The following is a 102,465-nucleotide window of genomic DNA, read 5'->3' on the forward strand; positions in this document are numbered from 1 at the left end:
CAGTTTCAATTTCTCAGTCTCCTAGAAATCTATTTTAAAAGATAGTCAACGGCCAGTGGATGCCATTTGTCGTTCATAAAAAACATCCAACTTTTGATATCCAAGTAAGAGTTTAAACTATACTATTACTATTACATGCTACTTAAGGGGGCAGTATCACCCAGACTAAGGGAGGGAAACGAAAACTATCACCAAAAAAAAACTATTTGACATACACATGTCAAAATGTTACAGCAGTAGTAACGTTTCTTCTGCTATAATACAGTATATAAATTGTAGGGTATATATATGGCTATAAATTTTCAAAAAATTATTTTGTTAATATTTTATCACATTTTGATTTTTTTTGTAAACAATTTTTCGAAACCATAAATAAAGTACTTAAAATTTGGTATAAACATTCCTTGCGTTATTGTCTATGGCCGGAACTAAAATAATAGTATTCTAATGACAGATACATTTTTTAGAAAATTTCAAAGTTCAATTTTTTTGGTCTGACTTTAAAAAATTCTAAAAATTTCAAAATTTATCACAATGGATATCTCCTAGTTCCGGCCATAGGCTACCCCAGGGGTCGGCAACCTTTTGAGACAGAAGAGCCAAAAGTTACAATTTACCACATTTCCAAGTTTTTAAAGAGCCGCAAAAAATGTTTATATTATTATTGTTAATATTATGATCTTTAGTTAGGATTTGGTGTATATATATATATATATATATATATATATATATATATATATATATATATATATATATATATATATATATATAAAACAATGTATGTCTGTGTCTGTCTGTTTTTCTTTTATGCATTACTACACCTTTCATCCGATCGCCATGAAACTTGGGAAAATTGTTGAGAATACTCCTTGAGGAGGTTTCTGCGAAAAAAGTTTTTTTGTCAAATTCGCAGGGGTGGCGCCCAGGCAGAGCGCGATTCGATTTTTTACATATCGTATATAAAAATAAAAGTCGATTGCGGTTTGACACCGTTCATCCAATCGTCATGAAACTTTAAGGAGCTGATTAAAACATTCCAGTGGAGGTTTGTGCAAAAAATCTTTTTCAATTCGCAAGGGCAGCGCCACAGCGGTGTGCGTTTTTTCTCCTTATACGGTTTAAAAAAAAAGTTGTATGCGGTTCGACACAGTTTATCCGTGTGCCATGAAACTTTGGAGAGTAAATGAGAATACTCCAGAGAAAATTTCCGCGAAAAAAATATTATATTTTCTTATAGGCGGTGCCCGGGTTATGCATTTTTTGTCAATACACGTTTTGGCGCCCAAAGTTCCAGAACGGCTATGTTAGTATTTGGCATCCGTTAATCGGGAGTTCTACATAGCGGGTAAGGGGTACTACTATATTCAGCGGCAAAACTGCAACAGTCGCAACCTCAGGCGCCTCGACTATTGCGCGAACCGAAGCGCCCAGGGCTCACCTGCGAGCACTATAGAGCCTACGTTCGTTTTTTTTTAATAAAGGCTTTACACTATAGATAGGCTATGGATACAATGGGTTGCTATAGTTGCTCACTAAATCGAATCAGGATCGTCCTCCGGCGTCACTGCAGGTTGCGCTTTGGCGCACATGGCTATCCCGTGAGCACTAAGCGCCAACCTTAGTTTTAAGGAGCACCCTACAATACAACATTCAATAATTAAACCGAGCTAGGGGCGGTACACAGCGCCCCTGTGGAAGTGTTATCTGGTTCATGAGAGCGCCACTTTCCGTCCCTGACATTAGGCGTTGAGTGATTATCGGTGATATTACGGTGAGTGATTAAATTACACTCAAGGCTTTCGTACAGCAAGCCACGGTGGGCGGTAGTGTAGGCAACCAGTGCACCGATAAATATGATCCAAACACAGCATTGTTTACATTTAAATAACTCAGTTTTAGGAAACAAGGAAGTAAACCTACATTGAAATATGGAGTAGCTAAATGTTATAATAGAATAGCGAGTGTTAACTTTTTATATTTATTATTATATCGTTCATTACCGAGTGTTGCAGACTATTACTTTTAAGAGTTTTAAAAATAAAATAAAATAATTATTAATATTTGTGCATTGAGCTGAAGAGCCGCATCTCGACATCAAAAGAGCCGCATGCGGCTCGCGAGCCGCAGGTTGCCGACCCCTGGGCTACCCTGTTATGCTTCTCCTAGTGTATTTTCAGCAGGATGGGCCTAAATGTTGGTAAACCACAGCCTATAATTACTTAGTAAACATTTTTTGGAAAAATTATTTTTAAAAAGTGTTTGCATCATACGTTAACTTTCTTTTATGTGCTGTTTTATAGCTCCTTGATATTTACTATTATGGTAAAAAATGTATGTGTGTATGTATAATAGTTTTTTTTTGGCAAATTTTTTTGTCAATTTTCAAATGTCTGGGTGATACTGCCCCCTTTAGTTAATAATAACAATGATAGAGAAAACATGCAACTAATTACGAATATACACACAATGAAATGCACTTTATTTTGGTAAATATGTAATATATTCTAGTTGGTTCATACAAATATAAGCATATTTTAACACGCTTAATCAGCGTTATATAGTATTTCTTCTATGCATTACAAGTTATATGATATTCAATATTCTTCGAGAATCAATCTAGAGGTTTTTTAATAAACTTATGCTTTTTCTGGTTTACGGAAAAATGTCTTTTACTGTTATAGACTTGGCTCCAAGCATTTATATTATAGCCATGGCGAAAAGAAAATGTTAAAAAAAAAAACATACGTATGTTCGTTTACAGAATACCTTTAGACAAATTCGAGAGCTTAACATCGTGCTACGCTAAAATTAATTAACATCTTCCCTAAACTTTCTCAAATATACTTATGTAACACTACAAGGGATGGCAAATCGGCATATAGATATAATTTTAATCAATTTTAAATTACTTGTTTTTTTTTCCCCCTTTTATCCGCATGTTGTTATTGTGTTTGTAATTTTTTGTGAATTAAAAAAAAACTGGGGAAATTAAAAGTTCAAATTCTAAACGCAGTCATATCCCCTTTAATATCACACCTACTTGAAAACAGTTTAGTATAGGCCTAAATGTTAAAGGATTTTTCTTTAATCCATGTGTTTTCTCCGTTTAATCGTGCGTGTAGTAAAAACAGTGAAAATTAAAAGTTCAATTTCCTTTCGTAGAATCTTGAAGATATCATTTGATAATAATCAGTGGCGGAACTAGAAAAAATGGGCCACCCCGCAAAAAAAATTTGTGGGCCCCCCATATATATATATATATATATATATATATATATATATATATATATATATATATATATATATAAACACAATACGAACATAGGATACTCATTTCTGGCATGATCGGGTTTTGAAAAATAAAATTCAATTAAATCTAATCACAACATGTTATGTGTGTGAGTGCATTGGTCTTTTTTTTTTTTTTTTTTTTAAATGTTTTATTTGCAATTAAAACAAGTACATCAACATCACAGTTTTTACATAGTTTCAAATGAAAACGAAAGGTTTTGAACATGTACATAATGAATATTTGCGTGATGTCATGTATATGATTATAACAAAAATTACAAAAGATGGCAGTAAAAGGGGTGAAGGTCAAATAAACGTGTCAGAAGTCTGGGTGGGGAGTGGAAAGGATATTTTTCCGAGAATGACAAAGGGCCAGTGGAGCATTTGCAATGTAGGGAAACAAATTAAGTTGACTAGTTAAAAGAGTGTTTATTTATGTACTGGTCGCATTGAGTTTTCAAAAGGTTGCTGTGTAAAAAATGAGGGGAAAGAAACAAGATTTAGAACTTTAAAAAGTAAATGAATAGATATTCGAAATTGATGTTGGGGTGGGTGGTGGGGTCGTTGGAACAGTTAAAGGGAAAGTGGTGTTTTCATGTCTGAGGGTAAGTGGATAGAGGGGGAGAGGGGGGAGTGGGTAGCTGTGTCTGACGAGGCGTGGAGAGGGTGACTGCGTGTTTTAAGGCAAGCCAAGCGTCAAATTTTGTGCTGTGTTATCTGACTGCTGATGTGTTACCATTTGTAGTGTGTGTGGGTGGGGGGGGGGGTGGGGGGGGGGGGGTGGGGGGGGGAGGGTTTGACGAACAGATTGCTGTGTGAGCGAATTAGTGGGAGGGTGAAAGGTTGGTATGTTCAAGTCGGTGTTTATGTTTAGATGAATGTTAAGTACCGACAGGTTAGGGGTGGGTAGGCGTGTAGCTATCACGTGTAGGGATACAGTGGAGTTTTATAGATAAAAAAAATTGGTGTTCACATAAAAGAGTTAGTAAAGTTAACGAAACAACTGTAAGTGTTAATTTGGTGATAATACAATGAATACAAAAGGAGTACGGGTCATTGGGGTCATTTGTACGTTGTGGACCAAAGTACCTTACATATATGATAATAGTAATATAGTAACAAATGATAGCTTTACAATGTTTGTAAGCTTTATAAATTAAACAATACACAAAAAGCAACAATAGGAAAATGAAATGCCAAATGATAAATGATGTGACACAGAGTGGGGACATGGGGGTTGAGGGGTGGGAGTTACATTGATGTTGTTAGAAATGTATTTGGATAATACATAATTGTCACTGTTTAACATAGTACTTCATCACAGGGGTGGTGGTGATGGGGACGAGGGGATGCAGTTTTGAGGGGAAATTTGATATTGGGATCATGAGGTTTAGGGGCGGGGGGGGGGGGGGGCGTAGAGGGTGTGATGAAAGGGGGATGTGTCAGTTCGATTAGGCGTTCCAGGTGGCAAAAGCAGTGTAATATGTTCTTTACGTTTTGGTGTTGTTAATTATGGTATATGTGTTTGAGTGCTGTCATTGTCGAGTCGTCTACGATAAATCAAGTCTAGTACGTGTCCCGTGAACTGTACCTTGTGTTTTGCTTTTATTCTGCTGTTCCAAATAGTCTGTCTATATATAGCTACCGTCCTTGCTTTTTGCTCTAGGTCCGTCCTATCTCTTTGTATTGGGATTTTGTTTAGAGTTATGACTATATCGATATTGTAGGTCTCGTTTTTTATTATTTTGTTTTCTAGCGTCTTTTTCATGTTTTGTATGGTGGGGCATTCTAAATAGATGTGCGTTTCGGTTTCGGGTGTGTTTTGTCTGCATAGTGGGCAAAATGGTTTCTGTTGTTTTGCTAGGGGTGTTGAATTGTAGATGAGTCTGTAAGTTATTTCCCTGGCTTTGGGTGTGATGGTTTTGAGGTGTAGGTTTCTGAAGGTGTCCATTGTGTCTGTTAGAGCGTATTTCCTACACCATTGAATTCTGTTGTATAGTGGAGTTGAGAGCTTTTGCACTAACTTTTTGTAAATGTTTTGTGACTTTTTGTGAACAAGTTTTTCGTTTTTTTTTAATATTTGTAAACATTCTGTGTAAAAGGGACTGAGTTTTCCTCCTATGTAATGTGGAGTTGTATTATTGATTTTTGTAAGTTTGTTTAGCTGAATGCCTATATAGTAGTGAGCTAGAGGGTGAAAGTTTGGTTGGCTAATTATTCTGCTAATGTGTGTTAGTCTGAATGTATTGATTTTGGTCTGTATATCGTGCAGGTTTATTCCTCCATGAAGTTTGTTTTGTACTAAAGTGTTGTGGCTAATGTTTGAAATTGTGGTCTGAAATATGTACTCTCTAATGATTTTATTCAGATGTTTAATTGTTGGCTTTGGGATTGTTTTAGCCGTGGCTATATAGGTGATTTTTTGGGATGACATACCTATTAATTATAGATGACCTAGCAAAAATTGTTGTTGAGCTAAATTTATAAAGTGCTATGGTGTTTTGGATTTTGCTTAAGACTTGTTTCCATTCATCATCGTTGTTGGTGTGTGGGTTACTATAGTGGGTTATGCCGTAAAGTTTTAGTTTGTTGGTACCTAGCATGTTTAGTGGGTAATTGGGTTTGTTGATCCACCGTCCAAGTCCCATAATTTTGGTTTTCATTAGGTTAATTTTTGACCCGCTACCCAGCCCAAAGTCAAGGAACATGTCTGTTATTAGTATGATAGATTTTTCGGTTTGGAGCGTAAAAGCTGTATCATCAGCGTACGCTAGAATTTTCTTGTTTAATTGATTTGGGATGTCGATTCCTCTAATGTCTCTAGTGTTTCTAATGCATTCTAAAAGGGGTTCGAGTGTTAGTATATAAAGGATTGGAGATAGGGGACAGCCTTGTCTGACTGATTTATTTATTCTAAAGGGTTGGGAAATATTATGGTTTATCAGTAAGTGACTATGTGCATTAAAATAGATTATTTTTATCCATGTCGTAAAGTATTGTCCTAAATTGTTTGCTTCTAAGATTTTGTGAAGGTATTTGTGAGCTACCCGGTCGAAGGCTTTTTCTTGATCTAAACTGAGTATGCATGCTTGTATGTTTTTCTCGTGTGTGTAGTGGATGATGTCTCTAATTAAGTTATTGTGATTTTGTATGTTCCTACCTGTGATGTTGCATTGTTGGTCTACATTTATAATTTTATGCAAGTGCGGTTCAATTTTGGAGACTAGAGCTATGGATAGGATTTTGTAATCGGTGTTTAGGAGAGAAATAGGTCTATAGTTTTTGGTTAGTTTAGGATCGGTTTTGGGTTTGCGTATTAATGTTATGTATGATCTGTTGAAATTTTCGTGGCATTGTTCTAGCAGAAACATTTCTCTAAAGGTAGCTAAAAGGAGAGAAATTATGTCGGTTGAAAAGGCTTTAAAAAATTCGCTTGTCAGGCCGTCCGGCCCTGGCGATTTATTTGAATTTAATTTCAGTATGGCTTTGGTTATGTCGACTGGCTGAAAGGGGGTGTCAATATTAATTTTGTCGCTGTCATGTAATGGTTTAATAAACTTAAGGTATTTGTCTTGTATGTCTATGTTTGTCTCTTCGAACTTATATAGTTGCGTATAATAGTCTCTAAATATTGATTGAATTTTTTCAGGGTCAGTCGTCTCTTGGTTGTTGTTATCTATGAGATGTGTGATTTGTTTTGCCCTCTGAAAGCTTTGTTCTAAAATTAAGGTGTGGTGTGTGGGATTTTCCGAGCCTATTTGTTCGATTCTACTTCTAATTTGCGCCCCTTTATATTTGTGCTCTTGTATTTTAGAAAGTTCTGTTTCCGTGCGTCTATTTGTTCTTTGTTGTTGTTGATTCCTTTCAGTATACTTAGTTGTTTTTCTAATTTAGTTTCAATGTGGGCCCTTAATAAGCTTGTATAAGCTAATATATAAAGCTCAATTCTGTATGTAACTTGTAATAAGTTTGTTTGTCGTGGACATACTTGGATGGATTTAAGTGTTAGATTATTATCGTGCTCATAGTCTAAATTTATGAGTTTAAAAATTACTATTGGAAGTGTTGGGAAATAATTTTCATTTTTCAAACTAATAGTAATAATTGTCGGCATGTTCATTAAACACAATTTAAAAAAAAATATCATATTTTACAAAAATTCTAATTATGTCTGAAAATTATATATATTTAATTCTTTAGCACTTACTTCCCTTTGATAAATTAGGAAAACACAATTACTTCCCTTTATAAAACATTGCATTAGTGGAAAAGAATTTACTTTTTATTACTTTGTTTTGGTGTTGGGAAAAAAATAATTACATAATTAGCTGGGATTGATCAAGTGCAAATGTTGTAGGTATTTTACGGATAAGCTTGGAGAATTATAATTGTTCATTTGGTTGGGTTTGGCACCTACGTTCGTTTAAGTGAGTGCAAAAGACTATGAATAAGTTGGGGTACTATAGTCGTTTATTAAGCTGAAACAGGCGATTCTGCCCGGGGTGGACTGTGAGCACTTTGCGTTTATGTTCGCGTTTTTGTTTTCTTTGTGTTTAGGTTGGGTTTGCGTTAGTGGTTGCGTTTTGATTTGGTTCGTTTTTGTTCGTTCTTTTTTCGTTTTCGTTTGTGTTTTTTTCTTTGGGTTTGTGTTTGTATTTGAGTTTGTGGTTGGTTTTGCGTTTGGATTTGGTTTGTTTTCGTTTGCTTTTTCGTTTGTGTTTTTTCTTTGTGTTCGTATTGGTGTTTGTAGTTGGGTTTGTTGTTAGGTTTTTGTTTTCGTTTGTATTTGTAATTGTGTTAGCGTTAAGTTTGCGTTTTGTTGTTTTGGTTTTGGTTGGTTGTGGTTTGGGTGGGCAATGCCGGGTTTATGATGATTACAAAACACACAGGTAATGGTCTTAAACAGAAATGTTTTTCACAGAAGCAAGAGCAGGGCCTGGCCGGGACGGCTAGTTTACATATAAAACACAATCGCCTGCAAGGTTTTAGTTTATTTTCTACCTGTGCTAGTGGATTATTTGTGCCCTTTTGAGAACAAATCCTTTAAGGGTGTAGATTATTCTTAGTCCGATAAATCTGATTATGATTGTGTTATGTATGATCTGTTGAAATTTTCGTGGCATTGTTCTAGCAGAAACATTTCTCTAAAGGTAGCTAAAAGGAGAGAAATTAGATCGGTTGAAAAGGCTTTAAAAAATTCGCTTGTCAGGCCGTCCGGCCCTGGCGATTTATTTGAATTTAATTTCAGTATGGCTTTGGTTATGTCGAATGGCTGAAAGGGGGTGTCAATATTAATTTTGTCGCTGTCATGTAATGGTTTAATAAACTTAAGGTATTTGTCTTGTATGTCTGTGTTTGTCTCTTCGAACTTATATAGTTGCGTATAATAGTCTCTAAATATTGATTGAATTTTTTCAGGGTCAGTCGTCTCTTGGTTGTTGTTATCTATGAGATGTGTGATTTGTTTTGCCCTCTGAAAGCTTTGTTCTAAAATTAAGGTGTGGTGTGTGGGATTTTCCGAGCCTATTTGTTCGATTCTACTTCTAATTTGCGCCCCTCTATATTTGTGCTCTTGTATTTTAGAAAGTTCTGTTTCTGTTGCGTCTATTTGTTCTTTGTTATTATTGATTCCTTTCAGTATACTTAGTTGTTTTTCTAATTTAGTTTCTATGTGGGCCCTTACGCTATTAATGCTACATGCATATTGGATAGATACCCGCTTAATGTCTTGTTTAAAATCTTCCCAATGTTGGATTTTGTTAAATTTTGGTGATGACTGCGTGTAAAATTTTATTAAGTCTTTTATAGTGTTAATGTAGCGCTCGTCTAGTAAGAGTGTATTATTGAATTTCCAATATGTGTTGTGTTTTGGTTTGTTTTGTGTTTGTTCGTTTTTTAAAGTTGTCAGAACTGCTGTATGGTCGCTAAACTGTAGTGTTGAGAATAGGTGTTCTACTTTGTTGATTTTCATGTTCGATGGGGCGTAAATTCTGTCTAGACGGAATCTATTCCCAGATGTGTTACTTCCGTGGGTGGTTTGTATGGTGTGTGGATATTGCGCTCTGTATGTGTCGACTAAATTGAAATATGTTTTAATGTTGTTGATTGAGTTGGCGTGTGGTTTGTCTGCGGTTAAACGGTTTCGAATTATGTCTTTTGGTCCTAAAATGTCTAATCTGTCTTCCACGAAATTAAAGTCCCCGGCCAAAATGATGTCATGTTGGTTGTATCTGTTAGTTAATAAATGTTCCAGGTTTTCATAAAATTTACTGTCTTTTGGTCTATGTGGTCCGTGTACATTGACTATGCTTAGTTTTCCCTCTTGTCCCTCGATTGTAACTATTGCTAATTTTCCCTCAGAGTCGACGTGCGTGTCTGTTATGTTGAACTTGTTTGATGTGTTAAAAATTGTTAACCCGCTTCCCGTGATTAGTGAGCTGTAGCTGTGGTGCGCTTGAGTTAACCCTAAGTTGTGAGTGAATTTGTCTGCTGTGTATTTATTTTTGAAATTTGTTTCTTGTAATAAAATGAAGTCAGGTTTATGTTTGTCGATTAATTGTCTTAAATACTTGTCTTTGTATCTTGTACTTTGTATGTTGAGGGTTATAATTGTGAGGTTACTTGCACTGCCTTTAAAACCTGGTCCGCCTTAGTCTGTTTTGGGATTAGTGGAGGGGGTGTGAAAGTTTTCCTTTTTGTTGTGGTCCTGTCTTTTGCGGTTGGGCGTGTTGGGGTTGGCCGTGTAGGGCTCTGTATGGTGTCGGTTTCAATGATGTGTTCGTTTTCTTTGCTTCGTAAACTATCTTTCTTTTTTTTCCGTGAAAGCTTATTTCTTTTTCCCTGAACTTTTGTCCATTCACCTTCTGTGGTAGGGGCTGTAGTTGTAGCTGGTTCTTGGGCTGGTTCAATTTCAGCGGCGTCGTCAGACACATCTTCGCTGTCGTCAATAAGTAGATCATTGTCGTAATAATTTCCATCGTTGTCTATATATATATTGTCTCTCTCCCTTACATAGGGGCTTCGGCAGGCGGCCGGTCCATGTTTGGTCGTGCCACAAAGGGGGCATATCGATCTCCTGCCGTTTAGTTGTAATAGCAGGGTGTAAGTTTCTCCTCCAATTTCTAAATCAATATAGTGGGGTAGGTCCTTTAGGGGAGCGTTTGGGCAAAAATCGACTGCCCACTTGTCGCTTTTGCCAATTTTTAAAGTTGACACGATTGTATCTGGCTCAGATATTTCAATCATAATTTTGTTGATCATATTCTGAGTAATGGTAGGGGGTACCCATTTCAGGTGACCCCTCTGACCATTTTTATCAACATGTAACAGCAACATGCTGCTACAATAATCTGAGTGTTCGCATATTACTACCAGATGTAGAGAGTTATAGATTTCATCAGATTTCAGTGAGATATACCATTCGCTTGGTTTACCTAAGTTGTAGACATTAATAATTTGTGAACGGTTAATGTTCAATTCACAAGTAAACAAGTCTTCTAAGATAAATTCATCGAGTCGACGTTCTTTTTTTCCTTTAATCAACACACGTAGCGTGTTTTTGGGATGCCGCCCAGGTGCGGACCCCGTAAGCGTAATTTTTTTGAAGAGTGTACTTACAGGTACAGGGACAGTTCTCTCCTTTTGTAACACATCTCCGATTTTTCTTCCACTTTCAAGAACATTTACAGTTTCATTTGGATATGTATCCGTTACGGGTGTTGACACAGGCCAGCCGGTAGTTTGCGAGGTGTCCGTGTTATCTACAGGACAGAGCGAAGGCCAGCTAAGGTTTTTTGAAAGTCGTGTCTGTCTGGTTTCGGCCATCTTGTTTTTTGTGAAGTGCATTGGTCTGTTTTGAAAATCTGTTTTCATTTATGTTTAATACATCTAATCATTAAGTCGGTCAAAAGTATATCAATCATGAAGCTTTGTTAAAGTAATGGTGTCTCGTGTTATGTTTATTTTTATGTTTTTTTTTGTATTTATATTATTAATTTTAACTACGTTTCATTTTTATACTATACCATTTTTTAGTACTTATTTTTTTAAAAATAATGATTAAGACCAGTAATTGCTGTTTAATTTGATTATTAAAAATCTATTAAAAAGAGCTTTTGAGCAACCCTATTTGACTATTTGAAAAAGGGAAATAATTTATGGAAGTGGTTTGAGCGTTTGCCTATCTTTCACACTACAGCTATGTGTATATTTAAAAAAAAAAATTGTTTACGCAACCACATGTCTTAGCTACTATATAACATCACTACTGTGTTTAGCTACTATATAACATCACTACTGTATTATATCTGTTATCTGTTTGTTATTTACAAAACCACTATCAAGGTGCCAGTGACGAAACTAATATATATATATGTATATATATATATATATATATATATATATATATATATATATATATATATATATAACACGCTATCATTCGTGTATTTATTTGAGACGTTTGTCTTGTTTTCTAGAACAGTGGTTATTAAACGTAAACAATGTCGGCACTTTATTTCTTGGATATTAGTTGTTTGTCTACACTACCACCGATACGAGCCAGCTTAGTTGTTGAGGCGCTATCTATTCGCTTCTTGTAAGGCTATGAGCGGGAGGGGAGGTCTGAGAAAGGAACTTAAAAGGGACAACAAAGCACCGATGTACTTTTATCCATCAGTACCAAATTTGGGATGGTCTCAAAAAGCCGTCTTAATATCTAGCGGCCTCTCGCGCATTTGATGTTTTTTTCAAAAGAATTTGTGTGTTTGATTGTAGGAAAAAGAATATACAAGAGCGTGGGATGGTGTCTATAGAATAAAGATACTCCAACCGCAGCTACAGTATTCTTTTTTTCAAAACAAACATCAGGTCAAAAATGCAAGAAAATTAATTTTAAGTATAAAAAAAAATTATTATGTGCGGCTGTGGGCCCCCTAAACGGCGTGGCCCCCCCCCCCCGCATTGCGGGGTCTGGCGGCACTGTAGTTCCGCCCCTGATAATAATTAAAACTTACTTGGTCTCTTTTGTTTAGGATAGATATGTTAGTTCCTAGCAATTTATTTACTAAAACCTCGATACCATTAGCTTTTAAGTGTCTGAATAGTTCAGCTCTTATGCTTTTATTATCAAATTCCTCATTGATTTTATGTGTGCTTCATATTGTACTTGCTCTTTTCTTCCAGCTTTTTCATACTTTTGTTTTAAATCTCAGCAAATTTTTGGGCTTAATTTTTTATATTCTCATGTGTAAGGTTAATAAATCCATTTTTAAATCCATCATAGTTTTAGATAGAAAAACACTGGATATCCAGTGGTACATTTTCTACTCGAGCGCTTAACTTCTAGAACAGGTAAACTTGAAAGATCTAGACCAGGAATCTATCGCCTTGTGTTGTTTACATTTAGGCTGTGCCACAAATATTTCTCCAGTAGCCTCCCTTTGTCTGTACGTTTGACGCCGTATAGAACCTTCGTATCCCATTTTATCCAGTCACGCTCCCCCTACCGTGACAGCCTGCAAATGTCTTTGATGGCAGCAATACTCTGGGAACACACACATACACACGCCTTCAGAATACAAGCCAATCTATCATTTCTAACACACGAGCATTACCGTTTTAAGCTCATTATACACCATCTAACCTTGTAAAGGGAATTCTGAAAAGTTATAAAGCACTATGCTAAAATCAACTTTTAGCTAGGACCAGAGATAAAAAAAATAAAGCTAATACTCGAGCTAATACCAAAAATAACATTAAGGTAAAATCATGTCCGCAGTGGTCTGGTGTCGGAAGGTCTGACCTGTATTGAAAACATTCACGTTAGAGGAACTGACAAGCTTACAGGATTTACAGACCACATCAGTAGTTGTATCTTGTATGACAAAATGCTGATAGAAATGGACACATTAAGTTAATAAAGTTATTGATTTATCCTAGGATCACAAATTAATAACAGTACAATTATACAGTGTTAACATGTTTCTGTAATCTCGACATGAGTAGTAAAAACTTGGTCAATGTGTACGTTCCATAACGTGAGTAAAGTACCATCGTAGCTGTGTGGACATTTAGGCACTACAATTAGCCTTGGTCCTTATTGCCTTTATTACATTAAAAAATAACGACAGTTATTATATGTTTGATAATTCCGAAGATTTTATTATGTGTTCAAAAAATAAACGAAAAAAACAAAACAAATGAAATAACACATTAACCATAAGTTGTATAAACGAATGTATTTGTAAATATATAAACCAAACAATTCCTTAAACTACACAAAGGGAGGCTTGATATAAAAATTAAGTGGACGTTATAATAAAGATATATATGCATGCATATAATTGCTTTCCATTAATTGTGTCCATGTAAACATACTAAACAAATACAATTATAAAATTAGGTAATTGGAAATTTCTCTAGCCTATGGTATGGAACACAAACGACACTAAATTGTTCACGGGAGATAACAATTAAAATTACCCACTTGATTTGTGAGAGTATGGTTATATACCTTGAAAACGATAATAAAAGAATATTCCAATCTCAGTAATACAAACATATTCAGAATTAATTTTTTATTTTGTACTAATATGTACTTATATGTGACTGTAGAGATTTCTTAATAAACAAACATGCTCGATATGAGATACACTAGATAAAATATTAACTACTTAAACATAGGATTTACTTAAATAATCTATTTTTATTCTACTATATGACCGCATAATGTTTACATTTATAATACAAAGCTTTACAGATCCCAAATTAACAGTTACTATCTACTTTCTGTGATTTTGGATGGCATATATATCTTTCGAAAAACCATGCGAAAAAATATTATTGAAAACATTGCGCAAACGTTAGACACGTTATTAGAGTTGAACTTCACACGATCCGAGTGAATGTCCAATTAAAGATATAGTGGTAGATGACAACTACACTACTAGTCTAGTTATGAATATGTCAGTTTTTTTTCCTGTTTTAATGGCTAACACACACACACACAGTCAATCTATGAGGAACTTCAATTCTAGATGAATGTATACTTGGCTTTATTACATCATAATAGCAAAACAAACACTGTTGTAGTTTTTAAAATCTTTTTTTTTTTAATAAAACGTTTGGTTTAATGTTCGTTAATTTTAAACTTCTTATGTATACTCACCATCAAGAAAATATTGCCTTAGTTTAATGTTTACATCTATTTATTTTGATATATGTAATGATGCTTATGTTCCTGAAGATTATATAAATAATTTGATTACTGTATATCCATTATTTTACCATAGCATTGTTTTCGGGTTGTTTACATTTGACGAAGTTTCATCTCAACAAAGTCTAGAGAGTTAGTCCCGCCTGTAATGCTAGCCCAATGAATTCCTTTATCATAAACACGACTCGCCCATTCACCGTTGACGTTAACCTGGTGACATTCCTCATACCACCACCCACCTCTACCGTCTACAGCACAGTTGCCATCTAGCCACTCATCGTTATCAGAGTCAATGGTTGTAAACTTATAGCCGTTGTGATAACTTAACCTGTCAACAACATCCCCACCACTGAATGACGTTAAGGTCATCTTATACTTTGCTGCTTCATTTTCTACCTTAAAACCTCTGTACATAGCGAAGTAGTCTTTACCTTTATACTTCATGTCAAATCTGAGTTCATTATAACCCTGTGTTAGACAAAAAATTAGAAATATTTAGATACTGCATTGTGTTTGAAATATTGTAAGTATTGATCTGCTAATATTATATGATAATTATACATATTGATAAAAAAACGTAACGAAAATCTATAAACAATATACACAATTTTCCAAAACACATTATTACAATAATACACACACTTCTTGAAAACTTTCTTTGTAAAAAGAAAAAATTGAATAAACTTATTTTGATAGTTCCTGTATCTACCCCATCATTAAAACAAAAGACGTCTGTTGAGAAAGAAAATATTACATTATCTATTGCCTGATTACATTGCAAATAAAAAATATATTCCCTTACAAGAAATACTATTTATATTCAATTTACGTATGGCTTTTCTAGAACTCCCTCCTTTTCATTAATCTCCTTACATTGCCTGCCGTTGTAACACGCTCGCAGTTAGTAAACCCATCTCCCTTACAACATATATCACTTATGTACTTTTCCTTCTTTTGATAAGCTCAATGTGACGGTAAAACCGTTAGGCTAGCTCCGTTTTATTCTTCCACCACCCGCCACCCTCTACCTGCTCTATTACTCCCCGCCCCTCTCTACTGCTACGTACATCCATATATTTCGTCCCCCTCACAGGCCCCTCTCTAGTTAGCTAGATTGTCCACGTGACACCGCCAATGTTTTAATGAATATAAGGGGATGCAACAAAGACATCTCGCACTCTTCCAGCACTGAGCTCAGCTGGTGGTGTCGCACGCGGCGTTGGGGCCGTCGGCCCGACCTCCACGTGTTTTCTCTGGGTTAGGTTTTACTAATTATTTCTTACTTTTACTTAACTTTACTTTTTATATGCATATTTGATTAACAGTGTAACAAGGAGTTTTAATAAACACCATATATAAATATTATCTTGCTGTCATGTATTTTTACATTGTTACTTTACATTGTTACTTTACATTGTGACAGTCGATAACTTACCTGAATTACTTAACTTAACTTTACACTGCCCGTGCCTTAGCACACAGGGCATTTAAATACTTATTTGATGTAAACTATTCCTGCCTGTGACGTAATTCCACGTGGCAGTTGAGTAGATATTTCAGTTACCTTTTTTACTACTTTTATCCTGCACGTGTATCAGCCACGGAGCAGTAGATATAATATTATATACTGCATCATTCTATTTTACTACAGGCCGTAAACTGCGGGCATTGAGTTGACCCGTAGTCATCGGACCTGATATTTTATTCACCGGCCGTAAACCCTTGCCGGTAAACTCTGGGCATTGAATTGACCCTTAGTCATCAGACCTTATTAATATTACCTCTAGTAAAACTATACTAGAATCTATATTCCCGGTAAAGAAGCGGCACAGACCCTCTTACCGGTTGAATACCAGCATTTTACAGATTATCCCAGTTAGTACGCTACCAATATTACTACATTTTATCCTTATTACCGTTAACACTCAATAGCCCTAATTCTAAATCTTACAACGTATCTTATTTGTATCTCTATATGTATGTAGTGTAATCGGGTTAATATAATTAAGATGAGGACAGGCGCGAGGGTGTGGAATAGAACTGTTGATAAAACCGGTAGAGGAAGAAATGACCGGCGGAAAATATCCTGCTGACTGCATTACACTATTCTTCAAGGTTCGTTACATAACCACGATCTTTATTATATAAGCTGTGTTACCGTTCCTAAAATATCTAACTAATCTGTAAATCGTTTATCTAATAAACACTTCTGAAATCAACGGATCAAGACACTTAGCTTTTTTCCCAATAAAAATAAAAACACGCTATGTTAATTTATTCATCTATTAACATACTGCATGTGCAGTAAATGCACCTTCGTCATATAAAGTGAAGATGTATAGTATCTGTTTCGTTAGTTAGCTATTGTTTTGTTACTATGCACTCGTCATTAAAATAGCACGTTACTTAATCTAGGTCCATTTAAATGTATTTTAAATATTTAATGCCATGACTGATGATTTAAATGTGCATTTCAGTGACATGTATACACCAGACGCACAGTCCAATCGATATGAAGATTAAATAAAATTGTCAACATGAATGTATTAGTAACTGTAAACAATTGTATGCTATATTAATAGCAGAAATTTCAAGACTTTGCATTCACTACGTATCTCCACATTTTTCTTATGTTATCCATCCATCTATTTACCCCCTTTTTCAACAGCCCATTAACAGTTTTAGCCAGATTCAATACATTCTTCCGCTCATATTTGTCATATATCTTCATCGTTCAATTCTTAAATTTTATTTATTTTATCCCCACCTCAGCAATGCATCTAGGTCAAGTTGTAGCCTACATTATGGTAGCAATGCAAAGCGTATTTTTTTTCTCGATCAGTATACAACCTCTACGGCGGTTTAATACTAAACTCAATTACAACCTCGAATGTATAAGGTTTACGGTTGGGTAATTTATATTTAACTCTCAGCTTCCGAGTGTCTTGATAACAACACCTTAGATACGCATCACCGCATCTGGTGTCGCACAAATCCTTCCCCTTTCTGATGTTTTTTCCCCCATGACCCCACCCCTACAACCCTCGTGCCCCCATGACCCCACCCCTACAACCCTCGTTTCCCATCTCTTTTCATACCATTTATTATATATCTATATGGTTTCTATTGCTCCTTTTTGTATCGGTTATATTTACATAACCTTCAAACAAACATTTTAATGATATTTTTTAACACTAATTTAATAGTATTTTATATATACTGCCCATTGGTCCACAGCTTACATGACCCCATGACCCCATCCGTCTATCTCCCCGCTTCCCCTAGACCCCACCTCTTTTCACATGAAGTCGAATATCCTAAAAGTCATGTTTAAAATGGTTTTGTTGACCTTTATTACCATGTACGAAACTATTCAAATTCTTTCATGAGAACACTGCTATCCAATTGTTGACCTTTAAAACTCCACCGTATCCCCAAACTATAGCTTCACGCCTACCCACCCAAAATATGTCGGTACTAAGCAGTCAAATAATCTTAGCTACGACTATGCACATCGACACTGAAGCACCACACGTTATCCCCTCCCACTCAATCACTAACACACCAACCTGTGAACCCCCCCCCCCCCCCACCCCAACGACCTCACCATGCCCCCACCCACCAGCACATCAGCTTTGATTTGTTTGTGTCTTTTTTTCTGTTACATCTAGTATTGTACAGCCATCCATGACGATAGTTTACAGACGACAATGACAAGATCAAGCAGTGCTTGTTATTACTTCCCCTTATTTTTACATAGTTTAAAACCTAAATTATCTGCCCCTAATAGCCGTAAATAATTCGACCATGAATATTTTTTTAAGTAGCCATTATTTACTTACCGAATCTGTCAAGTGAGAAATGACGTCGTTTCCGATCCAAAAGTCTCCAGATGTTGAACCAAATCCGTTTTTATAATCGTTCCAAGTTCTTGTAAAGTTCACATCACCTTTGATACGTCTCTGTAAGAAAAATGGCACCGCTACAATAAAGTCATAGCAAGTTGATATAATTGATTCCAACGATTATTTATGCTTCAAATTACGCACGAGATAACATTTTAATAGTTTTAAATAATCAAAACGCTTCTCTACGAAATAATAGCATAGATAAAACTACGGTTATGTGAGTTGATTTGATATATTCTAAGGCTTAATTATCTTTGAAATATATTAGGATTCTAGTTATATCATACAACAAACAATTTATAAAAAAATCAAAGCAGTCGTTACTTTATAAGACCTAATATTCTTCACATTAACTCTCTAAAATATTTCCAATATTTTGTGTATTAGACAGTTACAACTATCACGAGATAAACTTTGACGTTTGCTTCTGTTCAAACTCGAAACCAAATAAATCCCCAATTTTATACATACAACAGAAAGGATATTTTACAAATACATAGTCTTAAAAAATGCACTAAACACTATTGTAGTTTATTACATAATCTGATTTTGTCTATTTTATTTTAATATCCTAAATTTTATTCAGATCAACAAAATAAGCAAGACTAATAGATTCAGCTTTTCTACCCAAAACGATGAGATATATTAACAATTCTGTTGTGGACTGGTCACCTGACTTCGGGAAAACCAATAAGATTATTAATCTGCAGTTTACCAGAACTATAAAACAACTAGAGCTAATGTCTTTTGATGCCGATAAAACATTTTAGAGTCATCGTAATTTCAAATAGATAAAATATATTGTACAAACACTAAGTATGTAGTTCAACTATTACGCTTTTTTTAAATATGTTGCTAAGTGTCTATCATTGTGTATCATACATCTGTTTTCAATAGAATAAACTCATCAACACAGGTAGAAAATATATAGGAAAAATGGTGAATGGCTAAGAAAAAATGACAAATAAACCTGAATAATAATCCATCCTCCACCGTCAGTCTTGGTATCACACAATGTTCTTTTGACATCTACTCCAACCTTTGTCATGTCCGTTAAAACATGATCGTTCATGTTGGCACATTTTAACTGGAATCAAATTCATTTCTAATATTTTTATTTACTATTATTAGTTGAAACGGAATCAAATTTAAATATATACGTATATTCAGACAGCTAAATATTTCTCTTTTCTTTATAAATAATTATATTGTATTCACTACATCAACATCATCGCCACACACCACACAACTACGAAGAATATATACATACACATGTACATATGTATTCATATACTTATATATGTTTGTGAGTGTTTGTATATGTATAAATATATTCGCAGAACTATTGTTAGTATGTGTTAAAGCTATTTCACCAAGATAGCCAATTTAATATATCGTTTACTTTCTAAACATTGTCTAGACAAGGGACGAATTTCTGTAAATGTGCGCTCTAGTACAGCAGCAGCATAAGTAAAAAGGGGTGATGTTATTATTTTAAAGACATTCGACTAAATTAATCATACTTTTATAAATATGTATTGATTACGCAATTTTCTTTTCAAATAAATAATAAACCGTTAACATTTGTCAGAATATTATCTGAATATTAAAAATATTTTTTTAAAATTTTGTTTTTCTACTTTTGACGCAACGAAGAAAGGTATTAATGTTAGGCTATTTCGAAAACATACTATGCCTAAGTAAAACCTTTAACTTTTAACTTCTTGGGATCATTGCCATATGTTATGGCGGAACTGGAAAATTTAAATCGGGACATAGCAGATTTTGATGCTATATAAATTATTTTAACTTACGTATTCGCTATCGTTGAGCACACGGCCATTATCGATGTCTGTATTGTTTAGTAGTGATACAGCTGTTTTTAAATCCTTCAGTGTCTTTGACTGTGTCTCTGACAGGTTTTTGTAGCTTTCCCACAATTGTTGAATGCTTATATTTTGACGTTCCAATATCGCTGTGCTATTTTTAAAAAAAGTTTGAACATCGAGTGATACATTATCCACACTATTATTCAGTTTCTCCAGTTGTTTTTGTAAAACAATGTATAGATTTGTTACATTTTGTACCGACCTATTTTGTTTTTCAAGTGTGTTATTGTTTGCTTGTATCTGTTGAATTGTCTTTAGAAAGCTTTCAGTGAAGTTGTATTTAAAATGCGTGAGCTCTTGATTTGTGTTATTTAAAGTGTTCAATCTGTTATCAACGTTGTTCATTTGATTTTCAAGTCTCTGAATTGTAGACCCTTGGGCAGATAACACGCTATTTAATCTACTTTCCATCGCATTAGTAAGGTTAACCAGAGTTTCATCACCCTTCTCCTTTGTTAATTCTGTTTTATGATAACCAAAGTTAGAACGTTTGTGGTCTGTTAAAAACTGTAAATTCATCTTCAAGTCAGCTCTGTTCAACTTATCAGAATATTTAAATGTTTTTAGAAACTCTGACATTCTATCAATTGTTTTATCAAACTCTGGAGTTTTCGCCTCTAAGGTCATCAACATCAGTGGCTTAAAATTGTCTTGGTCAACAGGCTTAGTTTTATTTTCTTTCATCTCAGTGAGACCCCTTCTATTTGTGTAATACACATTACATCCAAACACTGTACTAAAACAATCGGAAGGTATTGTAAATGATACGATCAATTCTCCAAACACTTTTGAAAACGTTCCATCAACTTTTGATCCAGCTACTTTATAATCTCGAACTCTTGAATCGGATTCTGAAATACGCCAACACAATATTCCCGTCTAATTCACTGATCCTATAGACTGACATGTTGACAAGAGCTGAGATTTCATTATCTTCTCTTGTGTTCTCCAAACAATGTAACTTGCCACAAAATAAATCTTTACCCTCCATATAATATTCTTTTTGTAATGAAATGTCAAGTCCTGGAATGTAATGAAATATAGAACTGAAATTGGTCAAATTAAAATATTTAAGAAATGATTTTCTTTTAATACATTTACTGCATAACATCTATTGCAATTCCTTCATAGTAAAATGTCCGACAGAAGTATATCTAGTAATTGCAAGAAAAATTAACTTCACAAAAATGGTATCGTATACAATTAGTTGTAGCATTATAATCCGTGGTAAATTATTATGGAATAATAAAATAAAACACTGAAATCGGAGAAATACAATTATTTATGAAATGAATTTCTTTTACACTTCACGCATAACAAATTCCGAATAGTTACATCTATTCAATTTTTGCGTAAAAAATTATTTTGAAAGAAATCTATGTATTAATTGCAACACAAATTAAAGTTACAAACGTGAAAATGGTAATTTATACAGTAAGTTTTATTATTGTAATCTTGGTAAATTATTATTAAATATTTATTAGTTGATTTAAACTACTTGGACAAAGTCTGTAACTGAAAACACGTAGGACTATTTATCCACGTGTGTGTAATCACACTACTTCTCAAATTACATAGAACAGAACTTAATACATAACTACGTATAAACGTTGGCTAGTAGTATACAAAAAAATCAATTTAAAAAAAATAATTGTGTGTTATAATTTTTAAATGAAATATCTCAAACGTGAAACAAACGGCAGGCCTCAAAAGTCTTAAATATATCACTTTTTTCTGTTTAATAGAAATTGAATTAAAATTGAAATACTTTGTAATAAGCTAGTACATAATTGACGTCGGCAATGGTAACGGCGTAATTTGAAAAAAAAAGGGTAAGATTGCAGCTCCAATAGTTCCGATTTCGGTGACTGGTCAAATGATGAACATTAGCTAGAAACCGCAACGCATCGTAGGGAAAATAAACATCTACAAAACCCATCAACTGCTACCTTACAAATTTCTATTGGATGGACAAATTCTAGCGAATCGTATCCAGGAAGAGAAGCTTGATGATTTTCGGGTAAACAAATAAAATGACCCAGAACATAAAACAGACAATAATGAAGTGTGTTGCGGGCAATTATGTCGCAAAGTACATTAAAAGTACAAATAAATGAATAAACCATATGACCCAAAACATATAATAATGACGTGTGTTTGAGGCAATGACGTCGAAAAGTACAATTAAAAACAATCGGAAGATATTGATTGATCGAAAAAGATTACAAAACATCTTTTTTTGAAAGAACAGTTAGGTTTGTTAGTCATATATTAAAAAAACCTTCTTGCTTAAAGCAACTATTTTTTTTTTTTAAATCAGAATATTTAGACCGATTATACATTTTAGTTTTTGGGCGAGATTGAATTCAGGTGACTAAAAATTTTGAGATTGGTTCCATGAGGTTGTAATCTAACTCAAGCTATGGAACAGTAATGAAGACTTAGTTAATCATTTTGTCCATGCTTTAAAAACTAAAACAATTGTTACCTAAAAATATACAAATTATCAAATGCATCATTCGCCATCTAATTTGTGATGCAGATATAATACAAATGTACTCACCGCATGTGAACATTATATTTACAACCAACAGAGCCGTCACTAAAACAGCAGACATTGTAGAGTTGTGTAGTTCTGTATCACACGAACTGGAGACTTCTCTAAACCGCTGCTTCTGTTTACTTGTGAGTATATTGCCGTCTATTTATAGCACAAAATTGTTACAGATGTCAAAGATGTGTTGATAAGACACTTAGGCGTTTTCTTCCTTAGAAATTATGCCATAAACAATTACACTGCTATAAAGTTTCACGTTGCGGATCTCAAATAATATTTTATAACTACATATGTAGCGCCGACCTCATATTTTTTCAATGAATTATAAGTCATTCATTTTGGTTTTTATAAACGATTTTATTTTATGTTTACAAATATAAAGTAGGTGTTTTATAAGGCACAAATTAATACTTTTAACTTACTCCTTTGTTTTTTAATTTAACTTTTCATATAAATTGAAGAGCTTCTTGTTTGTCTATTTTATAATAGTTTTAAGAAGCCACCTCTTAAAAATAGTAGTAGTTAATTAGTTACAAGAGCAAATCAAACAAAACGTTGAATTTGATTTTCACAAGTACATATATAAATATATTTAGTGGTTAGATATTTAACTAGCCGCATGAGATCAAAGATTGACAGAATAAATTCGATCGTCTCATTGTAAATGTATCAAATATTAATATATTGGCCAGAATGACTTCTAGAAAGACATTCTGATACATTTTGTGTCTCGTCTAATGACTATATATTTAACTAACAACACCTCAAGACTTGAATAAATTATTGGTTAATACGTCTAACGTCAGTTAATACAGGTTAGTAAGTCAGAAGGCTAATTCAATAGACTCCTGTGACGGCTTAGACAAACTTGATGAACAATTATAAAAAATGGTCGAGCAGAAAGTTCAAAATAAAACTAACCAATATGAACTTTATTTAAGGTTAAACACGTTTTTTTTTCAAATCAATTGATATTTGTAAAAATTATTTTAAAAAAAAGAAAACTTTTTATCATCATGTTGAGAATCCCTGAATTGCATGAATTGAGTAAACAAAATATTCGTAAGCAATTAGCGTGGGTGTGGTAACTTAGGTTCCCACCAGTATCACGTTGCATGCTGTGACCGAAAACAACTCAAGCATCGAGATAAGTGGTCGGCGGTCTACTTAAACGCCAGACTGTTGGCATATTACGAAACAAAAATAAACGTGTGATTATATCAGCTGCATCTTTGACCCTGCAGTAAAGGTCTTTTTTAGTCATACTTTTCTCGCGGTGTGAATAATGATTTTACAAATATTCCAGAAAATGTTGAATTTTTAAAAAAAACATATTAAATATGTAATGGTATTTAAACAATTATTGCATAATTTACAGTATGAAGAAAGTCTTTTTAACGTTAAGGAAAATTCATACAATTTTGTTCACATTATCTTATCCTTACACAAACAAAAAAAATTAATTAGTCGAAGTGCATCGTTCAGTACTTTCATTCCTATACACATTGGTTGTAGTCGAATAATAGAAGATAAACAAATTGCATGGTTTGAACATAAATTGTGAAATATAGTATGTACCATTGACGACAGAAAAAAAATGTTGACATTGATATTATTGTAGATTTATGAAGATGTGTACTTCCCCACATGTCTAGACGATTTAATTGAGCGTATAGTGATTAACTCACGCGTCATAGCACAATTATGTACGCGCAAGTAGTTCCTTGGCCTACTTTAACGATGTAAGTGTAGGACGCACTAATACGTGTTTTTAAGTTCACCTTGAGCTTCTCATGTGAGAGTAAATAGTAAATATCTCAAGGACTAGGCTATCGGTGTAGAATGTAGAATGTAGATATACATATCTTATTTTAATGCTTGGGCTTCTTTATCATGTAACACGATCTCAGTAGGGAACGCTGTTTTCAGATGATTATAATAAAACTTTATTACATAAATAACCACTGTGATAGGGCGACAATGTCTAGCAAGTATATCCACTTTTGTTAACTTAATTTTTAATTACTAAACCACTGTTTCCAGAAGAACGTTTATGGAATGTTTTAACGAAATCGTTGCAGTAGAGGTTGCTAACATTTGAGATACACAATTTGCTACAAATTCCTAACACAAACAAACAAGTAAACAAACGGACGTTGTAAAATAAATAAAATAGTGAAATTAAACAAACTTGTTTTTCTTAAAAAAAAAAAAACTAGCTCATGAGATCTCTTACGTGTTCTTGCGGCCTACGTTTTTTTAAGGAAAGCAAGTTTTTATATTTTCTTTTTTTAGTTCATTAAAAAAATGTAGTATCAAAAGATTTTAACGAAATCGTTGCATTAGAAGTTGCTAACATTTGAGATACACAATTTGCTACAAATCCTAACACAAACAAACAAGTAAACAAACGGACGTTGCAAAATAAATAAAATCGTGTAATTAAACAAACTTGTTTTTCTTTAAAAAAACGAACTTGGGTAGCTCATGAGATCTCTTACGTGTTGTTGCGGCCTATGTTTTTTTTTTAAGGAAAGCAAGTTTTTATATTTTCTGTTTTTCAGTTAAAAAAATGTAGTATCAGAAGACTTTTTCGAAACCAGCAATCAATAAATTAACTCTTTTAGGTACAATTGTATACTAAAAATCGTAATATGTAATTTTAAATCTATGAAGAGTAGTTTTAGTTTTCTTAACGTTTCAACTGGACACTCTATCGACCCCGACCCTATGGTAACTAGTCCGATAGCGATACAAGAATCTCTGACATTTATGTCTCTAACATACAATATACCCACAGAAGTAATTAATCTCTCACGCTGAAGTTAAGAGAAATTAATTTGTAAACAACAAAGACAATAGCCATTTCTCAATAACACTGGAAGGAGAGCTCGTACATTATGCGTTAATGTACGCCCCCACCCCAACCCCCACCCCCTTTAATCTTTGTAAACACTGCGAGCGGTTTTTACCAGTCACTGACTGGAAAGCGTATTATTGTACTGTTACACAATCAAGGTAGATTAATTTAAAGTTAAGTCAGCGAATGAAGCCTGGTATCCTTATATTTTCTTAACTTTTACCATGCATCATTAAATACTAACGGTTGTAATTTGTTTTAAATTTGATCCTACTTTTTTAAAGCCAAAACATTAAGGCCAGCGCCCTTTGTGGATACCGCCCTCCCCCTCCCCCAGCTCGATGACATCATATGCTCTTGTTAATCAACGTGTCGCAATGACATGCATAACAATTGACGAATATTAAAATAATACTCATTGGAGTTTAGCATCACATAAAGGGAGGCTACAGCTCAAATTATCCACTGGCGATGAGAAGTTATCTACCTTCATAGAGACAACTACTGAACAGGTCTATTTCAGTCAAGAAATAAAAATCTAATTTATAACAAACACTTTGTATGTTTCATAATGATTTTTATTTTTTTTATTATAATTTGATAATGGAGATGCAATATATATATATATATATATATATATATATATATATATATATATATATATATATATATATATATATATATATATATATATGTATATATGTATATATAAATATGTATATATGTATATATGTATATATGTATGTATATATGTATATATGTATATATATATATATATATATATATATATATATATATATATATATATATATATATATATATATATATATATATATATATATATATATATATATATATATATATATATATATATATATATAAATTAATTATATATATTGTATTTGATGTGATCTTTTATTAATTATATATCGTGAACATTGTTATGATAGACTCTTAATACCATGATGTCTCCTCCTCTCCCGGCTTTATGCTACCCCCATCAGGTAACGGTAGGCCTACACATATAGAACTGGAGTCCAGCGGTATCGTAACGCTGACCAGGCCTCGACCTGGGACTGCGGTCAAAGGGGCGCAACCTAAGTCAAGTGACCAGCACGATAGGGACACTAGTCCAGTAACTTTACCTTCTCCCCTCTACGGATGTACATGTTATAGTTGATGTTACGGCGCTTAGCAAAATATAATCAACTATACTATTGTGCCACGGCACTTATTCTCCACTGATAAAGTTATTGTTATTACAAGCCACCGTGTGTAGATAAGGACTGTGTAGCTTTGTGTGAAGGCTATGGAAAACGTACTTGTATTGAACATTGTTATATATTATATATAACATTGTTATATATTAATCACTATCTTAGAATGAATTGTTATCAGATATTGATCTACGTGTGAAGTTTCTTTTTTTAATTGGTCCGTTAGAAGTGGTCGAAATTTCACACACCTTGAAGGCCGAAGCACTACGAGGAAGTACGAGGAAGCGAGTTAAATAAGCGAGAAAATGGAAATGGATTGGCCACACACTCAGGAAGCCTGTATCCAGCATAACAAGACAAGCCCTCACCTGGAATCCACAAGGCAGGAGGAAGAGAGGCAGACCAAGAAAGACCTGGAGACGTGACCTGGAAGAAGACACCAAGAAGATTGGATACACCTGGGGACAGTTGGAGAGACTAGCCCTGGACAGAGACGTCTGGAAAGCTCTTGTCAGCGGCCTATGTCCCAGTAGGGACGACAGGCAAACATGACATGACATATATCTTACCTCACAAACTGCCCATCCCCCCCATCAAATCTTACTTCATACATTGCCCTTTCCCCCCCATTTCATCTTAACTCAAACACTGCCCCTCCACCCATCAAATCTTACCTCCCACTGCTGCAAGCCTGAGAGCCAAGTTCTGGTAGATGAGAAATCTGTTCCTGCGGACGTGGACGCAATAGGAAAACACCACTGCGGCCACAGATATGCCGTCAGCAATCAGAGCAACAACTTCCAGAAACTGGGTCGTTAGTGGGTTCCCTGGGTGTGTTGGGAGGTGAAAGTTTACAACACGTGACATGTACACATGTACTTGTTAGTGCTATTGATAAAATATACACTCAGGTTGTTTATAACAATGTTCACGTTAAGCACGTGTGTTGGTTAGAGCAAAAAGCAGCTTACCAAGCAGATTCTTTGAGCACCACACGTTGTCCTTGCACGCCCACAGCCCCGTGTAGATGTAGGTGTAGAAGGCATATACGGCTGACCACGCCGGACTGCTGAACGCTACGATAAACCCACACACAGCCCCGTGTAGATGTAGGTGTAGAAGGCATACAAGGCTTACCACGCCGTCCTTGCACGTCCCTTTCTAGCATGCCATATAACTCGAATGTCTTCTGTGTTATTAGATGCTGGATGTTATTACAAGCTTTTTCAAAATTTATATAATATTATATTTAAAGGCGTTCCTATCTACTGACGATTCTCATTTGTTTAGCAAAACACATTTGCACGGTGTACGATCTATTCTCTCTGAAACCAGTTTTTTTCCACGATCTTTTCCCCGTAAAGCCAACTTCTTGCTGATGCAACAACTATTCCATTTCTCTGCAGCAAGACTTTACACTTATTCCCTGACACACTGACAGAAAGTAAATGCACGTCCAGTTTTCACATTTAGTCACCTTTCCACGATGTTTCTACAGTTAACTCTGAGTGCTTGTACATCGTTCGTGTGTGACGTGAATTGTCTATGACGAAAATGTGTAGGCATGGAAAAGTCTGTGAACGAGGCAGTGTGTAAAGCAATGTAGTGTGTCGTCAACCTCGTCTACCTACTCGTCCGTTTTTATTCCTGTCATGTGTTCTTGTGATTGATGATAATTATGCACCAGTGAAACAGATTCTCGTTGTGGATTGTATTTATTGATAATTGTTACACCTGGCCCAAACGAGCCAAAAATACATAAGAAGCCGAGTGTAACATCGTTGATATTTTTTTTTATTTCAGGAGAGAATATGACCGATCTCATGGAAAAACGATCGTGACGTCAAGTCTTACGTTATTTTATTTGATATATTTTGTCGACAATGTAAACAGGAAGTTTGTGTCTTTCTACCTTTCATGTTTATTGTCTGTCTACAGATGCTTTTTTGTTGGGATAAAGCTAGCGCCACTAGTAGCTCCCAGTCACTGATTGTTGTGAACACACGGACACGCCTTTTGGGTGATCCGATGCGTAGCGCAACATATAAGACAAACAACCACAAACGGGTTACAAAACAAGACTGAATGAAACAAAGGCTCGTTAAAACTAAAAGAATTAATAGTATATACACTATCTACACCTAACACAGTCTAGTCTAAACACAAAATACACAAGCTAGTAAACTAAGATACAGTTGCTAAAAACTAGTATAAACCTAACCCAGGGGTCGGCAACCTTTTGAGACGGAAGAGCCAAAAGTTACAATTTTCAAAATTTCCCAGTTTTTAAAGAGCCACATTTTTATTTCAATATTTTATTATATATTAGGACTAAGTAAATAAATGTGATTTGTTATTTAAAATAAATTGTTTTAAATATGAAATAATATTTATTCCTATAAAAACATACACATGTTTCGCCAGAATAATCAACTCAGTTATCAAATAATATATCTATAAATAGGACTATCCCAATCCACTTTAGAAGCTGTTAACTTTTTTTTTTCTTTCTTTACGAATATCACCGGCTCAGGAGGTGTCTGCCATTAGCCAGGCAGGCCTCAACACGGCAAACGCCGACTAACTGGCTTGAATATCGGTTTGATAACAGTGTATCGGTCGCTTCTGTCCTTTGGCTCTCACCGGGCTTATCTCCCCCCCCCCCCACTGAACACAGGGTACTAGTACCCCACCGTCCAGTACCCGGCTCAACAGTAGGAAGCTAATAGCTAAAAATAAAAACTACGTCACTCACGTCAAATTAATGCATACTGACAGATAGAGTAATGCGTTAATAACATTCCCCATTTAAAAACATTCGAAAGAGTCGGCTCTTGGGCAGTAGCAAACATGGGATTGTTGCCACTGGGCTGTAGGGCTGGGCCTGGTGCCCAAGCTGCTGTCAGCTGTCCGTATACTTTCTACTGTACATATTCTCAATGTTCTCTGATAACTGTTTTAATTCTGTTCAAAGTTGTTTTTCTGTACATTATGATATTTTATATGAGCTTTGAAAATGAAATAATATAACTATTAATATTTGTGCAAGGAGCTGGAGAGCCGCAACTTGACAGCAAAAGAGCCGCATGCGGATCGCGAGCCGCAGGTTGCCGACCCCTGACCTAACCTATACTAACCTTGGAGATCTGGACGACACTGAGGCAATTAATTCTTAGATGGGTTGGTCTTTATTTTCTTGATAACCTGCAAATATGAGTCATAGTTTTACGGCATTTGTTAAAGTAGCTATAACAGCTGTCCACTAATCCTACAGTGAACCTAGTTGTAACGGCAGTCCATTACGGCTTTTTGTAAACTAGTCATATATTACGGCATTTGTTAGAATAGCTATAACGGCCGTCCATTTCGTCACTTTTTGGAGTAGCTATAACGGCTGTTCACTAATATTACACTGTACTTAGTTGCAAAGACCGTCCATTACGGAACGTTTTAAATTAGAAATTTTGGCCGTCTACTACGTCACTGTTAAAACTTGCAATGACGGCCGTCTGCTATGTCACCAGTGAGCCTGGCTATAATGGCCGTCCACTACGACACATAATAATCTACCTAAAATGGCCGTCCACTTCGTCACTTGCAAATTACACTTAATAAATATTCTGTGTAACAAGGAATATATGCTATAATACTGTTTAAAACGTTCTACAATTAATCTACACATTTAATTAAACTTCAGAGTACTTAATTAAAATTCTACAGAGAGAAAATTTCGAACTAGAGCAAGTATCACAAAGGTTGAAGCGGTAGATAAATGATACGTGTCGCACTACCATTGATATCTTTTTATGTAAGCTTGACAAATATAGGCGGATCCAAATGATAAGTAAGTGGGTGGATTAGCTAATAACTGTCCCCAGGGGCTCGCCCGTTATGACCCATACAAACATAGTATGCACGTTAAATAAAAGCTTGTAAAATGCACAAATATTAAAACAAAACAAAAAATCGTATTGTTCGTACTTTGTTCTAAACTGAGACAAATATTAAAATTAGAAAAAGAAATCCAGCAGTTTCCAAATGTATTCAGAATTTTATAATCAATATAAACACGTACATTTTATATTGACTAATCTCGATTTTTCCTTTAATAAGTAATTTCAAGGTGTTTTTTTTTGCAATTAAAACATTAAAATCCAAACACTTGAGAAATCGATATGTTAATTCAGTCGGCCAAATTGGGGTTTTGGTTTACAGAATAAAATGTTTAAAAAAAAATAATGTTGCATGATTTTTATCAACATCACACTTTACCGTCGATACCCATGGTAAATGGGGCCGCCAGAGAAAGCTAATATTTCGCAACTTTCTCTGCTCTTGTCAGTAGTTTTCTGTTGTCTGTATCTAAGTCTCCCTCAACCTTCACAGTACACTTTCAGGTCGACAATCGAGCGCCATTACTGTAACTTAGTCTTGTCTCATCCTTAATACATGGCACATCTAGCGCCATCTTTCTTCAGTTAATTCTGATACAGTTTCAATTTCTCAGTCTCCTAGAAACCTATTATAAAAGATAGTCAACGGCCAGAGGATGCCATTTTTCGTTCATAAAAAGCATCCAACTTTTGATATCCAAGTAAGAGTTTAAACTATACGATTACTATTACATGCTACATAAGTTAATAATAACAATGATAGAGTAAACATGCAACTAATTATAAATATATACACACAATGAAATGCACTTTATTTTGGTAAATATGTAATATATTCTAGTTGGTTCATACAAATATAAGCAGATTTTAACACGCTTAATCAGACTTTGGTTTTGATAATATATTCATACGTTTTTCTTGCTCTTTAGTACATGAAAACTTGTTTCTAAGTCGTTTTTATGAAGTTTTTAGGGTCAGGTTTTAATGAATGATTTACTGAACGCTTTATTGATTGAAAAACTTTTATATGTAGTCAGATAAGTTGAATATAATATATTTTACATCATAAACAAAGTTATATAGTATTTCTCCTATGCATTACAAGTTATGTGATATTCAATATTTTTGGAGAATCAACCTACAGGTTTTTAATAAACACATGCTTTTTCTGCTTTACAGAAAACTTTCTTTTACTTTTATAGATTTTGCTCCAATCATTTATATTATAGCCATGGCGAAAAGGAAATGTTAAAAAAAACATACGTATGTTCCTTTACAGAATATTTTAAAGACAAATTCGAGAGCTTTACATTGTGATACGCTAAAAATAAAGCGGGAGTGATCTTCCCTAAACTTTCTCGAATATACTTATGTAACACTACGGGGGACGGCAAATCGGCATATAGATATAATTTGAATCAATTTTAAATTTCCTTTTTTCCCTTTTTATCAGTATGTTGATATTGTGATTGTAATTTTTTGTGAATTAAAAAAAACAACTGGGGAAATTAAAAGTTCAAATTCTAAATGCAGTCATATCCCCTTCAATATCGCACCTACTTGAAAACAGTTTAGTATAAATGTTAAAGGATTTTTCTTTAATCCAAATGTTTTCTCCGTTTAATCACGCGTGTAGTAAAAAAAACAGTGAAAATTAAAAGTTCAATTTCCTTCCGTGGAATCTTAAAGATATAATTTGATAATAATTAAAAATTACTTGGTATCTTTTGTTTAGGATAGATATCTTAGTTCCTAACAATTTATTTACTAAAACGTCGATACCATTAGTGTCTGAATAGTTCATGCTTTTATTATCAAATTCCTCATTGATTTTATGTGTGCTTCATAATGTACTTGCTCTTTTCTTCCAGCTTTTTCATACTTTTGTTTTAAATCTCAGCAAAGTTTTGGGCTTAATATTTTATATTCTCATGTGTAAGGTTTAATAAATCCATTTTTAAATCCATCTTAGAATAGTTAGAAAAACACTGGATATCCAGCGGTACATTTTCTACTCGAGCGCTCAACTTCTAGAACATGTAAACTTGAAAGATCTAGACCAGGAATCTATCGCATTGAGTGGTTTACATTTAGGCTGTGCCACAAATATTTCTCCAGTAGCCTCCCCTTGACTGTACGTTTGACGCCGTATAGAACCTTCGTATCCCATTTTACCCAGTCACGCTCCCCCTAACGTGACAGCCTGCAAATGTCTTTGATGGCAGCAACACTCTGGGAACACACACATACACACGTCTTCAGAATACAAGCTAATCTCTCATTTCTAACACACGAGCATTACCATTTTAAGCTCATTATACACCATCTAACTTGTTAAATGGAACTCTGAAAAGTAATAAAGCACGATGCAAAAATCAACTTTTAGCTAGGACCAGTGATACAAAAAATAAAGCTAATACTCGAGCTAATACCAAAAATAACATTAAGGTAAAATCTTGTCAGCAGTGGTCTGGTGTCGGAAGGTCTGACCTGTATTGAAAACATTCACGTTAGAGGAACTGACAAGCTAACAGGATTTACAGACCACATAAGCAGTTGTATATTGCATTACAAAATGCTGATAGAAATGGAAACATTAAGTTAATAAAGTTATTGATTTATCCTAGGATCACAAATTAAAATCCGTACAATTATATAGAGTTAACATGTTTCTGTAATCTCGACATGAGTAGGAAAAACTTTGTCAATGTGTACGTTCCATAACGTGAGTAAAGTACCATCTTAGCTGTGTGGACTCATTTACGTGAGTAAAGTACCATCGAAGCTGTGTGGACTCATTTACGTGAGTAAAGTACCATCGTAGCTGTGTGGACAGTTACGTGAGTAAAGTACCATCGTAGCTGTGTGGACTCATTTACGTGAGTAAAGTACCATCGTTGCTGTGTGGACAGTTACGAGAGTAAAGTAACATCGTAGCTGTGTGGACTCATTTACGTGAGTAAAGTACCATCTTTGCTGTGTGGACTCATTTACGCACTACAATTAGTCTTGGTCCTCATTGCTTTCATCACATTAAAAAAATAACGACAGTTATTATATGTTTGATAGTTCCGAAGATTTTAGTATGTGTTAAAAAAACAAACGAAAAAAACAAAACAAATGAAATAACACTCATAAGTTGTATAAACGGATGTATTTGTAAATATATAAACCAAACAATTCCTTAAACTACACAAAGAGAGGCTTGATATAAAAATTAAGTGGACGTTATAATAAAGATGTATATACATGCATACAATTACTTTCCATTAATTGTGTCCATGTAAACATACTAAACAAATACAATTATAAAATTAGGTAATTGGAAATTTCTCTAGCCTATGGTATGGAACACAAACGACACTAAATTGTTCACGGGAGATAACAATTAAAATTACTCACATGATTTGTGAGAGTATGGTTATATACTTTGAAAACGATAATAAAAGAATATCCCAATCTCAATAATACAAACATATTCAGAATTAAACTTTTACTTTGTACTATTATGTACTTATATGTGACAGTAGAGATTTCTTAATAAACAAACATGCTCGATATGAGATACACTAGATAAAATATTAACTACTTAAACATAAGATTCATTTAAATAATCTATTTTTATTCTACTATATGACCGCATAATGTTCACGTTTATAATACAAAGCTTTACAGATCCCAAATTAACAGTTACTATCTACTTTATGCGAAGTTAGGTGGCATATAGATCTATATCTTTCGAAAAACTATGCAAAATATATTATTGAAAAAATTGCACAAACATTACACACGTTATTAGAGTTGAAGTTTACACGATCCGAGTGAATGTCTGATTAAAGATATAGTGGTAGATGACAACTACACTACTAGTCTAGTTATGAATATGCAAGAAATAAATGACACCATCATAGTCGGATTGTTTTCCTGTTTTAATGGCTAACACACACACAGTCAATCTATGAGGAATTTCAATTCCAGATGAGTGTATACATGGCTTTATTACATCATAATAGCAAAACAAACTCTGTTGTAGTTTTTAAAATAATTTTTTAAAATAGAATGTTTGGTTTAATGTTCGGTAATTTTAAACTTCTTATGTATAGTCACCATCAAGAAAATATTGCCTTATTTAAATGTTTACATCTATTTTAATATATGTAATGTTGCTTATGTTCCTGAAGATTATATAAATAATTTGATTACTGTATATCCATTGTTTTACCATAGCATTGTTTTCGGGTTGTTTACATTCGACGAAGTTTCATCTCAACAAAGTCTAGAGAGTCAGTAAAGTCTGTAATGCCATACCAATTAATTCCATTCATATGAACACGACTCGCCCATTCACCGTTGACGTTAACCCTGTGACAATCCCTATACCACCACCCACCGCTACCGTAGTCTACAGCACAATTTCCATCTGACCACCTATCGTTATCAGAGTCAATGGTTGTAAACTTCATGCCGTTGTGAAAACTAAACCAGTCTACAACATTCCCACCACGGAATGACGTGTAGCTCATCTTATACTTTGCTGCTTCATTTTCTACCTTAAAACCTCTGTACACGTCGTGGTAGTCTTTACCTTTATACTTCATGTCAAATCTGAGTTCATTATAACCCTGTGTTAGACAAAAAATTAGAAATATTTAGATACTGCATTGTGTTTTAAATATTTTAAGTAATGATCCCTCTATACTATATGATAATTATACATATTGATTAAAAAGTAATGAAAATCTATAAACAATATGCACAATTTTCCAAAACACATTATTACAATAATACACACACTGCTTGAAAACTTTCTTTGTAAAAAAAAAATTGAATGAACTTATTGGGATAGTTCCTGTATCTATCCCATCAATAAAACAAAAGACGTCTGTTGAGAATGGAAATATTACATTATCTATTGTCTGCTTACATTGCAGCTTAAAAATATATTCCCTTACAAGAAATACTATTTATATTCAATTTACGTATGGCTTTTCTAGAACTCCTTCCTTTTCATTAATAACCTTACATTGCCTGCCGTTGTAGCACGCTCGCAGGTAATAAACCCATCTCCCTTACAATATATATCACTTATGTACTTTTGATTCTTTTGATAAGCTCAATAGCCCTAATTCTAAAGCTTACAACGTATCTTATTTGTATCTCTATATGTATGTTGTGTAATCGGGTTAATAAAATTAAGATGAGGACAGGCGGGACGGTGTGGAATAGAACTGTTGATAAAACCGGTAGAGGAAGAAATGACCGGCAGAAAATATCCTGCTGACTGCATTACACTATTCTTTAAGGTTCGTTACATAACCACGATCTTTATTATATAAGATATGTTACCATTCCTAAAAATATCTAACTAATCTGTAAATCGCTTCTCTAATAAACACTTCTGAAATCAACGGATCAAGACCATTAGTTATTCCCGATAACAATAAAAACACTATTAACATACTGCATGTGCAGTAAATGCACCTTCGTCATATAAAGTGAAGATGTTAGTTAGCTATTGTTTTGTAAAATTTAAAAACTCAACGAAATACATTAGGATGCATTCGCCATTAAAATAGCTAGTTACTTAATCTAGGTCTATTTAAATGTATTTTAAATATTCAATGCCATGACTGATGATTTAAGTGTGCATTTCAGACCCACTGTCCAATCGATGTGAAGATTAAATAAAATTATCAACATGAATTTATTAGTAACTGTAAACAATTGTATGCTATATTAACAGCAGAAATTTCAAGACTTTGCATTTACTACGTATCTCCACATTTGCAGCTTATATTATCCATCCATCTATTTATTCCCTTTTTGTACTGCCCATTAACAGTTTTAGACAGATTCAATACATTCTTCTGCTCACATTTGTCATATATCTTCATCGTTCAATTCTTGAATTTTATTTATTTATTGTATCTCCACCTCAGCAATGCATCTAGGTCAAGTTATAGCCTACATTATGGTAGCAATGCAGAGCGTGTCTAAAAGAGCATCGTATTTTTTTTCTCGATCAGTATACAACCTCTACGGCGGCTTAATACTAAACTCAATTACAACCTAGAATGTATAAGGTTTACGGTTGGATAATTTATATTTAACTCTCAGCTTCCGAGTTTCTTGATTACAACACCTTAGATACTTATCACTGCCTCGGGTGTCTCACCAATCCCTCCCCTTTCTGATGTTTTTGCCCCCATGACCCCACCCCTACAACCCTCGTGCCCCCATGACCCCACCCCTACAACCCTCGTGCCCCCATGACCCCACCCCTACAACCCTCGTGCCCCCATGACCCCACCCCTACAACCCTCGTGCCCCCTGACCCCACCCCTACAACCCTCGTGCCCCCATGACCCCACCCATACAACCCTCGTGCCCCCATGACCCCATCCCTACAACCCTCGTGCCCCCATGACCCCACCCCTACAACCCTCGTGCCCCCATGACCTCACCCCTACAACCCTCGTGCCCCCTGACCCCACACCTACAACCCTCGTGCCCCCATGACCCCACCCCTACAATCCTCGTGCCCCCATGACCCCATCCCTACAACCCTCGTGCCACCATGACCCCACCCATACAACCCTCGTGCCCCCATGACCCCATCCCTACAACCCTCGTGCCCCCATGACCCCACCCCTACAACCCTCGTGCCCCCATGACCCCATCCCTACAACCCTCGTGCCCCCATGACCCCATCCCTACAACCCTCGTGCCCCCATGACCCCACCCCTACAACCCTCGTGCCCCCATGACCCCACCCCTACAACCCTCGTGCCCCCATGACCCCACCCCTACAACCCTCGTGCCCCCTGACCCCACCCCTACAACCCTCGTGCTCCCATGACCCCATCCCTACAACCCTCGTGCCCCCATGACCCCACCCCTACAACCCTCGTGCCCCCATAACCTCACCCCTACAACCCTCGTGCCCCCATGACCCCACCCCTACAACCCTCGTGCCACCATGACCCCACCCCTACAACCCTCGTGCCCCTGACCCCACCCCTACAACCCTCGTGCCCCCATGACCCCACCCCTACAACCCTCGTGCCCCCATGACCCCACCCCTACAACCCTCGTGCCCCCATCTCTTTTCGTACTATTTATTCTGTATGAATATGGTTTCTATTGTTCCTTTTCTAATCGGTTTTATTTACATAACATTCAAACTAACATTGTAATGATGTTTTAACACTAATTTAATAGTAATTTATATCTGCTGTCCATTGGTCCACAGCTTACATGACCCCATGACCCCATCCGTCTATCTCCCACCCCCTTGACCCCACCTCTTTTCACACGAAGTCGAATATCCTGAAAGTCATTCTTAGAATGGTTTTGCTTACTATTATGAACATGTACTAAACTATTTAAATTCTTTCATGAGAACACTGCTATCCAATTTTTTACCTTTAAAACTCCACCGTATCCCCAAACTATAGCTTCACGCTTACCCACCCAAAACATTTCGGTACTAAGCAGTCAAATAATCTTAGCTACGACTATGCACATCAACACTGAAGCACCACACTTTATACCCTCCCACTTAATCACTAACACACCAACCTGTTCGGACCCCCCCCCCTCCCAACGACCTCACCATGCCCCCACCCACCTGAACATCAGCTTTGATTTGAAAAGATCAAGCAGAGCTTGTTATTACTTTCCCTTATTTTTACATAGTTTAAAACCTAAATTATCGGCCCCTAATAGCCGTAAATAATTCGACCGGGCTCTACGATTGTAAACAAATCACCAGACTGATAGGGTGGGGGTGGTAGCGACATGGTCTGTTGGGTATGCATAGAGAGGGGGGGGGGTTAGGCGTGCGTCTACGTCTTGTCCCGAATGGTCCCCATGAAGAGAATTACATACGTAGATGTTTATTGTACACAATGGGATGAAATCCACTTAAAACTACTTTATTTTCGACTATTCTACAATATGTTATAATTTTCACCCTCGTTTATTGGTAAATTGTTCTAAACTAGCCTTTGACCACTTTTTGAACCAACGTGTTTTAAACCCAATGTATTTTATGTATTTATTTACATATCTATTTATTTATTTATTATACCATATGCTTCACTCTAACTACCTTGTAAATATCCCCCCGAACGGCATGGTATGTTACAGTATTTGTTTTAAAATTACAAAACACGATTACGTCAGGCCCAAAATTAGTTTGGACATTATAGTATCTGGTTTGTTATCTCAGCATAGTTACACATCTTATTGACATTTTGTAAATTACTCAGGAAATAGATCATTTTAAATTAATTGAAGCAGGCTACAGAAACTTTTCTGCGGGGGATCCTTTTTTTCTAGTTCCGCAATGATAATAACACATCAATATATTTTCTTCCAAGAAAAATCTAGATTAAACGAACGTATGAATGCCAATTGTAGTACAATATACTTCACTTACCGAATTAGTTATTCACTGCTAGTCAATAATACCATATTCTCTAAAATGTATTACCCTAGTACTGTAATTATTGTCCTCTCCTTTAAATTTCAACATTTTATGATTCCTATACATCTACTATTCATATCCCTAAGCTTTACATATCGCTAACCATTTTATACATTTCTCCATGTACTGTTTTCCGTTGAATAATAAAATGGGCCAGTGTCCTATTGCATTTTGTTTGTTGAGTGGGAGTGATTTACAGGGGTAGTTAATCTGAGGAAATGATAGGGGGGTAATGACTTGAGGATACTTAAAGAGGGTGGGAAGGCGAGATATGTAATATTCTATCCTTAGGTTTTCCCTGACCCATGTAGATATAATTAAAACATTATTTCTAGAGGAGATATTAAAAAATAAATAAGTGTATCTCATCTACAATTCAGAGATCATATAATAATAAAAATAATATGACATATTGCGATGAAGTGGACAAGACTTTTGTTTACCGATAGTAAGAAAAAATGTTTTTTTTTCTTTATTAGACTACCTTTAACAGTTGTATACGTGCAAGTTGTGTCAATTGAGATAATGTATTATAGTTTGTCAGATTATATTTTATTTTAGTAAAATATAAAAATCACTCAACCAAAAAAGCAAGTTTCATACGCAATTACCCGTGTCAAATTAGTTACTACAACGTATTTAATCGCCAATAAAAGTACTAAATTTTAAAGTAGATACTTTGTTGAAAATCTCGTAGACGAAATTATGATCGAATTGAAAATTTGATGTTGAAACGACCCCATGTTTTGGGAAACAGTTATCACATAACGTAAACAAGCTAGAGTATACATGTATCGAATAAAGTGATTTTTTTAAAGAATAAGAAATTAAGTGATGCCATGTACATTGTGTAGTACAAAATTCAGTTTCCATGCATATTTTTAAAGTAGCCATTATTTCCTTACCGAATCTGTTAAGTGAGAAATTACGTCATTTCCGATCCAAAAGTCTCCAGATGTTGAACCAAATCCGTTTTTATAATCGTTCCAAGTTCTTGTAAAGTTTACATCACCTTTGATACGTCTCTGTAAGAAAAATGGCACCGCTACAATAGAGTCATAGCAAGTTGATATAATTTATTCCAAAGATTAGTTATGCTTCAAATTACGCACGAGATAACATTTTAAACGTTTTAAATAATCAAAACGCTTCTCTACGAAAAAATAGCATTGATAAAACTACGGTTATGTGAGTTGATTTGATTTATTCTAAGGCTTAATTATCTTTGAAATATTTTAGGATTCTAGTTATATCATACAACAAACAATTTACATAAAATCAAAGCAGTCGTTACTTATAAGACCTAATATTCTTCACATTAACTCTCTAAAATATTTCCAATACTTTGTGTATTAGACAGTTACAACTATCACGAGATAAACTTTAACGTTTGCTTCTGTTCAAACTCGAAACCAAATAAATCCCCAATTGTATACATACAACAGAAAGGATATTTTACAAATACATAGACTTAAAAAAATGCACTAAACACTATTGTAGTTTATCACATAATCTGATTCTGTCTATTTTATTTTAATATCCTAAATTTTATTCAGATGAACAAAATAAACAAGACTATTAGATTCAGCTTTTCTCCCCAAAACGATGAGATACATTAACAATTCTGTTGTGGACTGGTCAACTGATTCGGGTAAACCAATAAGAATATTAATCTGCCGTTTACCAGAACTATAAAACAACTAGAGCTAATGTCTTTTGATGTAGATAAAACATTTTAGAGTCATCGTGGTTTCAAATAGATAAAATATATTATACAAACACTAAGTATGTAGTTCAACTATTACGTTTTTTTCTTTAATGTGTAGCTAAGTGTTTATCATTGCGTATCATACATTTGTTTTCAATAGAATAAACTCATCAACACAGTTAGAAAATAAGTATTGAAAAAATGGTGAATGGCTAAAAAAAGGACAAAATAACCTGTATAACAATCCATCCTCCACCGTCAGTCTTGGTATCACACAATGTTCTGCTAACATCTACTCCAGCCTTATTCATGTCGGCTAAAACACGATCGTTCATGTTGGCACATTTTAACTGGAATCAAATTTAAAATTATTTATTTCTAATATTTTGTATCTATTATTATTAGTTAAAACGGAATGAAATTAAAATATATACATATATTTAGACAGCTAAACATTTCTCTTTTCTTTATTAATAATTATATTGTATTAACTACATCAACATTATCGCCACATACCACACAAATACGAAGAATATATACATACAAATGTATGCAGGGGCGTAGCGAGGGTGGGGGGGGGGTGCGGATCGCACCGGGTGACACCATTTAGGGCGGTGACACCAAGGAAAAATTGCAAAATATATAGAGAAAAACTTGAGGGGGTGCAAATCGAAAACTTGAAAGTTTGTCCCCGGGAAGGGTCGCTACGCCTCTGGGGGGTGACACCATTAAGTGCCGCACCGGGTGACACCCGACCTCGCTACGCCACTGAATGTATGTATGTATTCATACGCGTATACATGTATGTGCGTGTTTGTATATGTATAATTATAAATATATTCGCAGAACTAGTGTTAGTATGTGTGAAAGTTATTTCACAAAGATAGACAATTTAATATATCGTTTACTTTCTAAACATTGCCGAGACAAGGAAATAATTTCTGTAAAAGTGCGCTCTGATACAGTAGCAGCAGAAGTAAAAAGTGGTGAAGTTATTATTTTAAAGACGTTTGACTAAATCATATTTTTATAAATATGTATTGATTATGCAATTTTCTTTTCAAATAAATAATAATTCGCTAACATTTGTCAGAATATTATCTGAATATTAAAAATATTTAAAAACATTTTTGTTTTTCTATTTTTGACGCAACGAAGAAATGTATTAATGTTAGGCTATTTCGAAAACATACTATGACTAAGTAAAAACTTCAACTTTTAACTATTTGGGAGCATTGCCAAATGTTATGGCGGAACTGGAAAATTTCAAATCGGGTCATAGCAGATTTTGATCCTATACAAATTATATAATATTTAACTTACGCTAATTTGATCTGATTTAGTAATCAGGTTTTGAATGGTGTTATTCATCTTTTTCATATTGTTTAGCAGTGATACAGCTGTTTTTAAATCCTTCTGTATCTTTGACTGTGTCTCTGACAGGTTTTTGTAGCTTTCCCACAATTGTTGAATGCTTATATTTTGACGTTCCAATATCGCTGTGCTATTTTTTAACATTTTGTTAGTTAAATTTAGTAAATCTTTTTTGAAATCTTGCATGGTTTTTGTTAAAATTTCACTTTTATTTAACCTTCTAGACAAAGTTTGAACATCGAGTGATACATTAACCGCACTATTATTCAGTTTCTCCAGTTGTTTTTGTAAAACAATGTATAGATTTGTTACATTTTGTACCGACCTATTTTGTTTTTCAAGTGTGTTATTGTTTGCTTGTATCTGTTGAATTGTCTTTAGAAAGCTTTCAGTTAAGTTGTATTTAAAATGCGTGAGCTCTTGATTTGTGTTATTTAAGGTGTTCATTCTGTTAACAACGTTGTTTATTTGCATTTCAAGTCTCTTAATTGTAGATCCTTGGGCAGATAACACGCTATTTAATCTACTTTCCATAGCATTAGTAAGGTTAACCAGAGTTTCATCACCCTTCTCCTTTGTTAATTCTGTTTTATTATTACTAAGGTTAGAACGTTTGTGGTCTGTAAAAAACTGTAAATTCATCTTCAAGTCAGCTCTGTTTAACATATCAGAATCTATAAAAGTTTTTAAAAACTCTGACATTCTATCAATTGTTTTATCAAACTCTGGAGTTTTAGCCTCTAATGTCATCAACATCAGCGGCTTACGATTGTCTTGGTCAACAGGTTTGGTTTTATTTTCTTTCATTTCAGTGAGACCCCTTCTATTTGTGTAATACACGTCACATCCAAACGCTGTACTAAAACAATCGGAAGGTTTTGTAAAAGATACGATCAATTCTCCAAACACTTCTGAAAATGTTCCATCAACTTTTGATCCAGCTACTTTATAATCTCGAACTCTTGAATCTGATTCTGATACATACGCCAACACAATATTCCCCTGTAATTCACTGATCCTATAGACTGACATGTTGACAAGAGCAGAGATGTCATTATCTTCTCTTGTGTTCTCCACACAATGTAACTTGCCACAAAATAAATCTTTACCCTCCATATAATATTCTCTTTGTAGTGAAATGTCAAGTCCTGAAATGTAATGAAATATAGCACTGAAATTGGTCAAATTAAAATATTTAAGAAATGATTTTCTTTTAATACATTTACTGCATAACATCTATTGCAATTTCTTCATAGTAAAATGTCCGACAGAAGTATGTTTAATAATTGCAAGAAAAATTTACTTCACAAAAATGGTATCGTATACAATTAGTTGTAGCATTATAATCCGTGGTAAATTATTATGGAATAATAAAATAAAACACTGAAATCGGAGAAATTAAATTATTTATGAAATAAATTTCTTTTAATACACTTTACGCACAACAACTTCCGAATAGTTACATCTATTCAATTCTTGCGTAAAAAATTCTTTTGAAAGAAATCTATGTATAAATTGCAAAAAAAAATTAAAGTTACAAACGTGAAAATGGTAATTTATACATTAAGTTTTATTATTGTAATCTTGGTAAATTATTATTAAATATTTATTAGTTGCTTTAAGCTATTAGGACAAAGTCAGTTACTGAAAACACGTAAGCCTATTTATCCACGTGTGTTTAAACACACTACTTTTCAAATTACATAGTACAAAACTTAATACATAACTACGTATAAACATTCGCTAGTAGTATACCAAAAAAGAAATCATTTAAAAAAAAAATTGTGTATTATAATTTTTAAATGTAATATCTCAAACGTGAAACAAACGACAGGCCTCAAAAGTCCTAAATATATCACTTTTTTCTGTTTAAAAAAGTTGAATTAAAATTAAAATACTTTGTAATAAGCTAGTACAGAATTGACGTCGGCAATGATAACACATCGTAGAGAAACTAAACATCTACGAAACCCATCAACTGCTACCTTACAAATTTCTATTGGATGGACAAATTCTAGCGAATCGTATCCAGAAAGAGAAGCTTGATGATTTTCGGGTAAACACATTAAATTGACCCAGAACATAAAACAGACAATAATGAAGTGTGTTGCGGGCAATAATGTGGCAAAATACATTAAAAGTACAAATAAATGAATAAACCATATGACCCAGAACATATAATAATGACGTGTGTTTGAGGCAATGACGTCGAAAAGTACAATTAAAAACAATCGGAAGAAATTGATTGGCGAAAAAGATAACAAACATCTTTTTGAGAAAGAACAGTTAGGTTTGTTACTCATATATATAAAAAACCTTCTTGCTTAAAGCAACTAATTTTATTTTTTTTTAAATCAGAATATTTAGACCGATTATACATTTTAGTTTTTGGACGAGATCGAATTCAAGTGACAAAATATTTTGAGATCTGTTCCATGAGGTTGTAACCTAACTCAAGCTATGGAACAGTAATGAAGACTTAGTTGATCATTTTGTCCATGCTTTAAAGACTAAAACAATTGTTACCTAAAAATATACAAATTATCAAATGCATCATTCGCCATCTAATTTGTGTTGCAGGTATATACAAATGTACTCACCACAGGTAAACATGATATTTACAACCAACAGAGCCGTCACTAGAACAGCAGACATTGTAAAGTTGTGTAGTTCTGTATCACACAAACTGGAGACTTCTCTAAACCGCTGCTTCTGTTTACTTGTGAGTATATAGCCGTCTATTTATAGCACAAAATTGTTTCAGATGTCAAAGATATGATGATAAGACACTTAGGCGTTTTCTTCCTTAGAAATTCTGCCATAAACAATTACACTGCTAAAAAGTTTACGTTGTGGATCTCAAATAATCTTTTATAACTACATATATAGCGCCGACCTCATATTTTTACAATGAATTATAAGTTATTCATTTTGGTTTTTAAAAACAATTTTATTCTATGCTTACAAATATAAAGTCGGCGTTTTATAATGCACAAATTAATACTTTTAACTTACTCCTTTGTTTTTTAATTTAACTTTTCATATAAATTGAAGAGCTTCTTGTTTGTATATTTTATAATAGTTTGAAGAAGCCACCTCTTAAAAATAGTGGTAGTTAATTAGTAACAACAGCAAATCAAACAAAACGTTGAATTTGATTTTCACAAGTACATATCTAAATGTATCTAGTGGTTAGAAATTTAACTAGCCGTCACTTGAGATCAAAGATTGACAGAATAAATTCGATCGTCTCATAGTTGATGTATCAAATATTAATATATTGGCCAGAATGACTTCTAGAAAGACATTCTGATTCATTTTGTGTCTCGTCTAATGACTATATATTTAACTAACAACACCTCTAGACTTGAATAAATTATTGGTTAATACGTCTAACGTCAATTAATACAGGTTAGTAAGTTAGAAGGCTGATCCAAAAGACTCATGTGACGGCTTAGATAAACTTGATGATCAATTTAAAAAATAATGGTCGAGCAGAAAGCTCAAAATATAACTAACCAATATGAACTTTATTTAAGGTTAAACACGGTTTTTTTTCAAAGCAATTGATATTTGTAAAAATTATTTTTTAAAAATACTTTTCATCATCATATTGAGAATCCCTGAATTGCATGAATGGAGTAAACAAATTATACGTAAGTAATTAGCGTGGGTGTGGTAACTTAGCTTCCCACCAGTATCACGTTACATGCAGAGACCGGAAACAACTCAAACATCGAGATAAGAGGTCAGCTGTCTACTTAAACGACCAGACTGTTGGCATATTACGAAACAAAAATAAACATGTGATTATATCAGCTGCACCTTTGACCCCGCAGTAAAGTTCTTTTTTCGTCATACTTTTCTCGCGTTGTGAATAATGATTTTACAAATATTCTAGAAAAAGTTGCATTTTTTTAAAAAACATATTAAATATGTAAAGGTATTTAAACAATTATTGCATAATTTACAGTATGAAGAAAGTCTTTTTAATTTAAAGGAAAATTCATGCAATTTTTTTCACATTATCTTATCCTTACACACAAAAAATAATTAATTAGGCAAAGTGCATCGTTCAGTACTTTCATTCCTATACACATTGGTTGTAGTCGAATAATAGAAGATATACAAATTGCATGGTTTGAACATAAATTGAGAAATATAGTATGTACCATTGACGACAGAAAAAAAAATGTTGACATTGATATTAATGTAGATTTATGAAGTTGTGTACGTCCCCACATGTCTAGATGGTTTAATTGAGCGTATAGTGATTAACTCACGCGTCATAGCACAATTATGAACGCGCAAGTCGTTCCTTGGCCTACTTTAAAGATCTAAGTGTAGGACGCACTAATACGTGTTGTTGAGTTCGCCTTGAGCGTCTCACGTGAGGGTAAATTGTAAATATCTCAAGGACTAGGCTATGAGTGTAGAATATAGAATGTAGATCTACATATATTATTTTAATGCTCGGGCTGCTTTGTTTGTTTCATGTAACACGATCTCAGTAGCAAACGCTGTTTTCAGATGATTATAATAAAACATAATTACATAAATAACCACTGTGATAGGGCGACAATGTCTAGCAAGTATATCCACTTTTGTTAAATTAATTTTTAATTACTAAACCATTGTTTCCAGAGGAACGTTTATGGAATGTTTTAACGAAATCGTTGCTTTAGAAGTTGCTAACATTTGAGATACCCAATTTGCTACAAATCCTAACACAAACAAGTAAACAAACGGACGTTGCAAAATAAATAAAATCGTGTAATTAAACAAACTTGTTTTTCTTAAAAAAAAAAAAACTTGGAGATCTCTGACATATTTTTGCGGCCTGTTTTTTTTTTTTAAGGAAAGCAAGTTTTTATATTTTTTGTTTTTCAGTTCATTAAAAAAATGTAGTATCAAAAGACTTTTACGTAACCAGCAATCAATAACAGAACTCTTTTAGGTACAATTGTATACTAAAAATCGTAATATTTAATATTAAATCTATGAAGCTCAGTTATAGTTTTCTTAACGTTTCAACTGAACACTCTTACGACCCCGACCCTATGGTAAATAGTTCGATAGCGATACAAGAATCTCTGACATTAATTTCTCTAACATACAATAGACCCACAAAAGTAATTTATCTCTCACGCTGAAGTTAAGAGAAATTAATTTGTAAACAACAAAGACTATAGCCATTTCTCAATAACACTGGCTGGAGAGCTTGTACAATATGCGTTAATGTAAGCCCCCACTCCATCCCCCCACCCCCTTTAATCTTTGTAAACACTGCGAGCGGTTTTTACCAGTCACTGACTGGAAAGCGTATTATTGTACTGTTACACATCAAGATAGATTAATTTAAAGTTAAATCAGCGAATGAAGCCTGGTATCCTTATATTTTCTTAACTTTTACCATGCATCATTCAATACTAAAGGTTGTAATTTCTTTTAAATTTGTTCCTACTTTTTTAAAGCCCAAACATTAAGGCCAGCGCCCTTTGTGGGTACCACCCCCCCCCCCGCCCCCAGCTCGATCACTGACATCATATGCTCTTGGTAGTCACCGTGTCGCAATGACATGCATAAAAAATGGCGAATATTAAAATAATACTCATTGAAGTTTAGCATCACATAAAGGGAGGCTACAGCTAAAATTATCCACTGGCGATGAGAAGTTATCTACCTTGATAGAGACAACTACTGAACAGGTCTATTTCAGTCAAGAAATAAAAATCTAATTTATAACAAATACTTTGTATGTTTTATAATGATTTATATTTTTTTAATTATAATTTGATAATGGAGATGCAATATATATATATATATATATATATATATATATATATATATATATATATATATATATATATATATATATATATTTATATATATAAATTATAGATATTGTATTTGATGTGATATTTTATTAATTATATATCGTGAAAATTGTTATAATAGACTCTTAATACCATGATGTCTCCTACTCTTCCGCTTTATGCTACCGCGATTAGGTAACGGTACACACATAGACCTGGAGTCCAGCGGTATCGTAACGCTGACCAGGCCTCGACCTTGGACTGCGGTCAAAGAGGCGGAACCTAAGTCAAGTGACCAGCACGTTAGGGACACTAGTCCAGTCACTTAACCTTCTCTCCTCTACGCATGTACATGTTATATTTGGTGTTACGGCGCTTACCAAAATATAATCAAATATATTATTGTGTCACGGCACTTGTTATCCAATGAGAAAGTTATTATTATTACATGCCACCGTGTGTAGAGAAGGACTGTGTGGCTTTGCGTGAAGGCTATTGAAAACGTACTTGTATTAAACATTGTTATTTATTACACACTAGAATCTCGAGCTCGGATCCGAACCTTGGTCTTTACCTCCATACCACGCAGTACCATATGTTTAATAGCGTTAAGTTTATCAGTTTTAAAGACATTAAACAATGCTATTCAAGAGATTCTTCTATGCGAGTCTAACTTGGTAGCTTCATTTGTACAATTCCATTTTTAATGACCGCATCGCTTTGACCTCTCATCTCGTCGTTTTAGTTTGCTTCTTCCCGATAGTAACTAGCATTAAAAATAGCAACATTTATTATATGTTTGATAATTCAGACGTTTTTATTCATTGTCCAAAAGACAAACGCAAAACAAAACAACAAAAAAAAAACAAATAAAAGAACACACATATCATAATCTACGTAAACGGATGTGCTTTTAAATATATAAACCAAACAATACATTAAACCACACAAAGGAAGACTTTATATACAAATTCTGTATATAATTATATAATAAAAATGTATAAAAACAATTGTGAAAATTAGACAACCAAAAGATGTATGTAAATGCTGTTCTTTAATGGTGTCCATGTAAACATATTAAACAACCCAACATTTAAAATGAGGTAAGGGAATATTTCTCAAGCATTTACTATCTATATATATAATTCTCTTCTTGGAGACCATAGAATACACTCCTTGCAGCCCCCTCTCTTCCTCTCTAGGCATATCGCTACGACACCCACCCCCACATGGTCTGGTGAGCTGTGGTTCACGCTAAATGAGACGAAAATGTGACACAATCGTAGAGCAGGGTTAGTGACGGCTACTAGAGGCATATAATTTAGTTTGAAATGATTTTAAACTTAGAGGAGGTAACTAAGAGGAGGCTGCTTTCACGGGAAGGGGGGTGGGGGTTGGGGGAAAGGAGGGATTTAGTGTTTTAAAGCAAAGATTTTCAGTGGCAGTATTCAAATTATGAATTACTGAAAAGTAGAAAATAAAACAAATAAATAGCGGCGTATAATACGCCGCGGGTCGGCTCGTATATTATAATACACAAAATACATTAAATACATCAAGGGAGGCAACAATTAAAATTAACTACTCGAGTAGTGATGGTATAATTATGTACCTTGAAAACGATAATAAAAGAATATACCGATCCCCGTAATAAAAAAAAAGTGTTCAAAAAAAAAGTTTCCTAAATAAAAAAAAAACATGGACAATAAGAAATACATTAGGTAAAAATTAAAACTATTTAAACATTAGATTTACATAAATAACCCATTTACTCTACTACATTGTAATGACCGCACAATATACACATTTATTATACACACAATCAGAGTAAATGGCTAATTAAAGTTATAGTGGTAGATGACAACTACACTGCAAGTCTATTTAGGCTTATGTAAGAAATAAATGAAACCATCATAACCTTTTTTTTTCTTTGATGTCTAGCACACACACTGTCAATCTACAAGGTATTTCTATTCTAGATGACTGCATGTATGGTCTAATTATCTCATCGTAATAAAATAAATTATGTTAGAGTTTTTAAAATAAATTTCCAAATAAAATGTTATGATTTAGTGTTCCTTACTTTTATCTCCATCATCAAGAAAATATTGCCTTAGTTAATTATAAATTTATTTACTTTACTTCAGGTAGTCCTGTTTTTTTTTCGGAAGATTGTATTTGTAATTTAATTTTTGTATATCCATTATTTTACCAAAGCATTGTTTTCGGGTTGTTTACATTCGACGAAGTTTCATCTCAACAAAGTCTAGAGAGTCAGACCTGCCTGTAATGCTATCCCATTGAATTCCTTTATATTTAACACGACTCGCCCATTCACCGTTGACGTTAACCAAGTGACACCGGGAATACCACCAACCACCTCTCATGTCTACACCACAGTTGCCACCTGACCACCCATCGTTATCAGAGTCAATGGTTGTAAACTTCATGTCCTTGTGAAAACTAAACTCGTCTTCAACATTCCCACCACTGGATGACTTGTAGCTCATCTTATACTTTGCTGCTTCATTTTCTACCTTAAAACCTCTGTACACAGCGAAGTAGTCTTTACCTTTATACTTCATGTCAAATCTGAGTTCATTATAACCCTGTATTAGACAAAAAAATTAGAAATATTTAGATACTGCATTGTGATTGAAAAATTGTAAGTATTGATCCCTCTATACTATATGATAATTATACATATTGATTAAAAAACGTAACGAAAATCTATAAACAATATGCACAATTTTCCAAACCACATTATTACAATAATACACACACTGCTTTAAAACTTTCTTTGTAAAAAGAAAAAAGTTGAATGAATTTATTTCGATAGTTCCTGTATATATCCCATCAATAAAACAACAGAGGTCTATAGAGAATTGAAATATTACATTATCTATTGCCTGATTACATTTTAACTTAAAAATATATTCCCTTACAAGAAATACTATTTATATTCAATTTACGTATGTATTTTCTAGAACTCCCTCCTTAACATTAAACACCTTACGTTGCCTGCAGTTGTAACACGCTCGCAGTTAGTAGACCCATCTCACTTACAATATATATTACTTATGTAATTTGCCTTCTTTTGATAAGCTCAAAAGCCCTAATTCTAAATCTTACAACGTATCTTATTTGTATCCTATATGTATGTTGTGTAATGGGGTTAATATAATAAAGGTGAGGACAGGCGGGAGGGTGTGGAATAGAACTGTTGATAAAACCGGTAGAGGAAGAAATGACAGTGGTAAATATCCTGCTGACTGCATTACACTATTCTTTAAGGTTCGATACATAACCACAATCATTATTTTATAATCTGTGTTAACCTTCCTAAAATATCTACGTACTCTGTATATCGTTTATCTAATAAACACTTCTGAAATCAACGGATCAAGACACTTAGCTTTTTATTAAGAGTAATGATAGAATAATATGACTTGAGGATAACTAAAGAGGGTGGGAAGGCGAGAGCAGGGGCGGAACTACAGTGCCGCCAGACCCCGCAATGCGGGGGGGGGGGGGCCCACGCCATTTAGGGGCCCACGCCATTTAGGGGCCCACGGCCGACCATGAAAAAATTGTTATAGTTAAAAAAAAATTTCTTGCATTTTTGACTTAATGTTTGTTTTGTAAAAAAGATTACAGTAGCTGCGGTTGGGTTATCTTTATTCTATAGACACCACCCACGCTCATTTTTCCTTCGTTTTTAAACCACTGTGAAAGCCGAGTCCTCTTTCTCCTATAATCAAACTTATCAAAGATAAGCAAACGTTCAAACTACTTCCATGACTTATTTCCCTTTTTTAAATAGTCAAATAGTGATGCTCATAAGCCTCTTTTTAATAGATTTGTACTAAACAAATCAAAAAGCAATTACTTCTCTTTATTAGTTTTTGTTAATAAATTACTTACTAAAGAATGACACTGTATAAAAAAATGTATTTAAAATTAATAAAATAAATACAAAAAAAAACATAAAAATAAACATGACACGAGACACCATTATTTACAGAAAGCTTTCATGTTTTATATTCTTTTGACCGATTCGATGTTGAGGGCTACGGCAGACATAATATAAAACTGATATTCACAAAACAGACTAATGCTTTTACACACATAACATGATGTCGTAATTTGCTTAATTAAAAAAAATCCACGTATTTCTTAAAACACGAACAGGCCAGCAATAAGTATCCTATGTTCGTATTTTGTGTTTGAGTATATATATATATATATATATATATATATATATATATATATATATAAATATATATATATATATATATATATATATATATATATATATATATAGGCCTATATATTTATATGGGGGGGCCTAAAATATTTTTGCGGGGTGGCCCCTTTTTTCTAGTTCCGCCACTGGGCGAGAGGTGTAATATTATACCATTAGTTTTGCCTTTGCCGATGAAACTAAGACATCTTTTCGAGATTTCAGATATTTAAAAAAGTAAGTGCACCTGATCTACAATTCAGTGATGATATAATGATATGAATAATGTGATCCATTGGAAAAGACATTGTGTTTTTAGATGCATTTGACAGTAGTATACACGCAAAATGTGTTAAATTAGATGATGTAATATAGTTCATGTCAGATAAAATCACTTAGCTAATTATGCATGTTTCATACGCATTTACGCGTGTCATATTAGTTACTACAATGTATTTTATGGCTAATACAAGTACTACATTTTACAGTAGATGCTTCCTTAAAAAATGAAGTAGAAGAAACTATGATCAAACTGAGAAATTGATGTTGAAACGCCCTTATGTTTTATGAAACAGTCATCATATAACCTAAACTATCAAGCTTGTGTACACATTTACTGAATAAATTGATTTGTGTTTTACAATTACAAATTAAGTGATAGCAATTACATTGAGCAGTGTGTGTATGGTACAATCAAATTAATAGTCCCATAAAACATTATTCTGTGTACCTGCGTAATGTTTAAGTTCAAAATTCAATTTCTATGCATTGATTTCAAACTTCCATTCTTTTCTTACCAAATATGTCAAGCTGGAAATTACATCATTTCCGATCCAAAAGTCTCCAAAAGTTGAGCCAAAGCCGTTTTTATAATCGCTCCAAGTTCTTGTAAAGTTCACATCACCTTTGATACGTCTCTGTAACAAGTAACGACAATGCTAAAATATAGTTTTAAACAATTTGATTTGATTGATTCCAAAGAATAATTATGTTAATATACATCAAAATATTTAAGAAATAAAAGAAGTTTATGTATAAAATAACGGCAGTGGTAAACATACGTGAGTTGAATTGATTTATAAGTAAATCCCGAATTGTATACATACAGCACAAACATATTTTTATCCGAGAACAATCTTCAAAATTAATTTACTCTCAACATTATCGTTGTCTATCATTTTATATTCTACATGTGTTTACAATGGTATAAATACAACAAAACTGTTAGAAAAAAATGTAGGAAAAAAGCTAAATTGGTACATGTCTAAGAATGTTTTAAATGACAAAAAAACAAAACCTGTATAATAATCCATCCTCCACCGTCAGTCTTGGTATCACACGATGTTCTGTTAACATCTACTCCAGTAAACGTCATGTCCCCTAAAATGCGATCGTTCATTTTGGTACATTTTAACTGGAGAAAAAGTTGCATATTTGTATTTATTATTAGTTGAAACGAAATTAATTGAAAACAAATGTATTTATTCAATTTTCACTACTTTTCTTTATAACTAATAATATTGTAATATCTACTGTATATTATTACCTAGCAAAGCACTAGATACCTACACAACCACGAAGAATATATACATACACATGCATATGTGTATATGTTACGGTCAAAGCCCGAAGTGCGGCCTAAGCGCGGATTGGCCGGCCAATCCGCGCATTGGCCGGCTCTCTTGGCCAAAGCCTGAAGAACTTAGCACTAAGATAGTTTTTCGTACATTGGCCGGCCAATGCGCGCACTGGCCGGGACGTACTGGCCAAAGTCCGAAGCGCTTAAACTTGACAGCGTATTTTGTACATTGGCCGGCCAATGCACGTACTGGCCGGGATGTCCTGGCCAATGTTCTATCTAGACTAAGTTGTGATCGCATTTTCATTATTCTGGGTGCGTTTTCATTGAGAGTAACGTATTGTTTAGCTCTTGTTTGTATAGCATTCAATATGCAAGGCGACATGGATCAAAAGGGCCGTCAGACCATGAGACAGATATAGCAGATAAACAGTTTTATAAACAGTTATTGATTTTGCAATCTTCTTTTTTAAAAAATCACCAGCTGACATTTGTCAGAATATTATCTGAATACATAAAAAAAATTACAAACACATTAGTTTTTCTACATTTGACGCAACTAAGCATTGTATTGATGTAAGTCTAATTCGAAAACATGCCATTCCTGCGTAAAATACTGGAAAATGCCAAATTGAGAGTAAGCAGAGTAAGATGATAAACAAATTATATTAAACTTACGTGTTCACCCTTGAGCACAGGGCCAATAATTCCATGTAATCTTTTGACTTGGGCACTAATTTGATCTGATTTAGTAATCAGGTTTTGAATGGTGCTGTTCATCTCTTCCATACTGGCGTGTATATCGATGTCAGTATTGTTTAGTAGTGATACAGCTGTTTTTAAATCGCTCAGTGCTTTTGACTGTGTCTCTGCCAGTAATTTGTTGCTTTCACCCAGTTGTTGAATGCTTAGATTTTGACGTTGTTCCAATATCGCTGTGCTATTTTTTAACATTTCGTTAGTAAAATTTAGTAAATCTTTTTTAAAATCTTGCATGGTTTTTGTTAGAACTTCACTTTGATTTGACCTTTGTGACAAACTCTGTATATCAAGTGATACATTAACCAAACTGTAGTTCAGTCTCTCCAGTTGTTTGTGTACATTATTGTATAGGCTTGATACGTTTTGTACTGACATATTGTGTATTTGAAGGGTTTTATTGTTTTCATCTATCTGTTGAGTTGATTTTAGTAATTTTTCAGTTAAGTTGTATTTAAAATGCGTGAGCTCTTGATTTGTGTTATTTAAGGTGTTCAATCTGTTAACAACGTTGTTCATTTGATTTTCAAGTCTCTGAATTGTAGATCCTTGGGCAGATAACAAGCTATTTAATCTACTTTCCATGACATTGGTTAGGTTAACTAAAGTTTCATCACTCTTCTCCTTTGTTAATTCTGCTGTATGATAACTAAGGTTAGAACGTTTGTCATTTGTCAAAAACTGTAAATTCATCTTCAAGTCAGCTCTGTTTAACATATCAGAATCTTTAAAAGTTTTTAAAAACTCTGACATTCTATCAATTGTTTTATCAAACTCTGGAGTTTTAGCCTCTAAGGTCATCAACATCAGCGGCTTACGATTGTCTTTGTGAACAGGTTTTGTTTTATTTTCTTTCATCTCAGTGAGATACCTTCTATTTGTGTAATACACATCACATCCAAACACTGAACTAAAACAATCGGAAGGTTTTGTAAATGATACGATCAATTCTCCGAACACTTTTGAAAACTTTCCATCAACTTTTGATCCAGCTACTTTATAATCTCGAACTCTTGAATCTGATACAGACGCCAACACAATCTTCCCCTCTAATTCACTGATCCTATAGACTGACATGTTGACAAGAGCAGAAATGTCATTATCTTCTCTTGTGTTCTCCACACAGTGTAACTTGGCACAAAATAAATCTTTACCCTCCATATAATATTCTCTTTGTGTTGAAATGTCAAGACCTGGAATGTAATGAAATAAAGCACTGAAATTGGTCAAATTAAAATATTTAAGAAATGATTTTCTTTTAATACTTTTACTGCATAACATCTATTGCAATTCCTTCATAGTAAAATAGCCGACAGAAGTATATTTAATAATTGCAAGAAAAATTAACTTTACAAAAATGGTATCGTATACAATTAGTTGTAGCATTATAATCCGTGGTAAACTATTATGGAATAATAAAAAAAACACTGAAATCGGAGAAATAAAATTATTTATGAAATGAATTTCTTTTACACTTCACGCATAACAACTTCCGAATAGTTACATCTATTCAATTCTTGCGTAAAAATTTTTTGAAAGAAATCTATGTATTAATTGCAACAAAAATTAAAGTTGCAAACGTGAAAATGGTAATTTGTACATTAAGTTTTATTATTGTAATCTTGGTAAATTATTATTAAATATTTATTAGTTGATTTAAACTATTAGGACAAAGTCAGTAACTGAAAACACGTAGGACTATTTATCCACGTGTGTGTAAACACACTACTTCTCAAATTACATAGAACAGAACTTAATACATAACTACGTATAAAAGTTGGCTAGTAGTATACAAAAAAATCAATTTAAAAAAAAATAATTTGTGTATTATAATTTTTAAATGTAATATCTGAAACGTGAAACAAACGGCAGGCCTCAAAAATCATAAATATATCCCTTTTTTCTGTTTAATAAAAAATGAATCAAAATTGAAATACTTTGTAATAAGCGAGTACAGAATTGACGTCGGCAATGATAACGGCGTAATTTGTATAAAACGGGTAAGATTGCAACTCCAATAGTTCCGATTTCGGTGACTGGTCAAATGATGAACATTAGCTAGAAACCGCAACGCACCGTAGAGAAACTAAACATCTAAGAAACCCATCAACTGCTACCTTACAAATTTCTATTGGATGGACAAATTCTAGCGAATCGCATCCAGAAAGAGAAGCTTGATGATTTTCGGGTGAACAAATAAAATGACCCAGAACATAAAACAGACAATAATGAAGTGTGTTGCGGGCAATAACGTCGCAAAGTACATTAAAAGTACAAATAAATGAATAAACCATATGACCCAAAACATATAATAATGACGTGTGTTTGAGGCAATGACGTCGAAAAGTACTTTTAAAAACAATCGGAAGATATCGATTGATCGAAAAAGATAACAAAACATCTTTAAAAAGAACTGTTAGGTTTGTTACTGATATATTAAAAAAAAAACTTTCTTGCTTAAAGCCACTAATTATTGTTTTTAATCAGAATATTTAGACCGATTATACATTTTAGTTTTTGGACGAGGTTGAATTCAGGTGACTAAAAATTTTGAGATTGGTTCCATGAGGTTGTAACCTAACTCAAGCTATGGAACAGTAATGAAGACTTACTTAATCATTTTGTCCATGCTTTAAAAACTAAAACAATTGTTACCTAAAAATATACAAATTATCAAATGCATCATTCGCCATCTAATTTGTGATGCAGATATAATACAAACGTACTCACCGCATGTGAACATTATATTTACAACCAACAGAGCCGTCACTAAAACAGCAGACATTGTAGAGTTGTATCACACGAACTGGAGACTTCTCTAAACCGCTGCTTCTGTTTACTTGTGAGTATATTGCCGTCTATTTATAGCACAAAATTGTTACAGATGTCAAAGATGTGTTGATAAGACACTTAGGCGTTTTCTTCCTTAGAAATTATGCCATAAACAATTACACTGCTATAAAGTTTCACGTTGCGGATCTCAAATAATATTTTATAACTACATATGTCGCGCCGACCTCATATTTTTACAATGAATTATAAGTCATTCATTTTGGTTTTTATAAACGATTTTATTTTATGTTTACAAATATAAAGTAGGTGTTTTATAATGCACAAATTAATACTATTAACTTACTCCTTTGTTTTTTAATTTAACTTTTCAATAAATTGAAGAGCTTCTTGTTTGTCTATTTTATAATAGTTTGAAGAAGCCACCTCTTAAAAATAGTGGTAGTTAATTAGTAACAACAGCAAATCAAACAAAACGTTGAATTTGATTTTCACCAGTACATATCTAAATATATCTAGTGGTTAGATATTCAACTAGCCCTCACTTGAGATCAAAGATTGACAGAATAAATTCGATCGTCTCATAGTTGATGTATCAAATATTAATATATTGGCCAGAATGACTTCTAGAAAGACATTCTAATACATTTTGTGTCTCGTCTAATGACTATATATTTAACTAACAACACCTCTAGACTTGAATAAATTATTGGTTAATACGTCTAACGTCAGTTAATACAGGTTAGTAAGTCAGAAGGCTAATTCACGTCGCACCTGTGACGGCTTAGACAAACTTGATGAACAATTATAAAAAAAATGGTCGAGCAGAAAGCTCTAAATATAACTAACCAATATGAACTTTATTTAAGGTTAAACACGTTTTTTTTTCAAATCAATTGATATTTGTAAAAATTATTTTTAAAAAAATACTTTTCATCATCATATTGAGAATCCCTGAATTGCATGAATGAAGTAAACATATTATACGTAAGTAATTAGCGTGGGTGTGGTAACTTAGCTTCCCACCAGTATCACGTTACATGCAGTGACCGAAAACAACTCAAGCATCGAGATAAGAGGTCAGCTGTCTACTTAAACGACCAGAGTGCTGGCATATTACGAAACAAAAATAAACATGTGATTATATCAGCTGCACCTTTGACCCTGCAGTAAAGTTCTTTTTTTGTCATACTTTTCTCGCGGTGTGAATAATGATTTTACAAATATTCTAGAAAATGTTGAATTTTTTTTCTAAAAACATATTAAATATGTAATGGTATTTAAACAATTATTGCATAATTTACAGTATGAAGAAAGTCTTTTTAAAGTTAAGGAAAATTCATGCACTTTTTTCACATTATCTTATCCTTACACACAAAAAATATTTAATTAGTCAAAGTGCATCGTTCAGTACTTTCATTCCTATATCCTATACGCATTGGTTGTAGTCGAATAATAGAAGATATACAAATTGCATGGTTTGAACATAAATTGAGCAATATAGTATGTACCATTGACAACAGAAAGAAAAAGTGTTGACATTGATATTATTGTAGATTTATGACGTTGTGTACGTCCCCACATGTCTAGATGGTTTAATTGAGCGTATAGTGATTAACTCACGCGTCATAGCACAATTATGTACGCGCAAGTCGTTCCTGGCCTACTTTAAAGATCTAAGTGTAGGACGCACTAATATGTGTTTACGATTTCGCCTTGAGCTTCTCATGTGAGAGTAAATAGTAAATATCTTAAGGACTAGGCTATGGGTGTAGAATGTAGAATGTAGATATACATATCTTATTTTAATGCTCGGGCTTTTTTGTTTGTTTCATTTAACACGATACCAGTAGGAAACGCTGTTTTCAGATGATTATAATAAAACTTTATTTTATAAATAACCACTGTGATAAGGCGACCAGGTCTAGCAAGTATATCCACTTTTGTTAAATTAATTTTTAATTACTAAACCATTGTTTCCAGAGGAACGTTTATGGAATGTGTTAACGAAATCGTTGCTTTAGAAGTTGCTAACATTTGAGATACCCAATTTGCTACAAATCCTAACACAAACAAGTAAACAAACGGACGTTGCAAAATAAATAAAATCGTGTAATTAAACACACTTGTTTTTCTTTAAAAAAAACTAACTTGGATAGCTCATAAGATCTCTTACATATTATTGCGGCCTATATTTTTTTAAAGAAAGCAAGTTTTTATATTTTCTGTTTTTCAATTAATTAAAAAAATGTAGTATCAGAAGATTTTTACGTAACCAGCAATTAATAACTGAACTCTTTTAGGTACAATTGTGTACTAAAAATCGTAATATTTAATTTTATTTCTATGAAGTGCAGTTATATTTTTCTTAACGTTTCAACTGGACACTCTATCGACCCCGACCCTATGGTAACTAGTCCGATAGCGATACAAGAATCTCTGACATTTATTTCTCTAACATACAATAGACCCATAAAAGTAATTTATCTCTCACGCTGAAGATGAGAGAAATTAATTTGTAAACAACAAAGACAATAGCCATTTCTCAATAACACATACAATAGACCCACAAAAGTAATTTATCTCTCACGCTGAAGATGAGAGAAATTAATGTGTAAACAACAAAGACAATAGCCATTTCTCAATAACACATACAATAGACCCACAAAAGTAATTTATCTCTCACGTTGAAGTTGAGAGAAATTGATTTGTAACCAACAAAGACTATAGCCATTTCTAAATAACACTGTCTGGAGAGCTCGTACAATATGCGTAAATGTACGCCTCCACCCCAACCCCCACACCTTTAATCTTTGTAAACACTGCGAACGGTTTTTACCAGTCACTGACTGGAAAGCGTATTATTGTACTGTTACACAATCAAGGGAGATTAATTTCAAGTTAAATCAGCGAATGAATCCTGGTATCCTTATATTTTCTTAACTTTTACCATGCATCATTCAATACTAAAGGTTGTAATTTGTTTTAAATTTGTTCCTACTTTTTTAAAACCCAAACATCAAGGCCACCGCCCTTTGTGGATACCATCCCCCCGCCCCCAGCTCGATCACTGACATCATATGCTCTTGGTAGTCACCGTGTCGCAATGACATGCATAAAAAATGGCGAATATTAAAATAATACTCATTGGAGTTTAGCATCATATAAAGGGAGGCTACAGCTAAAATTATCCACTGGCGATGAGAAGTTATCTACCTTGATAGAGACAACTACTGAACAGGTCTATTTCAGTCAAGAAATAAAAATCTAATTTATGACAAACACTTTGTTTTGTTTTATAATGATGTTTATTTTTATTATAATTTGATAATGCAGATTTTATATATATATATATATATATATATATATATATATATAATATATATATATATATATATATATATATATATATATATATATATATATATATATATATATATAAGATATTGTATTTGATGTGATCTTTTATTAATTATATATCTTGAAAATTGTTATAAATAGACTCTTAATACCATTATGTCTCCTCCTCTCCCGGCTTTATGCTACCTCCATCAGGTAACGGTACACACATAGACCTGGTGTCCAGCGTTACCGCAGCGCTGACCAGGCCTCGACCTGGGACTGCGGTCAAAGGGGCGGAGCCTGAGTCAAGTGACCAGCACGTTAGGGACACTAGTCCACTAACTTTACCTCATCCCTTGAACATGTTATATTTGGTGTTACCGCGCTTACCAAAATATAATCAAATATATGAATGAGCCACAGCACTTATTCTCCACTGATAAAGTTATTGTTATTACAAGCCACCGTGTGAAGAGAAGGAATGTGTGGCTTTGTGTGAAGGCTATGGAAAACGTACTTGTATTGAACATTGTTATATATTAATCACTATCTTAGAATGAATTGTTATCAGATCTTGATCTACGTGCGGTTTTTTTTTTTTAAATTGGTCCGTTAAAAGTGGTGGAAATTTCACACATAATGACTGACGAAGCACTACGAGGAAGTACGAGGAAGCGAGTTAAATAAAAGCTATAAAAACTTGTGTGGAATGTGCAGCAAATCAGAGTCTCAAAATTCCGTTTAAATGTCTGTTTAGCTCGAGGTGTGCCCATGACAAGCAGGCCAACACCGCTCACCATGATGACGACAGATGCAAAAACCGACAACACGAAAGCCCAAGCCAGGCTGGTAGAGTATAGCGCCCAGCACACCTACGACACCTGTGATTAGATTCACGGGATTAGGATTAAGCTAAACACAAGAAATTAAGATTAAACAATAGAAATCAGGTTAAATCAATATTGCTTGAAAATTTAACAAAACATTTGATTAGGATTAAATCAAGCACAGTATAGTATTCAAACTTTTAGGCGAGTTAATGTAGAAATCTAAATAGCTGGTTCATCTAATTGAAGGCTTCTCAAAGATTATCATGGCTCTTTTGTTCGCAATGTTTGTCTTGTTAAGGTATGTAATAGCGTCAGGATTAGTCCAGGCATGTTCTTGGGGCAACTGAGGCCTAACATTGAATCACGAATGTATGTTGCATGAGGCCTGACATTCAAGTCTAATGGGAATGTAATCTTAGACATAACGGGCGACAACAACAGTTGTAAAGCTGTTCAAAAGTTCATGTCTTAATATGTTTATATGTTCATATATTCATATGTTCATATGTTCATGTGTTCATATGTTCATGTGTTCATATGTTCATATGTTCATATGTTCATATGTTTATATGTTCATATATTCATGTTTTCATATATTTATATGTTCATGTGTTAATATGTTCATGTTACCTCTTCATGTCAAAAGAAATAACAAGCTAATAAATCAGACGAGGCACAAATGACACACGTTATGAGCAAAGATGTGTTCACTACCTCCCAGCCCCCCCCCCCCCCGCCCCCATCGAATCTCCATTAATCATTAATTTTCACCGAATCATATCTTACCTCACAATTTGCCCATCCCCCCATCAAATCTTACTTCACATATGCCCCCCCCCCCTCAGCAAATAGTACCTCAAACACTGCGTCCCCCCCCCCATCAAAACTTACTTCATACATTGCCTTCCCCCCCCCCATTTCATCTTAACTCAAACACTGCCCCTCCCCCCCCCCCCCATCAAATCTTACCTCCCACAGTAGCCGCAACTGCTGCAAGCCTGAGAGCCAAGTTCTGGTAGATGAGAAATCTGTTCCTGCGGACGTGGACGCAATAGGAAAACACCACTGCCGCCACAGATATGCCTTCAGCAATCAGAGCAACAACTTCCAGAAACTGGGTCGTTAGTGGGCTCACTGGGTGTGTTGGGAGGTTAAAGTTTACATCACGTGACATGTACTTGGTAGTGTTATTGATAAAATACACACCCATTCAAGTTGTTTATAACAACGCACACGTTAAGCACGTGTGTTGGGTACACTAAAAAGCAGCTTACCAAGCAGGTTCTTTGAGCACCACACGTAGTCCTTGCACATCCACAGCCCCGTGTAGACGTGGGTGTAGAAGGCATACAAGGCTGACCACGCCGTCCTTGCACATCCACAGCCCCGCGTAGATGTAGGTGTAGAAGGCATACAAGGCTGACCACGCCGTCCTTGCACATCCACAGCCCCGCGTAGATATAGGTGTAGAAGGCATACAAGGCTGACCACGCCGTCCTTGCACGACCACTGCCCCGCGTAGATGTAGATGTAGAAGGCATACAAGGCTTACCACGCCGTCCTTGCACGTCCCTTTCTAGCATGCCATATAACTCGAATGTCTTCTGTGTTATTAGATGCTGGATGTCATTACAAGCTTTTTCAAAACTTATATAATAGTATATTTAAAGGCGTTCCTATCTACTGACGATTCTCATTTGTTTAGCAAAACAAATTTGCACGGTGTACGATCTATTCTCTCTGAAACCAGTTTTTTCCACGATCTATTCCCTGTAAAGCCAACTTCTTGCTCATGCAACAACTATTCCATGTCTCTGCAGCAATACTTTACACTTATTCCCTGACACACTGACAGAAAGTAAATGCATGTCCAGTTTTCACATTTAGTCACCTTTCCACGATTTTCTACAGTTAACTCTGAATGCTTGTACATCGTTCGTGTGTGACGTGAATTGTCTATGACGAAAATGTGTAGGCATGGAAAAGTCTGTAAACGAGGGAGTGTGTGAAGCAATGTGGTGTGTCGTCAACCTCGTCTACCTACTCGTCAGTTTTTTTCCCTGTCATGTGTATTTGTGATTGATGATAATTATGCACCAGTGAAACAGATTCTCGTTGTGGATTGTATTTATTTATAATTGTTACACCTGGCCCAAACGAGCCAAAAAATACATAAGAAGCCGAGTGTAACATCGTTGGTATTTTTTTTTTAAATTTTAAAGAGAATATGACCAATCTCATGGAAAAGCGATCCTTGACGTCAAGTCTTACGTTATTTTATTTGATATATTTTGTCGACAATATAAACAAGAAGTGTGTGTTTGTCTACCTTTCCTGTTTATTGTCTGTCTACAGATGCTTGTTCGTTGGGATAAAGCTAGCGCCACTAGTAGCTCCCAGTTATTGATTGTTGTGAACACACGGAAACGCCTTTCGAGTGATCCGATGCGTAGCGCAACATATAAGACAAACAACCACAAACGGGTTACAAAACAAGACTGAATGAAACAAAGACTCGTTGAAAACTAAAAGAATTTAATAGTATATACACTATCTACACCTAACACAGTCTAGTCTAAACACAAAATACACAAGCTAGTAAACTAAGATACAGTTGCTAAAAACTAGTATAAACCTAACCTATACTAACCTTGGAGATCTGGACGACACTGAGGCAATCAATTCTTAGATGGGTTGGTCTTTATTTTCTTGATAACCTGCGTATAGGAGTCATAGTTTTACGGCATTTGTTAAAGTAGCTATAACAGCTGTCCACTAATCCTACAGTGAACCTAGTTGTAACGGCAGGCAATTACGGTTTTTGTAAACTAGTCATATATTACGGCATTTGTTAGAATAGCTATAACAGCCGTCCATTTTGTAACTTGTTAGAAAAGCTATAACGGCCGTCCATTTCGTCACTTTTTGGAGTAGCTATAACGGCTGTTCACTAATATTACACTGTACTTAGTTGCAAAGACCGTCCATTACGGAACGTTTTAAACTAGAAATTTTGGCCGTCTACTACGTCACTGTTAAAACTAGCAATGACGGCCGTCTGCTACGTCACCAGTGAACCTGGCTATAATGGACGTCCACTACGACACATAATAATCTACCTAAAATGGCCGTCCACTTCGTCACTTGCAAATTACACTTAATAAATATTCTGTGTAACAAGGAATATAGGATATAATTCTGTTTAAAACGTTCTACAATTAATCTACACATTTAATTAAACTTCAGAGTACTTAATTAAAATTCTACAGAGAGAAAATTTCGAACTAGAGCAAGTATCACAAAGGTTGAAGCGGTAGATAAATGATACATGTCGCACTACCATTGATATCTTTTTATGTAAGCTTGACAAATATAGGCGGATCCAAATGATTAGTATGCACTTTAAATAAAAGCTTGTAAAAATACACAACTATTAAATTAAAAATCGTATTGTTCGTACTTTGTTCAAAACTGAGACAGAAATTAAAATTAGGAAATGAATTCCAGCAGTTTCCAAATGTATTCAGAATTTTATTATCAATATAAAGACGTACATTTTCTATTGACTAATCTCAATTTTCCCTTTAATAAGTAATTTCAAGGTGTTTCAAAAAATAATTAAGTTTATTTGCAATTAAAACATTAAAATCCAAACACTTGAGAAATCGATGTGTTAATTCAGTCGGCCAAATTGGGGTTTTGGTTTACAGAATAAAATGCTTTTAAAAATATTGTTGCGTGATTTTTATCATCCTCATCACCTTTTACCGTCGATACCCAGGGTAAATGGGGCCGCTAGAGAAAGCCAGTCTTTCACAACTTTATCTGCTTTTGTCAGTAGTTTTCTGTTGTCTGTATCAAAGTCTCCCTCAACCTTCACAGTCCACTTAGTTTTCTGTTGTCTGTATCTAAGTCTCCCTCAACCTTCACAGTCCACTTTCAGGTTGACAATCGGGCGCCATTACTGTAACTTAGTCTTGTCTCATCCTTAATACATGGCACATTTAGCGCCATCTTTCTTCAGTTAATTCTGATACAGTTTCAATTTCTCAGTCTCCTAGAAACCTATTATTAAAGATAGTCTACGGCCAGTGGATGCCATTTTTCGTTCATAAAAAGCATCCAACTTTTGATATCCAAGTAAGAGTTTAAACTATACGATTACTATTACATGCTACATAAGTTAATAATAACAATGATAGAGTAAACATGCAACTAATTATGAATATACACACAATGAAATGCACTTTATTTTGGTAAATATGTAATATATTCTAGTTGGTTCATACAAATATAAGCATATTTTAACACGCTTAATCAGCCTTTGGTTTTGATAATTTATTCATACGTTTTTCTTGCTCTTTAGTACATGAAAACTTGTTTCTAAGTCGTTTTTATGAAGTTTTGAGGGTTAGGTTTTAATGAATGGTATACTGAACGCTTTATTGATTGAAATTTTTTTTATATGTAGTCAGAAAAGTTGAATATGATATATATTACGTCATAAACAAAGTTATATAGTATTTCTCCTATGCATTACAAGTTATATGATATTTAATATTCTTCGAGAATCAATCTAGAGGTTTTTAATAAACACATGCTTTTTCTGCTTTACGGAAAACTTTACTTTTACTTTTATAGACTTTGCTCCAATCATTTATATTATAACCATGGCGAAAAGGAAATGTTAAAAAAAAACATACGGATGTTCGTTTACAGAATATTTTAAGACAAATTCGAGAGCTTTACATCGTGCTACGCTAAAAATAAAGCGGGCGTGATCTCCCTAAACTTTCTCTAATATACTTATGTAACACTACCGGGGACGGCAAATCGGCATATAAATATAATTTTAATCAATTTTGAATTACTTATTCTTTTTCCCTTTTATCCGCATGTTGTTATTGTGTTTTTAAATTTTTGTGAATTAAAAAAAAACTGGGGAAATTAAAAGTTCAAATTCTAGACGCAGTCATATCCCCTTTAATATCACACCTACTTGAAAACAGTTTAGTAGCCTATAGGCCTAAATGTTAAAGGATTTTTTTAAAAAATTCAAATGTTTTCTTCGTTTAATCGTGTAGTAAAAAAACAGTGAAAATTAAAAGTTTAATTTCCTTTCGTGGAATCTTGAAGATATCATTTGATAATAATTAAAACATACTTGGTATCTTTTAATTAGGATAGATATCATAGTTCCTAGCAATTTATTTACTAAAACATCGATACCATTAGCTTTTAAGTGTCTGAATAGTTCAGCTCTAATGCTTTTATTATCAAATTCCTCATTGATTTTATGTGTGCTTCATATTGTACTTGCTCTTTTCTTCCAGCTTTTTCATACTTTTGTTTTAAATTAGCAAAGTTTTGGGCTTAATTTTTTATATTCTTATGTGTAAGGTTTAATAAATCCATTTTTAAATCCATCTTAGATTAGTTAGAAAAACACTGTATATCCAGCGGTACATTTTCTACTCGAGCGCTCAACTTCTAGAACAGGTAAACTCGAAAGATCTAGACCAGGAATCTATCGCCTAGAGTGGTTTACATTTAGGCTGTGCCACAAATATTTCTCCAGTAGCCTCCCCTTGTCTGTACGTTTGACGCCGCATAGAACCTTCGTATACCATTTTACCCAGTCACGCTCCCCCTACCGTGACAGCCTGCAAATGTCTTTGATGGCAGCAATACTCTGGGAACACACACATACACACGCCTTCAGAATACAAGCCAATCTCTCATTTCTAACACACGAGCATTACCATTTTAAGCTCATTATACACCATCTAACTTGTTAAAGGGAATTCTGAAAAGTAATAAAGCACGATGCTAAAATTAACTTTTAGCTAGGACCAGAGATAAAAAAAAAATAAAGCTAATACTCGAGCTAATACCTAAAATAACATTAAGGTAAAATCTTGTCAGAAGTGGTCTGGTGTCGGAAGGTCTGACCTGTATTGAAAACATTCACGTTAGAGGAACTGACAAGCTTGCAGGATTTACAGACCACATCAGCAGTTGTATCTTTAATGACAAAATGCTGATAGAAATGGAAACATTAAGTTAATAAAATTATTGATTTATCCTAGGATCACAAATTAATATCAGTACAATTATATATATTTAACATGTTTCTGTAATCTCGACATGAGTAGGAAAAACGTAGTCAATGTTCCATAACGTGAGTAAAGTACATCGTAGATGTGTGGACTTATTTACGCACTACAATTAGCCTTGGTCCTTATTGCCTTCATCACATTAAAAAATAACGAAAGTTATTATATGTTTGATAATTCCGAAGATTTTATTATGTGTTAAAAAAACAAACGAAAAAAAAAACAAATGAAATAAAACATTAACCATAAGTTGTATAAACGGATGTATTTGTAAATATATAAACCAAACAATTTATTAAACTACACAAAGGGAGGCTTGATATAAAAATTAAGTGGACGTTATAATAAAGATGTATATACATGCATACAATTGCTTTCCATTAATTGTGTGCATGTAAACTTACCAGAGGCGTATCGACCTTTCCCGGCGTCCGGGTACAAACTTTTTGATTTGCACCCCCCTCACGATTTCGATATGCGCCCCCCTCCCCCTCAAACTTTCAATTTGCACCCCCTCAACCTTTCAATTTATTCTTCCAACCCGTTTTGGCGCACCCTAAGGTCAGCGCCCGGGGACATATGTCTCCACCCGCCCCCCCCCCTCGCTACGCTACTGAAACATACTAAACAAATACAATTATAAAAGTAGGTAACTGGAAATTTCTCTAGCCTATGGTATGGAACACAAACGACACTAAATTGTTCACGGGAGATAACAATTAAAATTACCCACTTGATTTGTGAGAGTATGGTTACATACCTTGAAAACAATAATAAACGAATATTCCAATCTCAGTAACATCAAAATATTCAGAATTAAACGTTTATCTTGTACTAATATGTACTTATATGTGATAGTAGAGATTTCTCAATAAACAAACATGCTCGATATGAGATACACCAGATAAAATATTAACTACTTAAATATAGGATTTACTTAAATAATCTATTTTTATTCTACTATATGACCGCATAATGTTCACATTTATAATACAAAGCTTTACAGATCCCACATTAACAGTTACAATCTACTTAATGCGATGTTAGTGGCATATAGATCTATATCTTTCGAAAAACTATGCAAAAAAATATTATTGACAAAATTGCACAAACATTACACACGTTATTAGAGTTGAACTTCACACGATCCGAGTGAATGTCTGATTAAAGATATAGTGGTAGATGATAACTACACTACTAGTCTAGTTATGAATATGCAAGAAATAAATGACACCATCATAGTCGGTTTTTTTTCCTGGTTTAATGGCTAACACACACGGTCAATCTATGAGGAATTTCAATTCCAGATGAGTGCATACATGGCTTTATTACATCATAATAGCAAAACAAACTCTGTTGGTGTTTTTTTAAATCTTTTTTTTTAAATAAAATGTTTGGTTTAATGTTCGTTAATTTTAAACTTCTTATGTATACTCACCATCAGGAAAATATTGCCTTAGTTTAATGTTTACATCTATTTATTTTAATATGTGTAATGTTGCTTATGTTCCTGAAGATTATATAAATAATTTGATTACTGTATATCCATTGTTTTGCCATAGCATTGTTTTCGGGTTGTTTACATTCGACGAAGTTTCATCTCAACAAAGTCTAGAGAGTCAGTAAAGTCTGTAATGCTATACCAATTAATTCCTCTCGCACGAACACGACTCGCCCATTTACCGTTGACGTTAACATAGTGACAAACCTTATACCACCAACCACCTCTACTGTCGTCTACAGCACAGTTTCTACCTGACCACTCATCGTTATCAGAGTCAATGGTTGTAAACTTCATGCCGTTGTGATAACTAAACTTGTCTTCAACATTCCCACCACTGAATGACGGGTAGTTCATCCTATACTTTGCTGCTTCATTTTGTACCTTAAAACCTCTGTACACAGCGTAGTAGTCTTTACCTTTATACTTCATGTCAAATCTGAGTTCATTATAACCCTGTATTAAACAAAAAATTAGAAATATTTAGATATTGCATTGTGTTTGAAATATTGTAAGTATTGATCCCTCTATACTATATGATAATTATACATATAAACAATATGAACAATTTTCCAAAACAAATTATTACAATAATACACACACTTCTTGAAAACTTTCTTTGTAAAAAGAAATTATTGAATAAACTTATTTTAATAGTTCCTGTATCTATCTCATCATTAAAACAAAAGACGTCTATTGAGAATGGAAATATTACATTATCTATTGCCTGATTACATTGCAACTTAAAAATATATTCCCTTACAAGAAATACTATTTATATTCAATGTACTTATGGCTTTTCTAGAAATCCCTCCTTTTCATTAATCTCCATACATTGCCTGCCGTTGTAACACGCTCGCAGTTAGTAGACCCATCTCCCTTACAATATATATTACTTATGTACTTTTCCTTCTTTTGATAAGCTCAATAGTCCTAAATCTAAATCTTACAACGTATCTTGTTTGTATCTCTATAGGTATGTTGTGTAATGGGGTTAATATAAATCAGGTGAGTACAGGCGGGAGGGTGTGGAATAGATCTGTTGATAAAACCGGTAGAGGAAGAAATGACAATGGTAAATATCCTGCTGACTGCATTACACTATTCTTTAAGGTTCGATACATAACCACAATCTTTATTTTATAATATATGTTAACCTTCCTAAAATATCTAAGTAATCTGTATATCGTTTATCAAATAAACACTTCTGAAATCAACGGATCAAGACACTTAGCTTTTTTCCCGATAACAATAAAAACACGCTATGTTAGTTTGTTCACCTATTAATATACTGCATGTGCAGTAAATGCACCTTCGTCATATAAAGTTAAGATGTATAGTATTTGTTTCGTTAGTTAGCTATTGTTTTGTAAAATTTACAAACTCAACGAAATACATTAGGATGCTTCGCCATTAAAATATCAAGTTACTTAATCTAGGTCCATTTAAATGTATTTTAAATATTCAATGCCATGGCTGATGATTTAAATGTGCATTTCAGTGACATGTGTACACCAGACCCACTGTCCAATCGATTTATATTTAACTCTCAGCTTCCGAGTTTCTTGATTACAACACCTTAGATACGCATCACCGCCTCTGATATCTCAAAAATCCCTCACCTTTCTGATGTTTTGGCCCCATGACCCCATCCCTACAACCCTCGCGCCCCCTTGACACCACCCCTACAACCCTCGTGCCCCATCCTTTTTTAATCGGTTTTATTTACATAACATTCAAACAAACATTGTAATGATGTTTTAACACTAATTTAATAGTAATTTATATCTACTGTCCATGGTCCACAGCTTACATGACCCCATGACCCCATCCGTCTATCCCCCCTCCTAGTCCCCACCTCTTTTCACATGGATCTGAATTTCCTGAAAGTCATCCTTAAAATGGTTTTGTTTACCTTTATTAACATGTACGAAACTATTCAAATTCTTTCATGAGAACACTGCAAACCAATTTTTTAAAACTCCACCGTATCCCCACACATTATTATAGCTTCACACCTACCCACCCAAAACATGTCGGTACTAAGCAGTCAAAAAATCATAGCTACGACTATGCACATCGACCCTGAAGCACCACACTTTACCCCCTCCAGCTCAATCGCTAACACAACAACCTGTTCGGTTACCCCTCCCCACCCCCTCAAACGACCTTACCACGCCCCCACCATCCCCAACATCAGCTTTGATTTGTTTGTGTTGTTTTCGTTTTCTCTTGTATCTACTATTGTATCTACTATGTGACGAAATTTATGTAAAACAACTATGTGTGTTGGCTATTTTACTATAGTTTTACATATGGTGAAAACACACACCATGCGAACTGTATATTTTTCAACCAGCCATTGTTTTATTTTTTACCTTGTTACAAATTTAAACGTCAAACTAACCCAAACGCCTGGCTCGCCTTAAACCCACACATCCACTCTCTTTACGCTTCGTCATCCACCGCGACCCGCCCCTCTACCTACATGACCCGTATACCCCCATGATTCTTTTACCTACTCCAACAATCTCACCCACCCGATCAGCTTCGATTCGTTTGTATCTTGTTTTTTCTTCTCTTGTATTTTCTATTTTGATTGTACAAAATAGGATAAAATCCACTTAAACCAATTTTGTTTTCGACTATTCCACAATTTGTTATAACTTTTCACCCTCTTTTATTGGTAAAATGTTCTATACCAGCCTTTTTGAACCAACATGCTTTACGTCCAATGCATTTTATATGTTTATTAACTTATTTATCTGTTTATTTATTAAACTCTTTACAGCGCTTTTAACTACCTTTTAAATATCCACCCAAATGATGTGTGAAGTTACTGTATTTGTTTCAAAATTATAAAACACGATTACTTCTGACACGAAATGAGTATGGACATAATATTGTCTGGTTTTTTTTATCTCATAGTGGTTATACATCGCAATGAAATTGACTACATTTCTCAGGAAATAGATAATTCAAAATTGATTGAAACTGGCTAAAAAAATAATTCCGGGTGAGCCTTTTTTTTCTAGTCCCCCCACTGATAGTAACACATCAATCAATTTTCTTATGAGAAATTATCTAGATTAAACGAACGTATGAATGCCAATTGTATTACACTATCCTTCACATTCCTAATCAGTTAATCACTGCTAGTCAATAATACCCTCTCCTCTAAATGTATTGCCCTAGTTCTGTAATTCGTGTCCTCTCCTTCAAATTTCAACATATTGCCATATCTATCCATCTCCTATTCATAACCCTAAGCTTTATCTATCGCTAACCATTGTATAAATTTATCTATATTCTAGTGTCCGATAAATTAAAAAATGGGTCAGTGTCCTATTGGAGTTTTTTATTGAAGGCAATGATAGAGGAATATGACTTGAGGATAATTAAAGAGGGTGGGAATGCGAGAGGTGTAATATTATACCATCAGTGTGGCCTTTGCCGATGAAACTAAGTCAAGACATCCTTTCGAGATTTCAGATATTAAAAAAAAATAAGTGCACCTGATCTACAATTCAGTGATGATATAATGATATGAATAATGTGATCCATTGGAAAAGAAATTGTGTTTTTAGATGCATTTGACAGTAGTATACACGCAAAATGTGTTAAATGAGGTGATGTAATATAGTTTATGTCAGATAAAATCACTTAGCTAATTAGGCATGTTTCATACGCATTTACGCGTGTCATATTAGTTACTACAATGTATTTTATAGTTAATACAAGTACTACATTCTACAGTAGATGCTTCCTTAAAAATGACGTAGAAGAAACTATGATCAAACTGAGAAATTGATGTTGAACCGCCCTTATGTTTTGTGAAACAGTCATCATATAACCTAAACTATCAAGCTTGTGTACACATTTACTGAATAAATTGGTTTGTGTTTTACAATTACAAATTAAGTGATAGCAATTACATTGAGAAGTGTGTGTATGGCACAATCAAATTAATAGTCCCAATAAACACATTATTCTGTGTACCTGCGTGATGTTTAAGTTCAAAATTAAGTTTCTATGCATTGATTTCAAACTTCCATTCTTTTCTTACCAAAGATGTCAAGCTTGAAATTACATCATTTCCGATCCAAAAGTCTCCAGAAATTGAGCCAAAGCCGTTTTTATAATCGTTCCAAGTTCTTGTAAAGTTCACATCACCTTTGATACGTCTCTGTAACAAGTAACGACAATGCTAAAATAAAGTTTTAAGCAATTTGATTTGATTGATTCCAAAGAATAATTATGTTAATATAAATCAAAATATTTAAGAAATAAACAAAGTTTATGTATAAAATAACGGCAGTGGTAAACATACGTGAGTTGATTTGATTTATAAGTAAATCCCAAATTGTAAACATACAACACAAACATATTTTTATCCGAGAACAATCTTCAAAATTAATTTACTCTCAACATTATCATTGTCTATCATTTTATATTATACATGTGTTTTCAATGGTATAAATACAACAAACCTGATAGAAAAAAATGTAGGAAAAAAGCTAAATTGGTAAATGTCTAAGAATGTTTTAAATGACAAAAAAACAAAAACCTGTATAATAATCCATCCTCCACCGTCAGTCTTGGTATCACACAATGTTCTGTTAACATCTACTCCAGTAAACGTCATGTCCACTAAAATAAGATCGTTCATTTTGGTACATTTTAACTGGAGAAAAAGTTGCATATTTGTATTTATTATTAGTTGAAACGAAATTAATTGAAAACAAATGTATTTATTCAAACAGTTTTCACTACTTTTCTTTATAAATAATAATATTGTATTATCTACTGTATATTATTACCTAGCAAAGCACTAGATACCTACACAACCACGAAGAATATATACATACACATGCATATGTGTATACATATATACATATAGATATGTTTTGCGTGTTTATGCATGAATAAGTATAAAAATGTTCACAGAATATATATAAGTACGTGTTAAAAATGTTTGCCAAAGAGACTCAATTTAATATCTCGTTTATTTTACTAAACATTGTCGAGACATTGAACTACTTTATAAAAATGTGCGCTCCTGGCACAGCTTCAGCTTTAGTGAAAAGTGGTGATGTTACGTATTTTAAAGACATTCTACTAAATCCAAGTTTTATAAACAATTATTGATTTTGCAATCTTCTTTTTTTAAAAATCACCAGCTAACATTTGTCAGAATATTATCTGAATACATAAAAAATAAATAAATTTAATAACAATCATTTTAGTTTTTTTTTACATTTGACGCAACTAAGCATTGTATTGATGTAAGTCTAATTCGAAAACATGCCATGCCTGCGTAAAATACTTTAAATTTAAACTTCTTGGGAGCATTGTCATATGTAATGGCTGAACTGAAAAATGCCAAATTGGGAGTAAGCAGAGTAAGATGATAAACAAATTACAATAAACTTACGTGTTCACCCTTGAGCACAGGGCCAATAATTCCATGTAATCTTTTGACTTGGACACCAATTTGATCAGATTTAGTAAACAGGTTTTGAATGGTGCTGTTCATCTCTTCCATACTGGCGTGTATATCGATGGCAGTATTATTTAGTAGTGATACAGCTGTTTTAAAATCCTTCATTGTCTTTGACTGTGTCTCTGACAGTAATTTGTTGCTTTCACCCAGTTGTTGAAAGCTTAGATTTTGACGTTGTTCCAATATAGCTGTGCTATTTTTAAACATTTCGTTAGTTATATTTAGTAAATCTTTTTTTAAATCTTTCATGGTTTTAGTTAGAATTTCACTTTGATTTGACCTTTGCGACAAACTCTGTATATCAAATGATACATTAACCAAACTGTAGTTCAGTCTCTCCAGTTGTTTGTGTAAAATATTGTATAGGCTTGATACGTTTTGTACTGACATATTGTGTATTTGAAGTGTTTTATTGTTTGCTTCTATCTGTTGAGTTGATTTTAGTAATTTTTCATTTAAGTTGTATTTAAAATGCGTGAACTCTTGATTTGTGTTATCTACGGTGTTCAATCTGTTAACAACGTTGTTCATTTGATTTTCAAGTCTCTGAATTGTAGACCCTTGGGCTGATAATAAGCTATTTAATCTACTTTCCATGGCATTGGTTAGGTTAACTAAAGTTTCATCACTCTTCTCCTTTGTTAATTCTGCTGTATGATAACTAAGGTTAGAACGTTTGTCATTTGTTATAACCTGTAAATTCATCTTCAAGTCAGCTCTGTTTAACATATCAGAATCTTTAAAAGTTTTTAAAAACTCTGACATTCTATCAATTGTTTTATCAAACTCTGGAGTTTTAGCTTCTAAGGTCATCAACATCAGCGGCTTACTATTGTCTTGGTCAACAGGCTTGGTTTTATTTTCTTTCATCTCAGTGAGACCCCTTCTATTTGTGTAATACACATCACATCCAAACACTGTACTAAAACAATCGGAAGGTTTTGTAAATGATACGATCAATTCTCCAAACACTTTTGAAAACTTTCCATCAATTTTTGATCCAGATACTTTATAATCTCGAACTCTTGAATCTGATTCTGATACAGACGCCAACATAATCTTCCCGTCTAATTCACTGATCTTATAGACTGACATGTTGACAAAAGCTGAGATGTCATTATCTTCTCTTGTGTTCTCCACACAATGTAACTTGCCACAAAATAAAACTTTACCCTCCATATAATATTCTCTTTGTAGTGAAATGTCAAGTCCTGGAATGTAATGAAATAAATCACTGAAATTGGTCAAATTAAATTATTTAAGAAATGATTTTCATTTAATACATTTACTGCATAACATCTATTGCAATTCCTTCATAGTAAAATATCCGACAGAAGTATATTTAATAATGGCAAGAAAAATTAACTTCACAAAAATGGTATCGTATACAATTAGCTGTAGCATTATAATCCGTGGTAAATTATTATGGAATAATAAAATAAAACACAGAAATCGGAGAAATTAAATTATTTATGAAATAAATTTCTTTTAATACACTTCACGCATAACAACTTCCGAATAGTTACATCTATTCAATTCTTGCGTAAAAATTCTTTTGAAAGAAATCTATGTATTAATTGCAACAAAATTTAAAGTTACAAACGTTAAAATGGTAATTTATACATTAAGTTTTATTATTGTAATCTTGGTAAATTATTATTAAATATTTATTAGTTGATTTAAGCTATTAGGACAAAGTCAGTAACTGAAAACACGTAGGCCTATTTATCCACGTGTGTTTAAACACACTACTTCTCAAATTACATAGAACAAAACTTAATACATAACTACGTATAAACGTTCGCTAGTAGTATACACAAAAAAAATTCATTTTTTTTTTAAAATAATTGTGTATTATAATTTTTAAATGTAATATCTCAAACGTGAAACAAACGGCAGGCCTCAAAAGTCATAAATATATCACTTTTTTTCTGTTTAATAGAAATTGAATTAAAATTGAAATACTTTGTAATAAGCTAGTACAGATTTGACGTCGGCAATGGTAACGGCGTATTTTGAAAAAACGGGTAAGATTGCAGCTCCAATAGTTCCGATTTCGGTGACTGGTCAAATGATGAACATTAGCTAGAAACCGCAACGCATCGTAGGGAAAATAAACATCTACAAAACCCATCAACTGCTACCTTACAAATTTCTATTGGATGGACAGATTCTAGCGAATCGTATCCAGAAAGAGAAGCTTGATGATTTTCGGGTAAACAAATAAAATGACCCAGAACATAAAACAGACAATAATGAAGTGTGTTGCGGGCAATCATGTCGCAAAGTACATTAAAAGTACAAATAAATGAATAAACCATATGACCCAAAACATATAATAATGACGTGTGTTTGAGGCAATGACGTCAAAAAGTACAATTAAAAACAATCGGAAGATATTGATTGATCGAAAAAGATAACAAAACATCTTTTTGAGAAAGAACAGTTAGGTTTGTTACTTTTAAATCAGAAAATTTAGACCGATTATACATTTTAGTTTTTGGGCGAGATTGAATTCAGGTGACTAAAAATTTTGAGATTGGTTCCATGAGGTTGTAACCTAACTCAAGCTATGGACCAGTAATGAAGACTTAGTTAATCATTTTGTCCATGCTTTAAAAACTAAAACAATTGTTACCTAAAAATATACAAATTATCAAATGCATCATTCGCCATCTAATTTGTGTTGCAGTTATATACAAATGTACTCACCACAGGTAAACATGATATTTACAACCAATAGAGCCGTCACTAAAACAGCAGACATTGTAAAGTTGTGTAGTTCTGTATCACACGAACTGGAGACTTCTCTAAACCGCTGCTTCTGTTTACTTGTGAGGAGATCGCCGTCTATTTATAGCACAAAATTGTTACAGATGTCAAAGATATGTTGATAAGACACTTATGCGTTTTCTTCCTTAGAAATTCTACCATAAAAAATTACACTGTTAAAACGTTTCACGTTGTGGATCTCAAATAATATTTTATAACTACATATATAGCGCCGACCTCATATTTTTACAATGAATTATAAATCATTCATTTTGGTTTTTAAAAACAATTTATGCTAACAAATATAAAGTCGGCGTTTTATAATGCACAAATTAATACTTTTAACTTACTCCTTTGTTTTTACTTTCTCGTATATACGAAGAATAGAGAAAGTATTGTAATCGTGCACAAAAATCACTTGAAATTTTGACAATTTTCACCGTATTGCACCTCAGTCCTTCATCACATCCGAAGTATAGAGGACTTATTTTAATCGGGCAAAAATTATCAATCCAGATTTACCAAAATTATGAGGTTTTATGCGTAATTCAGTCTGAAACACTGGGCTTTGCAATTCTGTCCGTATGTCTGTGTGTCTGTGTGTCTGTCTGTCTGTCCGTGTGTAAACACGATAACTTGAGTACCGTTACAGCTAGGTTGATGAAATTTCATATATAAGTATCTTATCGAAATCGTAGATCTGTATCAACTTTTGAGCAATTTCCGATAACCGGAAGTGGTATTTTTTCTAATGTGAATTTTTCAAAAGCCTATAACTTGAGTACTATTTCAGATAGATAAATGAAATTTCACAAGTAAGTAAAAGATCTAATTCTCTACCTTCTGTTAAATTTTAAGTAATTTCCGTTGACCGGAAGTAGTAATTTACGCTACTTCCGATTTCTCAAAAAAAACGAATGTAAATTTTTAAAGTAATAATAATATTGCGCACTATTATGCACTTTTTTATTTCGCGTTCACTTGGTGTGCAATTCTTTTGTCTACGAGATTTTATTCTATTTTTAAAACTTTAAGTATTTAAAATGGATTAAAAATCATGTCTATAGCCCGAGTTCCCATCCGCTGTTGTTTTATATAAGAATATTCGAGAAAGTTTTATTTAATTTTTCATATACATTGAAGATCTTCTTGTTTGTTTATTTTATAATAGTTTGAAGTAACCACCTCTTAAAAATAGTAGTAGTTAATTAGTTACAACAGCAAATCAAACAAAACGTTGAATTTGATTTTCACAAGTACATAACTAAATGTATCTAGTGGTTAGAAATTTAACTAGCCGTCACTTGAGATCAAAGATTGACAGAATAAATTCGATCGTCTCATTGGTGATGTATCAAATATTAATATATTGACCAGAATGACTTATAGAAAGACATTCTGATACATTTTGTGTCTCGTCTAATGACTATATATTTAACTAACAACACCTAAAGACTTAAATAAATTATTGGTTAATACGTCTAACGTCAGTTAATACAGGTTAGTAAGTCAAAAGCTAATCCAAAAGACTCATGTGACGGCTTAGACAAACTTAATGAACAATTATTAAAACAAATGGTCGAGCAGAAAGTTCAAAATATAACTAACCAATATGTACTTTATTTAAGGTTAAACACGTTTTTTTTTCAAATCAATTGATATTTGTAAAAATTGTTTAAAAAAACAAAAAACTTTTTATCATCATATTGAGAATCCCTGAATTGCATGAATGGAGTAAACAAATTATACGTAAGTAATTAGCGTGGGTGTGGTAACTTAGCTTCCCACCAGTATCACGTTACATGCAGAGACCGGAAACAACTCAAGCTTCGAGATAAGAGGTCAGCTGTCTACTTAAACGACCAGAGTGTTGGCATATTACGAAACAAAAATAAACATGTGATTATATCAGCTGCACCTTTGACCCTGCAGTAAAGTTCTTTTTTCGTCATACTTTTCTCGCGGTGTGAATAATGATTTTACAAATATTCTAGAAAATGTTGAATTTTTTTAAAAAACATATTAAATATGTAATGGTATTTAAACAATTATTGCATAATTTACAGTATGAATAATGTCTTTTTAACGTTAAGGAAAATTCATGCAATTTTTTCACATTATCTTATCCTTACACACAAAAAATAATTAATTAGTCAAAGTGCATCGTTCAGTACTTTCATTCCTATACACATTGGTTGTAGTCGAATAATAGAAGATATACAAATTGCATGGTTTGAACATAAATTGAGCAATATAGTATGGACCATTGACGACAGAAAAAAAAACTGTTGACATTGATATTATTGTAGATTTATGAAGTTGTGTACGTCCCCACATGTCTAGATGTTTTTTTGAGCGTATAGTGATTAACTCACGCGTCATAGCACAATAATGTACGCGCAAGTCGTTCCTTGGCCTACTTTAAAGATCTAAGTGTAGGACGCACTAATATGTGTTTACGATTTCGCCTTGAGCTTCTCATGTGAGAGTAAATAGTAAATATCTCAAGGACTAGGCTATGTGTGTAGAATGTAGAATGTAGATATACATATCTTATTTTAATGCTCGGGCTGCTTTGTTTGTTTCATTTAACACGATACCAGTAGGAAACGCTGTTTTCAGATGATTATAAAAAAACATTATTACATACATAACCACTGTGATAAGGCGACCAGGTCTAGCAAGTATATCCACTTTTGTTAAATTAATTGTTTCCAGAGGAACGTTTATGAAATGTTTTAACGAAATCGTTGCATTAGAAGTTGCTAACATTTGAGATACACGATTTGCTACAAATCCTAACACAAACAAACAAGTAAACAAACGGACGTTGCAAAATAAATAAAAGCGTGTAATTAAACAAACTTGTTTTTCATAAAAAAAAGTTGGGTAGCTCATGAGATCTCTTACATATTATTGCGGCCTACTTTTTTTTTTTAAAGAAAGCAAGTTTTTATATTTTTTGTTTTTCAGTTCATTAAAAAAATGTAGTATCAGAAGACTTTTACGTAACCAGCAATCAATAACTTAATTCTTTTAGGTACAATTGTATACTAAAAATCGTAATATGTAATTTTAAATCTATGAAGCGTAGTTATAGTTTTCTTAACGTTTCAACTGGACACTCTAACGACACCGACCCTATGGTAAATAGTTCGATAGCGATACAAGAATCTCTGACATTAATTTCTATAACATACAATAGACCCACAAAAGTAATTTATCTCTCACGCTGAAGATGAGAGAAATTAATTTGTAAACAACAAAGACTATAGCCATTTCTAAATAACACTGTCTGGAGAGCTCGTACATTATGCGTTAATGTACGCCCCCACCCCAACCGCACACCCCTTTAATCTTTGTAAACACTGCGAGCGGTTTTTACCAGTCACTGACTGGAAAGCGTATTATTGTACTGTTACACAATCAAGGGAGATTAATTTAAAGTTAAATCAGCGAATGAATCCTGGTATCCTTATATTTTCTTAACTTTTACCATGCATCATTCAATACTAAAGGTTGTAATTTCTTTTAAATTTGTTCCTACTTTTTTAAAGCCAAAACATTAAGGCCAGCGCCCTTTGTGGATACCACCCTCCCCCACCCCCAGCTCGATCACTGACATCATATGCTCTTGGTAGTCACCGTGTCGCAATGACATGTATAAAAAATGGCGAATATTAAAATAATACTCATTGGAGTTTAGCATCACATAAAGGGAGGCTACAGCTAAAATTATCCACTGGCGATGAGAAGTTATCTACCTTGATAGAGACAACTACTGAACAGGTCTATTTCAGTCAAGAAATAAAAATCTAATTTATGACAAACACTTTGTTTTGTTTTATAATGATTTTTATTTTTTTATTATAATTTGATAATGGAGATGCAATATGTATATATATATATCGTGCGGCGTCAATTCGGCCAATGACGAAACGGCCCCGTCAAAACGACCCCGACAAAACGACCCCGTCAAAACGACCCCGTCAAATCGGCCCCGTCAAAAGGGCCAGCGACATATGGACCCCGTCATATAGGCTCCCGACAAATAGGCTCCCGTCATTTAGGCTACCGACAAATAGGCTCCCGTTATATAGGCTCCCGACAAAAGGGCTCCAGTCAATAAGGCTCCTGACAAATAGGCTCCCGTCATTTTGGCTCCCGACATATAGTCTCCCGTCATTTAGTTTTTTCCACAAAACGGCCCCCGTCATTACGACTCCCGACAAATAGGCTCCCGCCATTTAGTTTCTCCACAAAACGGCCCCCGTCATTACGACTCCCGACAAATAGGCTAGCGTCATTTTGGCTCCCGACAAAAAGGCTCCTGTCAATTTGGCTCCAGACAAAAGGACTACTGACACAGTGGCGTAGCTACCGTAAAGCTAGCGTAAGCAAGGCATGGGGGCCCAAGGCACATAGGGGCCCTTTTCCCTCATAAAAAAAATAAAACTTTTACAATGGAATTTAAATATTTGTTACATATAAATAATTTTAAAAAAGAAAAAGGTTAAAAGTTCCAAAAAGCCCCCCACCCCCCACCGTTTCGGCAGTGGGATTCAGTGTTTGTGGGTCAAACAGAGCCCAATCGTTATAATAACACAACAGGCTATATCACTTTGTCGTGCAAGACATTGAGAGAATCAGCCTATAAATAAACTTTTTAGCAGTAGTAGGCAAGCATAATAATATAGTATAAATACAAAATCAGGACATATAAAATACAAAATGTTGCCTTCAGAATATTTATATATTAAAAAATATCCATCGTAAGTAGAAGTTGATCTCTTCGTTTAACTCCTCTGTAACCTAACGCAGAGGCGTAGCGAAGGCGAGGCGGGGGGTGCGGACCGCAACGGGTGACACCATTTAGGGGGGGTGACACCAAAGGCAAAAAATTGTAAAATTTATAGAATGAAATGCCATTTTCCAGATCCATTAGTTAAAGTTAAATAGTCTTCTAAGTACAAATCAAAAATTATATCAAGAGGGGGGGGGGGGGGGGTGTGACACCACGACGTAAACGTAAACTATAAAGAAAACAATGCTACATCCAACTGTATTATAAACAGACTGTAGATAAACATCGTTACTATTAAGTCAGCAGTGATTAAAGCTTAAACACGTACGTGTACCAGTATGTGGCATATATATATATAAATTTTAGGCCTATGTAGGCCGACACACACACACACACACACACATATATATATATATATATATATATATATATATATATATATATATATATATATATATATATATATATATATATATATATATATATATATATATACTTTGTTTCCTGGGAGGGGGTGACAATACGAAGTGCCGCACCGGGTGAGACCCGACCTAGCGACGCCACTGGCCTAACGGCTGACGAAGGGGCCCACTGATAATTTTTGCATAGGGGCCCAAAAATCCTAGCTACGCCACTGCACTGACAATACCGTTTCTGTAGAGACTAAGTCTCCCGGCAAAGCGGTCTCATTGAATATGACATCTGCCAGTGGGACCCCTTCATCAATATTCTTTAGAGTTAGCTTATCCAACACTCTTATGTAATACAATGTATGCATCTCTTGTTCGGCAGGCCTTATTTTTATATTAGTTTATCTATTATAAAATATAGTATGTTTTAACTTAAGGGTCATCTATCTATGACATCCATAATTGAGTCGGTTATAGGCTGTTCCAACTCATTGTGTGGGGAGAAGGGTCCACGCTGTACCTTCCTAACTGCAATATGCTTGTACAGGGGCGTAGCGAGGGGGGGGGGGGGGCGGGGGGTGCGGACCGCACCGGGTGACACCATTTAGGGGGGTGACACCAAGGCAAAAAATAGCAAAATATATAGAGAAAAAGTTGAGGGGGTGGGGGTGCAAATCGAAAGTTTTGGGGGGGGGGGGGTGCAAATCGAAAACTTGAAAGTTTGTCCCCGGGAAGGGTCGCAACGCCTCTGGGGGGGGGGGGTGACACCATTAAGTGCCGCACCGGGTGACACCCAACCTCGCTACGCCACTGTGCTTGTAGGTTATCAAAACAAAATGCTGTTATCATGTTAACATCATGTATATCATACATTTACACTTCTGTGCTCGCTTTTAAGCAACAGATCTTTTCTGTTGTAAATTACACATTATCAAAACTTTAGAATTGGTGGAATTTAGCTGTTAAGGGCTCGATTTGTTTGTGAATTAATGTTGGTTCATGAAAAAATAATTTCATTCGGGCATTAAAAAGAGGTTATGGTGGTATTGGAGGTAGGACACAATGGTTACTTTTATGCCAATAGTGGTCATATCATTCATTTTTCTGGAGCCAATATGTCGGGAGTCATTTTGTCAAAAGCCAATATGTCGGGAGCCCAATTGCCGGGAGCCAATATGTCGGGAGCCCATTTGTCGGTAGCCAAAATGTCGTGAGCCCATTTGCCGGGAGCCCATTTGTCTTGAGCCCTTATGTCGGGAGCCAATATGTCGGGAGCCGCTTTGTCGGGAGCCAATATGTCCTGAGCCTATTTGTCAGGGGTTAATATGTCGGGAGTCCATTTGTCGGGAGCCTAAATATCGGGAGCCCATTTGTCGGGAGCCTATATGTCGCAAGTCAATATGACGGGAGCCCATTTGACGGGAGCCAATAAGTCGGGGCCCTTTTGACGGGGCTATTTTGACGGGGTCGGTTTGTCGGGAGTCGATTTGACGGGGTCGTATTAACGGGGCCGTTTTGACGGGGCCGATTTGTCCCGGGCCGTTTTGACAGGGCACCATATATATATATATATATATATATATATATATATATATATATATATATATATATATATATATATATATATAAATTATAGATATTGTATTTGATGTGATTTTTTTATTAATTATATATCGTGAAAATTGTTATAATTGACTCTTAATACCATGATGTCTCCTCCTCTCCCGGCTTTATGCTACCCCCATCAGGTAACGGTAGGCCTACACGTATAGACCTGGAGTCCAGCGGTATCGTAACGCTGACCAGGCCTCGACCTGGGACTGCGGTCAAAGAGGCGGAGCCTGAGTCAAGTGACCAGCACGTTAGGGACACTAGTCCACTAACTTTACCTTATCCCTTGTACATGTTATATTTGGTGTTACCGCACTTACCAAAATATAATCAAATATATGATTGTGCCACGGCACTTATTCTCCAATGAGAAAGTTATTGTTATTACAAGCCACCGTGTGTAGATAAGGACTGTGTGGCTTTGTGTGAAGGCTATTGAAAACGTACTTGTATTTAAACATTGTTATATATTAATCACTATCTTAGAATAAATTGTTATCAGATCTTGATCTACGTGCGAAGTTTTTTTTTTTAAATTGGTCCGTTAGAAGTGGTCGAAATTGCACACAACATGGTGGAAAAAGCACCATGAGGAAGTACGAGGAAGCGAGTTAAATAAAGGCTATAAAAAAACTTGTGTGGAATGTGCAGCAAATCAGAGTCTCAAAATTCCGTTTAAATGTCTGTTTAGCTCGTTGTGTGCCCAGGACAAGCAGGCCAACACCGCTCACCATGATGACGACAGATGCAAAAAACGACAACACGAAAGCCCAAGCCAGGCTGTCGCGTGTGTAGATAGAGTAGAGTATAGCGCCCAGCACACCTACGACACCTGTGATTATATTCAAGGGGTTAGGATTAAGCAAAGCACAAGAAATTAAGATTAAACAATAGAAATCAGGTTAAATCAATACTGGTGTAAGCTTTAACAAAACATTTGATTAGGATTAAATCAAGCACAATTCAAACTTTTAGGCGAGGTAATTTAGAAATCTAAATAACTTGTACATCTAATTAAAGGCATCTCAAAGATTCTCATGGCTCTTTTGTTCGCACTGTTTGTCTTGTTAAGGTCTGTAATAGCGTCAGGATTAGTTCAGGTATGTTACTGGGGCAACTGAGTCCGACATTGAATCATGAATGTATGCTGCATGAGGTCTGACATTGAATCATGAATGTATGTTGCATGATTACTGACATTCATGTCAAACGGGAATATACAATCTTAGACATAAAGGGCGACAAGAACAGTTGTAAATCTGTTCATAAGTTCATGTCTTAATAAGTTCATGTGTTCATATATTCATATGTTCATATGTTCATGTGTTCATATGTTCATGTGTTCATATGTTCATACGTTCATATGTTCATGTTTTCATATATTCATAAGTTCATATGTTCATGTGTTTATATGTTCATTTGTTCATATATTTATGTGTTCATATGTTCATGTTACCTCTTCATGTCAAAAGAAATAACAAGCTAATAAATCAAACGAGGCACAAATGATACACGTTATGAGCAAAGATGTGTTCAGTACCTCCCAGCCCCCCTCCCCCCCCCCCCCCGCCCCCATCGAATCTCCATTAATTTTCACCGAATCATATCTTACCTCACAAACTGCCCATCCCCCCATCAAATCTTACTTCACATATGCCCCCCCCCCTCAGCAAATAGTACCTCAAACACTGCCCCTCCCCCCCCATCAAATCTTACCTCCCACAGTAGCCGCCACAGCTGCAAGCCTGAGAGCCAAGTTCTGGTAGATGAGAAATCTGTTCCTGCGGACGTGGACGCAATAGGAAAACACCACTGCCGCCACAGATATGCCGTCAGCAATCAGAGCAACAACTTCCAGAAACTGGGTCGTTAAAGGGTTCTCTGGGTGTGTTGGGAGGTGAAAGTTTACATCACGTGACATGTACACATAGACTTGGTAGTGCTATTGATTAAATATAAACTCAGGTTGCTTATAACAATGTACATGTTTAGCTCGTGTGTTGGTTAGAGCAAAAAGCAGCTTACCAAGCAGGTTCTTTGAGCACCACACGTAGTCCTTGCACGACCACAGCCCCGTGTAGATGTAGGTGTAGAAGGCATACAAGGCTGACCAAGCCGGACTGCTGAGCGCCACGTTAAACCCACACACAGCCCCGTGTAGATGTAGGTGTAGAAGGCATACAAGGCTTACCACGCCGTCCTTGCACGTCCCTTTCTAGCATGCCATATAACTCGAATGTCTTCTGTGTTATTAGATGCTGGATGTCATTACAAGCTTTTTCAAAATTTATATAATATTATATTTAAAGGCGTTCCTATCTACTGACGATTCTCATTTGTTTAGGAAAACACATTTGCACGGTGTACGATCTATTCTCTCTGAAACCAGTTTTTTTCCACAATCTTTTCCCCGTAAAGCCAACTTCTTGCTCATGCAACAACTATTCCATGTCTGTGCAGCAAGACTTTACACTTATTCCCTGACACACTAACAGAAAGTAAATGCACGTCCAGTTTTCACATTTAGTCACATTTCCACGATTTTTCTACAGTTAACTCTGAGTGCTTGTACATCGTTCGTGTGTGACGTGCATTGTCTATGACGAAAATGTGTAGGCATGGAAAAGTCTGTGAACGAGGGAGTGTGTGAAGCATTGTGGTGTGTCGTCAAACTCGTCTACCTACTCGTCAGTTTTTATTCCTGTCATGTGTTCTTGTGATTGATGATAATTATGCACCAGTGAAACAGATTCTCGTTGTGGATTGTATTTATTGATAATTGTTACACCTGGCCCAAACGAGCCAAAAATACATAAGAAGCCGAGTGTAACATCGTTGATATTTTTTAAAATTTCGGGAGAGAAGATGACCAATCTCATGGAAAAACGATCGTGACGTCAAGTCTTACGTTATTTTATTTGATATATTTTGTCGACAATATAAACAAGAAGTTTGTGTCTGTCTACCTTTTCTGTTTATTGTCTGTCTACAGATGCTTGTTCGTTGGGATAAAGCTAGCGCCACTAGTAGCTCCCAGTTATTGATTGTTGTGAACACACGGACACGCCTTTCGGGTGATCCGATGCGTAGTGCAACATATAAGACAAACAACCTGCGTATAGGAGTCATAGTTTTACGGCATTTGTTAAAGTAGCTATAACAATTTTCCACTAATCCTACAGTGAACCTAGTTGTAACAGTATGCCATTACGGCTCTTTGTGAACTAGTCATATATTACGGCATTTGTTAGAATAGCTATAACAGCCGTCCATTTTGTAACTTGTTAGAAAAGCTATAACGGCCGTCCATTTCGTCACTTTTTGGAGTAGCTATAACGGCTGTTCACTAATATTACACTGTACTTAGTTGCAAAGACCGTCCATTACGGAACGTTTTAAACTAGAAATTTTGGCCATCGTCTTCGTCACTGTTAAAACTAGCAATGACGGCCGTCTGCTACGTCACCAGTGAACCTGGCTATAATGGCCGTCCACTACGTCACATTATAATCTACCTAAAATGGCCGTCCACTTCGTCACTTGCAAATTACACTTAATAAATCTTCTGTGTAACAAGGAATATAGGATATAATTCTGTTTAAAACGTTCTACAATTAATCTACACATTTAATTAAACTTCAGAGTACTTAATTAAAATTCTACAGAGAGAAAATTTCGAACTAGAGCAAGTATCACAAAGGTTGAAGCGGTAGATAAATGATACGTGTCGCACTACCATTGATATATTTTTATGTAAGCTTGACAAATATAGGCGGATCCAAATGATTAGTAAGTAGGTGGATTAGCTAATACCTTCCCCAGGGGCTCGCCCGTTATGACCCATACAAACATAGTATACACTTTAAATAAAAGCTTGTAAAAATGCACAAATATTAAAACAAAAAAAATCGTATTGTTCGTACTTTGTTCTAAACTGAGACAGATATTAAAATTAGGAAATAAATTCCAGCAGTACTTATATGTATTCAGAAAATTATAATCAATATAAAGACGTACATTTTCTATTGACTAATCTCGATTTTCCCTTTAATAAGTAATTTCAAGGTGTTTCAAAAAATAAGTTTTTTTGCAATTGAAACATTAAAATCCAAACACTTGAGAAATCGATATGTTAATTCAGTCGGCCAAATTGGGGTTTTGGTTTACAGAATAAAATGTTTAAAAACTTTTTTTTTATCATCATCACCCTTTACCGTCGATACCCAGGGTAAATGGGGCCGCCAGAGAAAGCTTTCTCTGCTCTTGTCAGTAGTTTTCTGTTGTCTGTATCAAAGTCTCCCTCAACCTTCACAGTCCACTTTCAGGTTTACAATCGAGCTGTAACTTAGTCTTGTCTCATCCTTAATACATGGCACATTTAGCGCCATCTTTCTTCGGTTAATTCTGATACAATTTTAAATTTCTCAGTCTCATAGAAACCTATTATTACAGATAGTCTACGACCAGTGGATACCATTTTTCGTTCATAAAAAACATTCAACTTTTGATATCCAAATAAGAGTTTAAACTATACGATTAATATTACATGCTACATAAGTTAATAATAACAATGATAGAGTAAACATGCAACTAATTATGAATATACACACAATGAAATGCACTTTATTTTGGTAAATACGTAATATATTCTAGTTGGTTCACACAAATATAAGCATATTTTAACACGCTTAATCAGCCTTTGGTTTTGATAATTTATGCATACGTTTTTCTTGCTCTTTAGTATATGAAAACTTGTTTTTAAGTCGTTTTTATGAAGTGTTTAGGGTCAGGTTTTAATGACTGATTTACTGAACGTTTTATTGATTAAAAAAACTCTTATATGTAGTCAGATAAGTTGAATATAATATATTTTACGTCATATTAACAAAGTTATATAGTATTTCTTCTATGCATTACAAGTTACATGATATTCAATATTCTTCGATAATCAATCTAGAGGTTTTTAATAAACTTATGCTTTTTCTGGTTTACGGAAAAATGTCTTTTACTGTTATAGACTTGCTCCTTTTGCTGACGAAACATTATATCCCAACACAGTAGAAAATAGTATCTAAGTGGTCACTGGATGTGAAAAAAAAACGTGCAGGAAACACATTCCTAAAAAAACGAGAGCTAAGATTACTACGTAGAAAAATATTTATAAACGATTTATTTGTAATTGTGTAGGATTGTGCTAGTGAATGATTGTCTAATTAAACTGAAATAGACACGTACAGTATGATGTGTAAAATCTACTTTTTTTTTCTAAAACAAACAAAATATTCCATATGAGTTAAACCATCACAGTATGTAATAGTCGTTTCTTTTAAAAGATTATGCAAATAAATCGTTTATAAATATTTTTCTACGTAGTAATCTTAGCTCTCGTTTTTTTAGGAATATGTTTCCTGCACGTTTTTTTTTCACATCCAGTGACCACTTAGATAATATTTTCTACTGTGTTGGGATATAATGTTTCGTCAGCAAAACTACCCCCCCCCCCCCCCAATTCCACCTACCAACTTAAGTTGATTGTTTTGGGATGGCCCAGACACGTATTTTGAAAACTAAAGTATCGATGCAAACACTATTTTGCTTGATTAACTCTTATACAACAGCTGTCACAAATTTAACGAAACCAACTCAAATGTTTTCGATTACGCCAATCATTATTGCTGGCAATACTAGTTTTTCCTTAAACCAAACCGTTAAAAAACAGCTGTTAATGTTTAAAACTACAGATAGACGGCAGCTGTCATAATTTATTAATACACATATTTCTGTTAAACCAGTTTGTGTTTAAGTAATCTCTTGAATTGTGTTGAAATCAATGAGTAAATCTTGTAAACAAAACGATAAAATCAATACATACAAAGGTTCTAATATTTTCAACATTCGCTATTCCATGTATTTATTTTACATTTATTTCAATCATATTAATATACTAAACGAGCCGACCCGCGGTATATCATACGCCGCTATTTAGTTATTTTATTTTTTTACTTTTCAGTAATTCATAATTTGTGAATTCGATAGTACCAATGCTGCCACTGAAAATAATTGCTTTAAAACACTATCAGTAGGTCGTTAAGGACGATAGTACCCCCACCCTTCTTTCCCCCAACCACTACCCTACACCCTCACCCCCGTGAAAGCAATCTCCTCTTAGTTACATCCCTTAAGTTTAAAATCGTTCCAAACGAAATTATCTGCCCCTAGTAACCGTCACTAAATCCGGCTCTACGATTGTAAACATTTAGCGTGAACCAAAGCTCACCAGACCATGTAGGGGTGGGGTGGTAGGGAGCGCGCTTACATCTTGTTTTCTAGCGTCTCCAAGAAGAGAATTATATATATATATATAGATATTTAAACCATTAAAACATATGTCACTCAAACTCCCGATCTACTTAGTATGGGTTTCCAATCACAAATAAATGTTATTGTACAAGGTTTTTCAGTGATTCACACTCTGGACAGAAAATGTAGAGTTACACGAAACACAATTGAAATGTCATTATGTTGGTGAGAATGTAGGACAGGTGCGGTGAGCAGCGGGTCAGGCAAAAGGAAATGTGGGTCACTTTCATGTAATTTAGTAAAAAAAATTACATGATTAGGTAAATACAATATAAACGTACTGCTTTACTGTAAAATCTATTCCATGAAAGTGATACTGAACGGTATAATGTTCGTTAGTGCCCAAGACACATGTGGCAAATGAGGTAGAGATCTAGGCATAGAAAGGGACAGTATGTTCATCACTACGCCCAGCCGCTGTTGTTTCCTTAACGTAGGTTAGGTACCCATCAGAGTTTGGTGGAGTCAGGGACGTTCAACTGACTTGAATATGGATTCGAACTAGTGACTCTGGAGTTAGCATTCTGACTCACTTCCGCTAAGCCACGTTTTCCCATCCCGCAATTTTCTGCGAGCTTTTTTTATTTTATTTCGTCCCGCCTTCATCCCTCCACCTCCTTCGGGTATACCGTTCTCTATTCCTGGCAATCAATGCACGACTCTGGGTGATCCTTCAAAAGACAAGCTAATGCTTGCTAATAATGTGTTTCATCTAATCTCTCAATCTAAGCGTCTAACAGTGTTGCAAAAGCATGCGGGAAATAATTATGTCTGCTTTTGTACTAATTGTTAATCAGTTCTTACTTGTTGGGAAATATTGTTATTTATATGAACCTGCGTCATGAATTCCTGGCTGTATCTTACAGACGGATGTTTTATAATTGAACTAATTTTAATTATAACTTGTATGAAAATGATAAATACATAAGACTATGGTATGGAATGAAAACATACAAATACATCTAGGTTTATATGATTTTGTAATACGGATAACCTTACCAGTAGCAGCAGGGTAGCGGCCGCTCCCCTTACGACCATTTTAATCATAATGGCGCCTTTTTCGGAGATTAAATTAATAAAATCTAAATAAAGCAGTGGCGGAACTAGAAAAAATGGGCCACCCCGCAAAAAATTTTTTTGGGCCCCCCATATGTGTATGTATATATATGTATGTATGTATATATATATATATATATATATATATATATATATATATATATATATATATATATATATATATATATATATATATATATATATATATATATATATATATATAAAACAAGGTTCGCTCTCAATTTAAAAAATATTCCATCTGGTACACGAATAAATCAGAGGTTTTCCAACACACGAGCTGGCCCCTTTCTAAATCTAGTCCAACACACTAAACTGAGGCTTTCATCAAAACGTTACTAACCGTGTGCCCTGTTTTCCAGAAGTTGAATTAAATGTTAACAATGTCGGCAGTTCATTTCTTGGATCTTAGGGCGCTGGTTTGTCCACACTACCAACTAGACACGCCAAGGCATGCTGTAAATCCCTCGGCGACGGCCCAGGTGTCAGGGCAGTCACGGGGCTCTTGGAGCTACCGGTTACATTACTGCACGGGTGATGGGTGTGACACATTGTTTCTTCCGGCAGAGCTCCCCTCCCCCTCCCCTCCCCTCCACCGAAAACAGTCTACCCTGGAAGAAACATTGGTGCGACACCTAATTAGATTTAGTCATCGAGTGTAGTAGCGAGACTTATTCCTAGTGTTGTGGGAACTTTTAAACGACTGTCTGTGGGGGCCAACTTGCTCACATGTGATGCGCTCAGGATGACACTGACGCCAGTTGTATTCAAGTAGTAACCTCATCCGCTTATGCAGGATCACGGGGCGCTAAATCACATATTTCCGTTAGAAGTCCTCACTCAAATATGTACAAATGTTAGGCCAATGACAGAAACCTTTGCGGGGCTGTACTCAACAGCTTCCCAAGTTTTCATGGCGATTGGGTGAATGATGCAGTAATGCATAATAATAATAGAGAGAAAAATGTTTTTCACATGTACAACTGTATGTGGCCAGGTCACGCGTTGGATAACCTTCTGATTTAGGGGAGGGGGGATTAACAAAAAGCCTGACCCTTACACAACCCCAATGACTATTAATAATGTTCAATTAATTCTAAACGTTCTAATTAATTTCTAAATAATTATATAAAAAATAATCTTACCTGCCCTGTTTTGTGAATTAGATGTGCCTAATACTATGAAAGTAAATTAATATGTGTTGACTAGATCTAGTGCTGTCTAGTGTCTGACAAAATGTGCTGAAGTGGTGAATCGTACGGTTAGGAAGTAGTTCATAAACGATACATTTATCTCCTCGATACTTGTGAGGTTGAGATAGAGGGATGGGATAGGGGTCGGCTCGGGAAAAAACTTGAAAGGGACAACAAAACGCCTTGATCTATGTATGTCAGCATCGCCCATTGTTAAACTTACTCAGGGGAGATAATTTGAAGTATAGGCCTTAAAAGTTTACTATATTTCTTGTAAAATCAAAAACAAGTAAACGTATATAAAACTGAAGTTTCTAGTATTATATTATTTTTTTAAAATTATTTGTACGATACAAGATAGTACAGGATACAAATTCAACCACTATCACAAACACATATTAACATTGAAAAATGTACAATGGATTTCGGGTCCCCTACCAATGCCGCAAATAAGAACCGCGCATCATGAAAGTATTGCAAGCCCACTTCATATGTAGCGGCTTTTCGTGCTATGGACTTTGTTGTTTTTTTAAAAAGAATTTTGCCGGCGACAGCGTGTGTTTGATTGTAGGGAAATAGAACTCGGCCTTGACGATGGTTAAAAAATACAACTATAAATAACTGTTTTAAATATGTAAAGAATTGAATTGAGTCTGGTAGATTTTTCAGTTGTAAATTATGATCAATCCGTGGGTGGTTGACGCTCTATATCCATTGAATTTGTCGACAATTTTTTAACCCCCTTTTTGGTCCCCATCCCCTGCCCCATCCGCCACAGTATACTTTGGAGGATCGGTCAAACAGTTACGTGTCCTCTATTTAGCTATCAAAGGTAGGGGGGGGGGGGGCAACGAGTCAAAGAAGTCATTCAAAATTTGAAGAGTTGCCTATATTTTACACTGTAGTTTGTGTAATGGATTTTATCTTTTGCGGAAGAGCGTGGTATAGTGACTGTAAAATAAAGATAATCGTACCGCAGCTACAGTGTTTTTCTTTTACAAACCAAATATTAAGGCAAAAATTAAATTCAAAATTAAAAAAAAAAATATTTGGTCAGCCGTGGGCCCCTAAACGCCCCCCCCCCCCCCCCCCCGCGCATTGCGGGGTCTGGCGGGACTGTAGTTCCGCCCCTGTTCATCAGGTAAATGAACAACTACTGACTAGTGTCTTTAACAAAATGTGCAGAAGTTTGTCAGTTTACAGTTCATAGACGGTTCTTTAATCTATGCATTACATCTTATTGTAAGAGTAAGGGTGTGGTGAGGGGTAGAAGTGAGGGGTAGGGGGGAGGGGGGGGAGAGAGTTGGGAAGGGAAGGGGACAAGAAAGCGCCGATAAACATCTACATCAATAGTGCCGACTTTTTCCGATCGTCTAGAAGACCAGGATAGTCGCCTCGCCGCAACATTTTCCCAGCCCGATTTCAAAGCGTACCGGCACAGTCAAATTTCAGATACTTCGTCTTTGAAGTTGTCTATATGTCTGGCGGTCTCTCGAGCTATAGTCAGTGCATTTTTCTCAAAGACGTTTGCCGACTATCGTGTTTGTTTGTAACTGTAGAAGAAAGATAACTCGACCTCCACCTAATTTTTTAAAAAAAATAATTTAGCCAGGATTTTTGGGCCCCCAATTGGTCTGGGCCCCCCCGCATTGCGGGGTCTGGCGGCACTGTAGTTCCGCCCCTGAAATAAAGTTTCATAAAATAAAATTTAAACAAGCGGCAAACAGACCCACCTAAGAGAAACTACTACTTAAAAATTGCCATGTTATTTAGACTAAATATCAACATTTGAAAATGACTCATCGCATCTATGTCTAGGCTTAATTCAAGAGTAAGGCGCATTTTTCGTCACATTGTCAAAACACCTTAAAGAATTGCTGTTTGCATTATCCACTGGATATTACTTATAAAAAAGATATTGTTAATTACCTCACAAGTTAGAGACCATTACAAATATGGATATGGATATAGAGCGTCAACCACCCACGGATTGATCATAATTTACAACTGAAAAATCTACCAGACTCAATTCAATATAGGGGCCTACATTTTTTATATGGAATGACTATTATCTTAGGGTTTCTAGATCCGTCTATAGACGATAGGTTAATTGTTCACGTATAATGTGTGCCTTAGAGTAATATTGTATTTATCTTTGTCGATACTAGCAGGAGGTGAAATTGCAGGTTACTTGCATAACCGCTGATCTACAACATCTTTCGAATGCATCTTGTACAGATGAACATGTTTTCATGTGGATTGTGTTTTAAAATTATATGTCATTATATGGGGTGGGGTCGGGAGAATGGAGCTGAATTTTTGTAGAGAAAAAAAACACATTCTAATACAATTTCAAATCGTTAAAATGAATCAAGGTGATCAGCACGTAACGATGTGCTTAACTAACATATACTTAAATACCTCGAGTAAATTTAGTTGAAATCATTGAAAATGCTGAGGATAAAAGAGAAAATACTTCCAAAAGATGAATGACCCAACTTCTGAAAAAAAATAACTGAAGTAGTTTACAATCAGAATTGTGGCTTTTCAAACAGCTAATTTTCTATAAAACTTGTTTTTGCAAATACCAGTAAAAAGGCTTTTTAGCGATTAAATGATATAACCGAAACAATATTTTTAAAGAAAATAAATAGTAGCTAATTAAATTAATGTAATGATTTGGAGGGCCAGAACACTAGTTTAGTGATGTAAGTCAGGGGTCTCCAAACTACGGCCCGCGGGCCGGATGCGGCCCGCGATGTCCTCTCATCCGGCCCCCGGAGATCTTTTTGTCCACGGAAAAAACGTTTGTTGGTGATGGCTGAGGAACTTAGCCCAGAAAAATCAAAGACGTGCCTGGAAGAAACTGGCCCCCGAACTGAAATTTGATAGTTAATGCGGCCCTCGGACTGAAAAGTTTGGAGACCCCTGATGTAAGTAATTGATTCAACTTAGTTAACGATTATCTTAACCAAATCTGGAATAGAAATTACGGTTTGATTATTTTAGTTCTATGATTTTTGACCAGTTTAAAATGTAAATTACTCATATTTAATTTGCTTCTAAATATTGTATTACTAATAGTTATTAGTTTGTATTTTGTGTTAGGATTAGGATTAGTACCAACACTAACCGTTTGTAAGAGTGATTACTATTGTTCGAGAACCAGATTTTAAAATAAACAAAATAAATTGTTATACAACTTTTGCAAATACTAAATTAAATTCATAACAAATATTTAAACTAATTGTTGTACTCCATCAATATATAAGGGTATTGAATTATTCTATTTCAGGATAAAGAATTGTTTTTTATGACGACATTTTTAAAGGCGAACAGTTGTCAGTTTGTTGCCAGAAACAGTTGCAGTACGTATACATAACACATGACTGGTTTCCTTTTCTGACATTTCCTTTTGTATAGAGAACAAATAAAAAGTTAGACGTTTTCTAGATGGGCTGTTTAACGTTTTGTTCAAACCAAAACTTCTAAAACTAGAATATCATATCTCGTAATGATAAGATATAATGTAAATACAAAGTAAACTAAACTTTTGTCAGATTACGCAAAGAAAAAAAAAGTAAATAATTATTTTGTAAAGTTTGGACATGCCGGTTTCGTTTGCTTGGAATAAGTATTCTACATTTTATGATAGTTTAATTTTAACTTGGAATGAAGATAATATATTTGAGGCAATAAAACAAATAGGCCTATAAAGCCTCAAAAGTTCAGTGTTAAGTATGTGGGTCAAAATCTAAGAGGTGAGCGAACGAAGATCTGAGCCGTGTCAACATGACCTAGTCCTTTGTACACAAAATTCATTAAGTTTTAAGTCACGATGACCTAGCCATGAGATTAGTGGGGATGGGGTGATGCAGCTGGGACGGATTAGGCGTCCCCCATAGGCCGACAGGAAAACAATCCACAGGATTATTTGGAATAATAATACATCTATTTTTAAAACAATGGATATTCAAACACGACAATCTAAAATTTACTTAAGCTAAAATGCTACACAGTTTTACACTAGTCTCTGGGCTTTCTTGCTTTTATGTACTGTCTATTTGTGCTAAGGATATGTAAAATTTACAATTAAATGTTTACTATTGTATAAATAGCCCACCAGCGAGTGACATTTGAACAATGTATTTTGACCGATATGATTTGGCACAGCCATGTTATTTAAATCTTCTGTACAACATGCTGAAAATAATTCGTTTGCGTGTGTTATATTTTACTTAAAGCAATCTAACACAACTAACATTATTTGACAAATGTGCGTACCACCCTCCCCCTCCTTAACATTCCTCCTTAAAGAAACGCCATCTAACAGCATGAACAGAAATACCCTTGCGCTTAAACTCACCGACATTTTGTTTTGTAGAGTTAGTGGCCGCATAACATTGCGTGGGCGGCGTTACCATTTATTGTGATTTAATCACCTGACCACTCTACCCCCACTTCCATAATCCAATCTGCATCAAACCTTGGTTGAGGTATTGCTACCATTTATGTTCTAGCCCACAACTCGTACTCTGCCAAAGTTCTTATCTCTTAGTCGGTAATAAAAATGTCAACTGGACGTAGGGATGCATTGGTGGTTTAGTGACCATCTACCCCGCTGAGCCAAAATAGTTTGTAAATACATAGAGCAGCACTGTGTTGCACAGTTATCGTCTAGTTGAGTTGTGATTTTCAACCCATATTACAATATATTGACGGATTTTATTAAATTATTGTTTTATTTTGTTTTATCATTGCGTAATGCCTAATGTGTTAGGGTGGAATGTTTTCTCAAACACAAGAAACAAGAAAGAATATGTCAGTTTAAAGACCTATAAAGTATATATATATATATATATATATATATATATATATATATATATATATATATATACATATATATATATATATATAATTACATTTTCCTGTAACGAATCATTTTTAAATTATCGCATATGCACGCTGTAAAAAAAAAACAAAAAAAAACTAAAGTGTCGCTGCTGGTGCCCTGATTGATTCGCAATGGCGTTGTGACCGAAGATATACAAATGGAGACTAAGTTGTACCAGATTGTATCATATAAAGAGACATTTTATTGTAGTAAATATAAAGTTTACAGTATGTGTACACGTTACACTTTGCAATTGTTTGCTTTTACGATGCAAAAAGCTACATACTCTTTTACGACATTAATCTGATATTTTTACTTTTATTTTTATGTGTAGCCTATGGGGTTGTTGCTCAATAGGAGAAGGAAAGTGTGTAATGAGCAGTTTCTGTTTAGTGGCTTTACTCTGACAATGTATTTGTTTAGCAAAAAATGAAAGTAATGGAATTAATATTAAAGGCAGGTGACGTGAAGGTTAAATTTTAGAATCCGGTGCAGTTTTGATCCTAGCATTATGCATTCTCTTTTATTTGTCTTAAAACGTATTTGCCAGAACAATAATTGCATCTGTTTTTAATCAAACAGGGATTAGACAGGAAACACAATGTGTTGTAAATAAAGCTCAGTCTATATAAGATTATAAATCCTATTGCTTTTATTACACAGGTATGCAGGTTGTTTACTTTGTATCACAAACTGGATTCAAAGGGAACACCTTAACTTAACGTTCTTTCCAACAATAAACTGGTTTATATTTAAGGCTCACTTGCAGATTAGCAATGTAGCTATTTACTAAATCATCGATTTAAATCATTCGCTTTTGAGTCACTATGTTGAATACCTTTAATAAAATTTAATAATCGACCCACGCGGTTCTTTATAGATATTAGTCATGTATGATTACATATTTAAAGAAAATCATTATTTTCTCATTTTTAGTCCATTATTACACAGAATAATGTTATTAAAACTATTATATGCATTTTTGTGCAGTGTTACTTTAGTTTAAAATCTGATTAATTGCACTTGTCACTTATTACGGAAAACTACGGATCTAAGATAGGCTGGGCATAGGGCTGGACACGTGATGCCTTATAGACTGAGGTCTTTAAAATAGGTGAACTCTACTACGCCTGACTCGTGGACCGTCAGTCTTGCAACAAGTTTTATTATCCCACAACCTCATTAGTACCTGCCTATTATCTCACAACCTCATTAGTTCCTGCCTATTATCTCACAACCTCATTAGTACCTGCCTATTAATATCACAACCTCATTAGTACCTGCCTATTAATATCACAACCTCATTAGTACCTGCCTATTATCTCACAACCTCATTAGTACCTGCCTATTAATATCACAACCTCATTAGTACCTGCCTATTACCTCACAACCTCATTAGTACCTGCCTATTAATATCACAACCTCATTAGTACCTGCCTATTATCTCACAACCTCATTAGTTCCTGCCTATTAATATCACAACCTCATTAGTACCTGCCTATTAATATCACAACCTCATTAGTACCTGCCTATTAATATCACAACCTCATTAGTACCTGCCTATTATCTCACAACCTCATTAGTACCTGCCTATTAATATCACAACCTCATTAGTACCTGCCTATTAATATCACAACCTCATTAGTACCTGCCTATTATCTCATAACCTCATTAGTACCTGCTTATTAATATCACAACCTCATTAGTACCTGCCTATTATCTCACAACCTCATTAGTACCTGCCTATTAATATCAGAACCTCATTAGTACTTGCCTATTATCTCACAACCTCATTAGTACCTGCCTATTAATATCACAACCTCATTAGTACCTGCCTATTAATATCACAACCTCATTAGTACCTGCCTATTAATATCACAACCTCATTAGTACCTGCCTATTATCTCACAACCTCATTAGTTCCTGCCTATTAATATCACAACCTCATTAGTACCTGCCTATTAATATCACAACCTCATTAGTTCCTGCCTATTAATATCACAACCTCATTAGTACCTGCCTATTAATATCACAACCTCATTAGTACCTGCCTATTAATATCACAACCTCATTAGTTCCTGCCTATTAATATCACAACCTCATTAGTACCTGCCTATTATCTCACAACCTCATTAGTACCTGCCTATTAATATCACAACCTCATTAGTACCTGCCTATTAATATCACAACCTCATTAGTACATGCCTATTAATATCACAACCTCATTAGTACCTGCCTATTAATATCACAACCTCATTAGTACCTGCCTATTATCTCACAACCTCATTAGTACCTGCCTATTAATATCACAACCTCATTAGTACCTGCCTATTAATATCACAACCTCATTAGTACCTGCCTATTAATATCACAACCTCATTAGTACCTGCCTATTAATATCACAACCTCATTAGTACCTACCTATTAATATCACAACCTCATTAGTACCTGCCTATTAATATCACAACCTCATTAGTACCTGCCTATTATCTCACAACCTCATTAGTTCCTGCCTATTAATATCACAACCTCATTAGTACCTGCCTATTAATATCACAACCTCATTAGTGCCTGTCTATTATCTCACAACCTCATTAGTTCCTGTCTATTATCTCACAACAAAACTAGTTGAAAATATTAGAACCTTTGTATGTATTGATTTTCTTGTTTTGTTTACAAGATGTACTCATTTATTTACATACAATTCGAGAGATTACTTATACAGAAGCTGGTTTAACATAAATATTTGTATTAAATTATGACAGCTGCCGTCTATCTCTAGTTTTAAACATTTACAGCTGTTTTTTAACGATTTTGGTTTAAAGCCATAGGTGGAGCAGCAGGCAAAGAGGTTTGGAAATGTGAAATTAGTCATGTCGAGCAAGAGTTCACACAATACATAATCACATAGTATTGGAGAGGTGTGATCATGACGATGTACCTGCCAGCAATGAAACATAAGCGCTATGTTTGTGTTGATGCTGCAATAAAAACAATAGTATTACGTTACGAAGACCGTTTTACATTTTTCAAAATATATTTAGCGTGTTTTGAAAATTAATGTTACTTTGTTTGTTTTAAGCTTTATCATTTAGTAAACCTTTGAGGCTAAAGAAGAAATAATTTTAATTTTTAGTTTCAATGTTTCCTTTTTTAAATCAAATATTATTACAAAGATTAAGTTTGATACATCTGTTGATGGTTTGTTAAGTTTAAATATTCATTTTATTCACAATTATTATGCATTAAAAAGTAATCAAAACTATATTGACAGTCAATAAAAAAAAAGTTCAAATCAACATACGGTTGGCGTGGTCGAGTCGGTAAAGTTTACGGTTCTAAACCGAAAAGTCTCGAGTTTGAACCCTGGGGTAGATGAGGCTCATTAGGGACATCCACTCTTTTAGGAAAGACAACTCTAAAATCAAACAACTGCTGCTGTTAGTTTGCTGTTGGTTGGACAAAGTCTATTTTATCAAATCTATAAAAGAAAAGCAGGCCGAAATCGGAGTCAAAGGCCTCAATGGAGCATAAATAGTTGACACGTATCCTTAATTGTGATAGTATTGCTGACGAAACATAAGATCCCAGCACAGTTGAAAATATTATTAAAGTCGTCACTGGATGTACATAATAACGTGCAAAAAACATTTTCCTAAAATTATACGAGCGCTGAAATTACTACGTATTAAAAACATTCATACAAGTTTGATTAGCTTAATCCGTTAAAAGAAACGACTATTACACACTGTGATTGTTAAACTCACCTGAAATACTTTGTTTGTTTTAGAAAAAGTACATTTTACACAGTATACTGTACGTGTCTGTATCAGTACATTAGAACAGTCATTCACTAGCACAACATTACACAAGTACATGGACAAACTGATCAGTGGCGGAACTAGAAAAAAGACCCCCCCCCCCCGCCGAAATATTTGCTTGCCCCTTTTATATATATATATATATATATATATATATATATATATATATATATATATATATATATATATATATATATATATATATATATTAGAAGACTGTCTCCCTAAATTTTTAAATTAAATTATTACAAAAAGTTTAGTAATGCAAGATATAACCATAATGAGACAATACATTACACAGAAATAGGCTATCCATGCAAATATTATTTATTTATTTTTAGTATTTTTTAAATATCCGAATATAGTATATTTAAAGAAATGTTATATTTAAAGTATAATACAATTATTATAATCAGTTGATTTTTTTACTTCAAACAAATACATCTAATGCAATATGCAATAATAAAATACCCATGTTAAGAATTTTGCAAGCATTAAAATGTTGTCATCTTTTAAAATTTGTTTTCTCGTTTTTCAAAGATCTACTCCATTTACCTATATCGAGTATTTTTTAATATTATTAAAAATAAATACTGCGTCAATTTTACAACCATCGACTCTGATAACGACTGCTCATTCAAAAA

General features: G+C 34.4%; 2 protein-coding genes across 2 annotated transcripts; both read right to left on the reverse strand.

Annotated features, from left to right (window-relative positions):
- Positions 1–14,599: 14,599 nt before the first annotated feature.
- Positions 14,600–55,976, reverse strand: LOC131955222 (fibroleukin-like). The gene is made up of 4 exons (XM_059319243.1): positions 54,720–55,976; positions 53,760–53,876; positions 18,349–18,468; positions 14,600–14,974 (listed from the first exon to the last, which is right to left on the reverse strand). The coding sequence occupies exons 1-4, from the start codon at positions 55,959–55,961 to the stop codon at positions 14,600–14,602; spliced, it is 1,854 nt and encodes a 617-aa protein (XP_059175226.1). The 5' UTR covers positions 55,962–55,976.
- Positions 55,977–68,487: 12,511 nt separating this feature from the next.
- On the reverse strand, positions 68,488–74,941 carry LOC131955236 (ficolin-2-like). Its single transcript, XM_059319259.1, has 4 exons — positions 74,814–74,941; positions 73,947–74,063; positions 73,446–73,565; positions 68,488–69,835 (listed from the first exon to the last, which is right to left on the reverse strand). Exons 1-4 carry the CDS (start codon positions 74,922–74,924, stop codon positions 69,458–69,460), a joined length of 726 nt encoding a protein of 241 aa, XP_059175242.1. The 5' UTR covers positions 74,925–74,941; the 3' UTR covers positions 68,488–69,457.
- Positions 74,942–102,465: the final 27,524 nt, after the last annotated feature.

This window comes from Physella acuta, unplaced genomic scaffold (genome assembly GCF_028476545.2).
Source record: "Physella acuta isolate Inbredline_101_S28 unplaced genomic scaffold, ASM2847654v3 ptg001058l, whole genome shotgun sequence".
Classification (NCBI taxonomy): Eukaryota; Metazoa; Mollusca; class Gastropoda; family Physidae; genus Physella; species Physella acuta.

Bases quoted from the DNA above. Each gene is read 5' to 3' on its own strand.
- LOC131955222 (XM_059319243.1), bottom strand. From the start codon at position 55,961: ATGGAGGGTAAAGATTTATTTTGTGCCAAGTTACACTGTGTGGAGAAC. The intron at 53,877-54,719 runs GTAAGTTTAATA...CTTTTTCTCCAG, and splicing joins CTGTGCTCAAGGGTGAACAC to TTAAAATGTACCAAAATGAA. The intron at 18,469-53,759 runs GTTTTGTTTTTT...TTTTTCTTACAG, and splicing joins GAGGATGGATTATTATACAG to AGACGTATCAAAGGTGATGT.
- LOC131955236 (XM_059319259.1), bottom strand. From the start codon at position 74,924: ATGGAAGAGATGAACAGCACCATTCAAAACCTGTTTACTAAATCTGAT. The intron at 74,064-74,813 runs GTAAGTTTATTG...CTTTTTCTCCAG, and splicing joins CTGTGCTCAAGGGTGAACAC to TTAAAATGTACCAAAATGAA. The intron at 69,836-73,445 runs GTAAGAAAAGAA...TGTTTAATACAG, and splicing joins TTTCAAGCTTGACATCTTTG to GGTTATAATGAACTCAGATT.